The sequence below is a fragment of the Suncus etruscus genome, chromosome 8 (assembly GCF_024139225.1).
Source record: "Suncus etruscus isolate mSunEtr1 chromosome 8, mSunEtr1.pri.cur, whole genome shotgun sequence".
Taxonomy (NCBI): Eukaryota; Metazoa; Chordata; class Mammalia; order Eulipotyphla; family Soricidae; genus Suncus; species Suncus etruscus.
In genome coordinates, this window is record NC_064855.1 from 65,061,191 (window position 1) to 65,205,369 (window position 144,179).

At 38.5% G+C, this 144,179-nt stretch overlaps 1 protein-coding gene, 2 non-coding genes and 1 pseudogene across 3 annotated transcripts; 2 read left to right on the plus strand and 2 right to left on the minus strand.

The window, feature by feature from the left end:
• Positions 1-1,356: 1,356 nt before the first annotated feature.
• LRRC63 (leucine rich repeat containing 63) lies at positions 1,357-80,116 on the minus strand. Its single transcript, XM_049778484.1, has 12 exons — positions 80,035-80,116; positions 77,266-77,889; positions 76,844-76,936; positions 65,981-66,153; positions 46,770-46,868; positions 42,294-42,430; positions 38,760-38,843; positions 33,950-34,195; positions 27,076-27,293; positions 21,463-21,544; positions 2,815-2,988; positions 1,357-1,462 (listed from the first exon to the last, which is right to left on the minus strand). The coding sequence occupies exons 1-12, from the start codon at positions 80,114-80,116 to the stop codon at positions 1,357-1,359; spliced, it is 2,118 nt and encodes a 705-aa protein (XP_049634441.1).
• On the minus strand, positions 42,837-43,265 carry LOC126016301 (ATP synthase-coupling factor 6, mitochondrial-like; annotated as a pseudogene).
• Positions 55,669-55,775, plus strand: LOC126016993 (U6 spliceosomal RNA). The gene has a single exon (XR_007498672.1). It is a non-coding gene; the product is annotated as a U6 spliceosomal RNA (small nuclear RNA).
• A 10,448-nt stretch (positions 80,117-90,564) lies between the features above and the next one.
• LOC126016888 (U6 spliceosomal RNA) lies at positions 90,565-90,671 on the plus strand. Its single transcript, XR_007498573.1, has one exon. It is a non-coding gene; the product is annotated as a U6 spliceosomal RNA (small nuclear RNA).
• Positions 90,672-144,179: the final 53,508 nt, after the last annotated feature.

A 144,179-nucleotide genomic window follows, 5' to 3' on the forward strand; every position in this document is an offset into this window, starting at 1 on the left:
CTACATCTCAATTAAAATCTTTTAGCTATTTCGGTTAGTGCTAAATAGAAAATAATACATGGAGATCTGGCACTTGAGAATTTAAATCATTAAACTAACTTCTTGTCTGATGTGCATTTTAGTCTTGCTGTGGTCTTTCCAAAAAGCACTATCTTCTTGCAATGTGTCAGATACCAATTGCCAGAAAAGGCAACGAGGTTCAATGGTGCCTCACAGTAGTAATAAATGGTTTGTGGTCTCTTTCCTTTACAACACCCATCATCCCATTTGATGCAACCCTTTGGTGCAATGTGACAGACATTGCAAAAAAAAAAAAAAAAAAAAAACTGGGTCCTTCTGCCAGATCTATTTTCTGATACTTGAGTAGAGGTATTGAAATTTGCAGATCTCATAACCATAAATTCATTAGGGAGCATGACATTTCCAATATGATGGAGCATAACTGTTGATAATTTGAGTTTAGCAAGAAAAAATTGAGGAAAGGCAAGGTAGACTGAAACTTATTTTTATACACAGACATGCCTAAATACTTCCTGTCATGTGGGTCTGTCATTCTCGGCTTCTCAAATGATGCTGTAGAGAAGAGGAAGAGAATCCCTATGCTTTGTATCTTGGGATAAAAGAGCTGCTTTTACTTCTGGAACATACCATGGAAGTAGTGAAAGAACCTATATTTTTAGTTTTCCCTTTTCATGGCATTTTCTTTCCTTCATACATAATATATATACATATATATTTTTTCATTTAATCGGAGTACAGTGATGGCACATGACAAATCTGGACTCTTTAAGGCCATTCTTTTTTTTCAATGGGTATGGGATGGAAACTGTTGATGTCAGAAGGTTCCCTTGTATTTGATGAGTACAGAGGACTCCCCAACAGCTGTGAACTTCACTTTATTTCCTACTTCTCTAATTGGAGCTGCTGATCCCCAGGAGGCCTACGAGGCCACCAGGACCATTAGTCTCACTGTATTATAGTTATTAAAGACAAACTTGACATTTCAGGAAATAAACTTGATAAAGCAGCTGTAGAGAACAATGCCAGTCCCAGCAACAAAAGTGGAGGAGAGGGTGTTACTACTAAAGTCTCAAGAGACAACCTGGTTTTCAGGTAGCCCTGAGAGGAAGGCCAGGAGCCCTAAGAAACCTGTTTCACCTCCTCTTGATGCAGTTGTTTTTGACAACTTTTTTCCAAGTGACAGGTCAGATCAATGACTGAACATGATAGGATTGGGGATATGGAAGGCCAGGACAATCAGCTTTCTATTCAGCTATGAGACAAACTTGACAACAGCAATGGCAGTGCCAAAGAAAGCAGAGATTATGTCCTGGGATTCTCCCTTGGTAGCCCCCTTTACAGCTTCCCAGAGTATACTGCTATAGTCTTCTGGGCAGCAGTGATAGTGAGGACTGTGATGATGAGATCCTCCACAACGTCAAAGAGGTATGGATTACCTTGGCTGGAGTGGAAGAAGGTAAATAATTTGGGGTGCAGGAGACCTTACTGACAATCTTGAGGGAGTGGTCATTCTCTCATAGTTCACATCCATCACAAACATGAGGGGATAAGAAGGAGAAGTAAAATGATGACTCTTTTGAGGGAGGTCACACCTGGTGATAGTTAGGGGTTACTTGAGGTTTGCTTTCAGGAATCTCTCCTGGCAATCTCCAGGGTCCATATGGGATGCTGGAGATTTAAGCTGAGTTAGCCTCATGCAAAGCAAGCACCTACCAGCTGCATTATTGCTCTCTGGCCCCAATTATATGTTATTCCTTTTCCCCAGGGAAGTGAAGGCATTAGTGAACTCAAAGCTAAGTACTAGTATCACCCCATTTGATGTTGGTAGTTTCTTTCTCTCAAAAAATAGAAATGACCTTTCCATTCATGATAGACAAGCTTCCCATTTTCAGCCTTCACTGTACCATTGAAATTGTAATGGTAAAAGTATACTAGAACAATTTCCTTTTTTTGCAGAGTTCAAGGTAGTCCTGGTCACCAGGTACTTAATACTGCCAAATCCATCTACTCAGAATGTCAACATTCTGTCTTAAGGATGTGGCTGATGTTGTGTAAAAAGCAGAAACTTCTGTCAAACGGGGAGAACATTTTTTCTTTCTAAAATAAAAAAAAAAATTGGCGAATTTCACACAAGTAGCAAAACACTTAATCCATTCATTTATCATTTATTTTATATCTACTCCCCATAAAGTTCACAAGAATTAAAAAATTTAGACCATTAAAATCAGAAAACTTAAAGATAATGAAAATAAAATATGATTCCATTTTCACAAATATGGATGGGGTAGGACAAGAGGAAAACTGCATAGATTAGTGTCAGGAAAAGTGCACTGATCAAGGGATAGGGGGTTGGACCATTTTGTGATTAAAACTCAATTATGAACAACTTTGTAACTGTGTATCTCTTGGTGATTCAGTTAAAAATATAAATTAAAAATTGCAAAAACTTGTCATTTTTATCCTAAGAAACGATTAAATTGCTAAAATCATTAATATTTTGGTGAGGATGCATCAGGTGGTGATATTCCCTTTAAGTTTTTACCATGAGTAGGAAGACAAGTTGTCCAGAAAGCTTCACTATGATAACATTGACATTCAATACATTAAAAATATTTCCTTCTTTCCCTCCTCTGTGGAAGCTGTTTGAAGACCAGCATCTGCACAACCCTGAGCTGATGCCTTTCTCACATTCAGCACAGTGCTGGCTGCAGTTGCAGTTGCACTCATTAGCTGCGGTGTTGGCATCTGTGCTTTATGTGGGGAGCCTTACTCTTCTCTTCGATGTTCACTCACTTTCTTACTGTGGCGCTCTCCAGAAGATGCATCCCGTTGGTTGCTCTCTTCATCCGCATGGTTGTGATGTGACTGAGAAATTGTTTGTAGAGCTGGAAATCACAGATAGCAGGGCTGCCAGGTTCATGCCTGGTTAATATGAGCAGCTCAGGGATGGAACCCATAGCATCACATCTGCAAGGCAGAAGCCATTGACAATGAACTGTCTCCTAAACCCGGGTTCCCTAAACTATAGCCCAGGGGTGGTGAACAAGTTCTACACGAAGAGCCAACATTTTAAACTGTGAGAGTCAGAGAGCCACACCACGTAGTGACCTGCCAAAACAGACAAACAAACACACAAAAGCATCTAATTTTAATAATAATATATGAAACACATATTGCATTTTGCCATTTTGAGTGAGGGTCAAAATCCTGCAGTGATGGTGAGGGTGTGCTGCATCCTCCACACTAAGAACTAACGGCCAGATGTGACCCAACATGTGACACACGGGTCCCCCCCCCAAACACACACCCCCTACTTGCTGGCCCGTGCAGTTGTTTCCAAGGGATGGGAGACGGGAGGACTCAGCCTGGGGCGGGACTACCTGTTCGGAGATCTCTCCTCAGAGGTCCCTCCTCAGAAGCAGCAGAACAAAATCCAAACTTGGCAAAGAGCCACAGTATACAAAATAATGAGAAGAGGCAAAGAGCCGCATTCATTTTGGCTGGGAGCTGCATGCGGCGTGTTCGCCACCCCTGCTATAGCCCATGGACCACATGCAACCTGACATTTATCTGGCATGCTGGGTGTTTTTGCTGCTGCTGCTTGTCCTGCTTAGCAGCTGATTCATCCCAGGTCCACAGTGTGCATGTGTGGGTTGTGCACTACACACTCTCGACTTCCCTCTTTCTTTCTGTTGCTCGAGTTCTCCTCTCAGTCTCAAGCAGGGTCCTCAAATTATGGCCCATCAAAATCAGGTCCATAGTTTCCATTAAAATACTGGTAAGTTTGTTGATTTTATTTTACTTCATCTTCATTTTAAATGTTGTGTTTGTTTCCTTTTTGCTTTTTTTAATTCAAAATAAGATATGTGCGGTGTGCATAGAGATTTGTGCCTAGAGCGTTTCTCTGGCCTCCAGAGGCTAGGGAGGCTCCGCCCGCCCACGCAGCCGCGCGAACGGTCTGCCCCGCCCCCGCAGCGTTTCTCTGGCCTCCAGAGGCTAGGGAGGCTCCGCCCACCCACGCGGCCCGCGAATGGTCCGCCCCGCCCCCGCAGCGTTTCTCTGGCCTCCAGAGGCTAGGGAGGCTCCGCCCGCCCACGCGGCCCGCGAACGGTCCGCCCCGCCCCCGCAGCGTTTCCCCTGGCTTCCAAAAGGTAGGGAGGCTCCGCCCACCCACGCGGCCCGCGAACGGTCCGCCCCGCCCCCGCAGCGTTTCTCTGGCCTCCAGAGGCTAGGGAGGCTTCGCCCACCCACGCGGACCGCACGAACGGTCCGCCCTGCCCCTGCAGCGCCCCGCCCACCCACGCCGGTTCCGGCCCGCCCCCCGCTAGGCTTTTGCTGCCTCTCAGCACTAGCTGACAACAATAGGGCAAAGCAAGGAATCAGGCCACAGAAAGAGCAAGGAGGAGCCAAACCTCAGCAAGCTCTCCCAACAGTACCTCTAGATCCACCCTCAGGGAGGAGACCCATTCCCACACAACAGGGGATCAAAACAGGCTGAAATCGGAAGGAACAGCACTCCAAAGCACACCAATAAATACAAAAAAAATATGGGTAAATCAAAGAGAACCCTAAGTTCTGAAGATACGGAGATAAACCCTAACAAGTTTCCAAGTCCGCCAAAACGCACAGATTCCTGGGAAGAGGAACTAAAAGCAGCAATGAGGAAGGAAATGCAAGAATTAATAAAAGAAATGAGAGAAACCTTAGCTACAGAATATAAGATAGCTATGGATGAACGAATAAGCCATATTAAAAAAGAAATGTTAAAGAGCATGAGAGAGTACATACAAAAAGAAGTGAAGGAATTAACAGACAAAGTAACGAGCCTTACTAGCAGAAACACAGAGTTGGAGAAACACATTGAAGAACTCGAAGGAAAACTGCAAACAAAAAATGAACAAGAAACCAACAAAGAAATAAAAGGCAAAGCACTGGAAGGAAAAGTCCAGTACCTAATGAACAAGGACAAAAGAAACAATATAAGAATCGTGGGTATACCAGAAGGGGAGGAAATAGGGAAAGGGGAAGAACAAGTAGTCAGAGAGATAATAGCAGAGAACTTCCCCACCCTCTGGAATGAAACTTCAGGGCAAATACAGGAGATCAAGAGGGTCCCTAATAAAATAGACCCCAATAAACCAACACCAAGACATATAGTAATCCAAATGGCAAAAAAACAAAGAGAAAGAGGAACTTCTTAAAGCAATAAGAGAGAAAAAAAACCTCAAATACAAAGGTAGGGACATAAGAATCAAACCAGATTTCCCAGTCGAAATAATTCAAGCAAGAAGACAGTGGAATAACATATTTAAACGACTGAATGAAAGAAACTTCCAACCTAGAGTCCAATACCCAGCAAAACTAACATTCATATGGGAGGACAGACTAAAAACATTCTCAAACAAGACCGAACTAGAGCTATTTGTGCAAACAAAACCGATCCTAAACGACCTACTCAGAGATGATTTACACAATCCAAACCCCCGATTGTAACAAAAACCACCCTACACAACACAACTGCACAACAGTCCTCTCTCTCAATAATCTCCCTAAATGTTAATGGCCTAAACTCCCCAATTAAAAGACGCATAGTAGAGAACTGGATTAGGAAAAATAAACCGGACTTCTGCTGTCTACAAGAAACACACCTACAGCTACAGGACAAGCATAGGCTTAGAATAAAAGGATGGAAAGTAATTATTCAAGCCAATGGAAAACAAAAAAGAGCAGGGACAGCCATTCTTATATCAGACCAAATCACTTTCAATCTCAAGAAAGTGATCAGAGATAAAGAGGGTCACTACTTACTGATCAGGGGAACACTAGATCAAGAAACACTAACCCTGGTCAATATCTATGCACCTAATGTAGAGTCAGCAAAATATGTGAGGCAACTGCTCGTAAACCTGGAGAAACACATGAAGGGAAATGTGATAATAGTAGGGGACCTCAATACTCCACTATCACCACTGGACAGATCCACCAAACAGAAAAATAGCAAAGAAATAAGAGCTCTGAATGAAAAATTAGAAGATTTAGGACAAATAGACTTATATAGAGCCCTCCACCCTCAGAAAACAGAATACACATTCTTCTCAAGTCCACATGGAACCTTCTCCAGAATAGACCATGTCTTAGGAAACAAAGCCAACCTATATAAGACCATGAAGGTAAGGATCATTAGAAGTACCCTTTCAGATCACTATGCAACAGAGCTCAAAATTGGGGTCAAGAAGAAGCAATGGAGAAAAACTAATACCTGGAGATTAAACAACATGCTGCTCAACAACAGCTGGATCAAAGAGCAACTCAAGGAAGAAATAAAAAGATTCCTTGAGACAAACGATAATGAAGAGACAACATGTCAAAATTTATGGGACACAGCAAAAGCAGTAATTAGGGGGAAACTCATAGCAATACAGGCCTATGTCAAGAAACAGGAAAATAACAAAACCAACAGTTTAAAAGATCACCTCAAAGAATTGGAACAACAGCAACAGAGAAACCCAACCACAACCAGAAGGCAAGAAATAATAAAAACCAGAGCAGAAATAAACAGCATAGAAACTAAGAAAACAATACAAAAAATCAATGAGACCAGGAGTTGGTTTTTCGAAAAAATAAACAAGATAGACAAACCACTGGCAAAACTCACCAAAAAAAAGAGGGAAAACACCCAAATCAGTAGGATCACAAATGAAAGGGGAGAGATTACAACAGAACCCCAAGAAATACAACATATCATGAGATCATATTATGAGCAACTCTACTCAGCTAGGCTAGAGAACCCAGGAGAAATCGACAGATTCCTGGAGAAAAACCCTCTTCCAAGACTGGACAAAGAAGAACTAGAAAGCCTAAACAGACCAATCACCTCAGAGGAAATTGAAGATGTAATTAAAAAACTCCCTAAGAACAAAAGCCCAGGCCCAGACGGATTTACAGGTGAATTCTACCAAACATTCCGAGAAGATTTACTACCACTTTTTCATAGGCTCTTCCAAACCATAGAAAAATCAGGAATCCTTCCTAACTCCTTCTATGAGGCAAATAACACACTCATCCCCAAAGATGGCAAAGACACCACTAAGAAAGAAAACTACAGACCAATCTCACTAATGAACATAGATGCAAAGATACTCAACAAAATCTTAGCAAACCGAATCCAGCTCTTCATCAAAAAGATCATACATCATGACCAAGTGGGATTCATACCAGGAATGCAAGGTTAGTTCAACATACACAAATCAATTAACATTATACATCACATCAACAACAAGAAAAACAAAAACCACATGATCATATCAATCGATGCAGAGAAGGCGTTTGACAAAATCCAACACCCTTTCATGTTAAAGACACTCAGCAAAATTGGGTTAGAAGGAACCTTCCTCAAGATAGTTACAGCTATTTATGAAAAGCCTACAGCCAACATTATACTTAATGGCGAGAAACTAGAAGCATTCCCACTAAGGTCAGGAACTAGGCAAGGCTGTCCACTCTCTCCACTCTTATTCAATATAACCTTAGAAGTCCTAGCAATAGCAATTCGACAAGAGAAGGGAATCAAAGGAATCCAAATTGGGAAAGAGGAACACAAACTATCTCTATTTGCAGATGATATGATGATATACATCGAAAACCCCAAAGAGTCCACAGTAAAACTCCTAGAAACAATTAACCAATACAGCAAAGTGGCTGGATACAAAGTCAATACACAAAAGACAGTAGTGTTTCTATATACAAACAACGAAGTCGAGGAGAGAGAGATTAAAAATACAATACCATTTAAAATAGTATCAAAAAATATCAGGTACCTAGGAATCAACCTTACAAGGGAAGTGAAAGATCTATACCAGGAAAACTTCAAAACACTTCAGAAAGAAATTGAAGACGATCTAAAGAAATGGAAGAACATCCCATGCTCATGGATAGGAAGAATTAACATAATCAAAATGACTATCCTACCCAAACTACTATATAGATTTAATGCAATCCCTATCCAAATCCAGACACCATTCTTTAAAGAAATAGAACAATCAGTCACAAAATTTATCTGGAACCACAAAAGACCCAGGATAGCCAAACACATACTGAAAAACAAAAAGCTGGGAGGCATCTCCTTACCTAACTTGAAACTATACTATAAAGCTATAGTAATCAAAACAGCATGGTACTGGAACAGAAACAGGACCTCAGACCAATGGGTCAGAACAGAATTCCCAGACATAAACCCCAAAATATACAGCCAAATAATATTTGACAAAAGAGGCAAGGATCTGAAGTGGAACAAAGGAAGTCTATTCAACAAATGGTGTTGGTACAACTGGAAAGCCACATGTACGAAAGTGAAGATTGACCCATACCTCACCCCTTATACAAAAGTTAACTCAAAATGGATCAAAGACCTTGAAATCAGACCCGAATCTATAAAGTTTATCGAGAATAAAATAGGCAGAACACTCGAAGACCTATATATCAAAAAGGTCTTTGAGAATGGAGCACCAATGGCAAGAACGTTAGCATCAAATATAAACAAATGGGACTACATCAAACTAAAAAGCTTTTGCATGGCAAAAGAAACCCTACTTAACGCAAAAAGACAGTTAACAGAATGGGAAAAAATCTTTTCACTCGATATATCAGATAAAGGGCTGATATCTAGAACATACAAAGCACTCAGAAAGCTGAGCCCCGGCATAAAAACCGGCTAACCTTTGCAAAAGCTGGCTCCCTGTGTGTGACACCAGGCGGGGAAAATCCGCGAAAGTACACCGGCCCAGTGGGGCTCAGCTGTGAAAGACTGTGAGTGTGACCTGTCTATGTCTGTCTACTGTCCTCTTGCGTGAAACTCTTGCGAGTGGGGCAAAAAGAGCCTCCAGAAACCTCCCTCGCCCAGACGCCATTTTCAGGGAGGGACTTCAGAGCATAAAAACCGGCTAACCTTTGCAAAAGCTGGCTCCCTGTGTGTGACACCAGGCGGGGAAAATCCGCGAAAGTACACCGGCCCAGTGGGGCTCAGCTGTGAAAGACTGTGAGTGTGACCTGTCTATGTCTGTCTACTGTCCTCTTGCGTGAAACTCTTGCGAGTGGGGCAAAAAGAGCCTCCAGAAACCTCGCTCGCCCAGACGCCATTTTCAGGTAGGGAATTCAGAGCATAAAAACCGGCTAACCTTTGCAAAAGCTGGCTCCCTGTGTGTGACACCAGGCGGGGAAAATCCGCGAAAGTACACCGGCCCAGTGGGGCTCAGCTGTGAAAGACTGTGAGTGTGACCTGTCTATGTCTGTCTACTGTCCTCTTGCGTGAAATTCTTGCGAGTGGGGCAAAAAGAGGCTCAGAGGAGCACGGCCGCTCCGCTTCGCTACGCGCCCATGCACTCTTTCTAAGGAAAGAACTCCATTGCAACAAGAAGGAAAAAGCACACTAAGAACGGCGCTATATCACAGAAGCAAACATTTCTCTCTGGACTGTCTTCTCTGTTGCATGCTCGGGCCTAAGATTTGACCCAGTGTGAGGCTTCATCCACGGAGGACTCCCCTCCCTTAGAGGCAAGTCAGCCCATCCAGAAAGGGAGGAGCCAGAGGAGTGTGCTGCCTACATCATATAGACAATGAATACCACTACAACACGTAGAAAAACCCACAATACAAGTGTGACAATGGGGAAACAACGCAGGCCAGCATCAGACATAGAGAATGAAGATGACAATTCTGAGGACCAGATAATGACTGAACAACTAATCAACCTCTCAGATAAGGACTTTAGACTAGCAATATGGAAGGTGCTCAACAGACTCCAAGAAACCATGGATCGAGTTGAACAGAACACTAATAAGAACCAAGAAAATATGAAGGCAGAAATGACAAAACTCCAAACTGAAATAACATGTCAACTAACAGGACTGAAAAACTCAGTAAACGAAGTGAATGACAAAATGGATAAGCTCTGGGACAGGGTATCAGAAGCTGAGAATAGACTTGGTGCTGTGGAAGATGAGATACATAACAATTCCATACAGCAGGAGAGATTGGACAAAAAACTTAAAGCAAATGAGCAGACAATGGAAAAATTAGTCAAAAAATGGGAACAGACGAAAATAGAAGTCTATGATAAGATCAACAGAAACAACTTAAGAATCATTGGAGTCCCAGAGACCCAGGAAGAAAATTTCCAGGAAGAATCAATGGTCAAGAACATCATTAAAGAGAAACTTCCAGAGCTAAAGAATATATGTGATCAAATCCTGCATGCCCGAAGAGTACCAACCAAAAGAGACCCCAGAAAAACCACCCCAAGACACATCCTAGTCACAATGACAAATCCCACAGATAGAGACAGAATTCTGAAAACAGCAAGATCAAAAGGGGAAATCATGTTCAAGCAAGCTTCCCTGAGATTTACAGCAGACCTGTCACCAGAAACGCTCAATGCCAGAAAGCAGTGGTGGGATATTGTGACAAGACTGAATGAAATGAATGCTTCACCCAGAATACTATACCCAGCAAAACTCACTTTCCGGTTTGATGGAAGAATACATGGTTTCACAGACAAAAAACAGCTCAGAAACTTCACAGACACAAAACCAGTCTTAAGAGAAAAACTGAAAGACCTAATCTAAGACAAGACTACCCAAAAGACACACCAAATTTTGAAATAAAGATGGCGTTAAATCCCAGGACAATTCTTTCTCTCAACGTCAATGGACTAAATGCACCAGTTAAGAGACACAGAGTGGCTAAATGGATCAAAAAACTCAATCCAACCTTCTGCTGCCTACAAGAAACGCACCTGAATAGTCAGAACAAACATAGACTCAAAATAAAAGGCTGGAGAAAAGTTATCCAAGCAAACAACACCCATAAAAAAGCTGGAGTGGCCATACTAATATCAGATAATGCAAACTTTATACTCAGGAAGGTTGTAAGGGACAAAGACGGACATTTTATATTAATCAAGGGGTACGTAGAGCAGGAAGAATTCACTCTCCTAAACATATATGCACCGAATGAGGGGCCAGCAAAATATTTAATACAACTGTTGACAAATCTGAAAAATAATATCAACAACAACACAATAATTGTGGGGGACCTTAACACGGCTTTGTCAACACTGGACAGGTCAACCAGACTGAAACCCAACAAGAATATACTAGACCTGAGGAGAGAAATGGAAGAAAGAGGCCTAGTGGATATATATAGGACACTCCATCCCCAGAAACCTGGATACACATTCTTCTCCAATGTACATGGGACATTCTCCAGGATAGACTACATGCTGGCACATAAAACATACCTCCATAAGATCAAGAGGATAGAAATTTTGCAGACTACCTTCGCTGACCACAAGGCTCTGAAATTATTTGTGAACTCCAAAGGGACTCAGAAAAAACACTTTAACACCTGGAAGTTAAACAGCCTCATGCTCAATAACCAGTGGGTCCGAGATGAAATCAAGGAGGAAATCAAAAGGTTCCTGGAAACAAATGACAATAAAGACACAAACTCTCAGAACTTATGGGACACAGCAAAAGCAGTACTGAGAGGAAAATTTATAGCTTTGCAAGCACACATCAGGAAGGAAGAAGGAGCTTACCTGAGTAGCTTAATGACACAGCTAATAGAACTAGAAAATGCTCAACAAAAGGACCCAAGAATAGGAAGACAGAAGGAAATAACAAAGCTGAGAGCAGAAATCAACGAAGTGGAAACTCAAAAAACAATCCGAAAGATCAACGAAAGCAGAAGTTGGTTCTTTGAAAAAATAAACAAGATTGATAGACCACTGGCAAACCTAACAAAGAAAGAGAGAGAGAGAAACTTGATAACTCGTATCAGGAATGAAAAAGGAGAGATCACTACTGATATGACAGAGATTCAAAGGGTAATCAGAAACTACTTTGAAAAACTCTACGCCACTAAAAATGAGAACCTGGAAGAAATGGATAAATTCTTGGACTCTTATAATCTTCCACGGTTGAAGGAAGAGGATGTAGCATATCTAAACACCCCCATCACCATTGATGAAATTAAAACAGTAATCAAATGTCTGCCGAAAAACAAAAGCCCAGGTCCAGATGGATTCACTAATGAATTCTATCAAACTTTCCAAGAGGAACTACTGCCAATCTTGGCAAGACTCTTTCATGAAATTGAACAAACAGAAACACTTCCAAATAGCTTTTATGAAGCCAACATCACCTTGATACCTAAACCAGACAGAGACGCTACCAAAAAGAAAATTACAGACCAATATCACTGATGAATGCAGATGCAAAGATCCTCAACAAAATCCTGGCAAATAGGATTCAATGCCTCATTAAGAAGATCATCCACTACGATCAAGTAGGTTTCATCCCAGGAATGCAAGGCTGGTTTAACATCCGTAAATGTATCAACATAATACACAACATCAATAACAAGAAAAATAAAAACCACATGATCATATCAATAGATGCAGAGAAAGCATTTGATAAGGTCCAACACCCATTCTTGATCAAAACTCTCAGCAAGATGGGAATGGAGGGAACCTTTCTCAATATAGTGAAGGCCATCTACCACAAGCCAGTGGCAAATATTATCCTCAATGGAGAAAAACTGAAAGCCTTCCCTCTAAATTCTGGCACAAGACAAGGCTGTCCTCTCTCACCACTCCTATTCAACATAGCACTGGAAGTACTTGCTATAGCGATTAGGCAAGAAAAGGATATCAAGGGAATCCAGATAGGAAAGGAAGAAGTCAAGCTCTCACTGTTTGCAGATGACATGATACTCTACTTAGAAAACCCTAAAGACTCTATCAAAAAGCTTCTAGAAACAATAGACTCATATAGCAAGGTGGCAGGCTACAAAATTAACACACAAAAATCAATGGCCTTTCTATATACCAATAGTAATAAGGATGAAATGGACATTAAGAAAACAACCCCATTCACAATAGTACCACACAGACTCAAATATCTTGGAATCAACTTGACTAAATATGTGAAGGACCTATACAAAGAAAACTATAAAACTCTGCTCCAAGAAATAAGAGAGGACACACGGAAATGGAAACATATACCCTGCTCATGGATTGGCAGGATTAACATAATCAAAATGTCAATACTCCCCAAGGCATTATACAGATTTAATGCCATCCCTCTAAAGATACCCATGACATTCTTCAAAGAAGTGGATCAGACACTTTTGAAATTCATTTGGAACAATAAACACCCTCGAATAGCTAAAGCAATCATTGGGAAAAAGAATATGGGAGGAATTACTTTTCCCAACTTTAAACTGTACTACAAAGCAACAGTTATCAAAACAGCATGGTATTGGAATAAGGATAGGTCCTCAGATCAGTGGAATAGGCTTGAATACTCAGAAAATGTTCCCCAGACGTACAACCATCTAATTTTTGATAAAGGAGCAGGAAATCCTAAATGGAGCAGGGAAAGCCTCTTCAACAAGTGGTGTTGGCACAATTGGATAGCCACTTGCAAAAAATTAAACTTAGACCCCCAGCTAACATCATGTACAAAGGTAAAATCCAAATGGATTAAAGACCTCGATATCAGCCCCAAAACCATAAGATATATAGAACAGCACATAGACAAAACACTACAGGACATTACAGGCATCTTCAAGGAGGAAACTGCACTCTCCAAGCAAGTGAAAGCAGAGATTAACAGATGGGAATATATTAAGCTGAGAAGCTTCTGCACCTCAAAGGAAATAGTGCCCAGGATACAAGAGCCACCCACTGAGTGGGAGAAACTATTCACCCAATACCCATCAGATAAGGGGCTAATCTCCAAAATATACAAGGCACTGACAGAACTTTACAAGAAAAAAACATCTAACCCCATCAAAAAATGGGGAGAAGAAATGAACAGACACTTTGACAAAGAAGAAATACGCATGGCCAAAAGACACATGAAAAAATGTTCCACATCACTAATCATCAGGGAGATGCAAATCAAAACAACGATGAGATACCACCTCACACCCCAGAGAATGGCACACATCACAAAGAATGAGAATAAACAGTGTTGGCGGGGATGTGGAGAGAAAGGAACTCTTATTCACTGCTGGTGGGAATGCTGTCTAGTTCAACCTTTATGGAAAGCAATATGCAGATTCCTCCAAAAACTGGAAATCGAGCTCCCATACGATCCAGCTATACCACTCCTAGGAATATACCCTAGGAACACAAAAATACAATACAAAAACCCCTTCCTTACACCTATATTCATTGCAGCTCTATTTACCATAGCAAGACTCTGGAAACAACCAAGATGCCCTTCAACAGACGAATGGCTAAAGAAACTGTGGTACATATACACAATGGAATATTATGCAGCTGTCAGGAGAGATGAAGTCATGAAATTTTCCTATACATGGATGTACATGGAATCTATTATGCTGAGTGAAATAAGTCAGAGAGAGAGAGAAAAACGCAGAATGGTCTCACTCATCTATGGGTTTTAAGAAAAATGAAAGACACCCTTGTAATAATAATTTTCAGACACAAAAGAGAAAAGAGCTGGAAGTTCCAGCTCACCTCAGGAAGCTCACCACAAAGAGTGATGAGTTTAGTTAGAGAAATAACTACATTTTGAACTGTCCTAATATTGAGAATGTATGAGGGAAATGTAGAGCCTGTTTAGGGTACAGGCGGGGGTTGGGTGGGGAGGAGGGAAATTTGGGACTTGGGTGGTGGGAATGTTGCACTGGTGATGGGTGGTGTTCCTTTTATGACTGAAACCCAAACACAATCATGTATGTAATCAAGGTGTTTAAATAAAAAAAAAATTATGCAAAAAAAAAAAAAAGTTCTCATCAATGGAGACAATTTTACCACTTTATTGAATATCTTTACTTAAGCACCATGATTGCAAACATGTTTGTGGTTGGGTTTTAGTTATAAAGCAAACAAAAACAACCACTTCCCTTCACCAGTACAACATTCCTACCACCAGGGCCTCTATAGTCACAAAAAGATAAAGAGTCAATTTGGTTATTTAAAACTATCATTGTTTATTTTATAAAAAATATCATTGTTTTGGAAATCCCCCCTGATTTTATGTAAATATGTACCTAAAATGTTATTGTCAACAATATGTAAGACACTATGATCAAAATAAAAATTATATTTAAAAAAAAAAAAAAAAAGAAAGCTGAGCCCCCCAAAACCAAATAAAGCCATAAAAAATGGGGAGATGAAATGAATAGACACTTCTCTGAGGAAGACAGAATGATGGCCAACAAACGCATGAAAACATGCTCACCTTCACTCATTATCAGGGAGATCCAAATCAAGACAACAATGAGATACCACCTTACACCAGTGAGGATGGCTCACATCAAAAATAATGGAAACAACCTTTGTTGGCGGGGATGCGGTATGAAAGGAACTCTCATCCACTGCTGGTGGGAATGCCCCCTAGTCCAACACCTATGGAGAAAAGTCTGGAGAGTGCTCAAAGAACTCAGAATTGAGCTGCCATTTGACCCAGCAATTGCGCTCCTAGGCATATACCCCCAAGTTGAAAGGACATTTATTCCAAAATATGTATGCACCCCACTATTTATCGCAGCACTCAGTATAATAGCCAAATCTTGGAACCAACCTCGATGTCCAACAACAGATGAATGGATCATTAAGATGTGGTACATATACACAATGGAATACTACATGGCAGTCAGAAATGATACAATCACAGACTTTGCAGCAACGTGGATGGACCTAGATCATGTTATGTTAAACGAAGTAAGTCAGAAGACAAAAGATAAACACAGAATGGTAGCACTATTCTGAAGCACCTAGAACATATATTTTATACACAACTAATACCTAACAACCAAATAAAAGGGTTTAACAGGGTAGAATCTCCAAACACTGTAATAGTCAACATATACTTGGGAGCAGTGTCCAAAATACATGAAAAAGGAACAACACGAACTCTTAACTACACATTATACCACAAAGAGATTTGTGCCTAGTTTTTTTTTTTAAAAAACTATAGTCTGGCCCTACAATAATCTAAGGGACAGTGAACTGGCCCCCTGTTTAAAAAGTTTGAAGACCCCTATCTAAATCATTTAAAATTAAATTATGCATGTTCAGTTTCCTTATAAAAGCAATAATACGGTATTTTAGTAATAATAATGAAAACTATTTTACATAATCATGTAAGAATTAAATACCAGACCATTGCCATATGTGTTTAACTTTTAAGTATAATTAATTATAAAAAACAAGAATATTTTCAGATTAAACATATTACAACATTGTGGCAGTTAAGCACTGATAAAGCCACGTGCTTGAAGATTTAGTTGTTGTTTCTTTAGTTTTGTGAGGGGAGAAACTGGGGGGGGGGCCTGTTGCCTGTGTGTGTTTCTCTACTCTTCTGTCTCCTGAGCCTCTCCTGAGAGGGCTGAGAAGGGCCAAGCAAAATTGCTTTCCTAGAGGTGCCCAAGCTGAAAAGCCAAAAAAGACTGAGTGAGTGAAAATCAATTATCAGTGGTGCCCCAGCAGAAAGGCAGATCCTTTGTCTGTGAAGGCAGGCAGGAGGAATCTGTCCCTGCTGTGAGATTACCAATTGGGAGAGCCTGGGGGGGCCCTATCGCCTGTGTGTGTTTCTCTACTTTTCTGTCTCCTGAACCTCTCCTGAGAGGAGTGAGAAGGGTCAAGCAAAATCGCTCTCCTAGAGGCTTCAGAACAGCTTGGCCGCTAAGCTTCACTTCGTGGCTGCACTCTTTCTAACTAATGATTCCCTCCATAACATGCAGGGAAAAAAATCACAATACAAGTATGACAATGGGGAAACCTCGCAAGCAAACACCACGAACAGAGAATGAAGATGATAATTCTGATTACCCAAAAAATACCAACCATCTGATTAATCTTCTCAGTAAGGAGTTTAGAATAAAAACATGGAGGATCCTCATGGAAATCAAAGAAAACATATAGCTCGCTGAACAGAACACAAAGATAGAAATCAGAAAACTCCAAACTGAAATAACAGATCTGAAAAATAAGGTAGCTGAACTGAAAACCTCAATGGAAAGCCTCTCTAACAGGGTAACAGCAGCCGAGGACAGAATCAGTGAACTGGAAGATCAAATGCAGAACAACTCCATACAGCAGAAGAGATTGAAAAAGAAACTTAAGGCAAATGATCATACAATGGAAAAACATACATACTCAAAGAATGTGAACAGATGAAAATAGAAGTCTTTGATAAACTCAACAGAAACAACATCAAAATCATTGGAGTCCCAGAGACTCAGGAAGGAGATCCCCAGGAAGAATCAACAGTCAAAGACACCATCACAGAGAAACTCCCAAAGCTAAAGACTGCATGCAATCAAATCCTGCATGCCCTAAGAGCAGCAGCTAAAAGAGACCCAAAGAAAAACACCCCAAGGAACATCCTAGTCACAATGATGAATCCTACAGATGGAGATAGAATACTGAAAGAAGCAAGATCAAAAAGGGAAATTACATTTAAAGGAGCATCCATAAGATTTACAACACACATGTCGCAAGAAACTCTCAAGGTCAGAAGATGGTGATGGGATATTGTGACAAGACTGAATGAAATGGAGGCTTCACATCCAACTCACATTCAGGTTTGAAAGAAGGATACATACCCAGAAACTTTACAGATGCAAAACCAGCCTTAAAGGAAAAACTGAAACGTCTACTTTAAGACAAGACAGACCAACAAACACACCAAACTTATACACAAAGATGACATTAAATCCCAACAATCATCTCCCTCAATGTCAATGGACTAATTGCACCAGTTTAGAGACACAGAGTGGCTAAATGGATCAAAAAGATGATTTCAACCTTCTTCTGCCTACAAGAAACACACCTGAATAGTCAGAACAAACATTGACTCAAAATTAAAGGCTGGAGGAAAATCATCCAAGCAAACAACACCCTTAAAAAAAAGTGGGGGTGGCTATATTAATATCAGGGGACACAAACTTTAGACTCTGAAAAGTTATAAGGGACAAAGATGGACATTTTGTACTAATCAAGGGATAGGTGCAATAGGAAGAAATCAGACTATTAAACATATACACACCCAATGAGAGACCAGCAAACTATCTAATACAATTATTGACAAATCTGAAAGAAGACATCAATAATAGCACAATAATTCTGGGAGACCTCAACACGGCCCCATCAATACTTGATAGGTCAACCAGACTGAAACCCAACAAAAATATACTAGCCTTGAAAAGAAAAATGGAAGAAAGAGGCCTAGTAGTTATATATAGGATACTTCATTCCCAGAAACCTGGATACACATTCTTCTCCAATGTACATGGGTTATTCTCCAGGATAGACCACATGCTGGCACATAAAACATACCTCCATAAAATCAAGAGAATAGAAATTTTGCAGGCTACCTTCACTGACCACAAGACTCTGAAATTAGATGTGAACTACAAAAGGACACAGAAGAAAAACTTTAACACCTGGAAATTAAATAGCCTGATACTGAAGAACCAGTGGGTCGAAGATGAAATCAAAGAGGGAATCAAAACTTTCCTGGAAACAAATGACAATGAAGACACAAACTATCAGAACTTATAGGACACAGCAAAAGTGGTACTGAAAGGAAAATTTATAGCTTTGCAAGCACACATCATGAAGGAAGAAGGGGCATACTTCGATAGCCTAATGATGTAGCTTATAAAATTAGAAAATGATCAAGAAAAGGAACCAAAAATTGGGAGACAGAAGAAAATAACAAAGCTTAGAGCAGAATTCAATGACGTGGAAAAAGCAAAACAAACAAACAAAAAAACCATCCGAAAGGTCAATGAAAGCAGAAAATAAATAAAAATTGAAAATAAGTAAAACTATCAGTATTTGCAAATGACACAATATATACAAAAGTCTCAAAGATTGCAATAAAAAACTTAGAAATACTAAAAAAAATTTTCATGAAAGGTTCACATATTTTCTACTCAGTTCTTAAAACAGAGCTCTTAAGATCTCTAAATTATATGAAATGAAGGTCACTATAATTCAGGCATATTGTCATAAAAATGTTAAGGGCTTCTCTGGCCAAAAATAAAAGCATATGTTATTTTTTTTTTTTTTTTTTGGTTTTTGGGCCACACCCATTTGACGCTCAGGGGTTACTCCTGGCTATGCGCTCAGAAGTCGCTCCTGGCTTGGGGGACCATATGGGACACCGGGGGATCGAACCGCGGTCCGTCCTAGGCTAGTGCTGGCAAGGCAGACACCTTACCTTTAGCGCCACCGCCCGGCCCCAAGCATATGTTATTTTTATGGGTCACTTTTAGAGGCAAATGGTGTTTTTCTAAGGATACATCCCGCTGAGCACTCAGTTTTTGCAATTGCCAGTTTTGTGTGAACAATCAACCTTTGAATGGACATCGTTTTATGTCTAGGATCTAGGTCTATTGAAAAGCTTTTAAAGGACTTTAAAGATGGTACCTTTCCAGTCTTTGAAAGTAGATCTGGATTGGTTTGGGTTGATAATAATTTTATTGAAGTTTCAATGGCAAATGAAAGGACAAATTTGTTGTGGATGAATTCAGCCATGCAGAAATTCAGGGAAGAGGGAAAACAATTGGAAATCCAAGGAAGGAAAGAGCAGCAAATAATGGCTATGGATCCTATTTCATGGGACTTGAGCCAGAGACAATGATGATGGTGGGGGAAGATCCCAAGGGCATGAGACAGGAAGGGAGGGGGATTCAGGGAGACTGACTGGGTTCTCTTCTGCACCAGGAACTGTCTTGAACTGTGTCTACCCTCAAGTACAGGTAAGATAAAGCTGGGCTCCACCTGCCCTCTCCCATGTTGGATGACAAACTAGCACAGAGATTCCCTAGAAATGCCACAAGATGAACTTCTATCCATAGGATAGTGCTATAAATTATTGCCATTTTGTTTGTAAAATTACTTTTCCTCTTGGCTTGAACACAGTTGTCTTTTAAACAGACCCAACTTCACTCTAACCACTGAACAATACCAATTGCTGTGATTCCAGCTGCTTAGCACACAGGAAAAAAACTCAATCCTGCAGACATGATAAAACACACCCTTTTTATCATAATGAAATATATTCCATTGGACATTGGAGGGTTCTCTGAACATTGCCAAAAATAAATACCATAAATCGTTTTGTAACTTTTTCTGGTGTATCGCCAAATGGAAGGAGAAAATGAAGCTGAAAAGCTCCAGTTAGGCAATTTTTTTCCTGACACAGGATGCTACAAAGAATTGCCCTTGGATGTAATTTCAAGCACTGTCATTTATTGCCTTTTCTAAGTGAAAAGAATATGCAGTTAAGGTCAGTTGGAATGCTGGTGTCTGTGCAGCTACTTCCCAATTAGATAATGACTCTTTACTGTCTCTGAGTTTGCCTTAAGTATTATAAAGACTATTGATCTGCTATGGAGCCAAGATCTGCATTACTATAAATTGCTTGAGTCAATCTTAAGTTTTACTATTTTACTTCCCAAATTAAAAGTGTTAGACTAAAGGAAAAGTGACTCATGAATTAAGAAGTAAAACTGGGGCAGAGCAGATAGGGGTGTTTGCCTTGCATGCAGCTGACCCAGGTTCAATACTTAGCATCCCAGAATGACTCTGGAGTGCAGACCCAAGAGTAATCCCTGAGTACTGCCAGGTGTGACACCCCCCCCCCCCAAGAAAGAAATACAACCAATGTACAACTCTCTCTCTCTTGCTCGCTCTCTCAGAGATAAATTTATACAATGCATGAACTGGAGAAAAGTAAAGAAAAGGCATTAATTCGACTCCTCTTTGTACAGTTTTGAGAAAGTCCATATTCTAACTAAATTTTACAAGACTTGGTCAGGCACTTGGTTGTGTTTCAGGGGATTTTGCCAAGAAGCCCATAAAATTTCACCTAAAGAGGCATCACTTAAAATTCCACCAAGTACATGATAGTGCCTGGGCTCTGCAGGATTCCCTACATCAGCGCTCTGTATTTTAAAATGGTGGATATACAAATGGTTTAGATTTTCCACCATAATCATGCAGATTTAGCAAGAAACCTCTGTGAGGAGAATCAGACAGTACTTCCATACTGTGACACTTTAGGGAAACTGATCCTTATGCTCCCAAGGGTTAGGAAACATCCCCTTCAATACCCAGCTGCACCTGGGATGGAAATTCTCTCTCAAAACAACAACAACAACAACAAAAACAAAAAAAAACGGAAGGTATAGGGTTGAGTCAGAATGGAGAGCCTTAGATTGTGAAGCTGTATGGCTGCTTTTCTGGGCACCGGAAGTGGTTGGAGACTTGGGCATGTGGTTACAGCACAGAGTGACTTTATCCTTTCTCTCTGTGACCCTTTCTCAGCTGCTGGAGGACTGCTTTGTTATTCCCACCCATGCACCAGCTCTCTGATATATTCCATGCCTACTCACCTTTGGTGGCATAAGAGCAGCTGAGGCAGAGCCATGTCCAGTCTGCGTACCACACTTCCTGCTCTTATGCATGAGATCAGGCCTGATTTGCACAAGCACCATCATGAATATGTGTGGTGTTGTGTGGGTTTGGTAGGGTCTCAAAGTGGACTCAGCCGTTTTCAATAGATGGGTTTCCTCCATCTATTGAATTTTCCACAGTTGATTTCACTATTTGAATGGTGTACCTTCAGTTGTCACTTTCCATTGCCCACTCCCACCCACCTATGGCCAAACCCTGTTCTTGAGCACCCGGAGCAGCTCATGTACCAGTCCCCTGACCTCAAGAAGCCTTTCAAAATGACTGGAAGAAAAACTTAGAAGCCCTTCTTGCTGCCTATCATCCTGCTGTTTGTGCTCAACTAGCTCCTTGGTCTTTAATTGGCCATCTTGAACCAGTAGTTACAGTCTATGCTTTTGCTTTCTAGATGTTCTGTGTTGGTGAAGCTCATTGAACACACATAAAACTCCCCTAAGCATACCTTCAAAGCTGGTTGTACTTGACTACAGTCAAGAAGAAGCAATCACCATGCTTTTTCCCACTCCCTTGCAGTCATATATGGGGTGGGAGTGGGGGAGTCACACACATGGTTGCGAAGATAGCAGGTAACAAGGACATCAGCAGTGGCAATGCTGTCTGGATTGTGCTGGGCATGTAGGGTGGTGATGAGGATCAAACTCAAGGGCTCTGGCTCAAAACAGGAGGTCTACCACTGAGCCAGCTATACTGAACAGGGTTCCCACTCAGTATTTCTGAAGCTGTTGTTCTTCATGGTATCCTTGAAGGGGATTTCTCTGTTCTTTTCCTCAACTTCTAGTCAGCCTCCCAGCCACCTTTATATCTCTTACATACCTGCCAGGTGGTCATGTATTTATTTACATATAACTATCACAACACACAAAAACTATTTTTGTTTACTTCCATCTTCTATATAAGACTTATTTACTAATTTTCAATAAAACTTCAATTTTGATTGGCCAGAGTGGTCCCAGACCTGCTCCAAGAGGCAGCTTTGCAAATGTTAAGTGACCGATTCAAGGCTTTCTCATCTCCCATTTTTTGGGGGCTCAGTTCTACAAGCCTCTGCCTGGCTAGTGCTAGGTGATGATCCTCTGCTAATATTCTTCACCCTGGCATTGAGATCCTCCACAGCCAGGGCTCACCTAGTGCCCATCTTTTCTCTGTCTTAAATACTGTAAACTGTCACTTTAATCTTAAGTCAGCAGTAAACCTTTCTTCTTCCCTGTCCCCCAAACAAAACAAACAAAACAAAACAAACCCTCAATTTGGAAACCTATTATTTTGTTTTCTTTTTGTATTTGTGACTATCTATCTTGGAAACAGCAAAATTTCTCTCATACCATCTGATAACAATAGATAACCAGCATCAAACCACATCTGTGAAGACCAGAGAGATAGTACAGCAGGTAAGGCTCTTGCCTTCCATGCAGTCAACTCAGGTTTGATCCTTGATATCGTACATGGTTCCTTGCACCCCTCTATAGTGACCCCTGAGCAGAGAGATAGTAGTGAGCCCTGAACATACTAGATATGCCTCAAAATAAAAAAAAAAACAATAAATAAAACCTTCAATATAATATAAGGTTGGGTCAAACTCATTTTGCCTTTGTATTTAAGAAGAAAGAATTTAGTCCAGACTGGAGCTTGTTAGGAAGATAAGGTTGATTAAGTCTTCAGTGAAGAGGCATGTTAGAATTCACATCTCAGTAGCTGTTGTATAGACTCACAAGTCACACTTATAAACTTCTCCCAGGCTTTCTTAATTGCTGATTTAAATTTTTTTAAATTTTCTTTTATGAAGCTTTTAAAAATAGCTAATTTTTTATGTGATTAATTTCTTCCTATAGGTAATTAGACAGACTAATGTCTGGTGATGTGAGAGAACCCAAACCTTTCACCTCAGCCTACAAATAGAGACACGGATTCTTATTCTCAGTCTAATATATAGACTAACATATAAGTACCACTCTCCATAAAAGGGGGAAAATGAAGAAAACATATGTAATCTATGAACAGCTTCAATAGGACTAATACCTGCATCATAGAAATTCTAGAAGAAGAAAGAGGGCACCTGGAGTGCTTTGGGGATCATGAGGGGTCAGGGTTAAAATTAGGTTCTCATGCAAATCATATTTGTGCTCGAGCCTGTAAGCTATTTCCCCAGCACCCTAATATGGTTTACAGTTCTGGAAATTTCATGGAAGAACCTGGAATCATCAGAGACCCTTGCTGCCTGGAGATGAAGCTAACTAAGTAAAGTGCGACTGAGATGATAGGTGGCAGGCAGATAAATAGAAATACAGATAACGTCTTGATGGCATTTGACTATCAGAACTGTGTCCAAAGCATGAATGAAAACTAAAACCAATATATTTCTTGTATATTTTTAACTCATCTGGGTTTCTATCATTTACAATTAAGTTTTTTGTTGTTGTTGTTGATAGCCTAGTTCTGCTGGCATATATATTAAAGGTATTTACCATGGTGTGTTGCTTACACTTATTTTAATGTTATCTATAGTGGTTTTTACTATACAAAAATTACTATAAATCTACATAGTGTCTTGTTAATTATTACTTTTGAGTTTGAATTTCTGCTTTAAAATATTCTTCTTGCACTCAAGAGATTGCTCAATGGGTTGGAGCTCTTGCAAAAGCTCCAGACTCAATATCCAGCACTGCATTTGGTGTCCTAACACTAGCTGAGTGACTCCTGAGCACTGAGTTTAGAATATCCATGAGCACTTATAAATGTGCCCCCCCTCAAATAAAGCACATATGTACATTTATATTTTTTAGGAGAGTTGAGAGATGGGACTCAGAAGTAGATGAGTGTCTCACATTATGAAGTACTAAATTCTATTCACAGCGCTAAAGATATCATTCAAACACCATCAGCGGAGCCCTCCTGTGTACTGAGCCAGGGAAAGCCCCTGAGCTCTGCTAGGTCTGACCCAAAAGACAGATCAAAAATATTTTCATTTTTATTAAAATATTTTCTTTATATTTCAACCTAGAGTTTTAGGAATCTGGAAACTAAGTGTGTTGTGAGGCTCCCAGCTTTGTGTCCCCTGCCCCCCATCCAGTATGGAGAACTGTGTGGTTCTTTATCCAGAAATTTATCCAGAAATTGTATTTGGGGCTCCTAGGTGAAAAGCATGCATTTGGACATTGAAGTGTCTCTGTCTCTCTGGCCCATGTTTATAGAGGGTATTCTCAACTATGCCAGAGGGCTGGAATCACATCCAGAGTGCTAGCAAGGAGTGAGTCTATGAGCCAGGGATAAAAGTCAAGGCTTTGCGAAGGTCAGACCTGTGCTCTCTGAACTATCTACCTAGATTTGGTTTGCTTTGTTTTGACCTTCTGAAATTTCTTTTTCTACTGCAGGGATCAAATTTAGGATGCAAGAATATTTTTTGTTTAATAATATTTTTATTTAAGCACCATGATTACAAATGTGTTTGTAGTTGGGTTTCAGTTATAAGAAAAAGAACACCCCCCCTTCACCAGTGCAACCTCCCACCACCAATGCCCCCATCTCACAGAATAGGAGAAACTATTCACCCAATACCCATCAGATAAGGGTCTAAGATATACAAGGTATTCAAAGGGCTGAGTGCTTCTTTGTAGATAAGAGGATCAGGTTAAATCCCCAGCACCTCATGATCCCCTGAACTTGACAGAGACCAACTCCAAAGTACAGAGCTGGAAGTAGTCTCTGAACATTGTCATATATGACCACAAAACTGAAATAAAATGAAGAGAAAAAAAAACTTCAATAGAACAGGGTTATAAGCCCAAAGGGTTTGAGTGTACAGTCTGCATGTGGAAATCCTCGGCTAAATCCTTGGTACCACCTGATCCCTTGAGCAACTCTGGGAGTGTTCTCCAACTACCAGACTATAATGATGGAGAGTGGTCTCTTCAAGAAAACTAAATATCCAGGGACAAGGGTGAAAGCTATTTGCCACTGAAATTTGGTTTTATTTGTTCATATTTTTATACTTATTGGTTTAGTTAACATCCATGGAATTATCTGTTATAATTATAAATTTGACATTATAATTATCTCCTTCCAGATTATATGTATGATTTGAAAGTTACTTGTCCCTATAATAATTATGTTATTTTACTAGAGAATATATGCTTCTCAGGAAATGGTTACTTTTTGGCTTAAAATCCAACTGAATCTCAAGGAGCATAAAACACATGTCGATATTAAAATCAGTGATCAGAAAAATTATTCTTCCTAGTTTGTTTCATCTTTGATTTTAGGTAATATCGCAAAATGATACCACAATCTCATAGTAAGGTCAATTTTCTGACATAACTTAATTTTATCAAGTGTAGTTAGCAGCAGCAACTTAAATTAATGGCATCTAAAATATTTCATATGAAATATAAAAATAGGCCAAGGATATAGCTTAGTGATTATATAGTGTGTGGTAATCTCTGCCAACATACACACATTTTTATATGAAGCAAACCTCTCATTCAAAAATTGTGTTATATCAAAATGCTTTTATCTTAAAATTAGAAAAAATATTATTTAAGGTTCAAGTTCTGTGTGTATGTATGTTATTTTATATTACACTTTCCTAGGTTTGGTTTCATTTTCCTAACAGAAAACCCGTTGAGGTGCTGGCAGTAGCATATGAAACCAGGTATTAGGATACAGAAGTCAAGATAACTGCGTATATCTGTCCAATTAGTTTTTTTGTTTTTTTGTTTTTGGGCCACACCCAGTGATGCTCAGGGGTTACTCCTGGCTATCTGCTCAAAAATAGCTCCTGGCAGGCAGCGGGGACCATATGGGATGCTAGGATTTGAACCAACCACCTTAGGTCCTGGATCTGCTGCTTGCAAGGCAAGCGCTGCTGTGCTATCTCTCCGGCCCCACTGTCCAATATTTTTAAGAATCTAGAAAATTAATTTGAACAACTAAATCAAGAATGACGTTTTTATTTCCATGAGCAATCTCCAGCTGAAATTGTTGGCACCAGACATATTTACACAAAAATACCTGAACACAGAGAACTTAGGTACAGGACTTTGAACCCAGATGAGGCATACCCAGCCAATGTGAATCTGAAATGCAACCTAATCACTTAGCATGGATGCACAAAAAGGCAAGTTGTCAGATAAATCTATCTTGCAAACAAGTTTATCATTTTCCTTTATATAGTTAAGATGCTCTAAAAGAATTAAGACTAATCCTTCAGTGTTCTGCAGCATCTCTCTAACCACCACAAATGTTCATAAAGACTTAGATTACAAACAACATTCACATGCAAAACATTTCAATCCTCCACAGGACTTATGCCAGTAGGGGTCTTAAATAGTGGGTTCCTAAATTATCACCTGGCAAATCAAATCAAAACTGTAGACCAAACTTTTCTTTTGGGGGGTTGGAGGTGGGGGAATTACATATCCGGTGGTGCTCAGAGTATCCCTTGCTCTAAGCTCAAGGATCATTCCTGGAGGTACTCAGGGGACTTTATGTGGTGCCAGAGACAGAACTTGGGTCAGATGTGTGTGAGATAAATGACTTACCTGCCATACTATCACTATGGCCCCAAACTTTGGACCAATCTTTAAGCAAGACTGAATGATATAAATCTAAATTGCCTTTCTTTAGGTCTTTAAAGCAGGTAGGAGAACAGACACAAAATAAAATTGGAAGATATTTTCCTCCAAAAATATCGCAGGTTTTGATCGTTGTGAAACCTTCCCCAACCTTGGGACCAAAACACCAATCACACGTGGATGTCCTGTAAGGAGGAAGCATCAAATTAATGTTCTAGAAAGTTCTTCTAACAGAAAGACATTTTGCTTGATACTAAGATGTACGATAAAATATGTCCTTTTTACTTACTGGTCTTATTTAACGGACCACCGAATATATAAAGTGAAAACTTTTTGTTTGTTTGGTTTTTGGAGGTTTTTTTGGGGGAGGCACACCCATCGACGCTCAGGGGTTGCTCCTGGCTATGCACTCAGAAATCGCTCCTGGTAGGCCGGAGAGACAGCATGGAGGTAAGGCGTTTGCCTTTCATGCAGGAGGTCATCGGTTGGAATCCCGGCGTCCCATATGCTCCCCTGTGCCTGCCAATAGCAATTTCTGAGCCTGGAGCCAGGAATAACCCCTGAGCACTGCTGGGTGTGACCCCCCCCCCCAAAAAAAAAACACACGCACACACACACACACACACACAAGAAATCGCTCCTGGCTTGGGGGTACCATATGGGAGGCCGGGGGATAGAATCTAGTTCGTCCTAGGCTAGCACTTGCAAGGCAGATGCCTTACGTCTAGCGCTAGCCACCGCTCCAGCCCCATAAAGTGAAAACTTTTATGAGATTAAATTAGTAAATGAATATTTTACAAAAGAAAAATTTCTCTGTATTAAAATACAATGTAATACAGGCAGACTCTGAGTCAAATCGAGAGTCAAATCAAGGTATCTGAAACCAAGTAGGATGGTGCCTGAAGAAATCTATACTTCTTTCCCTTAAAGTTGATCAACTACCTGTCTAAGCATTAACTGTTTTGTTTACTGTCTTACAACTGTACTCAACATTTAGAGTAAATTGTAAATTGTTTCAGCAAACTAAAATTTTGGTACGTCAACTTCACTTTTTTTTAAAAATAATATCTTTATTTAAACACCGTGATTACAAACATGACTATAGTTGGATTTCAGTCACAAAAAGAATACCCCCCTTCACCAGTGCAACAGTCCCACCATCATTGGCCCCCAACTCTCTCCTCCCAAAACCTCTGCCTGTATTTGAGATAGGCATTCTACTTCTCTCCCTCATTAAGACTGTCATGATAGTTGTTGGTGTAATTTCCCTCACTACACCACTAGCCTTTCTGGTGAGCTTCATATTGTGAGCTGGTCCTTCTCGCTCTCATCTCTATTTTCTCTGGGGATTATTACCATAATGTCCTTAATTTTTCTTAAAACCCATAGATCAGTGCAACTTCAATTTCACTTTATATTTAAATCTTTAGTTAGCTAAAAGAAAAATCTAGCTCTGGGGCTGGAGCAGTGGTGCAAGTGGTAGGGCATCTGCCTTGCATGTGCTAACCTAGGACGGACCACAGTTTGATCCCCCCACATCCCATATGGTCCCCCAAGCCAGGAGAAATTTCTGAGTGTACAGTCAGGAGTAACCTCTGAACATCACCCAGAACTAAAAAAAAAAAAAAAATCAAAAAGAAAAATCTAGCTCAATCTTGCATGAAGCTTCACCTTGTCAAATGCTGTATGTTCCCCAAACACTTTAATTTTAACTCTAAGTTATACATTGTGTGCTTTGAACTTTTAAAATTATATGACAAAATTTTTTATAAGTAATTATAGGGTTATACTTTTAATATAAAATTATATTAATGATGATAATTAGTTTTAAGACATGTATATGGTTTATATATACATTTTATATATGTAATAACAATTACATGCCACTTGGTTATATATACTCAAAAATCTTGTGAAAGAAATAAAGTATTTTGGTTAAGAGAAAGAAATATGTGACATCTTAGAAAAAAGTCCTAAGTATTCCATGCTGAATGTTTCCTCTCTTTGAGAAGAAAACAAAATACAAGTTAGGCTTATTTGGTACATAAAAACTTCACAGGAAGTGTTGTCACCTAAAGAGAAAATGTTTTTCTTAACAAGTATATGAATGTATGTATGTTTTTCTAAATTTGTGTAAAACTCAAAGTCTCATATATTCTTCTTAATTAGATTATTATTTTAAAATATTGTGTGTGAGGGGGTCAGAGAGATAGCATGGAGGTAAGGTGTTTGCCTTGCATGTAGAAGGATGGTGGTTCGAATCCCGACATCCCATATAATCCCCCGAGCCTGCCAGGAGCAATTTCTGAGCATAAAGTCAGGAGTACCCCCTGAGCACTGCCAGTGTGACCCCCCCCCCCAAAAAAAAGAAAACAAAAAAAAAAGAAAAAAAATATTGTGTGTGAAAAAAGCTGAGCAGTCTTCCTTATCAAAAGAAGATATTTAATTATATCATAAAATGTTTGTAGTTTTGCCTTTTGTAGACTTGCCATCTGCAATAAGAATTTATTCTGTTACTTTATACTCAAAGGGATTATTCACAGGAAAGGTGGATCGGAATTGAGCAAGGCTGCCTATACCTCTGATCAAAAAGTAGGGTTGTGGTTAGGCCCTAAGCAATTTTCAGCTCCACTTGCTCAAAATTATTAATGAGCTGAAGACTCTCTTTTGTTGATGACCACACAGATTGGGGTCCTGATAAAATGATTCTGTGACTATACTTCTGAGCCCTGTCTGCCCATCGTTACCCAACAAGCTTGCAAATTTTTCCTACAGTGCAAACCTGGAAGCCCTTACTGCTATCTTGGGGTTATTTCTCACTGCCACACAGACCTTGTGGTATCTGGCAGCCCAACTTTATTTAACTCCTACCTTCTCAGGAATATGAACATATTCTACTTCGTATGTTTTCTCATCGGGCAGAGCCTTTCCAGGGAAACAAACTATAGCCTTGTCAATGACTAAAATTTTTAGAGAAAATTATCCCTTTTATCCTTCACTATAAGAGAATTCCACTACATAAGACAAATCTCACACTTTACAGTCAAGACATACTTAATACTTTATTTTCATTGTGCCTACAGCTATTAATCTTTAGGGTTGGCAGAATAAACTAACATAACAAACAAATATGAACTCAGAGAGATAACCAGTCTCTTCCTTTTCTGATGGTAATTTTGAGGCCCAACAGAACTTTTTTTTTTTTTTTTTTTTTTTTGGTTTTTGGTTTTTGGGTCACACCCAGCAGTGCTCAGGGGTTACTCTTGGCTCTATGCTCAGAAATCGCTCCTGGAAGGCTCGGGGGACCATATGGGATGCCGAAATTCGAATCACTGACCTTCTGCATGCAAGGCAAATGCCTTACCTCCATGCTCTCTCTCCGGCCCCCCAACAGAACTTTAACTCTAGTCACTCAAGATCAATGTGTTTGATGGGCTCTGACCAAAAATATGGGATAAAATAAAATAATTATTACTCTTGCAAACTTTATGTACTCTTCTCATCAAAACTTATATAGACTCTCTAGATTAAAGAAAACAAAAAGGTGGACCAGAACCTTGCACATGTCAACACCGGAAGGACCCCACTTTAATTCCCGTCATCCCATATGGTCCCCTGAGCCTGCCATGAGTGATTTCTTAGCACAGAGTTAAGAGTAACCACTGAGCACCACTGGATGTGACCCCAAAACCAAAAAGAAAAAAAATATATGAAAGTTTGTTATTTGGATGCTGTGACCAGTCCTACCGAGGAGATATTCTTTTGCCTTTGTTTGGACCCAGATGGAAACTTTCAAATAATTTTGTGCTTATTATGATGTCAGATTGATAGAGATTGTTCCATAGTGACTTTCATGACTGACAGTTATTTATCCTTATTATCAAAAACAAAAACAAACACCAGTGATGTTTTATTGCCATTTTTTAAACCTGCAGTATTTGGCTATATATATTCATTGTATATTCCTCAATTGATTGCATCATAATTACATGTGACTTTTCCTAGAAAATTCCTAAATATATATGCATATATGTGTGTATATATCTATATATCTTACTATCTGTTGAGAAACTATTATGTCACTCTAACTCTACAAGACATAAAACAAGACCTACACTTCTCTTTTGAATCTGTGTTATATAGCCTGTGTTGATCATATTAACTTTCTAACTTATAAGCTGTTTTCTAGCTAGTAATACCCTTCTTTCCATTTCAGCAGTTCCTATGGCTTTTGATAATTTTTTCATTTAATATTTAAAATATTACAGTTTATTTCCTTAAACATTTCATACTCTTTAAATATTTTATATCCTTAGAAATTGGTGCCTGATAATATATATTTTTATTTTTGTTGATTTCCTCATTTATATAGTCAATATATATTATACATTAATATTGTTTGTTTGGTTTTTGGGGGTCACACCCAGCAGCACTCAGGGGTTTCTTCTGGCTCTAAACTTAGAAATCATTCCTGGCAGGCTCATGGAACCACATAAGATGCCGGAAATCAATCCCAGGTCCATGCTGAATCAGCTGCGTGCAAGGCAAATGCCCTACTGCTAATGCTATCACTCTCGCCCCTATACATTAATTTTGGGGGGTGGTTTGGGCCACACCCGGTGATACTCAGGGGTTACTCCTGCCTACGCACTCAGAAGTGGCTCCTGGCAGAGATGAAATCATAAAATTTTCCTATACATGGATGTACATGGAATCTATTATGCTGAGTGAAATAAATCAGAGGGAGAGAGACACAGAATAGTCTCCCTCATCTATGGGTTTTAAGAAAAATGAAAGATATTCTTGCAATAATTTTCAGAGACAAAAGAGAGGAGGGCTGGAAGTTCCAGCTCACTTCATGAAGTTCACCACAAAGAGTGATGAGTGTAGTTAGAGAAATAACTACATTGAGAACTATCCTAACAATGTGAATGAATGAGGGAAGTAGAAAGCCTGTCTAGAGTACAGCTGAAGGTGGGGTGGGGAGGAGGGAGATTTGGGACATTGGTGGTGGGAATGTTGCACTGGTGAAGGGGGGTGTTCTTTACATGACTGAAACCCAACCACAATCATGTTTGTAATCAAGGTGTTTAAATAAAGATATTAATTAAGAAGTTGCTCCTGGCTCGAGGGACCATATAGGATGCTGGGGATCAAATCAAGGTCTGTCCTGGATTGGCCACGTGCAAAGCAAACGCCCTACCACTGTGCTATTGCTTTGACTCCTAATATTAATTCTTATACAATTTAATCTTTTGTTGCATTCCAGGCTCATTGCTTCCATGAGTATTAGAATAGTCTAAGTTTTGAGAATTATAAGGCACTCTGTTGGGGATTTAGTTACTAGGGAAACCTATAACCTAATTAGTGTCCCACCCCCAGACTTCTAAGGAATGAGGAAGGGTTTGAGGCTGAGCTCAATTGTCAGTGGCCAGTGAGTTCATTCATACTTAGGCAGGAAGCCTTTACATGCTTCTGACTTGGTGAATATTGTGGAGACTAGGGAGAAAAATTGTATCCTTTTTATCATGAAAATCTCATGATATCTCAAAGCAGTAAAATAAAATTTTTAAGATTCTGGTTTCTTTTTTATTGGAGATTATTTTTCTTTTGGGTCATGCCTGATTGCATTTGAAGGTAACTCCTATTACTTCTTAAGGGGGTAATGAAGTACCTGAGATCAAACCCAGGGTTCCTGGACTCGAGATACAGCTCAATGGGTTGAGCTCATGCTGTGAATGGGGAAGCTGGACTGATTACTGGCATTGCATGGTCCCCTGAAGACCAACTGAAACAACCCCTTAGTACAGAGCCCAATGTAGCCTCCAAGCCTCATCAGACATAACACCCCCCCACCAAAACAAGCAAATAAAAAACTAAACGTAGGGCAAAGTTTGTACCTCCCAGTGGTAGATTAAACACCTATTCCAATCTCTCTCTTGGTTACTAGTAGGTTTAATTTTCTGCCTTTATTGAGTCAATATTTTTAATTTACATGGTATGGGAACACCATTTTGTTAGGCATACAACTAATATTTAAATCACTAATATAAACACAAATGACAAATCCTGAAGTAAAATAGTTTTATAGCATTTGAATGAAAATAATAAAGCTGAACAGAATGCAAGTGTATCTGGTTTAAGAATCCTAGTTTTGAGGTTCAGCAATAATTTTAACATTTCTCTCTAACAGGAAGAAAAGTTGCTCTATGTATGTCTCTTATCCTGGTCCCAAGTCAGAGTAAATATTTTCCTGAAAAGTATATAGGGGGCTAAAGTATTTTTTGAAGAATCAATTTCTATATCTTTAAAAAATCATAGGTAAGATTTTGCTTTATTGAATAGATCTTGCAAATTTTATTGCAACTTTTAGTTTATACTCCACACAGCTATTTGTTTTTGTTTTGTTGTTGTTGTTTTTTGATTTTTGTTTTTTTGGGGCCACACCTGTTTCATGCTCAGTGGTTACTCCTGGCTCTGTGCTCAGAAATTGCTCCTGGTGTGGGGGACCATATGGGACACTGGTGGATTAAACCATGGTCCATCCTAGGCTAGTGCTTGCAAGGCAGATGCCTTACCTCTAGTGCCACCGCTCTGGCCTTTAATACAGCTTTAAATAACTTGAAAATATTAGAAAATGGGTTGAATTCAGAAGAAATTACTTTCAACTGACAGAGGAGAAATTGTGTGTGTTTGAGGTATGTGTTTGAGACAAATGACAGAGAAAGAAATGGGAGAGGGGGAAGAGTGAAAAGTAAAATAGTCATTTGGACCTATTACAAGGAGCATTTTAAATATTTAAAGACATATCTTGGTTAAATGGGTTTTAGGATTCACTCACCATCTTAAATGCTTTGCAATTTCAGCTGGAATATCTTCATAACATCGCTGTAGCTTATTTTTCAAAAAAACCAAAGCAGCAAGTTGGGTAAGAGGCGGTGGCTTAAAAATAGTAGGAATAGTGTGTTTCCAAAAGTGGAAATAAGTGAAATTATTTTCAAAAGAGAGTTTTTTCAGATTAAGTCTTAAAATTGCAGCTGGAAACGTTACTAGTTCATTCCCATCAATAGAGAATTTTTCAAGTGATCTGAAAATAAGTAAATTATAGTTTAAAAAGTACTCATGTAATTTATATTACTAAGTAAAATTCTATCCAAATATTCCTGAATTTGATTCCTACTATAACCAAAACCAAAAAAAAAAAAATGGAAAGAAAGAAGGAAGAAGAGGGAAGAAAACATGTCAACTTCTTTAAGATGAAGATAATCAATTTAAAAAGCACCTGAACCAAGGATTATGCGAATACAACCAGCAGTCTGAACAACAGAATTAAAGTACTTATTTTGAACCTTTGTAACATACCATCACTATAGAAAGAGAAAAAGAAATAATATTCACAAATATAGAACCAATATTAAGGATTTTCCAGTTTATATGCTTTTTTTTTTTTTAAACTCATCACCAATGTCCCAAGCGTCCCTCCTCCCCACCCTATATGCTTTTTCTTAAAGTCTTTTTTTTTCTTTATTTCCTTTGGGGCCACTACCAGCAATTCCTGGCTCTGTGTTTAATTACTGGTAAACTATCACTCTGGGACTGTGCAGTACCTGGAACAGGGTGTGGAGGAGACCAGCCCCTTTGTTTGTGCTGAACTATCTCTCTACCCCAATCACATTATCTCCTTTCTAGTGGTGAAAATGTCTTTATAGGAGGGCAAAATAAAAATGAAAGGCTAGTTCAACCTGTCAAATAAAGCAGAGGAGAAAGGTTGGTTGATTCAGGACTTTTTAAGTAATAAACTACTTTGAGTTTGAGACTTTCATTTTCAGTCTGGTTTCACCTGTCTTATCCACATAATTAATTTCTCTCACAAGTTTCTGTCAAAAATATTAAAATAGTCAAAATAGTTAAAACACTGAGGCTGGGAATTCAGTCCCTCAGCTATCTGCACTCAAGTGCTTTTTGACTGGTGGGCTTTTCATTGCCTGGGAAAGGAGAGCCAGGCGTCCGGGTCAGGCTCAGCATCAGACCTGCAAGAGTCAGCTGGCATAGTCATGCTTCCATCTCATCGGAAGCACAAGTACAAGCGGTCAGCAGCAGCAGCAGAGAGCGCTGCCTTCTAGGGCAGCAGTTTTCAACCACTGTGCTGTGGCACACTAGTGTGCCAGGAGATATTGTCTGGTGTGCCGTGGGAAAAATTCCAATTTCATTCATAACATGCGGTTGTGGCTCACAAGTAGACCAATTAGATTATAAAATAATCATACAATATTATAAAATTATAAAATAATGTATTTGTATTTATTTGATTTCTAGTCAAAAGAATTACTTTATGTATAGTCAATATAGGCACAGAATTAATTTTTTTTAACATTTTCTAATGGTGGTGTGCCTTGTGATTTTTTTTTTTTTCATGAAAAAAAGTGTGCCTTTGCATACAAAAGGTTGAAAAACACTGGTCTAGGGAAATGCCAGTGCAGAGCTCAGAGCACCTGGATGACGCAGGGGCTCTTAGGAATTGGTTTCTTTGTAGGGGGACAAGAAACTTCACCTCATCTGTTTGCCTCTGCTAGGAAGATCGAGGGAGGTACAATTCTAAAGCTAGAAAAGTTTCCTCTTCCAAGATGCAGTGGAACATTGGGATAGCATTCTTGAATTGTGTTCCTCTAGACCCAAGTGTGAGCATGAGACAGAGCAAGCAGAAGAGCAAAGGAACTGGGACAGGTTAGTCATTGCCAAAGAGATAGGTAAGGCGTGACTGGGGGCAAGGGGTCGAGCAGTGACGCTAAGTGGTAAGGCATCTGCCTTGCATGCGCTAGCGTAGGATCAACCTCGGTTCGATCCTCTGGAGTCCCATATGGTCCCCCAAGCCAGGAGCAATTTCTGAGCACATAGCCAGGCAGTAACAACTGAGCGTCACTGGTTGTGGCCAGAAAAAATATAGTGACGGGAGGGGGGGCAGGGAGCAGTAAGATTCCTAACTAAGGAGCATACCCCGACTGCCACACTTCTTAAACCAAAATAAATGATTTTTAAGGTTGAAGAGTTACCTAAGCAATGAAGAACATAATCTCCATGGAGATCTAAATTAAAGGGTGACAAAGGTAGCCAAAGCAAATGTTCTGCATGCAGGAGAGGCTACATTGCAATGGGGAACCTCACCATTCCCCAAGCACAAAGCCTATAATAGCCTCAGAACTTTCCTGGGAGACACCCAATTTATTTTTTTTTGGAGGGGGCCAGTCAGCAGTGCCCAGAGAATATTCCTGACTGTGCTCAGAAATCACTTCTCAAGTGAACCCAGGGAATCATATGGAGTGCCAGGGATTGAATCCAGTTCTGCTATATGCAAGACAAGTACATACTATCTCTGGTCCCAGGTCCAAATTATTTTAAAGCTATTTTATTTTTTATATAAAACATATTCAGATAAAGAATTGGGTTTGTGTATGGGGAGGCAGATTTAATACATATAGAAAAATATGTGCCGGGGCCGGGTAGGTGGCGCTGGAGGTAAGGTGTCTGCCTTGCAAGCGCTAGCCAAGGAAGGACCTCGGTTCGATCCCCCGGCGTCCCATATGGTCCACCCAAGCCAGGGGCGATTTCTGAGCACATAGCCAGGAGTAACCCCTGAGCGTCAAACGGGTGTGGCCCAAAAACCAAAAAAAAAAAAAAAGAAAAATATGTGCCATGGAAGACAGATCCAAGAGATCTCATATTATTTGTCAGTGTTCAGGGAGAGAGAATGAAAATAGATGGAGGAGAAGAATTATTATTCTACATTTTCTTTAGCTAAAAAAAGAAAGGTCTGATATGTTTTCTTTTGTTGTTGTTGTTTTTTGGTTTTTGGGTCACACCAGGCAGCGCTCTGGGGTTACTCCTGGCTCTATGCTCAGAAATCACAACTGGCAGGCTCAGAGGACCATATGGGATGCTGGGATTCGAATCACCTACCTTCTGCATGCAAGGCAAACACTTTACTTCCATGCTATCTCTCTGGCCCCCTGATATGGTTTTAAGGATAATCTATTTAAAGTTTTGGAGATAAAATATTATAAGGAAATTTTTGTCTTTCTAAAACTTTTTTTGAAAGAAAAAAGGCAGAGAGAGAAAGAGAAAGACAGCAGTTAAGACACTTGCATGCCAATCCCTAGCATCTCATTTTGTCAACCCCAATATTAGCAACTCCAGAGGTCAACCCTGAGCCCCTGCACATATCAGGATGTGGCCCCCCAAAACCAAACAAACAAAGAAAATATTAAAGAAATTAAACTGCCATCAAGAACCTCTTTAGCCACACTTGAAGTCAGTAGTGACATGCAGAGATTGTAAAAAGGGCAGCAATACACATGCCCACCCATTCCAGAAAATATTTATGTTAAAGATGAAGAGAGAAAAATACCATATTTGGCCTGGGTAGAGAGTTCAGGCTGGAGCATATTTGGAATCTCAGGCATCACATGGCCCTCTATTACGCATAAGAGTGACTGATCACTTCTTGGTGTGGCCCCCAAATCAAACCAAAGCAAAAATGACCCACATACCATATAACTTAGATCATCTAAGAATGATCTTATATACATTTATTTTGTATTAAAGAGAAAAGATAATAAACTAGAGGAGATATCTTTGGGTTCAAGATGAGAGTAAAAGGGAGTTGTAAGCCATGAATCTTGAAATACATGATGACGTATTACACATGGGAAATGACTGGAAATGTAAGATCTAAGTACTAAATAAATATCCCTTACGTTAAAAAAATGAATTGAAGAGAAATACAAATGAGAATATGAAAAAAAAATTCCTAAAGCATCTGAGTGAAACCTAGAACTTTTAAATTCAGATTCTATGATTTACAATATTGCTAAGTATGGTTTCCCATAAACTCCAATAGCATATCATCACCAGGATGCCAACCTCTGTCCCTCAAGGACCCCAATGCCTAGAATAAGATAAGGTCTGAAGAAAATAACTAAGAGAGTGTTACTGGGGCTGGAGAGATAGCATGGAGGTAAGGCATTTGCCTTTCATACAGAAGGTCAGTGGTTCGAATCCTGGCATCTCATAAGGTCCCTCGAGCCTGCCAGGAGCGTTTTCTGAGTATAGACCCAGGAGTAACCCCTGAGCACTGCTGGGTCTGACCCAAAAATAAAAAAAGAGAGAGAGAGTGTGTGTTACTGGAAAATTATTAGTTATTATTAATAAATATTCTAAGGACATAATCAAAATAGCACATTGACCTAAAAAGGTACATATGAACTTAAGGGACTTCTAAAAGTTAGCATAAGTGATTCAACCTAGATTTGATCCTCAGAGCCTCATATGGTCCCTCAGGAATGATTCCTGAGCACAGAGAACCTGTTATTCCTGAGCACCTGACATTCTATTAAGTAATTTATACTTCCCTTTAGATAATTAAAATTTTGTTTTAAAATTATTGCACACAAAACATGAAATTTGCTTTTTGGTAGACTTTATGCCTCACAGATGTTAATTTTTCCAGTACTAAGGATCAAACATATGAACTTACACATGCCACATATTATGCTTTATAGATATTAAATAGATTGAAGGATACAACTTCCTTCATCACAACCACCATCAAATATATTCTTAATATCCATTTGCTATATTTACTACTTCCAAAATACCTGAGTTTCTGAATATCATTTGGAATAATAGTAACATTATTGTAGGCAATATCAAGTTTTTTGAGATGAGACAAGTTAAACAACCTTAAATAGAAAAAGAAAAAATATAAATATAAATAAATGCTTATTATTTGAGTAAATAATGAGAAATATAGTACCTAAAATCATATACTTATCCATTAACATGGCTTGTAACATTTGGAGTGGATAAGAACCTGCAAAGAAAATCACCTTTCTATTGACTTAGAATCACTGAAAGTAGCCTCAGACTTCCTGAGCACAGTTTGGGAGGCCCTTTGCCTGTAGAAGTCCTTGATGGGCCAGAGAAATGGCTCAAAAGGCTGAAGCATGTACTTTATATGAAAGAAACCTGGGTCTCATCCTCAGCTTTGCATGGTCCCCAAAGTATTTCCAGGAGCAACAGAGGAAGAAAGGAAGGAAGGAAGGAAGGGATAGAGGGAGGAAGGAAGGAAAGAAGGGATGGAGGAAGGAAGGAAGGAAGGGAGGGAGGGAGGGAGGAAGGGAGGGAGGGAAGAAGAGAGAAGGAAGGTAGGAAGGAAGGAACGGTGGGAGGAAGGAAGGGTAGAAGGAAGGGAGGATGGGAGGAAGGGAGGAAGGAAGGGTGGGAGGAAAAAAGAAAGGGAGGGAGGGGGAAGGAAGAAAAAAAGGGAGGGAGGGGGAAGGAAGGAAGGAAAGAAAGGAGGAAAGGAGGGAGAAGGGGAGGGAGGAAGGGAGGGAGGAAGGAAGAGAGGGAGGAAGGGAGGGAGGAAGGAAGAGAGGGAGGTAGGAAGGGAGGGAGGAAGGGAGAGAGGGAGAAAGGAAAAAAGGAAGGGAGGAAGGGGTGAAGGGAGGTAAGAAGGAATGGGAAAGAAAGGGAGGGAGCGAGGAAGGGAGGGAGGGAGGAAGGGAGGGAGAAAGGGAGGAAGGAAATAAAGGAGGGAGGGAGGAAGGAAAGAAGGGAGGGAGGTAAAGAGGGAGGGAGGGAGAGAGGGAAAGAGGGAGGGAAAAAGAAGGTATCTCATAAGTGAAATCTGTAACATTTATACTTTTTATTCTGTTTGGGCCACAACCGGTGATGTTCAGGGGTTACTCCTGACTATGTGCTCAGAAATAGCTCCTAGCTTGGGGGATAGAACTGCAGTCCATCTCAGCTTAGCATGTGCAAAGCAAATGCGCTACCGCTTATGCCACTGCTCCAGCCTCACATTTATACTTTTCTAGGTACTAGTATACTTAATATGTGTTTAACATAGATATGTGGCAATCTTTATAAATATTTTAATATCTTTCTTGTAACATGGTACCAGTGATCAAATCTAGGGTCTCCTACCTACAAATCATGATATTTTTTAATCTTTTAAATTAGTGCTATATAAGCATATGAACATCATTCATTGAATGGTTAATTATTTTAAAATTCTGGCAGAGCAATAAAAACAGTAATGAGGTTAAGGCATTGCCTTTCATGTGGCCAATCTGGGTTTGAGCCTCAGAACTACATTATTGTCCTTTGAGCATGGCCAGGAGTGATTCCTGAGCACAGAACTAAGCACAAGCCCCAGCACCATAATATTTCTCCCAGTACCTCTCCAAATGCTAAATGAATAACTTTATAATTTTAGTTCCCTTTCTTTATTATTATAAAAAAATCTTCCTCACAAAATATTTAGATATTTGATTCTTACTCCCTTTATATTCTATATATGCTATAGAAAACTCTATATTGAACCTGCTGAACTAATTGGAAGAGGTATCTTGTTTTGGGCTAACATTTTGGTTAAAAATAGGGTTTAGATAATCACCAGTCTCTATATGCATGAAAAATCTGCAAGACTGATTTACAAAACATATCTATTTTGGTTCTTTTAAAGGTTATTTTATATTTTGTCATTATCCATAGCTCCTTAATTACAGCTTTCAAAAGCGTTAGGATTTCTTAGATATTGAGTGTTAAAAGTTCTCTTGTCACCTTAATGAAGTGATTTGGAAAACATGTGAAGACCTGATTACCAGGTCTTGGGAAAGCTAATCATCTGATTAGATCATTGAAACTTAAATTTTCACCCCTTTCTCTCTGGAGGAAAGGCAAAGGGTCTGAGGTTGAGTTAAATTGTCAATGATCAGTGAATGCATCAGTCATCTTAAGTAAGGAAGCCTCCTTACAAGATTTATGGAGATTTGGGGAGAATGGAAAGTCTAGAGAGGGTACGGAAGCTCCATATCTTTCCCCAAATCTTGCTCCTTGTATCTCTTCCAGCTTATTTTTCCTGGATGTAAATTTTGTAATATTTACTTCTAGAAAAATATTTTAATCTGATCCAGGTACTTGAAAGGTCTAGTTACAGCCTGAACTTGTCTGAGTGCAGGATGACTTGGAGAGAATGTACCCATAGGAACTATGCTCTCTTTCTGGCTATGCTTCCAGAGTGGCAATCATAGTACCATATTTTCCGGCATATAATACAACTTTTGAAATGAAAAAAAGTCAACCGAAAATCGGGGGTCGTCTTATATGCCGAGTATATTCCAAAAAACATTTCAATATGCCGCTAAACAAAAACTGTCTGGATATTGCCACGAAACGAATTTACCAATTCGATCCTGCACCAATCACTGCAAGGCTGCTCAGACTGCCTCTTTAACTCAGCCAAACCAAGCAGGCTTTTTATGCATGCAAATTAGACAATGTTCTGGACCCGAATCTACACTGTTAAAAAGCCTGCTCGGATTGGCCAGAGTCAGAGAGGAAGTCTATTACAGTATAACCTTTGAACATTTGCTTGTTGTGATTGGCTCACTGTGGTACATACAGTTGCAGCACAGGCACGTTCTGTCTGATACAGCGAATATAGGCCTAAACCTATGTTTTAAATGTAAAATTAGGGATCGTCTTATACGCCAGAAAAATACGGTATATACCTGCTAGTGTCAAGACTAAGTTATTGAACATTCTACTGGTGTCTGAGAATTGTCTGTTGGTGTGCGGAGATCAGTCCGTGTACTCATTGAAGTTGAGTTTGAAAGTAATAAAAACAACCATTTATTTTATATTCAAATATCGCCATTAATATTAGAGTTGAAAGAATTTTTCCACAGGCTAATCTCTCAATTTATAGATTACGAAAGTGAGAGCAAGAGTGAGCTAAGTGATTTGCTCTAGGTCAAGTAGATATTAATCAAGTTAATGTAAAAATGTCTAGATTTTCTAATTCCAAATTCAACATTCTTTCTTTTTATAGCCAAAGAGCTGTAAAGGGATAGTGCAAGATTCTCACCCAAACTTCTTTACATGACTTGTGTTCAATTAACCTAAACTCGGAAAATTATATTTGTAACTATGTGTTAACTAGTTCCTATTAACTGAAATCTAGTTGGCAAGATTATATTCAACACAATTGTACAAAACATTAGAGCAGAATAAGAATTGGTAAATGACTAAAATTGCCTGTTATTTTCCAAAAAACCCAAACTGAATCTTTTCTACAGTAGAAATAATACTTTTGTTTGCTTCTGATCTCAGAATATCAACTTTACCCAGCTGGGAGAGATGTAAGCAAATTAAAGGCCATGTTTAAATTTCTAAGGAACTTAAGTTGTTGGATTGCAGAGGGTATTTCTTTGATAGGATTATTCCTCAGGATCAGCACTTGTAAATTTTTAACACAAAGTACCTAAGAAATAAAAAAGAGAAACAACCATGAGTAGAATAAAGTATGAGATTTTTTTGGTTATGTGTTAGAAGCCCTTTGAATGTAGTGATCAGTGTAGTAAAATCAGTAGATTAACATTAATTGGCTGTATCATGTATATATTCAAATACCTTTAATATCTGTGCAAAATAATTGAGTAGCATTAATTGGTATAATAATGATAGGTATTACAAAGGATTATTTTCAATTCATAAATCATTTTATAAATAGGAAAATCATCCTGTTTAATCAAGCTTGTGACTTCATTGGAGTCACTTTTTTATTTTTTTATTTTTTTTAAATGCCCAAATTATTTATTAGGAATCAGAATTGAAAGAACATTTGACAGTAGTTAGATGTGTTTACTCTGCTGCTACTGATATTATCAGTTATAAAACTCATCTAGGACAAAAGACCAGGTTACTGTACATCATTTCTTCAGGACTGGGGTTTATCGATGACTTTAAATTTGGGTTCTTCAAATGTGTAGTTAGGGAACGTATTCATGTCTGCTTTGCCATACATCTGCTTAAGCTTGAAAAGCTCCCTATCCAACTCTTGCTGATATTCTGGGCCAGTATCAACAGATACTCCAGATGACTGTCACTTAGGTTTGTATTCTCTAATCTTGTCTACAAAGATTTTTTTGGACAGATCCAGTTCCTTAAAGGCCACCACAGTCGCACCAATATTCCTCCTCAAATGGACAGAGACAGCAGAATGGACAAGGGGGAGAAACTGAAGAGCCGCTGGAGGATCATGATGACTGTCTTACTTGCACTCAGTCCCGGGTTGCAAAAGCCACCGCCGCCACCAGTGCTCGGAGGCACTTTTTTAAATATGAGAGAATTGACTTAACATTAATTGATAGATACTTCTTTTTCATATGAATTAAAAAATTGAGTGTCTATTAAATTTATGGTTTTTAATTAATACATTTCTTATTTTTGGTGAATCTTAATATGGTTAATATTAGTATGGTTAATATGCTCTCTAATAATAAATTACACCTTTAACTTTACACAAAGATCTAAAACTGGTATAGTAAGTAGAGCATATTTCCATTTACAATCAGATAATATAAGCTTTTCCTTTCTTTACAACATTGTTTTGACTACTTGGAGTCCCTTGCATTTACATAGAAAATTTAGCATTGATCTGTCCAAAAAAAAAGGCATGCTGTAATTTTCACAGAGACTGCGTAAATAGATAAATTGGTGAGTATAGTCTTTTTTAACAATATTAAGTTATAAAATCATACTATTTTAGGTCACCTGGCTTCTGGTTCTTTCACCAAATGCTGTAAGTGACTTGGGAGAAGTGAGGAACAAGGGGAGGGAAGGATGTGGGAGGTGAGCAGTGGGGAGTAACAGGAGCTGAAATGGCAAATTCAGCCATAAGCACCTACCTGGGATGCTAGTGGCCCTCCAGCCCACTGGCAACCATCAAGTTGCTCTTTGCAGGAAAAAACCTCTACCTAAGTTCCCAGATCCATCAATTACCCTCACAAAGATAAATTTCAGGAAGGAAATGGATAGGGAAGTATCTATTGTAGGATTTATGAGGGGAAAGAGAGAGAAAGAGAGTTGACATGAGAATATGGGCTTCTCCAGAGGGGAGAGAGTTGAGGATACACATTTCAAATTGAGAAGTTGAGATGTGGATGAACTCCAGAGTAGGAATCGAGAGCCCTATGCAAAGTTGATTCTCTATGCAGATAGGAATCTGTTGCTAGGGTGTCGTCAAGGGAAAAACCTTTTAACTTTTAGTGGTCTTTCATATTCTTACCAAAGTTTTTTTTACTGGAATCTCTCTCCTCAGAGGGTCCAACCTTTATTTCTACAACTCAACGGGTTTCCAGTCTTGATAGTTTTGGCCTGATACCAGGTGTAGTTCCTTTAATCCACACTGCCAGCACCCTGACCCCCACCCATTAACCGGCCTTCTTCATTACCATCTAAGCATTTTTCCTTTAGTTTCTTTTAATAATACTTTATACTTTTCAAGTATAAGTTTTACACTTTTGTTAAATCTGGATTAAATGTGGTTTTAGTTTGCTTGATATCTTTGTCCATAGAAAGCTCTTTGTATCTTTCAGTATTAAATATATCTCCTGTAGATAATATATCATTGGAACTTGGTAGTTTCTTTGTTTTATTTGGGAGGGACCGCATCTAGTGGTACTCAGAACTTACTCCTGGCTCTGTGCTCAGGGGTAATTCCTCGCTGTTTTGGGGATCATATTGGGATACCAGGGATCAAATTCCAAGTTGGTCACATGCAAGGGAAACAAGTCCACTTTCTGGACTTGATTGTTTCTTTTTTTAATCCATTTTGATAGTTAACATCTTTTGATGTGATTGCTTGATATGTTAAATTATAGTGTTATAACAGTTGGATTTATATCTACCATTCTTTTTTTTTTTTTTTTTTTTTTTGGTTTTTGGGCCACACTCGGTGGTGCTCAGGAGTTACTCCTGGCTGTCTGCTCAGAAATAGCTCCTGGCAGGCACAGGGGACCATATGGGACACCGGGATTTGAACCAACCACCTTTGGTCCTGGATCGGCTGCTTGCAAGGCAAACGCCGCTATGCTATCTCTCCAGGCCCTATATCTACCATTCTATATTAAATTTTAAATTTACTTTAAATCTCTGCAGAAATCCTTTTATTTCTTCCTCTTTAGCTTTCTATTGCATCTAGTGGACATTTCCTACAATGACATTCTACTTACTTAAAAAAAAAATATATATATATATATATATATATATATATATATATATATATATATTGGTTTTTGGGTCACACCCAGCAGTGCTCATGGGTTACTACTCCTGGGTCAAAGATGCTGGGATTCAAACCACCATCCTTCTGCATCTAAGGCAAACGCCCCACCGCTGTGCTATCTCTCCAGCCCCAAATATTTTCCTAACAATAGTCTTTTAATTAAAAACCTTTGGAGAGATACTTCCCAAAACTATTCAGGGATACAAGGAACCACTCTCAGTAATGCCCAGTCAACTGGATAACAGAGTTTGGCAATGTAGTGCTACTCAAATCCAGAAATTAAGTCAATATAAGAATAAACAATTCACTGAGTGTTTTAACTATTATTTTAGTAGTGATGGATATTGAATTCTGGAAAAAGACCACTACTATGATTTTTTAAAAAATGTGATGTATGTATGTATGTATGTATGTATTCAACAGAACACTACTTTCAAATTAAAAGCATGAAGTTGTGGGATCCATGGATATGATTTAAATGGTAAAGTACATGTCTAGCTCTGTGTATGTTGAATTTGATCTCTGGTACTGTATGGTCCTTTAAATTCTATAAGGAGTATCCCTGGGTTGGCCTCTAGGCACTGCCTAAGCATAATAAGCACTGCTAAGAGAGGCCACTACTAAAATAAAGATTAAATTCTGCCATATGAGAAAAGATGAATGAGACTTGTCATTATATTAAGTAAAATAAGTGATAGACAATTAATAAACAGTTTTACTCCTATGGGGATTATCAACAGTGAAAACTAACAAGCAGGGTAAAAGGGAAAAGACATTTTGTAAAATGTAAAAGGACTAGACATTTTGTAATGGAGACGTTAAATCCAATATATACATATGACTATATGTACATGCATACATATACATAAACTTTAATTTATAGAACTAATATAAACTAATGATTAACCAACTAAAAGGGAAAAGTAATAAAGTGAAATAAAAATCAGTTCATTAGTATTCATATTCTGGAAGCCACAAAATCTAATAGCTCATAGTGCAATGACTATAAATATTAGAAACATAAACTTTCTTAATCACTCATTTATTTTAAATACATTTAATTATTTCCTCCCATATGAATTATCATAGCAAATTATTTTATATATACTGTATAATTAATAGGACATATTTGAAAGTATATAGAATATTTGTTGAGAATTTAATTAGCACTAAAAAGATGAACTACGTGTTTGGTACGTCACAATATAGGTATTTTGGGATGTTTCAAAATATGTTAAATTTATAGAAATGCGGGGCCAGAGAAATAGCACAGCAGTGTTTGCCTTGCAAGCAGCCGATCCAGGACCTAACATGGTTGGTTCGAATCCCGGTGTCCCATATGGTCCCCTGTGCCTGCCAGGAGCTATTTCTGAGCAGATAGCCAGGAGTAACCCCTGAGCACTGGCGGGTGTGGCCCAAAAACCAAAAAAAAAAAAATTATAGAAATGCTAGGGTACCATAAATGCCTATTTTTTAAATTATTATTCATAACCAGAACTTATCACAATATACACAATTATAAAAATGAACTCACTTCTGTGGGAAAGTTGGAGAGATCATTATATGATAAGTTAATATATATCAATTGGTGAGCCAAAGGTGTTAAGTCTGGACAATTTATAATAAAAAAACCCTAAAAGAAAACAAGAAATATAAGATTAATTGTTATTAATGCACAAACTATTTTATACAGGAGGGGGGGAAAAGCAGATAATCTATCTCAAAATTTGAACAAATAAGGTCTATGTATTTTACCTTTCAATAAATGAAAGGTAATTAATTTCATTTTTTGGCCAAGATAATAATTCCCTAAATACATACAAGATGAAAACAAAATAGAAACATGACTATATATGTAGAATAATATTATATGTGTATTATTTCAATTACCAATAGTAATAACAAATCTTTCACAGTAATATTTAAGGTACATAGTGACAATGGATCAGGGCCATTCCCACCACGAGGAATCCCCTTTTCCCAGAATGTGTCCCATATCTCCCTCCTTTGCCCCTCAAAGTGTTAGTGTAACTGTTCCCCTCTGTGTATAGCTTGTTGTAGATAGGGTATCAATTTTGTTGTTGTTGACTTTAGGTTTGGTATTTAAGTCTGATCATTTTTTATTTCCATTCAGTGTTTATATGGCTGTTTGGTCCTGGTACCATTCATTTTTATTTCCCCCCTCAATTCATGAGGCAGAACAAGATGATTCAAGTTGTGTGGTTTCTACTGGAAGAAGACAAAAAAACCATAACAAAAACAAACAAACAAACAAACAACATAAAAAACAATAACAACAAGTAACTACCAAAAAAAGAAAAAAGCACCCACCAACAAAAAAACAATCACCAAATAATAACCTCAAGAGTGAAAAAGAAAGAAAAAAAAAGAAAAAAGATAAAAAAAAAAAGAAAAAAGAACAAAGGAAGGAATGCTGGTGTGACAAGGTTTTGTGCTTCCTTTTCTTTTCTTTTCTTTTCTTTTTTTTTTTTTTTTTTTTTGCATTGGCATGGTAAATATTGGGAAAACGAAAAAGGGAATTCCCTTGGCCTAAGAGATCAGGGTTTCTCTGCCCTTGAAGCACACTACCATGGTAACAACTACTGGCTCCTGACGTGCTCATTACCACACCCCAACGTCTTTTTATGGTGCCAGGAAACTTTCTACTCAGTTGTGGATGATAAAATCAGACCTCTGTAATTAGAGATCTTGGCATTTGCAAGAAGTTAATCAAAAATGATATTAGTTTTCTTAAATGTTTGCTAGAACTACCTGTGAAGTTCTGTGTATCTGGAACTTTCTTTGAACACTTAAACTTTTTCTATGATTTTCAATAGCATTTCAATACCATTATAAAGCTCTATTTCTTGTCTGTTTCTGCAGATTTTATCTTAAAGATATCTTAGTGTTTCTTTTATTTAAAAAGTTGTCCTTAGTATATTATTTTATATTTTAATGTATGTTGAAATAAATTTTTCTTTTCATTTTACTCTTTCTAGTTTCTGAATGATCCCTGGAAATTCTCGAGAAATAATCTTGGATCAGAGCTTGGGGATTTTCCTGACAGTACTAAAAGAACATATGATGTCTGGGATTGAACCTAGGTCTCCCACATTCAAAGCATATATTCTGCTCATTGTCTAGCTCTCATCCTTCCTTTAGCTCATTGATCATCATTGTGCTGTGGGTGTGTGATACCATGGCTTGTAGTACTGAGTCTCATATCTGTAGGATAAGTACCTTACCACTAAAGTCCAGCCAAACATGATTTAACTTTGATTCATCTTTTCCTACATACTTGGGACTTAGTTTTCCCCCCCACGTGTTTTTATATGATGAAAGCTTAGAACAGTTATTTTAATGTCTTTTTTTCCCTACATGCATTTAAATCTTTAAATTTTCCTTTAAAGTCTTCTTTTTTTTTATTTAACCAACTTTATTACATACATAATTGTATTTGGGTTTCAGTCATGTAGAGAACACCACCCATCACCAGTGCAACATTCCCATCACCAATGTCCCAAATCTCCCTCTTCCCCACCCAACCCCCGCCTGTACTCTAGACATGCTTTCTATTTCCCTCGTAGATTCTCATTATTAGGATAGTTCAAAACGTAGTTATTTCTCTAATTAAACTCACCCCTGTTTGCGGTGAGCTTCATGAGGTGAACTGTAACTTCCAGCTCTTTTCTCTTTTGTGTCTGAAAATTATTATTGCAAGAATGTCTTTCATTTTTCTTAAAACCCATAGATGAGTGAGACCATTCTGCTTCTCTCTCTCTCTCTCTCTCTCTCTCTCTCTCTCTGACTTATTTCATTCAGCATAATAGATTCCATGTACATCCATATATAGGAAAATTTCATGACTTCATCTCTCCTGACAGCTGCATAATATTCCATTGTGTATATGTACCACCGTTTCTTTGGCCATTCATCTGTTGAAGGGTATCTTGGCTGTTTCCAGAGTCTTGCTATGGTAAATAGTGCTGCAATGAATATAGGTGTAAGGAAGGGATTTTTGTATTGTATTTTTGTGTTCCTAGGATATATTCCTATGAGTGGTATAGCTGGGTCGTATGGGAGCTCGATTTCCAGTTTTTGGAGGAATCTGCATATTGCTTTCCATAAAGGTTGAACTAGACGGCATTGCCACCAGCAGTGGATAAGAGTTCCTTTCTCTCCACATCCCTGCCAACACCACTCGTTCACATTCTTTGTGATGTGTGCCAATCTCTGGGGTGAGAGGTGGTACCTCATAGTTGTTTTGATTTACATCTCCCTGATGATTAGTGATGTGGAACATTTTTTCATGTGTCTTCCGGCCATATGTATTTCTTCTTTATCAAAGTGTCTGTTCATTTCTTCTCCCCATTTTTTGATGGGATTAGATGTTTTTTTCCTTATAAATTTCTGTCAGTGCCTTGTATATTTTGGAGATTAGCCCCTTGCCTGATGGGTATTGGGTGAATACTTTCTCCCACTCAGTGGGGGGCTCTTGTATCCTGGGCACTATTTCTTTTGAGGTGCAGAAGCTTCTCAGTTTAATATATTCCTATCTGTTAATTTCTGCTTTCACTTGCTTGGAGAGTGCAGTTTCCTCCTTGAAGATGCCTTTAATCTCAATATCCTGGAGTGTTTTACCTACATGTTGTTCTATATATCTTATGGTTTTGGGTCTGATATCGAGGTCTTTCATCCATTTGGATTTAACCTTCATACATGATGTTAGCTGGGGGTCTAAGTTCAATTTTTGCAAGTGGCTAGCCAGTTGTGCCAACACCACTTGTTGAAGAGGCTTTCTTTGCTCCATTTAGGATTTCTTGCTCCTTTATCAAAAATTAGGTGATTGTAAGACTGGGAAACATTCTCTGAGTATTCAAGCCTATTCCACTGATCTGAGGGCCTGTCTTTATTCCAATACCATGCTGTTTTGATAACTATTGCTTTGTAGTACAGTTTAAAGTTGAGGAAAGTAATTCCTCCCATATTCTTTTTCCCAATAATTGCTTTAGCTATTCTAGGGTGTTTATTGTGCCAAACGAATTTCAAAAGTGCCTGATCCACTTCTTTGAGGAATGTCATGGGTATCTTTATAGCGATCGCATTAAATCTGTACAATGCTTTGGGGAGTATTGCCATTTTAATGAGGTTAATCCTGCCAAGCCATGAGCAGGGTATGCGTTTCCATTTCCGTGTGTCCTCTCTTATTTCTTGGAGCAGAGTTTTATAGTTTTCTTTGTATAGGTCCTTCACATTTTTAGGCAAGTTGATATGATCATGTGATTTTTATTTTTCTTGTTGATGTTGTGTATTATGTTGATAGATTTATGGATGTTAAACCAGCCTTGCATTCCTGGGATGAAACCTACTTGATCATAGTGGATGACCTTCTTAATGAGGCATTGAATCCTATTTGCCAGGATTTTGTTGAGGATCTTTGCATCTGTATTCATCAGCGATAGTGGTCTGTAATTTTCTTTTTTCGTAGCATCTCTGTCTGGTTTAGGTATCAAGGTGATGTTGGCTCATAAAAGCTATTTGGAAGTGTTCCTGTTTTTTCAATTTCATGGAAGAGTCTTGTCAGGATTGGTAGTAGTTCCTCTTGAAAGGTTTGAAAGAATTCATTAGTAAATCCATCTGGGCCTGGGCTTTTGTTTTTGGGCAGACATTTGATTACTGTCTTAATTTCCTCAATAGTGATGGGTGTGTTTAGATATGCTACATCCTCTTTATTCAACCGTGGAAGATTATAAGAGTCCAAGAATTTATCCATTTCTTCCAGGCTTTCATTTTTAGTGGCATAGAGTTTCTCAAAGTAGTTTCTGATTACCTTTGAATCTCTAGCATATCAGTAGTGATCTTTACTTTTTCATTCCTAATACGATTTATCAAGTTTCTCTCTCTTTCTTTCTTTGTTAGTTTTGCCAGTGGCCTATCAATCTTGTTTATTTTTTCAAAGAACCAACTTCTGCTTTTGTTGATCTTTTGGATTGTTTGTCAGGTTTCCATTTTATTGATTTCTGCTCTCAGCTTTATTTCCTTCTGCCTCCCTATTTTTGGGTCCTTTTGTTGAGCACTTTCTAAATCTATGAGCTGCGTCATTAAGCATTAAGCATTATGGTATGCCCCTTCTTCTTTTCTGATGTGTACTTGCAAAGCTATAAATATTCCTCTCAGTACTGCTTTTGATGTGTTCCATAGGTTCTGATAGTTTGTGTCTCCATTGTCATTTATTTTCAGGAAGATTTTGATTTCCTCTTTGATTTCATCTCGGACCCACTGGTTATTCAGGATTAGGCTGTTTAATTTCCAGGTATTAAAGTTTTTCTTCTGTCTCCCTTTGTAGTTCACATATAATTTCAGAGCCTTGAGGTCAGCAAAGGTAGCCTGCAAAATTTCTATCCTCTTGATATCATGGAGGTATGTTTTATGTGCTAGCATGTAGTCTATCCTGGAGAATGTCCCATGTACATTAGAGTAGAATGTGTATCCGGGCTTCTGGAGGTGGAGTGTCTTGTATATATCTACTAGGCCTCTTTCCCATTTCTCTCCTCAGGTCTAGTATATTCTTGTTGGGTTTCAGTCTGGTTGACCTGTCAAGTGTTGACAATGCCGTGTTGAGGTCCCCCACAATTATTGTGTTGTTATTGATATTATTTTTCAGATTTGTCAACAATTTTATTAAATATTTTGCTGGCCCCTCATTCGGTGCATATATGTTTAGGAGAGTGATTTCTACCTGCTGTACGTATCCCTTGATTAATATAAAATGTCCATCTTTGTTTCTTACAACTTTCCTAAGTGTAAAGTTTGCATCATCTGATATTAGTATGGCCACTCTAGCTTTTTATGGGTGTTGTTTGCTTGGATGATTTTTCTCCAGCCTTTTATTTTGAGTCTATGTTTATTCTGACTATTCAGGTGCGTTTTTTGTAGGCAGCAGAAGGTTGGATTGAGTTTTTTGATCCATTTCGCCACTCTGTGTCTCTTAACTGGTGCATTTAGTCCATTGACATTGTGAGAAAGAATTGTCCTGGGAGTTAGTGCCATCTTTATATCGAAGTTTGGTGTGTTTGTTGGTCAGTCTTGTCTTAAAGTAGGTCGTTCAGTTTTTCTTTTAAGTATGGCTTAGAGTCTGTAAAGTTTCTGAGCTGTTGTTTGTCTGTGAAACCATGTACTGTTCCTTCAAACCTGAAAGTGAGTTTTACTGGGTGCAGTATTCTAGGCGAGGCTTTTATTTCATTGAGTTTTGTCACTATGTCCCACCACTGCCTTCTGGCCTTGAGTGTTTCTGGTGATAGGTTTGCAGTAAATCTCAAGCATGTTCCCTTGAATGTAATTTCTCTTTTTGATATTGCTGCTTTCAGAATTCTGTCTCTATCTGTGGGATTCATCATTGTGACTAGGATATGTCTCGGGGTATTTTTTCTGGGGTCTCTTTTAGTTGGTATTCTTTGGGCTTGCAGGATTTGATCACATGTAGTCTTTAGCTCTGGTAGTTTCTCTTTAATAATGTTCTTGACTGTTGATTCTTCCTGGAGATTTTCTTCCTGAGTCTCTGGGACTCCAATGATTCTTAAATTGTTTCTGTTGAGCTTATCATAGACTTCTATTTTCATCTGTTCCCATTCTTTGACTAATTTTTCCATTGTTTGATCATTTGCTTTGAGGCTTTTTTCCACTTTCTTCTGCTGTATGGAATTGTTATTCATCTCATCTTCCAGTGTACTAATTCTATCCTCAGCTGCTGTTAACCTGTGGGAAAGCTCAACCATGTTTTTCTTCAATTCATCTACTGAGTTTTTCAGACCTGTTATTTGACCTGAAATTTTAGTTTGGAGTTTTTTTGATTTCTATCTTCATATTCTCTTGATTCTTTTTTTTTTTTTTTTTTTTTTTTTTTGGTTTTTGGGTCACACCCGGCGGTGCTCAGGGGTTACTCCTGGGTGTCTGCTCAGAAATAGCTCCTGGCAGGCATGGGGGACCATATGGGACACCGGGATTCGAACCAACCACCTTTAGTCCTGGATGGCCTGCTTGCAAGGCAAATGCCGCTGTGCTATCTCTCCGCACCCTTCTCTTGATTCTTATTAGTGTTCTCTTCTATACTTTCTTTGAGTTCTTTAAACATCTTCCATATTGCAATCCTAAACTCCTTATCTGAGAGACTGACTAGTTGGTTGGTCATGTTCAAGTTGCCATCGTCATTCTCTATGCCTGGTGCTGGCCTGCGTTGTTTCTCCATTGTCACACTTGTATTGTGGGTTTTTCTATGTGTTGTGGTTGTATTCATTGGCTAAATGATGTGCACGGCTGGAAGGGAAGCAGAGCAGCCGTGCTCCTCTGGCTCCTCCCTTTCTGTGTGAGTCAACTCACCTCCACGGAAGGCTCCAGGGAAGGTGGGCTGTCCGCAGATGAGCCACACACAGGATGAAATCAGGCCGAAAATGCAGCACAGCACAGAAGAGAGGCAGATAGGGTGCTGGTATCTGAGATCCCCTTTAAAGTCTTCTTTAGTTGTCTTTACACATTCTCAGTTGTTGTATCTTTATTCATTTTTGAATTATTTTTAATTTCTTTTGTATCCCCCCTTTTTTTTACTTTCATTATAAGTAGTGTATTGCTTAATTCCAAATAATTGACTTCTTTTCTATGTATTTTGTTTTTAATTTTTATTTTAATTATGCTATGGTCAGAGTGCAAAGTCTACAATATTTAAATGTTTTGAAATTTACTGAGACATGTTCTCTATTTTGGAAATGTTTCATATTCAACATAGATTCCTTCTTGAGACTGTCCCACATAAAACTAAAAATAATACAAGGTATGCAGTTTTTAGGTAATATTTCATAAATGTTATGTGAGCCAGGTTGACATTTTTAATTTCTAATTTTAATTGTGGGTTACTGTTTCATTTTAGTTCTGTCAATTTTTGCTTTATGAATTTTAACATGCTAATCATATCTATTCACATCAAGATTGTCATATCTTCTTGATGAACTAACTCCTTGGTCATTAACTATACCTCACTATATTATGGTACTACTTTGTCTTTAGTGTTATATTCTACTTAGTGTGATAACATAACATTATAATAAATAATAAGCTTTAGATTGCATAGTTTTCATTTTTATAATAATTTTATTTCTAATAATAGTGTCTTTATAAATAGTGTATGTTTTTTGAACCAAAACTATGGCTCAAAGGACTTGAAACTATGGAAACTATATTTGAAACCAAAACTATGGCTCAAAGGACTCCTATGCACCTAGCCAGGTATAGATCAAAAATACCAATGAGGATAGTCCAGAAGTTGAATAAATACATTGATAAATTGTGGGGGTTTTTTTTGTTTGTTTTGTTTTGTTTTTGTTTTTCAGGCCATACCCATTTGATGCTCAGGGGTTACTCCTAGCTAAGCGCTTAGAAATTGCCCCTGGCTTGGGGGGACCATATGGGACGCTGGGGGATCGAACAGAGGTCCTTCATTGGTTATTGCTTGCAAGGCAGACACCTTACCTCTAGCGCCACCTCGCCAGCCCAATAAACTGTGTTTCTTATAAATAGTACTTAAGTAGACTATGTTTTACTTTGCAGCCTGGCCATCTGCATTTTACTAGCTTGTTTTGTTAATTGTACTTAGTATTATTATTCTATTTAGATTTATGTATGTCACTTTTGTACTTATTTTTGTTGTATCAGTTCTTTGATCCCCTAATTTTCCTGCTTTCTTTATTGTCAAGAGTATATATTAAGTTTCCATTTATTTATTTATTTTTCTTTTTGTGTTTTGGGGGCCATATCTGGCAGTACACAATGCTGATTTTTATCTAAACACTCAGAGATCATTTCTGGTAGGGCTTCTGAGACCATATGGGGTGCCAAATAAGCATTTTTCCCTTTGAACTATCACTCTGGTCACATTTAATTTTTTTAATGATTTTTTAAAGCACCTTATTGGTTCTCAAGTGTTTGATTTTTTTTTTTTAGGTTTTGTTTGTTTCTTTGTGCCACACCCAGCAGCACATAAGACATCACTTCTGGCAGGCTCAGGGGACCATATGCGGTGCTGGGAATTGGACCCGGTCAGATGTATGCAAAGCATAAATATCACAATGTGCACCTTGAATTATTATAGCCAAATTTCAAAAAATATTCTATAGTTAATGACTACAGTAATTATCTTATAATAGAAATATCCATTAAAATATTCTTAAACTGGGGCCGGAGAGATAGCATGAAGGTGAAGGTAAGGCGTTTGCCTTGCAAACAGAAGGTCAGTGGTTCGAATCCCAGCACCCCATATGGTCCCCCAAGCCTGCCAGGAGCGATTTCTGAGCATCGAGTCAGGAGTGACCCCTGAGTACTGCCGAGTGTGACCCAAAAACCAAAAATAAAACAAAACAATAAAAACTTAAACTGAAAAAAAAAAAGTGCTCGCTTCGGCAGCACATATACTAACATTGAAATGATACAGAGAAGATTAGCATGACCCCTGCACAAGGATGACATGCAAATTCGTGAAGCGTTCTATATTAAAAAAAATATTAAACTGGGCCAGAGAGATAGCATGGAGGTAAGGCGTTCGCCTTGCATGCAGGTCGGTGATTCGAATCCCAGCATCCCATATGGTCCCCTGAACCTGCCAGGATTGATTTCTTAGTGTAGAGACATGAGTAACCCCTGAGTGCTGCCAGATGTGACCCCAAAACCAATATATATATATATATATATATATATATATATATATATATATATATATATATTCTTTTTTTTTTTTTTTTATTAATTATTTTTTTTATTATTTTAATTATGACAACAAAGATGCAAAGAAAGAGGACAGGGTAAAGTTACAGTGGAAGCCCAATCACCCATAAACAGGATTCTCAGTAGTTCCATCGATGATATCCCAGCCTTGAACTTTCAGTCAAAGAACATTAAGAAAAACAAAACTGAACCCATGTACAATACAATTACTTTGTCCCTCAAATCCCCAGTTGTAGTACATATTGTTTCTTAGCAGCACACCATATAATCTAAAGATATTAGACTTATGTAACTCTTTAAACATTGAGGGCAAAGTACATTTATCTAGTTCCATGCACATGCTTACTAGTTTAAGTTAACCTCAAAAGTTTTAATGGGTTGTTTTTCTTAAGGATTGGAGTCAAGAGAACATAGTAAAAAACGATATTAAAGTGGCATTTGTTTGCATAGGCCCACCAAAACATAAGGGACATGGAAAGACAAATTATGGTCTAAATACATGGAGACCCTACCCCTGAAGTTTCCTGGCACAGGACTGGCTCTAGGCTCCAGGCAAACTAGTTTGTCCAATTCAAGTCATAGTCTGTAGTGGCAATACACCTCCATTCCTCACATAGTCTCTGTTGTTGGTATCATTCTTCTGTATTAAAGATCCTGGAGTCTGCATATCCCATATTGCAGTCAGGATGGTGCAGAGCATCCTCTCGTTTCACCTCACACTTAAGGGGCAATAGAGAGAACCATGTCCTGTAGAGCAGGTCATCGTTGTTGTCATGTCTTCTCGCAGGTCATTGTTGTTGTCACGTCTTCTCAGTGTAAACGGAAGTGTCTTATTAGGAGGTCGATGTCACACCCTTGGTAGTGTCTTTCCTGGTAGAGGACTGCTTCCAACTGTTGCTATAAAAGACCTTGGATGTTTCGTAGATAGCTTGCCTGGTTCCAGCGTGAATGGAGAATGCCCATTCAACTGAGGCCTATGCCAGGTCATTATATCAATATTCAGGGTGTAAGGTACATTGTAATGAGATTTATTAGATAATAACTAATCTGTATGTATAGTGTTTTCCCATTTTAATGTGTCTATGCAAACAAGGATCAATGCCACGAAGCGTTATTGGTGCATCTGGACGCAATAGGAACAAGACCAGCAATTTCCATGACATAGTTCAATCATAGGCATCAAACTGAGGGATAGTTCCACCACAATCCTTACTGAACAGCTTACAAAGAAAAGACAGGATGAAAAGTGGATAGAAACATCATGGTAGAAGAATATATAGAGAGTTACAGCAGTTAAAGAAAATAACCATAAAATATTCAAAAAATATATGTGTTCAATATGTGTTCGATTTGTGTCCTTCTAAATAGTTCTGGGATTTGTAAGATCTACTGTATGTCTTTAGTCAGAGATTGAAGCTGTGTGTTACTGAAGTTAAGAAGGGTAAATCTGGGGTACTGATGGTTGGGAGGAGCGCCCCCGCGCGGTTTCAAAATGTGGACTGGTATGAAAATGGCAGTGATAGACTGAGTATAGCTGAGAAATTATTTGCCTCACCCCAGATCAAACTACACCCCCTGATCCACCCTCTAGACCCGGCCTGGGAGTGGGGAAAACCCAGGGTGCCCCATGAGCTCCTCCCAGAAACCCACCTGGAGATCCGGAGGAAAGGGGGAGAGGGGGTTCGGGTGACCCAGGTCCGGGCCCCCCACCCTAGGCCAGGCCAAAAGGCCGCTGGCACATACGGAGGTCTGCCAGCTGCCCGCCCGTGCTGCTAAAAATCCAGCTCCAGGAAGGGAGAGAGACCCTCCCAAGCCCGAAGGACAGGGATTTAAGCCCAACCTAGGCCGGTCCCCAGACCCGGCCTGGGAGTGGGGAAAACCCAGGGTGCCCCATCAGCTCCTCCTAGAAACCCACCTGGAGATCCGGAGGAAAGGGGGAGAGGGGGTTCGGGTGACCCAGGTCCGGGCCCCCCACCCTAGGCCAGGCCAAAAAGCCGCTGGCACATACGGAGGTCTGCCAGCTGCCCGCCCGTGCTGCTAAAAATCCAGCTCCAGGAAGGGAGAGAGACCCTCCCAAGCCCGAAGGACAGGGATTTAAGCCCAACCTAGGCCGGTCCCCAGACCCGGCCTGGGAGTGGGGAAAACCCAGGGTGCCCCATCAGCTCCTCCCAGAAACCCACCTGGAGATCCGGAGGAAAGGGGGAGAGGGGGTTCGGGTGACCCAGGTCCGGGCCCCCCACCCTAGGCCAGGCCAAAAGGCCGCTGGCACATATATATTCTTAATCCTTATATATTATAACATATGTAATATGATTATATATTATATACAATGATATATTATATTTACATATATAATATATAATATATAATATATCATATATAAGAATTCTTTATTATAAATATTCTTAACCATGTGTAGTCCTATTGTCAAATATTTTATATTTACTATCATAACCTTATTTTATATTGACCATCATAGCCACAATATATTAATAATATATTTAGCTAGTAGAATTAGTAGTGTTTTGGATAGAGCCACACTCTGTGGCTACTCTAAAACTATTCCTGGAACTCCCATGTGCAAAGTTTGAGCCAACTCAAACTTTTGAGTCATCTCTCTGGCCCAATATTATAAAATCTCTTCAAATATTTGTTCTACATCAATCTTTTTCTTCTTCCAGTGTTCATTTGTTATTGAATGTTCTGATTTTATTGTATTCTGTACCCAATCTTTGTTTAACAGATAAAATAAAATTTTGATAGTTTAGATAAATTTTGATTTTTCATTAACTTGTTACATTTTGTTTTGGTTTTGGTCCATATCTAGCAGTGCTGAGGAGTTATTCTTGGCTTTTTGTTCAGGAATCACACCTGTAAATCCTTGAATTATGTGGGGTAAAGGATTGAATCTGGGTCCACCACGTGCAAGGCAAGTGCCTTACCTCCGATACTGTCCCTTTGAACCTTCACTGATTCTTTATTGCTGTGTTGGCAATGCATCCCTACAGTTATTAATATTATTGATTAATATTATCAAAGCAACAATAGTAGTCTTATAATTGATAGTTGATAGTACTAATATTTACATTTTTTCTTTTAGTATTTTACCAGAAAAGCACATTGTAATGTTATATTTAATAGTATATAATGAGATCACTCAAGTAGTAAAGCAAATGTTTAGCATATGTGAGGTCATGGATTTGATCTTCTGTATCACATGTTGTTCCTGTAATAATAAGTGCATCCAAGGCAATCCCTGTGTACCACTTGGTTTGGTTCTTATATATATATATAAAATAGTAATAATAATTATTTTCATTTACAACCCTGGTGGTGGGAATGGCCCTGATTCATTGTCACTCACTATGTACCTTAAATATTACTGTGAAAGATTTGTTATTCACTTTTGGTCACAATAAAAATTATATTAAAATTGATTATTATCATCTATGTAGTTATTTTTCTACATATATTATTGGGAGTTTTATTATTATATTTTAATATAAATATCTAATTTTTATAAATGGATTTTTCTTTTTGATTTAACTTAAAAATATTTTTTACTACTTATTTCTTTTCTCTATCTTCCTTTGTTGTTTCTAAAGCAAGAACTAGAGATTGAATAAACTTGGTTGTGGACCTTGTTGTGGGTCACACAACTTGTGGTGCTCTCTAGATCACACATTTGTCACAGCTCTGAATATTACAAACATCAGACTGCCCAGAATGCATTAAAGGCTTGCAAGTCTCTCAAGGAGTCATATCATGGTTTCATTTGTATTACATTTTCAATGTTCTACCATTTAGCCAGCCCAGGGTCTTAAGTTTTAATTGTTTAAATTTTATACTCTAAGCAAGAAATATAGCTTGAACGGGTGGAACACATGTCTAACATGCACTAGTTCTATCCCTCATGCCATGTGACCTTCCAGCACTGCTGAATGTGGCTCTATGTACCACTGGGCCTGAGCAATACTGTATCTCAGGGCTGAGCAGTGAACTATTGGGTCACACAGCTATGTTGAATAGCACCAGGAATGGCCACCTGGCCATAGCTTGGGAGGCCCCAAATTATCTTTTTTTAGTTTTTAATTTTTAATTAGTAGTAATTTTTTAAATTTACTTAAAGAAAATGCATCACATAGTTGACATAACTGATCATAATACATTTGTTTAGAAAGACCAAAAGCAACATGATTAAAAAAATAGAAAATTGAAAGAATAACTAAAGAACTGGAAGAGAAAGAAGGAAAAGTTCAGTAGCAAGTATATTTTTGAAAATTATTGAATCACCAATGAACTCATTAAAGCACTAGCAGATATCTTTGTAACTATAGAGTTCTAAAGTCAGAACTGTAAGATGAAGATCATTCAAGAAGAATGGAGATCAAGAAGAATGAAGAATGAAGATCATTTCAATTTTGTGTCTGTCTGTTCTGTCTACATTATTTCTCCCCCCATCTCCATACACCTATTTTTAGAAAATTGTCATTTACCATTTATTTTCTTGTTTTAAACATTCCCTGCTTCTTATTTTATACCACATATTGCTATTATGTGTTGTGCTTTGCCTTTTTAATATACCACTATATCATAACATTTATTTCACAGCATTAGCTAAAGCTTTCTTTTCTCACTCCTTTTATATTTTTTCTCTCTGAGAGTTTGCTTCTTTGTGTATTAGTAGAACAATCTATTTAGCCTGTTCTCTATGTATGAGCATTTGGGTCCTTTAAGTCTTTTAATTTCTGCTGAAGCATAGTCTTTATATACCATTTGACTTTTTTGCCAGAAAAAGAAGAAAGGTTAGGTAATTGAGAAGGGCATAAATAAATGTGATTTTAAGTTATCTTCATAGGAGTATATGCCACCTCCCAATAGTATGCTATAATCTCACCAAGAAGTTATTCTGTCAAACTTTACCCAATCTATGAAGGAAAAAAGTGCATCTTAGTGATTTTTAATTGCATTGTTATATCTTGAGTTTTAGCATTTTTCCATATTTACATTTTTGTTTTTATTTTTTGTTTCTTTTGGGAGGGTCACACCCAGCAGTGTTCAGGGGCTACTCCTGGCTCTATGCTCAGAAATCACTCCTGGCAGGCTCCGGGGACCACATGGGATGCCGGGAACTACCGTCCTTCTGCATACAAAGCAAATACCCTACCTCCATGCTATCTCTTCGGCCCCCATTTTTCCATATTTATAATGATCACATGTATCTGTTTTAGTGAGACACCTATTAGTATATTTTGTACATGTTTTCCCTGAGATACTATCAGAAATGCAGTTGCTTTTCTTAATTTTCTTTCCAGCTGCTTTTCTTGTATACAGAAACAAATTGATTTATGCATGCTGTCTCATTCTCTGAATCTTGGCTGAATTTTTTTTGCTTATCTTTAGTAGTTTTCTTGTGGATTCTTAAAAAAATTCTATGTATTAAGCCAATTGCATAAAGAGCTTTATTATTCCTTTCCATTTTGGACACTAAACACTAAATTTTCCTACTTATCTTCTTATATAAAAGCGCCGGGCGGTGGCGCTGGAGGTAAGGTGCCTGCCTTGCCTGCGCTAGCCTAGGACGGACTGTGGTTCGATCCCCCGGCGTCCATATGGTCCCCCAAGAAGCCAGGAGCAACTTCTGAGCGCATAGCCAGGAGTAACCCCTGAGCGGCACAGGGTGTGGCCCAAAAACCAAAAAAAAAAAAATTAATTACTCTAGCAAGAAGTTCTATTAAGTATGTAAACAAGTAACTATTTTCTGACTTAACTAAACTTTGCTAAGTTTAGTTTGCTAAGTCTATTTCCTTTTCTGGTATTGTCTTTGGAATCTTCTGTTTAGTGCTTAGTGTTTCGTGCTTCTGTTTAGTGCTTTAAAAGAGAGAAGAAAGAGGAATAAAAGAGGTAGGGAGATAGCAGTACCACTTCTAGTCATCTTAGATTGAACTCTCTACAAAAGCACTTCTTCATTGCTTATCTAGTCCACATAAAGCCATTTTAGCCTACAATTACTGCTTATGCTTCATCAAAAAACTGGCCAGAGGGAAAATTTTTAGGGTCTTTTCTGATATTTTCCAAGAACACATCCTGTCCTGGTCATACATGTGACCTCCTAAATTCCTCAGTAAAGGTGATATTTTTAATGACCTAATTTAGCAAAGAAACTTTTCATGATTTATTTTCTTTTTTGAACTATATCTATGAATTTTATGCTTCATGAATAGGGTCTCCCTGTTTTCAAGCCAAAGGTTTTTCCTTTCTATTTACCCCATCTTTTGGTGTGCCTAGGCAAAAATCAAAAACAAAACAAACAAACAACAACAACAAAAACACCTGCCACACACACACCCTTTTTTCCCTTTTCTTTTTCTATTTCTTATCATTTAAACAGGGGCTCCTGCCTTTTTTCATAGAATCTTGGGACATGGATTACTTTGTTTTACTACATATTCCCACATTTTTCTATAAAACTAAGAAGAAAGAAATAAATAGAAAAAATAATTTAAAAAGTTAAGTTTTTTAGACCACTGTGTCTTGTGCCTAAACTTTGACACTTGCTTCCTTGAATAGTCATAGGCAAGCTTCTTTTATTGGGATTCAGTGATCTCATTTGAAGATTAATATTACATCTTCTTTGCAGTTTTTTAAATTTTAAGAGAAACATCTTGAACATAATGGACACTAAAGAAATGATTATTATTATTCATACTGCAATTGAGGTCAATATAAAAGTAATCTAGTGCTATATTTGGCACAAAAGCTAAAAATATTGTCAATAATTTAAAGATATGGTAACTGGGTTTTTCCTTCAATTCCTTGTTCCCCCTTGAACAAACTTGCTTCTCTCTTTTGTCTGTGTTCTACCTTGGCCACATTTCTTCTCTTTTAATCCTTTACATCTTTCTAAGTAAATTTTAGTAAAAAATACTCTGCTTCTCTAAAAATATTATAATAAATATTATTTTCCATATTGTGATGTATAATTCAAAAATCACTCTAGAATAGCCATAACCATGCCCACAAATGTAGTCGTCATGTCTGAACCAGGTCCATCAACTCACTCTGTTCTCAAAGAGATATAAACGAAGCTATGATAAAGCTGTAGTATCAGTAGTAAATAGTGTTTTGAATTTCTGGACCGCACAACCATATTTGTGGCCATGTGACAACTTAATTTAATACTGTCATCCCCATAGGAACACACCAATTTAGATACCAATGAGTAGCAGAAGTCACTTAATATTCAGAAACAAGTGAAATAAAGAATGGTCAGTCATCAACACGACTTTATGACTTAATAATCTTGTTGAAGATAGAGTAATTTCCACAAATTTGTAGCTATACTATTTTTCCCTTTTATTTTCTTTCTATTCTCCTAAAAATAAATTTTCTCTCACTTATCTGGAAAAAATATTTTACAGTCAACTATTTTATATATGTTCTTTAAAGTAATAAAAACTTGATGGCATATAAAATAAAAACATGGCACTTTCTAACAAAATATCACTCTAAATGCTTTGAATTTGAGTATTTGTACATGCTTAGTTGAGGGTGAGAGATAGCACAGTGGGTAGGACATTTGCTTTGTATATAACCAACTTAAAGACAATCCCCTGCATCCTGTATGGTCCCCTTAAGGCTGCCAGGAATAATTTCTGAGCATAGAGCTCAGAACCCCTGAGCACCACCGAATGTGATTCAAAAACAAAAGAAAACAAAAATGCTTAGTTGATGGAAAGAAGATAAATAAGAACAGAGAAGCTTGGGCTTACTTTTTAAGCCTGTGTTCTCCCCTGAACTTGTATCTTATCAGCTTGTCTGTGTTTCTTTCCTTGCCTATTTTCACTTTGTCGAAACCTGCCTTATTTCTTAAACATGTATTTCTCTTTTTATCCCTTAACATCTTTCTTTTTTTTTATTATTAACCTGTTTTGTCTCAAAGAATCAAATTAATTTTTTACTTAAAGAAAGTGTATCACATTATTTTTTAATTTTTAAAAACTATCTTTATTTAAGCACCATGATTACAAACATGTTTGTAGTTGGGTTTTAGTTATATAAAAGAATACCTCCCTTCACCAGTGCAACATTCCCACCATCATTGCTCTCCAACTCTCTCTTCCCCCATCCCTTGCCTGTATTTGAGACAGGCATTCTATTTCTCTCATATCTTTGTCATAATAGTTGTCAGCATAGTTATTTTTAAACCTTAAATGGCTGAATAGTATTCTATTGCATATATAGAGCATCTTTCTAAATAAAATTTTAATAAAAACTATCTTGCTTTATCTAAATTAATTAATTAATAAGAACAGGGAGGCTTAAAGATGCTTAGTATTCCTGGGAAATCTCTGTGTCAACAGAATAAATCCATTTAGACTAGACTAAATTAAATTAAGAATACTTTTTATTTTTAAGGGAATGATAACAAAAATACAAAGCCCATATAGTGGAAGAAATTATTTGTTCAAACTTCTTGTGATAAAGGTTTAATATGCAAGATACATAAAGCACTAGTAGAATGTTGGGGGGTGGGACACACAACCCCCTTCTAGAGAGAGGAACAGAAACTTTCTCAGAGAAGAAATACAAATGGCATATGAAATACAAAAGGCATATGAAGAAATGTTTTACATCACTGGCCATATAGGAAAATGCAAATCAAAACAACAATAAGGTATTGCCTCACATCATAGAAACTGGCATTTATGGGGCCGGGAAGGTGGCGCTGGAGATAAGGTGTCTGCCTTGCAAGCGCTACCAAGGAACGGACCGCGGTTCGATCCCCCGGCGTCCCATATGGTCCCCCCAAGCCAGGGGCGATTTCTGAGCACATAGCCAGGAGTAACCCCTGAGCGTCAAACGGGTGTGGCCCAAAAACCAAAAAAAAAAAAAAAAAAAAAAGAAACTGGCATTTATTATAAAGAACAACAATAACCAGTATTGGCATGAATGAATGACCTTCATTCACTACTGGTGAGAATAACAACTGGCCCTGCCTTCATATGAACAGTCTTCAAAAATTAAGCAATTGTGGGGCTGGAGAGATAGCACACTGCTAGGGCATTTGCCTTGCACATGGCCAATCCCAGATGGACCTGGGTTCAAATACTAGCATCCCATATGGACCCTCAGGCCTGCTAGGAGCGATTTCTGAGTGCAGAGCCAGGAGTAATCCCTGAGCATTGCCAGGTGTGACTAAAAAAACAAAACAAAACAAACAAGCAATTGAGCTTCCATGTGACCCATCAATACAGCTCATGGGAATATACCTCAAAGACCAAAAAAAACAATGCAAAATAAACACAAGAGTTAAAATCTAAAAACTGGAAATTCCAATCTGAAAATTGGAAACCCAAATGCCCAAGAATAAGTTATAGCACAAGGATGTAACTGAATACTTGACTGTAAGTTAAGATAGGGTCATACAGTTTGCTCATATGTAAATGAATCAGGAAAGATTCATGCTGAGTGAAATGAGTCAGAGATAGAGGGACAGATACAGGATGATATCACTCATAAGTGAGATATAAAAAGCATTGTAGAGGAATAACTAATGCCTGCAGGGAATGGAAGCAAAGAGCAGGAAGTTTGTAACTGAGTAGGGAATAAGACAGGGAACTAGAACTAGGTGTTGAAAAGAGGTAAAGTAACATATATAATACCCCACCAGTAATGGTAGGGTAAATCACAGTACTTAAAAAGGTGGGGGGAAGCTGGCCACATGGCTGTGATATGGAAGGAAAACTGGAGGCATTTGGTGGAATTAAGTGGACAACTGATAAGGGGATTGGTGTTAAAACATTGAAGTCCTGTAATTTAATCAGATTAACTTTGTAGCTCAATAAGTCAGTGATTCAACTTTTAATTAATTTTTAAAATTCCTTTAAATACAATGGAAATTACCTGTTAGGAAATAGAAAGTCAACAATAATTAATAATATAACCAGAAATGGTCATCAAAATGATTTAGCATACCTTAAGATTAAGTGCATTTCTTGCAAATAATTGACAATTAAGTATGGCTAGGTTGACCATAGCTATTACTGTTTCATATTGTGTTGCTGCAATAGTCTTATATATCTTAAAACCTTCACCATATACAGCATGTGGCATTGAATCATCCACATTTCTTGTCTCTTTAAGGAAATCTAAATAAGAATGACAAAATGAAACATAAATGTGTTGTTGCCTAGAGTAAAAGTAACCATCATTACCATTGACATAATAGTTATACACATACTCTGAAAGAGATTTTCCCATAGTATTGCCCCTCATTCATTATCACTATGTGCCTTAAATATTGTTGTGAAATATTTGTAATTTGACAATAAAAAAATGAACAGTTCAGAAGTTAGTCAAACATCAACTAAGTTTACTTCATCATGACAAAAAACCTTTTATCATCTATCAAAAATGGTCTTTCCAGAAGACCAGAAATTTAGTATAGAGGGTAAGGTGTTTGATTTACATATGGTCAACCAGATTCAATACCTGGCACCATGTATAGTTCCCCATCACCAGCAGGAGTAATCCCTGAGCATAGAGCCATGCATGAGTAAGGCCTGAATATCACCAGATGTGACTTAAAACAACAACAAAGTCTAGCCAAGTATATTTTGAACTTTTATAAAATGCATTTTATATTCCTGGTTATATTTTAAGATTAGTAATATTTTATAGGAACCACACCCAACAGTGTTCAGGAAGGGAGGAGGGCCCTGGAACCATGCCTGGAGTAATTCACAATTGTGCTTAGGTAATGCTGGACCACATCTACATAGATTAAGACATATACAATTCACTGGAAGGCCTCGCACCAGCAGGTTAATACTTCTGAGGATTGAATTAGTGAGCTCAAAGATGAAGTGCAGTAAAACTCCAGACAACAACAGAAGAACTTAAGGGGCTACTTTAAGACAAGATAAATTCCACAAACACACCAAACTTCTATAGAAAAATGGCACCAAACTCTATAATAATAATTTCTCTCAATGTCAATGGACTAATGCCCCAATTAAAAGACACAGAAAAAAAAACAACAATTAAAAGACACAGACTGGCAGAATGAATTAGAAAACTGAACCCAATGTTCTGCTACCTACAATAAATACATTTTAACACTAAGAATAAACAGAATAAACACTGATTCAAAACTCAAAGATTGGAAGATAATTAGTTAAGAAAAACCATCAAAAAAAGCCAAGTGGCCATGCTAGTATCAGATGACACAAATAGATTATGAGAGACAGTGAAGGTCATTTAGTAATTATCAAGGTATTTGTACACCATGAAGAACTAACACCCCTAAACATGTATGCACCTAATGAGGTACAGCAAAATACTTAACACAACAACTAATAGATTTGAAGGAAGGCATCAACAGTAACACAATAGTTGTATAAGACTTCAACACTTCTCTACCATCTCTCAATAGATCAACTAGAATAAAGTTCAGTGAGAAAGTAAATACTTTGAAGGAAGATATGGAAGAGAGGGGCTCAGTGTGTTATACATACATATGTATATATACACATACTTCCATGAAATCAAGAGCATAAAAACCATTATCAACTATCTTCTCAGACTATGATGCACAAAATAGATGTTAAAGACATAAAGAAACAGAGAAACAGGACTGTGAAAAATTGTGAGTGCTGCCTGTGTGTGTCTGTCTACTGTCCTACCACGTGAACCTCTTGGAAGTGGGCCAAAAAGAGGCTCCAGCAGAGCATGGCCACATAGCGAAGGAAAGAACACCATCGCAACAAGAAGAAAAAATCACACTAAGAACTGTGCTGGATCACTGAGCCCAGCATTTCTCTCCAGACTGTCTTCTCTGCCGGGTGCTTAGGCCTAAGATTTGATCCTGTGTGATGCATCATCCAGGGATGACTCCCATCCCTTGGAGGCAAGTCGACACATCCAGAAAGGGTAGAGCAAAAGGAGTGTGGCTGCCTACATCATTTATCCAATGAATGCCACCACAACACGTACAAAAACCCACAATAAAAGTGTCACAATGGGGAAATGACGCAGGCCAGCATCAGACATAGAGAATGAAGATGACAATTCTGATGACCAGATAATGACCAACCAAGTAATCAACCTCTCAGATAAGGACTTTAGACAAGAAATATGGAAGATGCTCAAAGAACTCAAAGAAACCATGGATCCAGTTGAACAGAACACTAATAAGAACCAAGAAAATATGAAGACAGAAATCACAAAACTCTAAACTGAAATAACATGTCAACTAACAGGCCTGAAAAACTCAGTAAACGAAGTGAATGACAAAATGGATAAGCTCTGGGACAGGGTATCAGAAGCTGAGAATATACTTGGTGCTAAGGAAGATGAGATAAATAACAATTCCATACAGCAGGAGAGATTGGAAAAAAAAACATAAAGCAAATGAACAGACAGTGGAAAAATTAGTCAAAGAATGGGAACAGATGAAAATAGAAGTCTATGATAAGCTCAACAGAAACAACTTAAGAATCATTGGAGTCCCAGAAACCCAGGAAGAAAATTTCCAGGAAGAATCAACAGTCAAGAACATCATTAAAGAGAAACTTCCAGAGCTAAAGAATATATGTGATCAAATCCTGCATGCTCGAAGAGTACCAACCAAAAGAGACCCCAGAAAAAAATACCCAAGACACATCATAGTCACAATGACGAATCCCACAGATAGAGACAGAATTCTGAAAACAGCAAGATCAAAAAGGGAAATTACATTCAAGGGAACATCCTTGAGATTTACAGCAGACCTGTCACCAGAAACACTCAAAGCCAGAAAGCAGTGGTAGGATATTGTGACAAGACTGAATGAAATGAATGCTTCACCTAGAATACTGTACCCAGCAAAACTCACTTTCCAGTTTGACGGAAGAATACATGGTTTCACAGAAAAAACAGCTCAGAAACTTTACAGACTCAAAACCAGTATTAAGAGAAAAACTGAAAGACCTAATTTAAGACAAGACTAACCAAAAGACACACCAAATTTCGATATAAAGATGGTATTAAATCCCAGGACAATTCTTTCTCTCAACATCAATGGACTAAATGCACCAGTTAAGAGACACGGAGTGGCTAAATGGATCAAAAAACTCAATCCAACCTTCGGCTGCCTATAAGAAATGCATCTGAATAGTCAGAACAAACATAGACTCAAAATAAAAGGCTGGAGAAAAATTATCCAAGCAAACAACACCCATAAAAAAGCTGGAGTGAAAAAAAAAAAAAGCTGGAGTGGCCATACTAATATCAGATAATGCAAACTTTATACTCAGGAAGGTAGTAAGGGACAAAGATGGACATTTTATATTAATCAAGGGGTATGTAGAGCAGGAAGAAATCACTCTCTTAAACATATATGCATTGAATAAGGGTCCAGCAAAATATTTAATACAACTGTTGACAAATCTAAAAAATAATATCAATAACAACACAACTTTGTCAACACGGCTTTGTCAACACTGGATAGGTCAACCAGACTGAAACCCAACAAGAATATACTAGACCTGAGGAGAGAAATGGAAGAGAGAGGCCTAGTGGATATATATAGGACACTCCATCCCCAGAAACCTGGATACATATTCTTCTCCAATGTACAAGGGACATTCTCCAGGATAGACTACATGCTGGCACATAAAATATACCTACATAATATCAAGAGGATAGAAATTTTGCAGGCTACCTTCGCTGACCACAAGGCTCTGAAATTATTTGTGATTTATCAGATATTTCCAAAAAGACACAGAAGAAAAACTTTAACACCTGGAAGTTAAACAACCTCATACTAAATAACCAGTGGGCCTGAGATGAAATCAAGGAGGAAATCAAAAGGTTCCTGGAAACAAATGACAATAAAGACACAAACTATCAGAACTTATGGGACACAGCAAAAGCAGTACTGAAAGGAAAATTTATAGCTTTGCAAGCACACATCAGGAAGGAAGAAGGAGCTTACCTGAGTAGCTTAATGACACAGCTAATAGAACTAGAAAGTTCTCAACAGAAGGACCCAGAAATAGGGAGACAGAAGGAAATAACAAAGCTGAGAGCAGAAATCAACGAAGTGGAAACCCAAAAAGCAATCTGAAAGATCAATGAAAGCAGAAGTTGGTTCTTTGGAAAAATAAACAAGATTGATAGACCACTGGCAATTCTTAAAAAAGAAAGTGAGAGAGAAACTTGATAACTCGTATTAGGAATGAAAAAGGAGAGATCACTACTGATATGGTAGAGATTCAAAGGGAAATCAGAAACTACTTTGAGGAACTCTACGCCACTAAAAATGAGAACCTGGAAGAAATGGATAAATTCTTGGACTCTTATAATCTTCCATGATTGAAGGAAGAGGATGTAGCATATCTAAACACAGGCATCACTATTGATGAAATTAAAACGGTAATCAAATATCTGCTCAAAAATAAAAGCCCAGGCCCAGATGGATTCACTAATGAATTCTTTCAAACTTTCCAAGAGGAACTACTACCAATCCTGGCAAGACTCTTTCATGAAATTGAACAAACAGAAACACTTCCAAATAGCTTTTATGAAGCCAACATCACCTTGATACCTAAACCAGACAGAGATGCTACCAAAAAAAGAAAATTACAGACCACTATCATTGATGAATACAGATGCAAAGATCCTCAACAAAATCCTGGCAAATAGGATTAAATGCCTCATTAAGAAGATTATCCACTATGATCAAGTAGATTTCGTCCCAGGAATGCAAAGCTGGTTTAACATCTGTAAATCTATCAACATAATACACAACATCAACAAGAAAAATAAAAATCACATGATCATATCAATAGACGCAGAGAAAGCATTTGATAAGGTCCAATACCCATTATTGATCAGCAAGATGGGAATGGAAGGAACCTTTCTCAATATAGTTAAGGCCATCTACCACAAGCCAGAGGCAAATATTATCCTCAATGGAGAAAAACTGAACGCTTTCCCTCTAAATTCTCGCACAAGGCTGTCCTTTCTCACCACTCCTATTCAACATAGCACTGGAAGTACTCGTTATAGTGATTAGGCAAGAAAAAAATATCAAGGGAATCCAGATAGGAAAGGAAGAAGTCAAGCTCTCACTGTTTACAGATGACATAATACTCTACTTAGAAAACCCTAAACTGCAAAAGCTTCTAGAAACAATAGACTCATATAGCAAGGTGGCAGGCTACAAAATTAACACACAAAAATGTATGGTCTTTCTATACACCAATAGTAATAAGGAAGAAATGGACATTAAGAAAACAACCCCATTCACAATAGTGCTAAACAAACTCAAATATCTTGGAATCAACTTGACTAAAAATGTGAAGGACCTATACAAAGAAAACTATAAAACTCTGCTCCAAAAAATAAGAGAGGACACACGGAAATGGAAACACATACTCTGCTCATGGATTGGCAGGATTAACATCATCAAAATGGCAATACTCCCCAAGGCACTATACAGATTTAATGCAATCCCTCTAAAGATACCCATGATATTCTTCAAAGAAGTGAATCAGGCAATTTTGAAATTCGTTTGGAACATTAAACACTCTGGAATAGCTAAAGCAATCACTGGGAAAAAGAATATGGGAGGAATTACTTCCCCCAACTTTAAACTTTACTACAAACAACAGTTATCAAAACAGCATGGTATTGGAATAAGGACAGGCCCTCAGATCAGTGGAATAGGCTTGAATACTCAGATTTTTGATAAAGGAGAAAGAAATCCTAAATGAAGCAAAGAAAGCCTCTTCAATAAGTGGTGTTGGCACAATTGGATAGCCACTTACAAAAAATTGAACTTAGACCCCTAGCTAGCATCATGTACGAAGGTAAAATCCAAATGGATTAAAGACCTCAATATCAGACCCGAAACCATAAGATATATAGAACAACATGTAGGTAAAGCACTCCAGGACATTGAGACTACAGGCATCTTCAAGGAGGAAACTGCACTCTCCAAGCAAGTGAAAGCAGAGATTAATAGATGGGAATATATTAAGCTGAGAAGCTTCTGCACCTCAAAGGAAATAGCACCCAGGATACAAGAACCACCCACTGAGTGGGAGAAACTATTCACCCAATACCCATCAGATAAGGGGCTAATCTCCAAAATATACAAGGCACTGACAGAACTTTACAAGAAAAAAATCTAATTCCGTCAAAAAATGGGGAGAAGAAATGGACAGACACTTTGACAAAGAAGAAATACAAATGGCCAAAAGACACATGAAAAAAATGCTCCACATCAATAATCATCAAGGAGACGCTAATCAAAACAACGATGAGGTACCACCTCACACCACAGAGAATGGCACACATCACAAAGAATGAGAATAAACAGTGTTGGCAGGGATGTGGAGAGAAAGGAACTCTTATCCACTGCTGGTGGGAATGCCATCTAGTCAACCTTTATGGAAAGCAATATGGAGATTCCTCCAAAAACTGGAAATCGAGCTCCCATATGATCCAGCTATACCACTCCTAGGAATATACCCTAGGAACACAAAAATACAATACAAAAATCCCTTCATTACACCTATATTCATTGCAGCACTATTTACTATAGCAATACTCTGGAAACAACCAAGATGCCCTTCAACCGACGAATGGCTAAAGAAACTGTGGTACATATACACAATGGAATATTATGCATCTGTCAGGAGAGAAGAAGTCATGAAATTTTCCTATACATGGATATACATTGAATCTATTATGCTGAGTGAAATAAGTCAGAGAGAGAGAAAAACTCATAATGGTCTCACTCATTTATGGGTTTTAAGAAAAATGAAAGACATTCTTGCAATAATAATTTTCAGACATAAAAGAGAAAAGAGCTGGAAGTTCCAGCTCACCTCAGGAAGCTCACCACAAAGAGTGATGAGTTTAGTTAGAGAAATAACTACATTTTGAACTGTCCTAAAAATGAGAATGTATGAGGGAAATGGAAAGCCTGTCTAGAGTACAGGCGGGGGTTGGGTTGGGAGAAGGGAGATTTGGGACATTGGTGATGGGAATGTTGCACTGGTGATGGGTGGTGTTCTTTACATGACTGAAACCCAAACACAATCATGTATGTAATCAAGGTGTTTAAATAAAATATTAAAAAAAACAGAGAAACAATGTAATACCTTCAAACTAAGTAGTTCACTACTGAACAACCAGTGGATAAGAAAGGAAATAAAAAGATTCCTGGAAACAAATGAGAAAGAGGATATGAGCTGTTGCGGGGACACAAAAGCAGTGTTAAGAGAAGTGTTCATAGCTATGCAAGCATTCATTTTGAAGGAAAAATGGGCCCACAAATATAATTTGACTACACAACTTAAGAAACTGGAAGGTGACCAAAAAAGGAGCATAAAGTAGGTAGGACAGAAGAAATAATAAAACTTAGAGCTTAAATTAATAAACTAGAAATGATAAAAACCAATCCAAAAGATCAATGAAACCAAGAGCTAGTTCTTTGAAAAAGATCAATAAACCACTCGCAATAGTCAGAGAGATACAGAGAGAGACAGAGAGACAGTAAGACAGAGATACAGAGAGAAAGTTCTAATAAACTAAATAAGAAACAAAAAGAACATCACAACATACACCACAGAAATTCAAAGTATCAGCAGAAGTTAATATAAACCCCCTTCAAAAATGTGGAGAAGAGATGAACAAAATCTTCCTTAAAGAATTACAGATGTCCAAAATACACATTTAATTTAATTAATATTGTTAATCATCTGGGAGATGCAAATCAAAGCAACAATAATTTATCATTTTACACCATGGAAACTAGCATACATCAAAAAAACCAGAACAACCAGTACTGTTGTGGATGTGAGGAAAAAAAAGGACTCTCATAGTAGTGTGGATGTCAACTGGCTCAGCCTTTTTGGAAAACAATATGGACATTCCTCAAAAATTAGAAACTGAGCTTCATTTAACCCAGCAATACCATGCCTGTGAATTTACACTATGTGCCCAAAAACACAATTCAGAAGACATCAGCACTCCCATGTTCTTTATTGTAACACTATTCACATATTATTCACAATAGCAAAAATCTGGAAACAAACCAAGTACCTAAGATCAAATGAGTGGGAAAAGAAATTGTGATTATATCTACACATGAAATGCTATGAAGCTGTTAGAGAAAATAAAGTTGGGGCCAAAGTGGTGGCGTAAGCGGTAAGGCGTCTGCCTTGTTGGCGTTAGCCTAGGAGGACAAGGTTCAACTCCTCAGTGTCCCATAGGGTCCCCCAAGCCAGGAGCAATTTCTGAGCCCATAGTGTCACTCGGTGGGTGTGGCCCAAAAACACAAAAAGAAAAAAGATAAAAATGAATTCATGAAATTTTCTTACACATGGAGAGTATTATGGTCAGTAAAATGAGTCAGAGTAGAATAATTGTACTCATCTGTATGATATTAAAAACATAGTAGGATATATGAACCTAGCCACAGCAGTCTGTCAGTTGTGGGTGGAGTTTGGGGGAAAAATTCTCAGTTTAAATTGAGCTGAGGTCTGTGAGGCTGTTGGTGGTGGTCAGAGTTGGGACTTAAAATGTGCCAGAGAGATAGCATGGAAGTAGGGCATTTGCCTTGCATGCAGAAGGATGGTGATTTGAATCCTGGCATCCCATAGGGTCCCCCGAGCCTGCCAGGAGTGATTTCTGAGCTTAGAGCCAGGAGTAATCCCTGAGGGCTGCCAGGTGTGACCCAAACCACCCCAAAAAAATTTTAAAAAAAGGATATGAAAGTAGAAAGGAGAAAACTTCAAACAGAAATATCAGGGCTTAGAAACAGGGTAGGTAAAATCATTTTTATTTCACATAAGAAAGCCACACCAACAGAATAATAGCCATTGCAGACAGAATTAGTGAGCTAGAAGATGAAATGCATAACACCTCCATAGAAAATAAAAACTGACAAAAATCCTCAAAGAAAGTGAACAGATAACAATAGAACTCTGAGAAAAACTCAATAGAAACAACTTCAAAATTATTGGGGTACCGAGACCCAGAAAGAAAACCCTGCTGAACAATCAAAGTTAAGGACATCACTACTGAGAAATTCCCAGAACAAAAGAGTGCACGCAACCACATCCTGGATGCTAAAGAGTACTAGTTATAAAGAAATTCAAAGAAAAGCATCCCAAGTCACATACTAATCACATGATGAAAACCACAGACAGTGATAGAATACTGAAAACACCATGATCGAAAAAGAAAATTACAAAGTGGCGTCCTTAAGATTTATAGCAGATTTATCACAAGCAACTCTCAAGTTCTGAAGGCAGTGGTGGGATATAGAGACAAAATTCAACAAAGTGCTTCGCTAAGGATTTTTCACCCAGCCAGACTTTCATTCAGTTTGAAAGAAGGACACACAGCTTCATGTATAAACAGAATAAAGAGATGCATGTCACAATACAAAAATCTTTTGTCTTGAGAGAGGAAATTGAGTCAGAAGGAAAGGAGAGTGAGGGAAAATAGAAATCTGTCCTGTTTTCAGTGATGATATCAACCTAGACATCATACTGTCTTTTTATAAACACATTCACAAGTAGAAATTGTAGTTAAAAATTTTATCATTACACACAAAGAGAAAGACAAAATTATGAAAATTTAAAATTTTTTTAAATTTTATCATTACACACAAAGAGAAAGACAAAATTATGAAAATCATCAGCAACATAAAGTTGGTGAGATATAGGCACAGGTGTCCCAGATATTAGAATGTTCAAAATATTTCAGATAATCTGATGTTATCATTCTGTTAAAAATTGAGCAGTTTATATTGGGCAAAGCATCTCACTTAAAATCAACTATTAAAGAAGGCTAGAATATATAACAACTATTAGAGATTAATCATTGTAGGTACAACTTAAGTGACCACAATTGTTGGAATAAGCTAAATTTAGTAGGAAGCTCTACATTTACATTGACTTTTGCCAGAAGGCATTTGTATTATTGCAGACAAGAGCTCAAATAGAAAAGAGTACAATTGATAGAGTGATATTTCAGAATTACCAATATAACTGGAACTTGAGGGACAAAAATATCAGAGAAAAATTAAATGTGGGCCAGAGAGATAGCATGGAGGTAAGGCATTTGCCTTGCATGCAGGATGGTGGTTTGAATTCCGGCATCCCATATGGTTCCCTGAGCCTGCCAGGAGCAATTTCTGAGCGTAGAGTCAGGAGTAACCCCTGAGCACTGCTGGGTGTGACCCAAAAACCAAAAAGAAAATGTTTTGAGTGCCAAGGGTCAAATCCAGGGCCCTACATGTGCAAGGCAGGCATGCAATCTCTGAGTCACATCCTTGGTCTGACATTTTTTTAAAGCATATTTCCTTCAAAGGTTGCCCTTTTTATTTACTTTTTGTTTGTTTGTTTGTTTTGGTCACACCCGGTGACACTCAGGGTTTACTTCTGGCTATGTGCTCAGAAGTTGCTCCTGGCTTGGGGGACCATATGGAATGCCAGGGGATCCAATTGCAGTCTGTCCTAGGCTACAGCACACAAGGCAGACTCTTTACTGCTTTGAGTCACCGCTCCTGTCCCAAGAGTTGTCCTTTTTAAAAAATATATTAAATAAAATAAATTAGGAGCCAGAGAGATAGAACAGCAGTAGGGCGTTTGCCTTGATTACTGCTGAGTATGACTTCAAAACAAAAATACAATTACTGAGTATATGGCTTAAAGAATTATCTGTGAAGTATGTATGAATCACACAAATATACACAAAACACACAACTAAATTAAAATCCTTCTAGAGAAAGAGAATAGTATAAACTTAGAAAATTAATGTAAACCTTGCCTTTACCTCTACTTCGGATGATCTTGGATGATTTTGAGACAATAACCCCGGGTGGTTTGGGAACATGTTCTATTGTTTTTTCTTGATCTAAAAAAGATTCTAGAAAAAAATATAAAAAAATGGGAAAACAGAAATTTGTGAAAATTCATTTTGAGTGTATTATAATTTCATTAAGGCTATTTTTGTCTGTTTAATATTAATGAAAATGTGTCCAGATCTTATTGTAAAGTGTCCTATTTGAACTTGGAAGACTTAAAACATCTAAACTTTTTATCTGCCTTCTAGCCTATGAGATGAATGTATAGTTAAAGTTGATCACATCCCCTTACTCTACAAATATAAATAGGAGTCCCATTTGCTTCATGTACACTCTCCCCTTTTATCAACATGGCCACATTTATTACTAAACACATTCAAACTTAACTTACCTAAGTAAGCCTGTCTTAAAGGTCTTCTTGGTAATCGTAGTTTTGGTAGGAAAACTTGTTCCGAAAAATTATTAATCTTTAAGGAGATCGCTTGACTTCGTTGAAAATGCGAAGGCCATGATCTTTCATTTTCATCTGTTTCCTGCTGGTATCTAAGTTTAAAGGCCTTAATTTTTGTCAAGTAATTTGTAGGGATATCAATAGAGCTATGGGAAACATTAAAATGGGGAATAAAATTTGTAGGTTTGAGGACAAATGAAGGGATCTTCTGCCTGATTCTTAGAGTTTTAACTACCAAATTACGTTTAAGTTCTGATGGTACTTCTATTTCTGTTATTTTCTTGTGGTTTTTTCTTTTCCTTATGTTTTTAGTTAAAGTTGCAGGATAAGCTGGAAAAAATATCGGAGCCTGTCTCTGGGCTATTTCTCTCTCTGGAATATACCAACGGACTCTTTTAAAGCTCTTTTGGGGTAATGAAATATAAGTTATTTCTTCTGACACACGATGACCATATAAGATATTTTGGATACTGGTATGGTATAGTGGTTTGTCTATACCAGTTTCAACAAATATAGGCTGTTTTTCAAAGTTCACAATTTCATCTTGAGCATGCTTAGTCTTGGCTAAATGAGAAAAGCAAAAGCATAATTAGATTATATTTATCAAGGTATCAGGGACAAAACTATGAGTATCTTAGCATTAATAACTTGTCTTGACCCATTCTCTGCTCTTTCACCTTTAAAAAAAAATGGTGCCTGCTAAGAGCAGTCACCAGGAAAGAATGTTCATTGTACCTCTCCTTATTCAACTTTGTGATACTGTTCTTTAAATTAAAAAAAAAGTTAATAAAAACTAATAAAATGAGGATATTAGTGGAAGAGAACTTGAGTAAAGACAGAGAAAGAATAGCAATAAATCAAAAATATAGACTCACCAACACTAAAAACATAAAATCTTAGCTACAACCACCAAACTTTGCAATGTGCTTGTCAAGATACTAGGCAGGAAGTGGGTGTAGAGGTGGAAGGTGGGAAGTGGTGGAGGATGAGAACATTGGTGATAAGGGTTGACAGTAGTGGTGGGGTTGGTGTTAACATATTATATGCCTAAAATTCAACTATAGATAACAGCAAATCGCGGTTATTTAAATTTTTAAAAATGTATTAAGAATAGAATGAGGATATAAATGGAAGAACATTTGAATAAACACAAAAGAAAGATTAAGTGAAGTCTAGACAGAAATGATAAGCTAGTAGATGAACTAAGAGAAGTATAAAAAGGAACTCAAGAGCAGAACATTAAATTAGTTAGTACATGGGGCTGGAGCAGTGGTGCAAGCAGTAGGGCATTTGCCTTGCATGTGCTAACCTAGGACGGACTGCAACTTGATCCCCCGGCGTCCCATGTAGTCCCCCAAACCAGGAGCAATTTCTGAGCACATAGCCAGGAGTAACCCCTGATCATCACTGGGTATGTCGCCCCCCCAAAAAAAAAACAAAAAAAGGGGTGGGGTAGGGGGAATATAAATCAGTTAGTACAAAAAAATGTATTGAAGACTATAAAAAACAGTGAAAGAGAAAATATTTTAAAATTGCATTATCATCAGACCTATATGGAAAGAAGCAAGAGAAATACAATTCTTATTGTAAGAGTTGAAGAAAAGAGAGAAAAGGGAAGAATTCTTATTTAAAAACTTCCCCAAGCTATAGGAGTTAAATAATCAGTCAGTAAGTGTGAAGTTCCAAACAAATTAAATACAAACATATGCATATCAATACACATTTCCGTTTTTAGGGAAATTACAGGACTATGTTCCCACAAGAAAAAGCCGTAATATGTTCTCAATATTGCATTCAATTAATCACTCAATTGAAAACAAAAATATTTCATCTGTGTTTGTATTTCAGAACACCTTCTTGAATGTGTACTGTAAATTCATTAACATTAGCAATAGCACTGTAGCTCACGCCTGGGGAAAATTGATCCAGATTAAGTCATTTTCTCTGTAAGGCACAACACAATGTGTGTTTAGCAATCTAGACATCACTTGACCACTATCCTAGGTATCATTTTAGAAAGGTAACATCACCAGTTAAAAGAACCACAAAAGTTCAAAAAATCAGGGTACTGAATATAGACAAGCAAAAAAAAAAAAAGGTTTATAGTGTGAAAGCCGAAACAAGGCAGCAGGATCCTTAACTTAGTAAGGAACATTTTTGCATGCTCAAAGCAATAGTTTACTTCAACTGCATACACCTGATAATAGGAGTGGGGAATAGCTCTATATTCCCAGAGGTCTTCTTCATGATGCATTGTTTTGCTGAAAGGACAATATAAATTAAAGGACAATAGAAATGCACTGATTTGTATAATACAAAAATAATTTAGTGGTTAGGTAAATTCCCACCCCCAGAATCTACAAATAACGAGAATTGACTGTACCTGTAAAGTCACTTGTATATCATTATCTTACACAAACCTCTTATAGGTTATTTTTTATTGTGTAATATTGTGGTTCTGCACTGTACTGGTCGAGGAATTTCTGTAAAAAATATTTTAACAGGGGCCGGAGAGATAGCATGGAGGTAGCGCATTTGCCTTGCATGCATAAGGACTGTGGTTTGAATCCCGGCATCCTATATGGTCCCCTGAGTCTGCCAGGGGCGATTTCTGAGCATAGGGCCAGGAGTAACCCCTGAGCGCTGCCGGGTGTGACCCAAAAACCAAAAAAAAAAAAAAATTAACACAAAACTGACTCACATACATACCTTTATAAGATGTCTTAAATGAAGGCAACTTAGGGAATTTTGGAGGTAAAGGTCTTCGAAGAAGTTTTACCTTGCATTCCATTTTAATAAATAATAAGCAAGCACTGTTTTCACAAGTATTGGTTATATGAGTTAAATTTCTTTGAATGTTTGATATGTTGCTGAAAATATATGTCACTAGAATTGTGATCACTATATTTACACTGTACTGAATCCAAGCAAAATTCCTATTATAAAAAAGAGAGTAAGCAAATATTTCTTTAAGACTTCTAGATAAAATTTAACTACAAAACAGAATTTTAAAGTACATGATAATTACTAATCGGAGTTATTCTAAAGAAGTTTACTGTCAGTGCTATTTCATCTAGTAAATACTCATTTTTCTAGAACAGTTTAAATAAAAAAATCTGGTTCCAGACCTCTAAAATGTTACTAGTATAATTTGGAAAAAAAGCTGTTAGTCAAAATTATTTGAAGATCCTCTTTATCTAACGGTTCAAAAGTAATCTTTCTGTAATTTAAAATCCCATCACTCTACTTGACCCATTACTATTTAACCCAGAATAAGATAGGCGTCGACATAATATTCTGAGCTAATACTATTAAGAAATGTCACAAGATAGAACCAAAAAAGAAAAAAAAGTGCGTTCATATCACAGGGCAGCATTAAACCGGCACCCTCCAATTCTGTGTTGACAGACTGGAAGGGAACGCCCTGAATGGAGCATAAAAAGGCCTTCCCTAAGCCCAAAAGACACGATTGCACGTTAAGAGCTCCAGGGATGCGACTGGAGCAGTACGTTCCACCGGGCACCAGTAACTTTCTTTCCTTACTGTGGGATCTGCCCACAGATAAGCCCGGAAACGTACGTGCTTTTTTAAGCTTTCTAATCAGCCCCTTTCTTTCGGGCAGTCCGCTGCTTCTCCAAACAACCAGATTTTCATCTGCAATAGCTAGCCTCTTCTCGGAATACAAGCCCCGAAGTAAGTAGGGTCACGCGAAAGAGGCGCCTGTACTGACTCCTAGGAAGCCTTAGTGACATAAAGCAGCCAGGCCTTCTCACCCCAAAAAAGTACATCCAGAGATCTGCCTCGAGTCTTAGCCAAAGACGCCGCCGCCCTGCCCTCCAATCCTCAGGTGCAAGGAGGTTAGTTAGGTGGGGAAAGCGCGGGTGATGGATGTGGCAGAGAGAGGAGAGGGTCCAGCCTGGAGGAAGGGGGCGGGATCGGCGGGCGGAGCTAGTTATGGGCGGGGCTAATAATGGGCGGGGTCCCTGGGGCAGGGCGCCGCGCCGGGGTGTTGTAGGCGGGGCTACTTGTGTGGGCGGGGTCCTCGGGCGGGGCTCGGGTGGGCGGAGCGCCGCTCCGGGTGGGCGTTGTGGGCGGGGCTAATTGTGTGTGGGGTCCTTAGGGCGGGTGCGAGGAGGGTAGGACTTTCGGGTGGGCGGGGCGTTCTGTGTGTCCGGTGTGTTTTGTGGGCGGGGCTAATTGTGTGAGCAGGTCATTGGGCAGGGCGCGAGGAGGGCAGGGCTAAGGGTGCGAGAGCTCGAGCGATGTGCGTTGTTGTGGGCGGGGCTAATTATGGACGGGGTCCTTAGGGGAGGGGCGCGAGGAGGACGGGGCTCGTAGGCGTGTGGGCGTGGCTATTTGTGTGGGCGGGTCTTTAGGGGCGGGGCGCTAGGAGGGCGGGGCGGGGTGTGCGCTTGCCTAGCCAGCTGCACGTTACCGTCCCACCCATCCCACCAGCTAGCCTGACTCTCACTGCGGGGGAGGCTGCGCGCTATTGGGGCTGGAGGAGAAGCCGCTCCACGTGCAGCTGCTGTACGGAACCCCGTGGTGACAATCCTTCTTACTCTTTTTATTCCTACTGCCAATGGCCACTATAATTTGGTTACTTTTTTTTTTTTTTTATAGGATGCTTAACTCTGATATCTAGGCTCTGGGCATATCTGGCATTCTTTCCTAAACATGCACTTCTGCGCAGCGGCTGGGTCCTGTTGCTCTTTGGCGCTATCCCCTAAATGCAAACACCGTGTTTTCTTTATGCTTCCTTTAATGCGACCTGCTTTGTCTTTCTGATCTTCAAAAGTTCCTGGTGAAAATGAGCCGTGCAGGAGCAGGACTATTAAAAGAGTCAGGCTAACTTTAAAAAAAATCTGTATTTCGGGGCTGGGGAAAGAAAAAAAAATCTGTATTTCATTGTCATCGTTGTTTGCTCTCTTCTAGGTTGTGACTTACCTTTTAAGATGCTGATGAACCTAAGGGGTGACACGTGGTGTGTGTTGTTCGTGGTGTGTGTTTGCACAGTAGTCTGTGTTTCTTTATAAATTGGAAGTAGAAGAGCTTGTGAAAAAACTCAGGTGAAATGTAGAAAGTCCAAATGAGAAAAAATAGATGGTGCTTTTTGTCCAGTTCTGCATTTTGTTTGCTTGTTTGTTTGTTTGTTTGTTTAAAAGTTATGGATATAGGAACTGAGGTAACAGGTGCCATAAGATGGAAGACGTCTAACTTTAGGAATTTATTTTTTTAAAGATGTACTCCCTAACCAAGTAATTTTTAACAGCCCATTGAAAGGTGAAAAAAAATCCATTAGGCTCTAGGCTAGGGAGTGTTATGTATCTTATCTTTCATTACAGTACTAGCATGTGGTTATTTACTGGTCCCAATTAGGCTGCCTCTTCAGACATGAATTTATTTTACTATTGTTTGTGTCTACTTCATACACTGATTAGCAGCTCAGAAATGTCAGAATAGTGGTAACAGGATAGCAAATTTAATGGCTAAGTTTTGTCTTAACAAATATTTGTTGCACACATTTGTAATGTGAAAAATGCTCTATTTTCAACAAACAATGAATTTGTTTTGACATATAAGCTGAATCAAGTTTACTCAGCTCTTAAAATCTCTTTGAATTATGAGAACTATTCAGATTCATTTTAGTGGCCAATACTTGCCCTTTCAAATTTATGCTTAGTATCACACAATCAAAATCAAGAAAATGCACTTTTCAGTGTTTTTAAAAAGTGCTTTATCATGAAATGAATTAGGCATCAAGCTGAATTCCCAGTAGATTTCATCTAGCAAATATTAAGTAGAACCTGAGGCTGTTTAATCTGTAAAATACTAACGTGTGTATTGTAGTTTGTCTTCTACTACTTACTGTTTCAATATTTAGCATCAAGTATTTATGCAAAAAAGGTAGTTATGAAAATTAAATCTGTGTTTTTGTGTCACTGCTTCATTTATGGAAATAATATAAAAACATAGACTGGCTACAAATCACATTTACTCTAGATCATTTTTATTTCTTTAAAGTATTTTGAAAATATTACTACTGGGCCTGGAGAGATAGCACAGCGGCGTTTGCCTTGCAAGCAGCCGATCCGGGACCAAAGGTGGTTGGTTCGAATCCCGGTGTTCCATATGGTCCCCCGAGCCTGCCGGGAGCTATTTCTGAATTTCTGAGCAGACAGCCAGGAGTAACCCCTGAGCATCGCCGGGTGTGGCTCAAAAACCAAAAAAAAAAAAAAAAAAAAAAAAAAAAACGGAAAAAAAAAGAAGAAAATATTACTACTACCATTTCCTTCCATCTTAAAAACGTAATTTGTCTCTTTAGGTAAGGAAGCTTTCAGAGTTCATGTCATCTAACTTTGCTGCCATTTTGGTCACCACCTAGTTGTCTTGATCCCATTGGCTGAGCTGTTCAAAGAGAACCATAAAGCTTCGTGTGTGTGTGTGTGTGTGTGTGTGTGTGTGTGTGTGTGTGTGTGTGTGTGTGTGTGTGTGTGTGATGCTAAAGGTACTGCTATTTCTCTGCCTAATGACTGGGTAATACTTAGAAAATTTCATAATTAATGAGATTAGTGAGAGGTCCTGCTCTGTTGGAATAGTACAGTAATTTTTGCCACAAATCTACCACTATCTTTCATATTTCTTTCTCTTGTTTATTTACTTTGAACCCACAGTTTAACTGAACAGCTGGGCCAGTATAGGTTTTATTTAATGTTTTCCCATGTAAAAACAATAAGTAATATGTGTTTTTATGCTTATACTAATTTATGGAAATTCTTATAAAAGAGAAATAATTGGAATAATGGTGAATTCTGCTTAGAAGATACCCTCTTCCCCAAAATACACATTATGGGGAAGATTTCTGCCCTTTCATTCTTTTTTTTACCTACTCAAATAAAATCTGCAACTATGGGCCAGAGCAATAGCATACAGTAGGGTATTTGCCTTGCACACGGCTGACCCAGGACAAACCTGGGTTTGATTCCTGGCAACCTATATGGTCCCCTGAGCCTGCCAGGAGTGATTTCTGAGTGAAGAGTCAGAAATAACCCCTGAGTACTGCCAAGTGTGGCCCAAACAACAACAACAACAGCAGCAGCAATAAAAAGTCTGCAACTAAATCTTGCAAAAAAGAAATAAACAGAGCTGTAGAGACAGAGTAGGGGTTTAAGGTGCATGCCTTACATGTGACTCAATTCTAATTCAATCCCTGGAACCAGGTATTGTCACTTTGGCTCCACCAACTGTGATTTGTGAGCACTGCCAGAAGAGGCTTTCCAAAAAAATAAAAAATAATAAAATAGAAATACCTGGGCCAAGGAAAACAGTAAGAGGGAGGGTATACATCTTGAATATATTCAGGTCTTGCCTGTATTCTGTCCCTGCCACCACATAGCTTCTTGAGTACCACTTGATATAGCCCTGGTACACAATTGCCTCCCTCCCCGACCCCAACCCCACTAGCATCACTGGGTGTGTCCCCAGCTGAGGAGGGTAGCAGATACAGTGACTTCTTTAATACTGCAGGCCCTACTGTAGGGCTCACAAGAGAGTGGCCACCATTTAAAACATAAAACTAACAGAAAAGCCTTCCTTTTGAGCACATGTTGGGTACATTTTTGAGTCCCCAGAGTGACCCAGTACACTAAAATGCTTATGAGAAAAAGGTCCTTTTTTGGCATGAATTTACCTGTCTATTTAAGCATATATACAAAAAGTGGGTGGGGTTGTGGTACAGTACTTCACATGGCTTTGATCCTCAGGACCACACACATACAAACACTACAACTAAATATACAACAATATGTATACTGGTAATTACTCTTCACCATAGTGTATATTTATATATATGTATGATTTTTATTAATGGCTTTGTTAATTTTATGTTTTTATTATGGAGGGTATCCTAAGTAGTTCTCAGGAAACCCAAGTATTCCTTCCAGTAATTCTGGGCCTGTGGTAAGACTGCAATATTCAGTGCTGTGATGCTCAGGTCCTGCAGTGTAATAGGACTTTGTGGTTCCAGGGTTTGAACCTGAGTTGTCACATTCAGTGCAAGGCTTTCACTCCTATATTAGCTCTCTGGTCTCTATTCTATGATTTTTTTATACAACTGCATAGAAAAGTTTTATATTTTCTTAGATGTTTATAGAAATAAAAGATAGTACAAGGGAACGCTCTTGCTTTGCATGTAGCCAACCAAAGTCTGACCCCTTGCACAAATATTGTCTCCTGAGCACCACCAGGAGTGATCCTTGAGTACAGAGCCAATAATAAACCTAAGCACAGCTGGGTATGGCCAAAAAAGTGTTTTGAAGAAATTATCATTCTTTTTCACCCCCTCTTAAGTTTTGCAAAGACAAAAACTCCATTTCTATGCCTATTTTTTTTGCCAATTCCTTTTTTTTTAACTTTTTGTTTTGTTTTGTTTTGTGGCCACACCCAGTGATACTCAGGGGTCACTTCTGGCTTGGGGGACCACATGGGATGCTGGGGGATCGAACTGCGGTCAGTGCTAGGCTAGAGCTTGCAAGTCAGACTCCCTACCACTTGCACCACTACTCCGGTCTCCAATTATTTATTTATTTATTTATTTTTGTCCTTCTAGTTGCTGGTTATCAGTTATTTTGCTTGAGCTATAGATTGAGCCTACTCATTCTTTTTTTGAAAAGATCATTACTAATGAGAAAATTCTACACAATCTGCAGCATAAAAAGCTTTTTTTTAGAAGAGAGGAAGTCTTGGGCACTATAGTGTGTGGCCCCAAATAAAATTTTGTAAAAAAAAAAAAGGAAAATAATTCCCCAACATAATGAAAAGACAATGCTATGTTTAATGATATTCATAAACTTATTTATTCATTCCAGAATGAATTATTGATTGAAAGGCTAACATGCCTATGGCATTTGCTAGGTACTAAAGTTAGCTTCTATTAAAATAACTCATGACTTGTTTAAAGCTTTATGATTTTAGACATTAAAATAAAATTTTACTTTATAATTTTCTTTATAATTATAACTACTTGAGGTTTTTAATTTTTTAACATTTGTTAGTCTTGTTGCTTGGGTAGTATTTTTTTGCATCATCCCAAATATTCAGAAACAATTTTGCATTTCTTTATCTTAACTTCTTTGGGTGTTTGGGCCATACCCACCATTGCTGGGTTTTTTTCCTAGCTCTCTGCTTGGACATTACTCCTGACAGTGCTCCATGTGGTGCTGAGGATTAAACCAAGGCCTCCCACATGCAAAACAACCCACTGAACCATTTCTTCAATGCTCCAGTGATCATTTGAACTGTTCAGCTGTACACAGCTGTAATTAGATATCTGATTAGCTTGCATGAGTGTGCCCCCACTCCACAGAAAAAGGTAAATAACATGTTTTCTTAGGTTAACTAAGCAGTATCACCTTTAGTCTGCAAGTAGTGAATGTACTTAGAATATAGAAGGCAGAAGACATTGTAGAGAAGGGTTGATTATGTTTTATCCTAAGTTTTAGCTTATGTTTTGTCTTACCACACACTTCATCAATAAACATTATACTACCTGCATCAGATTTCAGTAAAAGGCATCATCATATAATTTTCTCAGTTGGGTTCAATTCATTACATTTTTATTTGCTTGCTTGTTTATATTTTTTATTTTGGGCCATACCCATGGTACTCAGGAGTTATTCCTGGCTCTGCTCTCAGAAATCACTCCTGCCAGGCTTGGGGGACCATATGGGATGCCAGGGATTGAACCCTGGTTGGCTGTGTGCAAGGCAAATGCCCTGCCTGCTGAGCTATCCATTATGCTATTGCTCTGTCCCAACTCATTATTTTTTCAACACTGGACAACTGTTTAACCTCCCTAAGTTCAGGTGGCCTTTTTAACTGTAAAATAGTGATAAAAAACATTTGTGACTTAGGATATTATAAGGCATTGAACAGGTGACCCATGTCAAGGTTTTAGCTCCAATTAGGCCGCAGAAAGAGTTCCTGTTACATAGTAGCTGTTAGAAAAGAAATGGCCCATGTTTCTTATTTGTAATGTCCCTGTTTATGTTCACCTAAATATTTAGAGGTTTAGAGAGTAAACCCTAGGCATTTATTCGTAAGATAACATATTGAGTTTGTAATGTCTCCAGAATGTTAGAAAACCCAGCCTGCAGCTCTCAGATGATCCAACAAATGCTGATCTTTATTGTTGTTGTTGTTGTTATTATTATTATTATTATTTGTTTTTTGGGTCACACCCGGTGACACTCAGGGTTTACTCCTGGCTATGCGCTCAGAAATCGCTCCTGACTTGGGGGACTATATGGAACTTTGAGGATTGAACCCAGGTCCTTCCTGTCTGCAAGGCAAACACCCTACTGCTGCGCTATTGTGCCGGCCCCACATGCTGATCTTTATATGGTATCCTCTGCTCTATCACTGTTGCTCCAGGCCTCCAGCAGCTGGGAGACTGTGGGGCAGCTTAGCTTGCTCTTAAGAAAGTCAAGTATGGGGCCGGGTAGGTGGCGCTGGAGGTAAGGTGTCTGCCTTGCAAGCGCTAACCAAGGAAGGACCACGGTTCGATCCCCCGGCGTCCCATATGGTCCCCCCAAGCCAGGGGCGATTTCTGACCACAGAGCCAGGAGTAACCCCTGAGCGTCAAACGGGTGTGGCCCAAAAACCAAAAAAAAAAAAGAAAGTCAAGTATAATGATAAGTTAGGAGAATCTGACTTTTTATTTACATGAATTGTGCCCTTGAGCTAATGTCAATATTGACTGAGCTAGACTGAATCTATTTCTTTCAACCACTTCCCAAGAGATTAAACCCACCTTGATCTCTTGTCCTCCAGTTGAGGCTAATAAAGGTGTTGAAGATGACAGAACTTCCAGGTAAACTCCTTTGAGTGCCTGGGGAAAATTTGCTCCTAAAACAAATCTTTCTCATGTTTTGTCTAATGTGAACAGACTTTGAGAGATTGGCTAATCGAATCCTTAGGATATTCTGGGATTTGGTCCTAAACAAAGACTCTGCCATTCCCATAGGTTTTATCATCATTATGCCCTCTGTCAAAAGGAACCTTTCTGATTTTGCTTAAAAGATAATATTCTTATGCAAAAGTAACAATAAGTACCTCACAGGCAATGCCATTGATTCGTCAGGAATACTTGAAGATCTCTGATTTGTTGATTCGCTGGTTCAGACAGAGCTCTGTTGGAATGCTGTGAAAGTATGTGAGCTGTAATGCTTTCAAATAATTTACTCTTCATTCTAAGGTAAATAGCAATTATGACCTAATATGGTAAATATAATGAATTTGATCCTCAAACCTATCATTTGTTTTTATGTTCACAATTTTGTTTAAATATATGTTTTACTCTTAAGGGCCAAATAAGGCTATAATTGTGCAGAAAGTGTGAAAAAGCAGAGATGACAGATGACTATCAGATAATAGTGTATTCTTTGTGTTGATGAATAACATGTATTTCTTATACCACAACTGGATATATGGAAGTTATATTTCAGTATCATTGGTTAGTACAGTTTGAGAATCTTGCAAGATTAATTGCATTAATCCATTTATGATTATTTGTATTTGATGTATGTTTTGATGCCCTAAATTTTATCAGGGTTAAAATTAATCATTGGACATTGATCAGTTCTACCTATAATCCACTCTGGTCCAGGTAGTGGACTTAATTGGAGATATGGAGAATGTGCATTTTATTCCTTTGCAATTACTATTCTATCTCATCATATGGAAGAGGATATTAGTTGACCTATTCTATTCAAGAGTCATGGGGAAGACAGATTTTTAGTCCTAATTTTTCTCTCTAATGTAATTCCAAGCAGAACAACTACACTTTTTCCATTTAACATATTAATAAAAACTGTTAAGATTTATGTTTATAAATATCTTCTGATTTCAAAAGAATTGCATGCAAACCACCAATCTAGATGTTTGGAGGATATTTTCAACCTTGTGATTTAGTCTTGTGATTTTGCCTTGAGTAATGGAATCCTTGATGTCACTGCTGGTAGATTGCCCACCTTGTACTCATGAACCCTACAGAGCTCATAGCTTCCAAACTCATTCAGATTTAGACCCCAAAGGAAATATTTGTAGTCAATACTGATTTCTTTGGGAGCTCAGAAAACCAAACTATTTCCTTTTCTTCCCTTATTTTTCACATATTGACTCGTGCTATTAAAAATTATTGCTTCTAGGGACCAGAGAGATAGCATGGAGGTAAGGCATTTGCCTTTCATGCAGAAGGTCATTGGTTTGAATCCCGGCATCCCATATGGTCCCCCAAGCCTGCCAGGAGCGATTTCTGAGCATAGACCCAGGAATGGCCCCTGAGCACTGCCAGGTGTGACCCAATGGCCCCTGAGCACTGCCAGGTGTGACCCAAAAACCAATATATATATATATATATATATATATATCATATATATCATCCTACACATTCACTCTGTGGTTATACACACTGAATACTTGTGAAATGATATCCCAGAGATGGCACCAATGCAGTCAGTGAGGAGCTAAAGCAATGGAACACAGTAATTGAAAGTTATTGTCATTTTGACTTGCATTTTCCTAATAATTACTGGTGATGACCACTGTTTCCTGTGCCTTTTGTCTATTTTTTTGTCTTCTTTGAGAAAATGTCGATTCAGTTTCTCTACCCATTTTTTATAGACTGTTTTCATTCTGTTTTGCTGTTGGATTTTATTGATTCTTTATGTATCTTGGTCATTAGTCTTTTGCCCAATGTGTGAATTGTAAATATTTTCTCTCATTTTTGTAGAATGTCCTTTTATTTTAGGTTGCATTAAATAATTTATTTAGGACTCTTTATAGTTTAACATAGTCCCTTTTGCTTGTTTCTGCTTTTGTTTTCCTTGCCAGTGGCCAGAAGTGGGACTGTGTATATAACAAATCTAGTTTGCCACCATTTGCTTGGTAAAAATTATTTAGTTAGGAACTGGAAGGGCCGGTTTTGTTAATCTTATACAGTGACCTATAAAAAAAAAGAGCTGGGATGAATTAGAACTGTTGTGATTTTTAGACTCACACCTGAGGACTCAAAATGGCCTGGCTTGACTTTTAATATGTGTATTTCACTCATTCATGATGATTTTTAAGAAGAAAAAGTCATTTTCAAAAAAAAAGTGTTCTCTGTAAGGGATAGAATTACTATTATAACCTGAAATGCTTCAAGAACTTTCTTGGCAGTGGATTTTAAAATCATTTCTGGTGCTCGCTTCGGCAGCACATATACTAAAATTGGAACGATACAGAGAAGATTAGCATGGCCCCTGCGCAAGGATGACACGCAAATTCGTGAAGCGTTCCATATTTAAAAAAAAAGAAAAGAAAAGAAAATCATTTCTGACGGGTTTTGGCTGGAGAATAAATAGAAGGACGCTCACAAGTGGAAGTGGGACCTTTACTATTAAATCTCCTTCAAATGCCTATAAATCAACCCTTTACACACAATTACCCCCCAAACTCACAAGTACTTTTCTTTCATGTACCTTATAGTACCTGTTCAAAGTAGAGAGTATTTCAAAGAGTGGATGGGGCAAGGGTAAAGCACAGGTAGTTGAGATCTCTGGGAGATTTTATTGTCATTATTAAAGAAAAGAAACAGTTAGACTCTGTAACAGAAAAACTCTCCAACAAAGATTTTATATTCTATATTTTTGAACATGGGGTATTTTTCTTCAGGGTTTGACCATGAAATTCACAAAGGGATTTATCTTTGCTGGGTGCTCCAGGAGAACTCTGTCCTAAATTTCCAAAGGATGAGGCCAGAAAATTTGTTGGGATTGTTACCTGTGCTACCTATTACAAAAATTTCTAAAGCTGAATTGTAATGTAAGGAAAGGAATAGCTACATTTGTCTAATGCTGTGAACCTCAGTTTCTTCACTTTTAAACCCATTTCTGTATCCATGGTTTATGAACTTATTACTAATTTCCACTTGTGAACTATCATTACTCATTGCTCATAAATATAGCTAAGGATTGGACTATATCTACCATATTTTCCACCTATAATAATCACACTAGGACTCCATACATTTACACATAACATATAATTTTATTTATAACAAAATTTGTAATTTATAAAATATATTATTTAAATTTTCATACACACATGAGTTACTAAAATGCATTATATAGATATTTTAGCATTTTAGCAGACCTAAATAAAATCTAAAGCTGTTAGACTCAATTTTTATGAGTAATTATATATAATTTTGAAATGTTAATTTTTTATTTAACCAACTTTATTACATACATGCTTGTGTTTGGGTTTCAGTCATATAAAGAACACCACCCATAACCATTGCAACATTCCCATCACCAATGTCCAAAATCTCACTCCTCCCCACCCGACCCCCGCCTGTACTCTAGACAGGCTTTCTATTTCCCTCGTACATTCTCATTATTAGGATAGTTCAAAACATAGTTATTTCTTTAAGTAAACTCATCCTTGTTTGCAGTGAACTTCATGAGGTGAGCTATAACTTCCAGCTCTTTTCTCTTTTGTGTCTAAAAATTATTATTGCAAGAATGTCTTTCATTTTTCTTAAAACCCTTAGATGAGCAAGACCATTATGCCTCTTTCTCTCTCTCTGACTTATTTCATTCAGCATAATAGATTCAATGTATATCCATGTATAGGAAAATTTCATGACTTCACCTCTCCTGACAGCTGCATAATATTCCATTGTGTATATGTACCACAGTTTCTTTGGCCATTCATCTGTTGAAGGGTATCTTGGCTGTTTCCAGAGTCTTGCTATGGTAAATAGTGCCGCAAAGAATATAGGTATAAGGAAGGGGTTTTTGTATTGTATTTTTGTGTTCCTAGGGTATATTCCTAGGAGTGGTATAGCTGGATCGTGTGGGAGCTCGATTTCCAGTTTTTGGAGGAATCTCCATATTGCTTTCCATAAAGGTTGAATTATACGGCATTCCCACCAGCAGTGGATAAGAGTTCCTTTCTCTCCACATCCCCACCAACACTGCTTGTTCTCATTCTTTGTGATGTGTGCCAATTTTTGGGTGTGAGGTGGTACCTCATAGTTGTTTTGATTTGCATCTCCCTGATGATTAGTGATGTGGAACATTTTTTCATGTGTCTTTTGGCCATATGTATTTCTTCTTTATCAAAGTGTCTGTCCATTTCTTCTCCCCAATTTTTTATGGGATTAGATGTTTTTTTCTTGTAAAGTTCTGTCAGTGACTTGTATCTTTTGGAGATTAGCCCCTTGCCTGATGGGTATTGGGTGAATAGTTTCTCCCACTCAGTGGGTGGCTCTTGTATCCTGGACGCTATTTCTTTTGAAGTGCAGAAGCTTCTCGGTTTAATATATTCCCATCTGTTAATTTCTGCTTTCACTTGCTTGGAGAGTTCAGTTTCCTCCTTGAAGATGCCTTTAGTCTCAATGTCCTATGTGTTGCTCTATATATCTTATTGTTTTGGGTCTGATATCGAGGTCTTTCATCCATTTGGATTTAACCTTCGTACATGATGTTAGCTGGGGGTCTAAGTTCAATTTTTTGCAAGTGGCTAGCCAGTTGTGCCAACACCACTTGTTGAAGAGGCTTTCTTTGCTTCATTTAGGATTTCTTGCTCCTTTATCAAAAATTAGGTGATTGTATATCTGGGGAGCAGTCTCTGAGTATTCAAGCCTATTCCACTGATCTGAGGGCCTGTCTTTATTCCAATACCATGCTGTTTTGATAACTATTGCTTTGTAGTAAAGTTTAAAGTTGGGGAAAGTAATTCCTCCCATATTCTTTTTCCCAGTGATTGCTTTAGCTATTCTAGGGTGTTTATTGTTCCAAATGAATTTCAAAAGTGCCTGATCCACTTCTTTGAAGAATGTCATGGGTATCTTTAGAGGGATTGCATTAAATCTGTACAATGCTTTGGGGAGTATTGCCATTTTCATTATGTTAATCCTGCCAATACAAGAGCAGGGTGTGTGCTTCCATTTCTGCATGTCCTCTCTTATTTCTTCGAGCACAGTTTTATAGTTTTCTTTGTATAGGTCCTTCACATTTTTAGTCAAGTTGATTCCAAGATATTTGAGTTTGTGTGGCACTATTGTGAATAGGGTTGTTTTCTTAATGTCCATTTCTTCCTTATTACTATTGGTGTATAGAAAGACCATAGATTTTTGTGTGTTAATTTTGTAGCCTGCCACCTTGCTATATGAGTCTATTGTTTCTAGAAACTTTTTCGTAGAGTCTTTAGGGTTTTCTAAGTAGAGTATCATGTCATCTGCACACAATGAGAGCTTGACTTCTTCCTTTCTTATCTGGATTCCCTTGATATCTTTTTCTTGCCTAATCACTATAGCGAGTACTTCCAGTGCTATGTTAAATAGGAGTGGTGAGAGAGGACAGTCTTGTCTTGTGCCAGAATTTAGAGGAAAGGCATTCAGTTTTTCTCCATTGAGGACAATATTTGCCACTGGCTTGTGATAGATGGCCTTAACTATATTGAGAAAGGTTCCTTCCATTCCCATCTTGCTGAGAGTTTTGATCAAGAATGGGTGTTGGACCTTATCAAATGCTTTCTCTGCGTCTATTGATATGATCATTTTATTTTTATTTTTCTTGTTGATGTTGTGTATTATGTTGATAGATTTACGGATGTTAAACCAGCCTTGCATTTCTGGGATGAAACCTACTTGATCATAGTGGATGATCTTCTTAATGAGGCATTGAATCCTATTTGCCAGGATTTTGTTGAGGATCTTTGCATCTGTATTCATCAGTGATAGTGGTCTGTAATTTTCTTTTTTCGTAGCATCTCTGTCTGGTTTAGGTATCAAGGTGATGTTGGCTCATAAAAGCTATTTGGAAGTGTTCCTGTTTTTTCGATATCATAGAAGAGTCTTGCCAGGATTGGTAGTAGTTCCTCTTAAAAGGCTTGAAAGAATTCATTAGTAAATCCATCTGGTCCTGGGCTTTTGTTTTTGGGCAGACATTTGATAACTGTCTTAATTTCCTCAATAGTGATGGGTGTGTTTAGATATGCTACATCCTCTTCATTCAACCGTGGAAGATTATAAGAGTCCAAGAATTTATCCATTTCTTCCAGGTTTTCATTTTTAGTGGCATAGAGTTTCTCAAAGTAGTTTCTGATTACCCTTTGAATCTCTGTCATATCAGTAGTGATCTTTCCTTTTTCATTCCTAATACGATTTATCAAGTTTCTCTCTCTTTCTTTCTTTGTTAGTTTTGCCAGTGGCCTAGCAATCTTGTTTATTTTTTCAAAGAACCAACTTCTGCTTTTGTAGATCTTTTGGATTGTTTTTCATGTTTCCACTTCATTGATTTATGCTCTCAGCTTTATTATTTCCTTCTGTCTCCCTATTTTTGAGTCCTTTGTTGAGCACTTTCTAATTCTATGAGCTGCGTCATTAAGCTATTTAGGTATGCCCCTTCCCCTTTCCTGATTTGTGTTTGCAAAGCTATAAATTTTCCTCTCAGTACTGCTTTTGCTGTGTCCCATAGGTTCTGATAGTTTGTGTCTCCATTGTCATTTGTTTTCAGGAAGGTTTTCATTTCCTCTTTGATTTCATCTCATACCCACTGGTTATTCAATATTAGGCTGTTTAACTTCCAGGTATTAAAGTTTTTCTTCTGTGTCCCTTTGTAGTTCACATATAATTTCAGGTCTTTGTGGTAAGCAAAGGTAGCCTGCAAAATTTCTATCCTCTTGATGTTATGGAAGGTATGTTTTATGTGCTAGCATGTAGTCTATCCTGGAGAATGTCCCATGTACATTAGAGAAAAATGTGTATCCAGGCTTCTGGGGGTGGAGTGTCCTTTATATATCTACTAGGTTTCTTTCTTCCATTTCTCTGTTCAGGTCTAGTATATTCTTGTTGGGTTTCAGTCTGGTTGACCTGTCAAGTGTTGACAATGCCATGTTGAAGTCCTCCACAATTATTGTGTTGTTATTGATATTATTTTTCAGATTTGTCAACAGTTGTATTAAATATTTTGCTGGCCCCTCATTCAGTGCATAAATGTTTAGGAGAGTGATTTCTTCCTGCTGTACGTATCCCTGATTAATACAAAATGTCCATCTTTGTCCCTTACAACTTTCTTAAGTATAAAGTTTGAATCATCTGATATTAGTATGGCCACTCCAGCTTTTTTATGGGTGTTGTTTGCTTGGATGATTTTCCTCCAGCCTTTTATTTTGAGTCTATGTTTATTCTGACTATTCAGGTGCATTTCTTGTAGGCAGCAGTAGGTTAGATTGAGTTTTTTGATGCATTTAGCCACTCTGTGTCTCTTAACTGGTGCATTTGGTCCATTGACATCGAGAGAAAGAATTGTCCTGGGAGTTAGTGCCATCTTTATATCAAAGTTTGGTGTGTTTGTTGGTCAGTCTCGTCTTAAAGTAGGCCGTTCAGTTTTTCTTTTAAGAATGGTTTTTGAGTCTGTAAAGTTTCTGAGCTGTTGTTTGTCTGTGAAACCATGTATTGTTCCTTCAAACCTGAAAGTGAGTTTTGCTGGGTGCAGTATTCTAGGTGAAGCTTTTATTTCATTGAGTTTTGTCACTATGTCCCACCACTGCTTTCTGGCCTTGAGTGTTTCTGGTGACAGGTCTGCAGTAAATCTCAAGGATGTTCCCTTGAATGTAATTTCTCATTTCGATCTTGGTGCTTTCAGAATTCTGTCACTCTCTGTGGGATTTGTCATTGTGACTAGGATGTGTCTTAGGGTGTTTTTTCTGGGGTCTCTTTTAGTTGGTACTCTTCGGGCATGCAGGATTTGATCGCATGTATTCATTAGCTCTGGTAGTTTCTATTTAATGATGTCCTTGAACGTTGATTCTTCCTGGAGATTTTCTTCCTGGGTCTCCGGGACTCCAATGATTCTTAAGTTGTTTCTGTTGAGCTTATCATAGACTTCTATTTTCATCTGTTCCCATTCTTTGACTAATTTTTCCATTGTTTGATCATTTGCTTTGAGGCTTTTTTCCACTTTCTTCTGCTGTATGGAATTGTTATTCATCTCATCTTCCAGTGTACTAATTCTATCCTCAGCTGCTGTTAACCCATGGGATAGCTCAACCATGTTTTTCTTCAATTCATCTACTGAGTTTTTCAGACCTGTTATTTGACCTGAAATTTCAGTTTGGAGTTTTCTGATTTCTATCTTCATATTCTCTTGATTCTTATTATTGTTCTCTTTTATACTTTATTTGAGTTCTTTGAACATCTTCCGTATTGCGACCCTAAACTCTTTATCTGAGAGACTGACTAGTTGGTTGGTCATGTTCAAGTCATCAGAGTTGCCACCGTCATTCTCTATGTCTGGCGCTGGACTGCGTTGTGTCCACATTGTCACACTTGTATTGTGGGTTTTTCTACGTGTTGTGGTTGTATTCATTGGCTAAATGATGTGCAAGGTCGCGAAGCGAATCAGAGCGGCCGTGCTCCTCTGGCTCCTCCCTTTCTGTGCTTGTCAACTCACCTCCATGGAAGGCTCATGGGAAAGCGTGCCATCCGCAGATGAGCCACACACAGGATGAAATCAGGCTGAAAATGCAGCACAGCACAGAAGAGAGGCAGACAGGGGTGCTGGCATCTGAGATCCAGCAGAGTTCAGTGGCTCCTCCATTTTTGGACATGTCGACTCATGTCCATGGAAGGCTCACGGGAAGGCGGGCCTTCTACATATGAGCCACACACAGGATGAAATCAGGCCGAAAATGCAGCACAGCACAGAAGAGAGGCAGATCGGCATACTGGCATCTGAGATCTAGTAGAGTTCAATCGATTTTTTTTAAGTTTTATAAAAAGGCAATTACACTTTTATAGATAGTGAAAATTATATAACAATTTTATTTATTTTTATTTAATATATTTATTTAAGCACTGTGATTACAAACATGTTTGTATTTGGGTTTCAGTTATATAAAAGAATACCCTTTACCAGTACAAACTTCTCACCACCAATAACCCCATGACCCTCATTCCCCAGCCCCTGCCTGTATTCGAGAGAGGCATTCAGTTTCTCTCACTCAGTACCATTGCCTTGATAGTTGTTAATGTAGTATTTCTCTCACTGCACCACTCTTTGTGGTAAGCTTCATATCATGGGCCCATCCTTCTAGCCTTCATCTCTATATTCTCTAGGTATTATTATAATGCTGTCTTTTATATTTCCTAAATCTCACAGATGAGTGAGAATATTTTGTCTATCTCTATCCCTCTGACTTATTTCACTCAGCATAGTAGTTTACATGTTCATCCATGTGTAGGAAAATTTCATGACTCCATTTTTCCTGAGAGCTGCATAGTATTCCATTTTATATATGTACCACAGTTTCTTTATCTATTCATCTGTTGAGGGGCATTTTGGTTGTTTCCAGTTTCTGGGTATTGTAAATAGCACTGCAATGAATATAGGAGTGAGGAAGATATTTTTGTCTTGTGTTTTGTGTTCCTAGGGTATACCCCTAAGAGTAGTATAACTGGATCATGTGGGTGCAATTTCCAGTTTTTTGAGAAATCTCTATATTGTTTTCCATAAAGGCTAGATTGGACAGCATTCCCACCAGCAGTGAATGAGAGTTCCTTTCTCCCCACATCCCCACCAGCACTGATTGTGGTTGTTTATTTTGCGATGTGTGCCAGTCTCTGTGGCATGATATGGTACCTTATTGTTATTTTGGTTTGCATCTCCCTGATGATTATTGATGTGGAGCATTTTTTCCTGTGCCTTTTGACCATTTGTATTTCTTTTTTTTTTTTTTTTTTTTTTTTTTTGGTTTTTGGGCCACACCCTGTGACGCTCAGGGGTTACTCCTGGCTATGCGCTCAGAAGTTGCTCCTGGCTTCTTGGGGGACCATATGGGACGCCGGGGGATCGAACCGCGGTCCGTCCTAGGTTAGCGCAGGCAAGGCAGGCACCTTACCTCCAGCGCCACCGCCCGGCCCCGACCATTTGTATTTCTTCTTTGAGGACATGTCTATTTATTTCTTCTCCCCATTTTTTGGTGGGGTTAGATGATTTTTTTTTCTTGTTAAGTTCTGTCAGTACCTTATATATCTTAGATATTAGCCCTTTATCTGATGGGTATTGGGTGAATAGTTTCTACTATTCTGTGGGTGGCCTTTGTATCCTAGTCACTATTTCCTTTGAGGTACAAAAGCTTTTTAGCTTAATATACTCCCATTTGTTTATCTCTGCTTCCACTTGTTTGGACAGTGATGTGTCCTCCGTTACTCTCAATGTCATGGAGTGTTTTACATACATATTCTCTTATCTACTTATGGTTCTGGGTTTGATATCAAGTTCTTTAATTCATTTGGATTTGACCTTTGGGTACGGTGTTAGATGGAGTTCCGAGGTTCACTTTTTTGCATGTGGCTGACCAGTTTCCTAGCACCACTTGTTGAAGAGTTTTCCTTGCTCCATTTTGTATTTCTTGCCCCTTTATCAAAGATTAGTTGATTGTATATCTGGGGGACATTTAGAGATTATTTTTAAAAATACAGGCCTTACAGTAGTGAGATCATTGAGTTGCCAGTACAGCAGGTAAGGCACTTGCCTTATATGTAGCTGACTTTGGTTTGATTTTGGCATCTCTTATGGCCTCCCAAGACTGCCAGGAGTATTTCAGAATGCAAAGCTAGGAGTAAACCCATTAGCACTTCCAGGTATGGCCTCAAAATAACAACAACAACATAAAGAAATGAGATTAAGCAAATAAAAGATGAATGTGGAGAACTTGAATAGACCAATGAAAATTGATTTGATAAGTATATATAAATAACTGTCTCCAATAAATTAAGAAGATAATTCTATCTCAGTGGCACAACACATATTACATGCAAGACTTGGCCCAAACTCCAGCCCTACCAAAACCAAAACCAAACAAAACAGCTTTATCAATATATACAAGAATTATTAACCAAAACTGATGTGTACTTTAGCATAAAGAAACCCTTAATAGGTTACAAAAGATGATTTAGCAAGTGCCTTATCTGTTTGGCTAATATAACAGAACTTCATAGAATGGGTAATTAAAACAAACATTTTGTATGGTCCTGCAGGTATCCTAGTTTTATTAGGGAAGAAATTGGGAAGGAAAATAACAGTTGCTATCAGAGGAGGAACTGGAATACCAGGATTTTGACAAGCAGTAGAAAATTTTGTAACTGTCATACTTCAAAGCTACATTAGAAGATAAATTTGGAATGTAGACCAAATCATTCTTTTTTTTTCAAGTCTACTGAGACAAGAACCAGCTCTAAATATTTTATCACTTCATACCAAAGAAAATCCAAATGGTGTTGCCCAAGGCTGCAGTGTCACAGATAAAAAAAAAAAAATAGGGAAATTTCAACCACAGCAAATATAGTAGAGACTAAAAGTGAACACTGATGGGCCAAGGAGATGACTCCAAGTTTAGCACTAACAGGAATAGCCCTGGAGCACCATAGTGTGTGCCTATACCTCCCTCCAAAAAAGAAGGTGAACTCAGAGTGTGTACTCAGCTGCCAGTCTTTCCAGAAGGAAGATACAGTGGTATCTTTACCTACTCCAAAAAGCCCTGGTAATAGTTGTCATAGAACTTGTGTACCTGAATTTTAGTCAGATTGGTGTCCCTAGGGGCCGGAGAGATAGCATGGAGGTAAGGCATTTGCCTTGCATGCAGGTCGGTGGTTCAAATCCCGGCATCCCATATGGTCCCCTGAGCCTTCCAGGAGTGATTTCTGAGCATAGAGCTAGGAGTAACCCCTGAGCACTGCTGGGTGTGACCCCCCCCCCCAAAAAAAACCAGATTGGTGTGTCCAAAGGGAATCATATAGAGAGGCTCTGTGATGTGGCAGGGCCATCAGGAAATGGTGTTTCTGGATAATGGTGGTTTCAGCAGGTTGGGGCTTGGCCCATCCTCTTCTATGGGAGATGCCAGCTTTCTGCTGCATGGGCCAGTCTACCCATGTTCTTTCATAGCTCAGTTTACATTTCTTTCAAGAAAACAGTGAGCCTATACCATTTATTTTTCTTGTATCCCACAAATGAGTGAGTTTTTTGTATGTTAATCCTTTTCCCTCTGACTCATTTCACTAAACATAAAATGCTCATGTCATACCATGTATATGTAAATTTTATGATTTCATTTTTTCTAATGGCTGCATAGTATTTCATTGTATAGATATAACCACAGTTTCTTTAGCCAGTCATCTTTTCTTGGGCACTTGGGTTGTTTCCTAATTCTGACTATTGTAAATAGTGCTGCAATGAACATTGGAATGATGATGATTTTTCTGCATGGTGCTTTTGGGTTCCTAGAGTATATCCCTATTGTTGAATCATTTGGAAGCTTAACTTCTAATTTTCTGAGAAATGAATATCCATAGATATTTATCCATGTTAAAGAAGTTCTAGTCTAGCAGATTTCATTCATTTACTGTTATGTAAGTAGAACATAGAAATGTGATTAATAGTAATAACTATGAGAAAATTCTGATTATCATTTTCTGAGCACCATTATGTGTTTTGCTAAGTATTCTCCATGCATCTCTTCACATGTCCATGTTCTCTGACCATGTTAGGATATATGTGTGACTTACATTTTTCATCTTGTTAATCAAAGAAACAGAATTCGAAGGATTAAGATATTTACCTACAGTCACAATGACAATAAATAAACTCAGGATCCAGGTTTGGAGTTCAAGACTTTGTAGCTCTGTGCACATACTCTTTGACAGGTGAGGAGGTGGAGAGAAAGTTTGAATCACATGCAGAAGTACTCAGGGCTTATCCTAGGCTCTGTGTTCAGGTGTCACATTGGAGGTGTTCAGGGGACCAAATTCAGGCCTGAAACTAGATTTAGCCACCTAACCCTCTCCCTTCCTACAGAATATGTATTCTTTTTTTTTTTTTTTTTGGTTTTTGGGCCACACCCAGCGGTGCTCAGGGGTTACTCCTGGCTGTCTGCTAAGAAATAGCTCCTGGCAGGCACAGGGGACCATATGGGACACCAGGATTCGAACCAACCACCTTAGGTCCTGGATCAGCTGCTTGCAAGGCAAATGCCGCTGTGCTATTTCTCCGGGCCCAGAATATGTATTCTTAAGAATGATAGGATAAGGGGTCACAGCGATAGTACAACGGTAGGGCATTTGCCTTGCTTGCCTCCAACCCCAACAAACCTCAGTTGGATTCCTAGCAACCCATATGATTCAAGCCTGCCAGAGGTGATTTCTGAATGCAGATCCAGTAGTAACCCCTGAGTGCTGCCGGGTGTGACCCGAAAACCAAAAAAAAAAAAAAAAAAAAGATAGGATAAAACCAAGCAGAATACAATATTTATATTTTAAACTCCCACCCCCCATTATCTGTAATCTGAAAAAAATAGTAGCTTTAGGGTGAAGGATCCTGGGAGCCATTTCATACTCTGTGATATATTGATCCCTAAAGGGTAGATCAATTAGGTAGTATCCTGCCAAAAATATACCTGATTTCAGTTGTCAGGAGGCAGATAAACCCAAAGTGAGGAACATTCCATGACAAGACCTTTCAAAGTGTCAAAATGATGAAAGGCAAATTGAAAACCTGACCCAGAGTAAAGGAGACATCACAAGTAAATGGAACATAGGGTCAAGGGATCATTAATTGGTTTCTTATCTAGAAAAAGAACAGTACATCAGTTTACTAAATTTGAAAAAGGTCGATTGTTTTGTCAATAGAGGAGGATCAATGATAGTTTCTTGGTGTAAACAACTGTACTATACTGAAATAATATGTTAACATTGAGAAGCCTGGGTGAAGGACAGAATGGAATTCCTTGAATAATTGTTATTCTCTTTTTGTGCCCTGAAATTATTTTAAAATGTAAAACTAAAGAGAACAATTTTTTTTTCACAGTTAAAGAGACTTCTTCAAAAACAAAAACCCAGAGTGTACCCTAGACCCTTTTCCAGGGTAGAAAACACTCATACCATACTTGGCATTGTACACAAACCAGCATACTGGCACTGCCTCTAGAAACATGTATGTGCCCATCCCACTCAGATTGAGTTACTTCCTCCCTCATTAAGAGAACTATTTTTAATTAATTATTATCCTCAGTCATTATGCTTTAGCCAGAGTTGGAGTGATAGTGGAGGGTAGGGCACTTGTACGTGGCTTATCTAGGTTCGATGTGGAGCACCTGAGCTCTGTCTGATGTGATTCCTGAGCACAAAGTCAGGAGTCAGCCCTGAACACCATTGGGTATGACCCTCAAACCAAAATATTTATATTTTAGCTCTTCTAAGAAATAGTTGTCAACATTTTTCTGACAATGAGTCCCTTCCAACCTTGTTTTCTTCTTTTCCTATCTTATCCATTAGCAGTAGCCTAGTCTTGTGCCATGTTCTCCATCTACATGTTTCCCCTCCTTCATGGTTTTTTATATATATATATATATATACCTTGGAGACTCACAGAGGGCCATATCCTTTAACCCCCATTGAGAAATGCTCTAAAGATTTTACTTGGCAAAACTCCTAGACAACAATTTTGTATAATCTTTCTGTCTAGTCCTTCCAATGATCTTTTCCAGCATTCATTGTGATATAGAGGCAATCAGTAACATTGCCAGATGTTCACCTCCCAGTCCTATGACCTTTTACTTTGCTTTTCCTCCTGTCATTGTAGATGAACTGCCTGCCCCCTGCTAGTTCTATCACACCTCTCTCCCTGTGTGCCTACCAGGGTTTATTCAGCCTTATCTAATGTATTCAAGAAAATTGATCCAGAAGATATTCTTTGTCTTTTTTGGGGGGGGGGTCTTTTTATTTTTCTTTATCGCTGGTGGATAGTTGCTGAAATCATAGAAACACATTGCTGTTTCTCCTATCTTTGAAAAAACATAAACAAAATACCCTTTAGTTCACTTCCCCCTTGAGCTAACTTCTGTAACACCACTCCTTCTTCCCTTTATGGTTTAAATTGCGAAATTTGTTTCTGGTTGCTAGCTCCAGTTTCTTCCCTTAGGTTCTTTTTGGGAAATCTCTCCAACAGAACTTTTGCCAAACTGCTCTCACAGGATGACTAAAGGGCTGCATATTTATTTATCTAGTGGTCAGTTCTTATCTGAATTTTGAATGACCCATCAGTGACTTCAGAGGTTGATATAGTCTCTTCCTTGGCATCTATCTTCATTAGTCCTTCACAATTGCTTAATTTATGCCCCACCTCTCTGATAGTTAGTTACTCAGTATTTTCTGCCACACTCTCTTCATATTCTTAGCCTTTCGTGTGTTTCAAAGTTCAGAGGTTGGCTCTCATCTTTTCTTGATCTTGGCCTTCTAAGAGCTCTCTTTTATCTTTAATGTAAATTATATGAGGTCTGTTTCTTTTGTCTAGGTCAGTGGTCCTCAAACTATGGCCCACGGGCCACATATTGTATTTGTATCTGTTTTGTTTCTTCATTGCAAAATAAGATATATGCAGTGTGCATAAGAATTCATTCATAAGTTTTGTTTTTACTATAGTCAGACCCTCCAATGGTCTGAGGGACAGTGAGCTGGCTCCCTGTTTAAAAAGTTTGAGGACCCCTGGTCTAGATCATGCACTGTTACATCTCAGATGTATCTGATGGTACCTGGGACATAGTAAGTGTTCAATAAATATTTGTAGAATAGATGCATGAGTCCATGAACCTGCACTGGAACCTCAACATAGACTTGGTGAAACCAATGAAATAATATTTAACAATAACTGTTTGCAGGAGTTCATCATGATATGCTTATTATTCAAATTTCTAACATTATTTTGAATTAGCATTTGATATATTATATTTATCATGTAGAGATTTTACCCTAATTCTTGGCTGTTGCTACTTTAAACTGTGACAACAGCAAAAATTAGGCGTATTTTAAGTTTTTGTGTTTTTTTTTTCCTATAAAACTGTCAGTTTCATTGTCACTATTGAAGCTTTCAGTTATTATATAAGTAATATTCATTATTTGGTCACCACCCTTAAGTTTTTAAAGTATTTTTTATTATTATAACTGCTTGTCTCTGCTTAGTCCTTTCAACATTCTCAAGTCTTTCGCACCTAATGCTATGTGAAAGTTAATTATATTTGTTACCCTGAAACAGCTATGTTTTTGTACAAACCCAGAAAACTTTCCATAAGGAGGAGGTTATAAGTTAGTGGCCTCTAGATAAAGCAGTTACATATCAGTCAACATGTCCTTTACATTTTAAAATTGTGGTCAGACTGATAGTACAGGTGTTAAAGCACTTGCTATCCATGCATACAGCGGACTTCAGTTTGATCCTTAGCCCTACATTTGATCCACTAAGTACCTCAAGGAGTCAGCTCTGAACTCAGAGCCCAAAGTAAGCCTTGAACACTTCCAGGTATGCCCCTCCTCTCAAAACGATAGCCATATTTTAAAATTCAGATAACTTGCATTCCTTCTGCTATTGCTTTTAGACAAGGCATATTTTGAAGCGTGTGACATTCTTGTCTTTTACACCTGCACCATTATGCTTGATTTAGTTACATGCCTCTAAGTATTTGAGATTGGTTTAGATCAAAGCTTGGAAATGGTCTGGAAATGAAGGCAGTCCTGTGCCCTCTAAAGCAAACCAGCTGGGTAAGCAGAGTTGGCACCATTACTTTGTAGGACTGCTTTCTGTCTCTAAACATTTGAAAATGAAAGTTCACAAATGCAGAAACATTAGTAAATCTACTACTAAAAGCAGTTTTGGAGAAGTCATGCTTTGTTGATTCCAGTGTTTTTTTTTTCTTTGTTAATTCTTTTTTTTGTTTGTTTGTTTGTTTTTTGTTTTTGCTATTGGGCCACACCCAGCGGTGCTCGGGGTTACTCCTGGCTGTCTGCTCAGAAATAGCTCCTGGCAGGCACGGGGGACCATATGGGACACCGGGATTTGAACCAACCACCTTTGGCCCTGGATTGGCTGCTTTCAAGGCAAACGCCGCTGTGCTATCTCTCCAGGCCCCTTTGTTAATTCTTAATTGAAAACATATTTTTTTCCTTTACTCTTTGTTTTCTTGGTTTAAACTGGAAAGAACAGGAGAAAGAAAAGAGCTTTTCCCTCCATTGTTCTCTCTAGGAGACCTCAGTCAGGCTGAATCCCTCACTCTGAGCAGACTGGACACAATCCTTCGTGTAATAGGAACGATAAACTACTTGGGATAAAAATATGTGACCATCTGATTATGTATTTGCCACATTTTCTTGCTTCTGTAAAATCTATCTAAAAGAACTTTAATCTTTCAGTAATCTCTTAACCCTGGCTCTAAATAGGTCACCAAAGGACAATAGAATGATGTGAACAATTAAATGTCACTCATTGAGATTCAAAGAGGCAGGATGTAAATTGCTAAGAATTGTACTTAGAACTCCATGAAAACAGAAAATGTGTTCCCTCATCAATCTGAGTGTCTTGTAGAAAGTGAATGAGTGAAAGGAATAGTGAAAGAATTTGACTGTTACTACTCTCAGGTAAGAACTAGTGTTCAGATTTGCTGATCCTTTCTATTTTCTTGCTCATGGAAGTGAGATCTTACAGAGTACAGTATATGTAGAAGTAGATTTGTTTGGGGGTCAAACTTGGCCATGCTCAAGGGTTTACTCCTGGCTCTGTTCTCAAAAGAATATGCAATCCCAGGGATTGACTCAGGTCTAGCCTGCAAAACGTGTGCTCTAGCATTGATCTCTCTTTTTGCTTCCAGAACTGTTATTATTAATATTCTTCTTTGGCTTAGGCAGGGCTAAGGTTTTAAGCATTGTATCCTTTTCATTAGCATGATTCTCCTCAAAATAGAGTTTAAAGTTCACATGTTTTCATTTTTTGATACTTAATCTTTACTGAGCAGAGAAAAACATGAATAAAACATAGTCCTTAATTATAACTTAAAATCAGACATACAGTTTCTAACTATATTCAATTTTATTTAATTTGGGAACACTAGCACAGTGCTCACAGTCTTGTCCAGAGCTTCTTAGGCAATAACTTAATGCCAGGGATAGATCCTGGGGCTTCTGTAGGTAGACTGTGCACTCCACTCCTTTGAGCCATCTTCCCTATCAATATTATTCAATTCTTTAATTGTGTGTGTATGTGGGTGAGTTTGTATTGCTAGGTATAGACACCAGAACTTTATACTTATAAAGTAAATAATATACTTATACTTATGAATTTTACTTTTAACCTAAATAGGTCCCATTTTTTGTTCCAACTATTGGTGTAGTCATGGGGTACATGCCTAGGTAAGTCAGGTCTGAAAAGTCCTATGACCTCTTCCTCTTCCTGGACATTCAGGTCTCACTAGCCTGGCTGAGGCCACTACCACATTGCATTTGATCCATTTGATCTACGCAGCATAGGTGCTGGTTTCAGGGAGCGATACTGCTTGGATTCTGTGGAAAAAATCAGCCCTCGCCTCTGCTGGGTTTAATGTTTCCAGTCATTCATCACAGAAAGGATTTCATGTGAAGGCAGACATGGAAGCAGAAAGTTTTTATTAAGAGAAACATGGGATATTTCATGTAAGAACAGGGGCTCCTCTAGAGAAAGAAGAGAATTCATAGAATAAGAGATGGTATGCTCACAAGGAAGATTGATCTCTCAATCTCAATCTCAAGAGCAACTCCAGAATGGAACAATATAAAGTCAAATTAATGTTTGTAGCATGTGCTGGTGCATCTCTTCAAATGGAAAATCTCTGGTACTTTTGGTAATTTGATTATCAGGGCTTTTCCAAGCTTTCATAGCTCAAAACTTACTGTGCAGATAAGCATCTAAGTTGTTCTCATCAAGGAAAAAACTCTTTCTGGCATTCTCTTCATTTTCTGAGTTTTATCTGAGTCTTTGTTCCTGCTCATAAGTTGTCTCCTGAGGGGCTCTATTGGCTTTGAGCTGCCTGCTAGATAATTCATTTTCAGATAATGTCTTAACACTCCAAAGGTTTCTTGATTTTTATGACTTCCTGAAATTCATTGCCAAGGGCCCCTGACCTCACCTTCTAACTAAAAAGTTATCCACTGGGTTTTTCTCCCCCCACCCCTTAAGAGATCAGTCTCATTTACTTTTTGTGTCTGGAGTTTGAAGTAGTTGAGACATACCCAGTGTTGCCCAGGGCATAGTCCTGGTTCTGTGCTCAGGAATCACTCCTGTTGGTGCTCAGGGAACCTTATGTGATGTTTGGGATTGAATTGGAGTTGATCACATGCAAGGCAAATATCTTAACCTTTATACTTTGGCCTCTCACTTGATTTTGAGTGTTTCATGCTCTGCTATATACCAGTCTTAGTTATCTCCATCTCTTCTGCCCTGACTTAGCTCCATAGCTCCAATTACTTAGTACACAGAACAGTTCCTCAGAGGATTTTCACTGTTGCTTCAATCTCATGATGGCCCAGTATATTCTATCTTTGTCTTCTCTAAATGTCACCTTTCTATCCAGATCTTGACCTTGGTCTTAGTCATGCTTGATTCACTCTTCTCATTTATCCTGTGTAGACAGTCAACCTTTGGCACATCTCTAGTTCCTATCTTGCATCTATTGCCCACTGCCCCCATTTGCCAAGATCCAGGAGTTATTACCGCATAGCTTGTTGAATACCATGTTTCCTAACTGTTCTTATTTTTAAGCACTTCTCATTTTATTTTATTTCTCTGCTACCACACGAATCTCAGATTGTCTAGTTTATTGTAATTCTCTCTACTGCCTAAATTTCCTATGACTCCCTAACTTGTGTTAGTTTTGTGTCTTCCTTGGTATTATATATGATTGATACTTACTTAGTAGATGAGTGATTAAAATAAGGAAATGGTATATTAATTCACTGAAGTTTTGTGCTGACTCCCCTTGTCCTGGTATGCAAAGAATTAGCTGATTCACACTGCTATTTAAAGAATAAAGAACTTATGTGAAAATATGTTCATATTACAATTGCAAATAAATACTAAAACCAAACTTTTTTTCTCTGAACTTAAGTTTACTTACTTTAAAATAGAGAAAATATGATTTACATAAAAGTTTTTTTAGAAATAGTAATGTGGGTTGACAAATATTTAGTTATCTTATATAAATAACAATTTAAGACTAGAATCAACTATAATTTTATATTATTAATAGGACTTTCACATGTTAACATAATTTCTATCATTCTTTAATGTAGTCCTATGAGGGCTGGGCAGATAGTCCAAATGGCAGAGAAAAATACTTCATATAATCCTGGCACCACACAGATCTCAACACATAGCCCGGAACTACCTCTGAGCACTGCTAGGTGTGGCCCCAAAATTAAAAAACAAAATCCAAAGTCATCCTGTGATACAATGGTCTTTTCCCCAGTTTATTTAAGTATAGCTGGGGTCAGAAAAAGTGCCTCATGAAAAAACCTAATAGCATATACTGGAATTATGTCTAAGATTTCTCATTCCAGATATGGGTTTTGTGTTGTTGTTTTGTTTTGGTTATTTTGGCCACACCCGATGGTGCTCAGGGGTTACTCCTGGCTCTGCGCTCAGAAATCGCTCCTGGCAGGCACGGGGGACTATATGGGATGCTGGGATTCGAACCAGAGAAACAGCATTGGTCCTGAATGGCGTTCTTCTTTGCTATTTATTGTATTTGATGTTTAAAAACTAATTAGCATTCATTGATATGAAATTAGCATTTGAACAGATGTAAAGTCAGTATCTAAATGAGTGTTCTATAGGTGAATTCTCTGGAAGACCTAACATGCTTTCAGGGAGAATTTTAGGTGTATATTTAAACTCTCAATGTTATTTTGGTTTTGTTTTTACTTTGGGGGGTTGGTTTACATGGTGGTGCTTAAGACCTATTTCTGGTTTGGTGCTCAGAGAGTTTTGGTGGTGCTCAAGGAGCTCAGCAGTGCCAGTCATTAAAACCAGGGCTCTCATATGCAAGGCATGAGCTCCAGCCCTTTGAATCATCTTTCTAATTCAAGTTTAATATGCCTTATTGCTTATAAAATCAATTTACCTTTTTGACAAATAAAGTATTTAATGAATTTGTGTTGTGAGCAATGAATTGAGCTAAGTGTTAAGACAAGTAAATTCTTGTAATCCAGAAGCTGACCTTTCAGCTGAGGTATATGTACTATCCCCACACTGATCCTGTATATGGTCCATCTGTTTGAGATGCTCTTCTGTAACCTCTTTCCCCTCCTTTTCCTTACCACTTCCTCCAAATGTTTTGAGACTCACCTGCATATCTGTTAAGCAATTTTCCAGTACACTACCCCACTTCTTATCTTTGATGGTCAATGGGTCACTATCAGTATTTGTCACAGAAGAATGATGAGTATGCCCAATAACCTCCCAGATTATTAAACCCTTGAATGTTTGTAAGGATTTCCATTTTCTTTTCTGAGGACTGTCACATAGCATTATATACTTCAAATAAGAACTCCATGAATAAATAACTGATAAATAACTGTGTTACAAATAAAAATGACAGCCAAGGAGATTGACAAATGTTATAGGCAGTAACTGCTAAGTGATTTATGAACAAGCACTGTACATTTGAAAAGGAGAGAAGGAATAGGCAGGTAGTTAAAGAAATGGTTGTTTTGGTCAGGACAAGCAAGCTTCAGGGAATTTCAGCCTATGCTCAACAGATACCATATTAGGCTTAGTATTCTGAGGTCATTGTCTAGAAATTTTTAATTGCCTTTGAATCAAAGGCCCATTTGTACATTCCCAGTTTGTACTAGAACTCACAGATGATAACCAGTCTTGTTCTTGGTTCTGGGAGAACGATTCAGATTTATTGAGTGGGGAGACCTGGCAGGAAGAGAAGAATCTGATAGTCATCATGCTGTGGGTACATCTGAAGGTCCACAGAGCAGCTGGAGAGCAAAGGCTGATGTCATTGGGATGAGGCTTGAAAGATGGATACAAACAGAGTAAACATTAGGCAGGAAGTGATAAGTAACCTTAGACAGGTAATGAATAGAAGAGTTGTATATGGAATGTGTAGTTTTATGAAGAGTGATATGATGGTGATGCGCAAGATAGATTAAAGAGTAGTGAGGCAGGAAATCAGGAGTCAAGAATCAGGGTTTAGGCTTTAGTACAAGGGTTGAAGTTGTTGGCCTTGCATGTAGCCAACTCTGGTTCAGTCCCCTGCACCAGATATGATCCCCGGAGCAACACCAAGAGTGATCCCTGAGCAAGGAGTGAGATCTGGGCATGATATGGGTATAGTCTATCATTTATCCCAAAAGCAGGTTCAAAGGTCAAGGGTGTGGTGATAAGGCCTATATAAGGTAGAAAAGGTAAAGCAAGCACAAAGTTGGGAAAGACTATGAAGAAAGAATTGAATGTATCTTTGACCTTTTTTGGAAATGAAGAAAAAAATAGGAGTCAAAACATAGATTTTTGGGCAATGAAGAAAAAAATAGGAGTCAAAACATAGCTCATCCTAAGACAAAGAAGTTAGGAAGGTTGTAAAATAGTTGAGATGATTGCAGGATGGCAAAATAGACCTGCTACTTTACAATTTAAATATAAGGATTTTGTTTTGGAGAACAGAGTTTGAAGACAATATAGATGAGGATAAAGGCAAGGATATTGGAAACTCAGTAAAGTTCTGTAAGTTTATTTCAGAGAGTAGCCAAGGGTGAATTAATGAATAAGATACATTTCCTAAATGCACAATCCTCCTCTCCAAAAGCCTGGCTAGGGTTCCTTTCTCTCATATGCCACTTTCCAAGTTATATCTAAGTTTGGTCACAAATGGGAAATCATTTTTATCATCCTTCCCTTACTTGGTCCATTTTGCCAACCACTTGTTCCCTTTATTTATTTTTCTGGTCCCTCTACTATGGTAAAGAAAAAAGCCTTGGGAATGATCTGATCTTTTTTTCTTCCTCTCTTCAGACCAATCTTAATTTATTTCATTCTAAATATGCTGATTGTGTGACTTTATATTTAAGATCCTGATATGAATTATTACTATGCCCCAAGAGAAAATACTGAAGTCCAAAGAATCAATGCCTGTTAAATTGATTATTTTGAAATATAGGCTATTAGTGGACTGGAGAGGTAGGCCAATGGGTTGAAGTATTGCAGGCAGGAGACACAAGTTTGAGCCCTGATAGCACTAACCCAGGAGTAGCTCCTGAGCACCACTGAGTATAGTATGAAGACCACCACAGGGCATAGCAAGGAGGAAGAGGAGGAAGAAGGGGAGGAGAGAGAGAGAAAAGAAGAAAGAAAGAAAGAAAGAAAGAAAGAAAGAAAGAAAGAAAGAAAGAAAGAAAGAAAGAGAGAGAGAGAAAGAGAGAGAGAGAAAGAAAGAGAGAGAGAAAGAAAGAAAGAAAGAAAGAAAGAAAGAAAGAAAGAAAGAAAGAAAGAAAGAAAGAAAGAAAGAGAAAGGAAGGAAGGAAGGAAAAAAGAAAGAAGAAAGAAAAAGAAAGAAAGAAAGAAGAAAGAGGAAGGAAGGAAGGAAAAAAGAAAGAAGAAAAAGAAAGAAAGAAAGTAAAAGGAAAGAAAGAAAGTGAAAGGAAAGAAAGAGAAAGAAAGAAAGAAAGAAAGAGAAAAAGAGAAAAAGAGAAAAAGAGAAAAGAAAGGACAAAAGAGGAACAAATGATTGTTAAGATGATGTCATACTGTCTCCTACAAGAAGGGGAAATTTGGGCATGGTAGAGTATGGGTGATGCATCTTTACCAGCCACAGACACCAGATTGCCAACACACCACCAGAAGCTGAGGTCACAGTAAAGAGAGTCTCTTGCACTGCCCTCAGACAGAAACAACCTTGCTGACACCTTGATTTCTGAGTTGTAGGCGTCAGAACCATAAAATGATTCATTTGTTGTTCCACTTCCCTAGTCAGTGGTACTCGGTCTCAGTAGCCTTGCTGATCAAGCACGTGCCCTAAAATTGTTCCTCATGGCTATGGCTTACAGAGTGAAGCCCAAACTCCTGAACACTATGACCTACTACTACTACTACTACACTCTCTAGCTTTTCTTCTTTTTTTCTTTCTCCCTCTTTTTCTTCTTTTCTTTTTCTATCCTTATTCTCCTTTCTCTTCCTCTTCTTCCTCTCCTTATTCCTTTTCTAATGAAGTAAAGAAATCTCATTAAAAAGGAAGAGAGTGATGGCAACATATTCAGAGAAGAATGCAGACTTCTCCATGGACTAAAAGTAAAAGAAAGGAATTATATATCCCAGTAACATGTAGTGATCTTAGCATAGTATGTGCCCCCACTTTTTTCTTCAGTGGCAGCGCTCAAACCTGGGACCTTATAGTCAGTCTTTCTTTTTTCTGTAACTCTTCTCTCTCATCTGCTCACAGCATAAACTTTTGAACTTTGTCACAGTTCTAGAAATGACTTGCTTTCTCTCTCCTGTGAGTTCTTGTCTTATGGCTAAAGTATGTTCTTTCCTTTTATCCTCTCCTTTAGATCTTCATCCTTTTTTTAGTCATTCAGTAAATATTTTAAAAATACAGGTACAATGTTCAAAAGCTAACAAAATAGGGGCTAGAAGAAGTACTGTGGGTAAGATACTTGACTTGCAAGCAAGTCAAACTTGACTTAACCCAAATTTGATGCCCAGCATCACATAAATTGTGAAATTATGAATTATAGAAGTTGATCAACTCTGTCAATATATTGAAAATAGGTTTGGAAAGAATACAAGGGTTAAGATACTTGCCTTGCAAATAGATAACCCTGGTTCTCATAACCTTCCTTCCCACAATTACTTCCCCCAGTTACTGTCAGAAACACTCCTGAGCAACCCAAACACTACCCCTTCCAAATACATAACTAACACACACACACACACACACACACACACACACACACACACACACACACACACGAGTTTTCCATAGGGATTAGACCAGGCAGCATTCCTACTAGCAGTGGATGAGAGTTCCTTTCTCACTACATACCCACCAATAGAAATTGTTCCCAGTAATTTTTTTTGTTCCCAGTATTTATTATATGTGCCATCCTCACTGATGTAAGGTAATATCTCATTGTTGTCTTGATTTGGATTTTCCTAATGATGAGTAATATGAACATTTTTGTCATGTGCTTGTTGGTCATCTGTTGGTCTTCTTCAGAGAAGTGTCTGTTCATTTCCTCTCCCCATTTTGATGGGTTTTTAGTTTTGTGGAGGTAACCTTTGTGAGTACTTTGTATATCCTAAATATCAAACCATTATCTGATGTGTTGAGTGCAAAAATTTTCTCTGGAGTGTTCTCAGTAAACTCAAAATTAATCTGCTATATAACCCAGCAATCCCTCTTTTGGGTATCTATGCCCAGAACAGAAAAACATTCATCTAAAAGTGTATCTGCTATTTATTGCAGCACTCAGTACATTAGTTAAGACTTGGAATCAGTCTAGGTGTCCAACAACAGACAAGTGGATCATAAAGATGTGATAGCTGTATACAATGGAACACTACATAGCTGTAAGAAATGATGAAATCATGCAATGTGCCACAACATAGATGGACTTGGAAGATATTATATTATATGAAGTAAGCCAATAGAAGAAGGATAAATACAGAATATCACTTATATTTATTTTTAAATAATATTTTTAATTAAGCACCATGATTACAAACATGATTGTAGTTGGGTTTCAGTCATAAAGGTAAACCCCTTTCACCAGTGTAACATTCCCACCACAATTGCCACCCATTTTCTCCACCTCCTGCCTGTATTTGAGACAGCATTCTACTTCTCTCACTCATTAACATTGTCATGGTAGTTGTTAGTGTAGTTATTTCTCTAACTACACTCAACATTCTTTGTGGTGAGCTTCATATTGTGAGCCAGTCCTTCTGGCCTTCATCTCTATTGTGTCTGGGCATTATTACAATAATGTCTTTTATTTTTCTTAAAACTCATGGATGACTGAAACTATTCTGTCTCTCTCTCCCTCTGACTTATTTTACTCAGCATAATAGTTTCCTTGTGCGTCCATGTTTAGGAAAATGTATGACTTCATCTCTCCTGATGGCTGCATAATATTCCATTGTGTATATGTACCACAGTTTCTTTAGCCAGTCATCTATTGAAGGGCATCTTGGTTGTTTCCAGGGTCTAGCTATTGTAAATAGCACTTCAGTGAATATAGGTGTGAGGTAGGCATTTTTGTATTGTGTTTTTGTGTTCCTAGGAGTGGTATAGCTAGATCGTATGAGAGCTCAATGTCCAGTTTTTGAAGAGTCTCTATATTGTTTTCCATAAAGGCTGAATTAGAGGGCATTCCCAAGATGACATCACTTATACATGGTACTTAGAATAACTCCATGAAGAAATGCAATAGTCAAAATGGGAATTATCACAAACACCCTTGGCCCCAGAGTATAGCAAGGAGAAGGAAAGAAAGCAAGTGGAGAAGGAGAAACACAAATATGAAAGGCTGGGGCCAGGGGCCAAGCAGTCTCAGGTCCATTGGTGGAGATTTAAAAAAGGAACAGACTAAATATCCAAGTTAAAGTCAACAATAATGAAATCAAAAGACCCAAACTATAACAATCTAAACTGTAAATGAGCCTGTTATACTGGCAGGCTCGAGACAAAGTGTGGTGGCTGGGATATACTCTGGGAATGTGGTGGAGGGAGGTCGACACTGGTGATGGAATTGGCTCTGACTCATTATATGTCTAAAACACAACTATGAAGTACCTTGTAAATCGCAATGGCATTAATAAAATTAAAAACAAACAAATAAACAAACACCGATTTTACTTAAGAAATGAAATTTATTATATGTCAGTCAGTTCTCAATTGTATTTTTTTTAAAGATTGAAGAGGGTTGTAAAGGTAATATAGTGGTAAGGTGCTTGCCCTGAATGGAGCCATCTGGGTTCAAATCCTAACACCTCCCTGAAAACAGAACAGGGAGTAAGCTCTGAGGATAGGCAAGTGTGATCCTCCTTCCCCATAAAAATAAATAAATAAAACCAATATTTAAGAACTTGAAGGAAAAAATAATGACACCTGATTCATAGGTTATTGTGACCAATAAAGGAATATGTTTTAGTTCAGAGTTTAATTAGTTTTCTACAAACAAAGACTATTTAAGACTCCATAACACTCAGACTGTGTCAGGAACTTGACTACATTTTCTTAATATTTGTTCACTTAAATCTTCATGTCAAAAGTTGACACTGTTCTTACTTGTATGCTGCAGTTGAGAAACCAAGGAAGAAAAATGAAACTGTCTTGTCTAATCATATAGCTAGTACAGCAGATGAGTTGGAGTTTGATTGCAGACAACTGGCTGACACCTTTACCCCTAATCATTGCCCTGATCTCTCTGCATATTTCCTCCACCTCCTGTCTAGATGGGTGATGTGTGTTCCACAGGTTCTCTGCTTTCATCTGCCATGGTTCTGAGTAGTCTCTGCCTTTTTGGTCTGTGACCTTAACAATAGAATATTCTTCATAGTCAGGGTTTAGCCCAAGTTCATTACTCCCATTCTTATACATTAAGGGCCATATGTAGATTAGCAATAGAGTACAGCAAAGGGTTTTTTTACCCCTATATACAAATCACACAAATGCCCAAAGGAGATGTTAGAGTATAAGAAATTAAAGATACTAGGGCTGGAGCGATAATGCAGTGCTTGCCTTGCACGCCATTGATCCAGGACGGACCTTGGTTCAATCCCGGGCATCCCATATAGTCTCCCAAGCTAGGAACGATTTCTGAGTGCATAGCTAGGAGTAACCTCTGAGTGTCATAGGGTGTGCCCCCCCCAAAAAAAGATTAAAGATGCTAGAAAGACTTGAAGTCTCAGAGAGAAAGAGATATTTAAGGGAGTGTATGATTTTTAAAAAAATGCTGGCATAGTGTAACATATAGTACTGAGGGACACGTATTTTGCCTATCCTGGGACCTGAATTTAAACTATTCTATCACATATCCTTCTAAACACCACTGGTCATTGCCCTGGATACCCCCAAGCACCATTGGGCTTACCTTAATGACACTGGTTATCCTTAAGTGTCTTCTAATGTAGCCGTGGTGGTTTCTGGCACCTGAAGGCTGAGCAGCTCTACATCTTTGGATCTAAGCATTGACCCTCATTGCCTGATTAGCTAGGTATCCTTGGTAGTCATCTTCAGATACCTGAGCACTGCTTGGAAGACCAAGCTTAAAGAAATATTGATTAAAATGAGGATTTTTTTTAATGGGCTATACCTGGCAATACTCAAAGATTACTCCTGATGGTGCTGGGGAAACCTTATAGGATGCTGGGAATAGAGCCCACATTAGCTGTGTGACAAATACTTTATGCACTCTACTACCTCCAGCCCTTAAAATGATCTTGAAAAGATTACAGAAAACCTCTCCCATTAAGAGTAACAAGTGAGACTAGCAGGGTCTCAAACTCAATTTACCTGGGGGCCGCAGAAGGCAAAGTCGGGGTGATCCTTGAGTGCAAAGTCAACATTGGGATAGTGTGACCCAAACAACTAACACAAAACGAAACAAAAAAAGATTCCTCTAGGGCAGGGCCACAAAATATTGTATGGAGGGCCACGAGTTTGAGACCCCTGGACTAATGTAAGACACTAGCCTTGCATGCGGCTGACCCAGCTTCCATCCCTTGTATCCAAGTTCCTCCAAGAGTGATCTCTGGGCACAGCTGAGTGTGGCCCCCAGCATTCCCCCACCCTACTCAGATAAAAATTATTGAAAAGAGAAGATGAAGGTAATTCAATGGAAGAGGGTAAATAAGGAAATAGGTGCTTCACAGATTGAATTATCTCAATCAAAATGCGCAGGCTTATTGGATGCAGGAGGATGTAAAGAACCTCAATGAGAAGAGAGAATTTGGAATAAATGTATGATTCTTGGATATCTTGATAGTGTAATGAATAATCTGGTGGACTCCAAAAAGAGCACATACATTGAAAATGATGTCTTTCAGGGGTCACAAGTTGAATGCCTACTTTCAGTATTTCATAAAATTGAATTAAAGCATTTTGAAGCAATTTGAAGGCCAACTGCTTATGCTTATAGTATTCCACGTTTGTGTTTCTGAAGCCAGCTTTCAAAATCTAGCCTACTGCCCCATGTGCTAGAAAGTCAAATGTAGTTACACCAGCTTTTGTTAGGAGGGAAAGAATTTTTCTTGCCATCTAGAGTGCAGTGAAGGTGGGATCAATGTCCAGGTTAATCCACCTTTCCTTTCCATTGTTTCAGAAAATATTTATATTATGGGAGGAAGAACTGGAAATGCCTTACCTGTTTCTTGAAAAACTGGATATAAGTTCTGGAATAAACAGAATGGAGCCCTGAGGTCATCATCTGATTATCTGACCAGAAGGATGATGTTTTTTTTTTTTTTGTGCATTTCTTTATTGTAAATGGTTTTAAACTGTGCTGTTTGCCTTGAAGGCAAATGGCTAGCAAGAATAAAAGGGCTATATATGAGAGTTTCTGCTTGTAATTCTTTTGCTAATTCATGTCTCCTCTTCCCTTTGTTATTATGATGGAAGTGGAATCTTAGGGAAGGGGGGAAGGGATCCATGAGTTTGGTAGCCTTGAGGCATCAGGTACACATCAGGTACTGAAGGATGTGAGAGAGTGCCAGTGCTGGCTTTCCCATGCACAAAGCCTTGACCACAGGCACTACTCATTCCATTTTTATATATCCATTGCCTCTGCAAAACAATTCCTGCCAATAGAATGGGAAAGGGCTATTAACCGTTTTGCCTAATCCAATTTATCAAGGTCCCCTTGTTCTACTTGACCAAGTCTGGTAGTTTTGTCCCCTGGGGTCCAAGTTTTTAATTTTGTGAGAGTCACAGCTGATGTACTCAGAGATTGGTTAAAGCAGCCCTGGGGAAACTGAATAGGGAAGAGTTGTGGGGTAGAGAGAAGGCAAAACCTGGGCCTATGTGACATGGATGATTCAGGTGGCAGAGGAGGTGTGTGGGCGTCAGAAGAGGGAATAGGAGAGGCCACAGGGGTGCCAGCCAGCAGGGGTGCTTGTTCTGAAGATAACATAAAAATAATAATAGAACCCAAAGGTAGTGTTCTGCCTATTATCACTAGGTACATCCCATTCTAAGCAGGGAAAGACAAAGCCTTGGTTTAAGACCCAAACTGCCCACCTTTGGCTATACTTTTATTTATCTGCCAAGAGAGGCAGATAAAGAGATAAAGGGGAGCAAAGGGGTGCTGGTGGTGGTAGGTGGCTGCTGTGGGGCTAATGTGGTACCTGGGAAGAAGATATCTTTTAGTGGGCGGGGGCTGCATGGTTCAGTGGTTTTTATCTTCTGTGACATAGATTTTGACTGGAATCCTAAATTCTATAGACTGTGATAACTAAGTGGGTATTTTCCATCCAAACATGTCACCCTTTCTAACATCATTGCCCTGCTTTTTCCTCTCCTTCATAACATCTAGTGTGTGACTACACACATGATCTTTCTTCCATTTGAAACTGCTGCTTGATAACAATGATTGTAGATGGTGGTGCTGGGAATTGAACATAAGGTCTCACATTTGGAAAGCCCTGCTCATCTGCTGACCCGGTGTACATGTTTAAAAATTGTTTATTTGTTATTTATTTGGGGAAGGCTGCCAAGAAGTCCTCTGAATATGGGGATCCTCTGAATATGGGGATCCTCTGAGCGACACTCAACCAGCCAGAGAGGTAAGACAGTACTAGGGCCGAAGGACACAGTAACTGAGACCACCAAAGCCACTATAATAGTGCTAGGAGTGTCCACAGTATCACTGAGCAAAGCTCAGGAGTCCAGATGATGCTGAGATTTGAACCCAGGTCTCAGTGTATGCCAGAAAGATATCCCCAATACTGAGCTATTTCTGTAACTCCTGTTATATATGTTTGCATACCCGGTGCCCACAAACAGACTTTCAAATAGTTATTAAATGCAAGTATTCCTGTTTCTTTCTTGGTGGCTCAGGTCTCTTTCTCCAATGACCAGGCATCAGTAGTAGCAGCAGAGTTCTGCTACTCCCTCTTCAGGTAAATGAAATGGGACAGCCATTTCTTCAATCAGTAACCAAGCCCCAAATACACACGTTAGATCAGGGGGCTCCAGAATCATCTGATGTTCTTTCATCTTTAAACCCTGAAGATCTTCCATGGGAAGAAATCCCACTGGGCCATAGGTGATGACTATCCCCAGCAGTGTGGAACACCCTCCCACCCCACTCCACCCCCAGCACTACTGCTTGCTGTGTGACACTGTCATGATGGACCATGACTGCTGTTTCTATATCCTGAAGAATCTAAGGAATTGAGGAACCCCTTTACAATCTGCAGTGGTCCTCAAACTTTTTAAACAGTTGGCCAGTTTACTATCCCTCAGACTGTTGGAGGGTCGGACCAAAATAAAAACAAAAACTATGAACAAATTCCTATACACATTGCATATATCTTACTTTGAAGTGAAGAAACAAAACGGGAACAAATACAATATGTGGCCCTCGGGCCGTAGTTTGAGGACCACTGATAGGGCTTGGGAAGCCACCATGGAGTGAAAGGTTTCATTCAGACTGTCAGGATTCTCCTGGGGGAGTCTGAGGAGGAGTCATAGTTCCTTGTGAAGCGAACCATTTCTGCTGGTCCCCACATCCTCTTCCCATTTCTCTGACCATTTCTTCCCCCCAAAAAGCCCCTGTGTGGTCTGGACCAAGAAGTTCCCAGGCAACAGACTGAACGAGTAAATAGGCCATAACAGTTTGATTTAACATTGCACCTTCAAAACAGGTACATTCTAGAGGAGAAACCAATGGAGCAAAAGAAGTATCACAGCAACTCCCTAAGGCTGGAAAAATAGCTAAAAGACTTGGAGCATTTGCCTCTGTGAGGCCTTGAATTCAATCCCCAGTACCACCTGATTTCCCTAAGCAACTAAGTGTAATTCTGGGACCCTCAGTGTCAATGAGGTGAACTTGGTGAGCTACAACCCTACTGATCAAATCACGGGCTCCACACTGTCAAGTCCAGACACTGAACTGTCTGGACCCAGTGGCCAAGTGACTTTGGAAAACATCTCTCGGGCCTCTGAATACAGTTTATGAAATAAATATTAAATAGTTTTAAAAGAAAGGGAAGAGACAGAGGTAGAGGAGGAGGGAAGGAGAGCATCTCTCCTACTAGACTGAGCACTGCCACCCATTGATAGAGCTCTAGAACCCTAGCAAATTCAGAAGTGAAGGAAAGTAGCAAGCATTTTCATATCACAATCAGTAAGACCTGGAGTCCAGACTTTCATCTCTTTTTCTCAGTTGTAGGTCAACTGTTGAAATCCCTCAATCCTGAGTGATATGGGGGACACTGTTCAATGTTCAACCAACATGTCCTAGAATGCTAAGCTGCCTCTCAAATGACCACAAGCACGTGAGCACTTATACGGATGAGAATTTGCGCTCATGCTCAACACCTGGGGTTTAGATATAGAATAAAGGTGTTGGGTTTTGTTTTATTTTTCCTGTTGCCAAGTTTGCAAACTTCTCATTCCAAAAATAAATCTGGTATGTAGGAAGAAAATGAGCTACCTCTTTAACTATTGCAACAGCCTGTGTCATCTACAGGTGCTCTTTATAGAAAACGTTTAAATAATTGAAATCTTTAATTGGGTTAAAGAGATCCTGAGCACATAGCATTCTATAAATAAAAGAATAAGTAAATAATATAGTGATCTTCCACTTTGGGCCCTTCCCCCTCTTAGAGGAGATCATTTTGTTTGGTTTGCTCCAAGAAGAGCTTTGTTAGGGGACTCAGGAGAGGTTTAGTTTCGGCTAGGGCGTGGCTTTCCCAAGGAAATCCTTGCTTGTTCGCTTCAGGCTTTCCTCCACCTTTTCCTGGGCTCTCACTAAGAATGGAATAATTTATCTTTACTGTAAGTATCAAGGCTCCTGGCTTTGCTGTTTGCCACCGGAAACAGAGAAAGGCACCCAGGCAGCTGGCCCACCCAGCCTTGCTCTCTGCAATCAGACAGGTCAAGTAGCCTTGTGCTTAAGACAGCTAGAGCAGAAAGAAGAGGGAGAGAGACCAGAGAAAAATGCTTGTGAAGAGGAAGTGGTAAGGGACGTGACCTGTGACCTGTTCTGTCAGGTGGTTTTTGCTAGGGGAGGGGACATGAAGGAAAAAAAATAGTTAAGTAAAATGACCTTATAAAGACAAAATCTATTTCTTTCCTGGCTGATGATTTGTCATTCTAGTCACTTCCTGCCCTGTGACCACACTGCGAGGTTGACACAGTTGTTCTGCAGATCAGGACGAAGGGGGTTTCTAGTGCCACACCAGTGCCACTGAGGACAGCTTTTCTACAAGGTAAAAATGTATTTTTTAAAATATCATTTCTGCATGTTCTTGACCCTCTCTGGTATGAATCTGGTTCTGTGGACCATGGCTGTGGATACATGGAGAGTACTTGGATCACTTGTTGTCACCCTGGAGTAGTAGGCCACATGGCTGAGAGAGCTGCACCCAGTTTGGGTGACCATCCAGAGTGGGTCCCTCAGCCCACTGAAGTTGGTTCTTCTCTAGGGGTCCACAGTGCTTCTGACACCTCCCACCACCAGAACCAGGGCTCTCCCCAACCTTGAACCAGATCTTGTCTGATTTATTTCTATTGCTTTATTTCAGGAGGCTATTTACTTGATTTTATCTACTTTTCAATGTTTTCAGGAAAGTGCCTATTGATCATTTAAGTTGGTCTTACTGTTCTAATGGGAGCGGTTTAATTTTAGCTCCTGTGGTTCTGTTTTTTCTAAAAAACTTCTCTTTGGAGCTCTACTTGCTATCTTAGCCTTGTGAGTCATTTGTCACTGAGGTGGTTGGTTATCAGAGCGATTTTGGCGCCAAGGGTTTTTAATGGGTGTGCTGAGAACCACATGAATTTAGATGCTGCTGCTTTTTTGCCATTTATTCTCTAAAAATAAAAGCTATTTGTGTTGCTTAGTGGTACTGGTCTTGTACAATTGTCTGAACAATTTGTTAGGTATGAGCCCATATGAATAACTGTTAAACTGAGGTAGGCAACTGACTGGGGAGGGTTGGAGGAAACTGGGGACATTGTTGGTTAGAAAAGTGTGCCAGTGAGAGAATGGGTGTTGGACATTTTATGACTGAAACTCAATCATGAGCAACTTTGTAACTGTGTATCACATAGTGACCCAATTAACAGTTATTTTTTTTTAATTTTTTTTAAAAAATCAGTATTTTGGGAAATACCAGTAGTTTCAGTGTCAAAGTCTTGCTCTGAAAATGGGAGGCCAAGTCAGGTCTCATTCAACTGTTGCTCTTTAAGCTGGAGTGTACAGAAAAGATAATCATAGCACTTAATGTAAATCAGTACTGATTAGAGGCAGTCACTCTTCATACATCATGGTAGTGAGCCATTGAATATTCTCTAATTCCTTTTAGAGAAAGGAGTGGTTTTGAATAACTGAGGGAGCTGGCCCATGGTCATTGAGTAGTTGATGATAGGATGGGTCAACTCAGCTCTATCCTGCCTCTGTAGGCATTTGTCTGCTCTAGATTTGCTCTTCCATGCCACCATATTCTTCTCAGATTAAAGCTTTTTTCTTGCTTTCTCTCTCCCTCTCTTTCTTTCTTTCTTTCTTTCTTTCTTTCTTTCTTTCTTTCTTTCTTTCTTTCTTTCTTTCTTTCTTTCTTTCTTTCTTTCTTTCTTTCTTTCTTCTTTCTTTCTTTTCTTTCTTTCTTTCTTTCTTTCTCTTCTTCTTCTTTCTTTTCTTTCTTTCTTTCTTTCTTTCTTTTTTCTTTCTTTCTTTTTCTTTCTTTCTTTTTCTTCTTTCTTTCTTCTTTCTTTCTTTCTCTTTCTTCTTTCTTCTCTCTTTCTTTTCTTTCTTTTCTTTCTCTTTCTTTTCTTCTTTCTTTCTTTCTTTCTTCTTTCTTTCTTTCTCTTTTCTTTCTTTCTTTCTTTCTTTCTTTCTTCTTTTCTTTCTTTCTTTCTTTCTTCTCTTCTCTTCTCTTCTCTTCTCTTCTCTTCTCTTCTCTTCTCTTCTCTTCTCTTCTTTCCCTTCTCTTCTTTTCTCACACATGTTGGTGCTCAGGAGTTACTCATGGTTCTGCACTACAAAAATCACTCCTGGCAGGCTCAGGGAACCATAGGAGGTGCCTAGGGTCGAACCCAGGTCAATATTAGGTCAGCTGCATGTAGGAAAATGTCCTACTGCTGTGCTATTGATCTGACCCCAAAACTTTTATTTCTAAAGCTGCTAAAGAGATACTGTCATTCATAATTTTAAGAGGGGTAGAGAGAGAAGAAAGAAATTTTCAATAAACTCAGAAGCTGTGTATGTGTTGTTCAAGATGGAATTCAGTATCCTATACATGCAAGATCCACTGAATCACATCCCTTGCTCAATATTTTTATATTTTATCAAGGACAGACATAGTTGTGCCTTGCATGAAGCCAAGTGAGGTTAAATCCCTGAAATTCAATATGGTCCCCCCAGCACTGCCAGGAGTAATTGCTGAGCAGAGTCAGAAGTAACCCCTGAGCACTACTGTGTGGCCAAAAAATGTTTTAAAAGTGTTTTTTTTTTTTAATCATTTTTGTTGAGACCAATGTGAATTACAATTTTTTCACATTTAGATTTAAGGTACATAGTGACAGTGAATTAGGACAATTTCCCCCACCAGGGTTGATCTCCTTCCGCCCCTGTTCCAGCATGCTTCCCCTGTCTCCACCCTTAATCCCCTGGATTGCTAATGTAACAAGTCCCGTTTGTGTATAGATTGTTGTAGTGTGGGTCCCTTGATTCTATTGTCCTTGACTTTGGGTTGGGTAATTATTTGATCTTTGTTTGTATTTTTGATCTTTGTTTTTAATAATATGTAGGCTTCAGGTATACAACATTATAAATCATCAGACATATAGCAATTACATTATGTTCACCATCAGAAGTCAATTCCATTCTTAACTAGAAGCATTTTCTTTTAGTGAAAGCATTATTCCACTAAAGAAGCTTGTGCCTTCACACCTTGCCTCAGCCATTTCTCCAACCCTATTTCTCGTCTTTTCCTTCTTTTCTAGTTGTCTCCAAGTTCCTCCTCTCACATCGCTTAGCTACATATATATGGGGTGCAAACAGCTACAAACCACTAGAGAGTGTCATGGTATTTTACTTCTTTTCACTCCAATTGCTTATCTAACTGCTTTCTTCTTTCTTTGTGAAATGTCTGACCATTTTTCAAGGCCCATTACAGGAAATACATTTTTTTTGGACCCTGCCTCCAATGGCCTTATATCTGCAAGGTAGGTGCTCACCTTCTGAGCCACATCCGGGGCCCTAAAATATCACTTGAGAGTTTATTTATGAAAAGTACGTAAAGAAATTAGACATTATGACTAGTAGTATATTTATAGCAGAGTGCCAATTCTTTCATTAGACTGTTTCTTGAACATTTTTGTCTGATCATGATCTGTTATCAACCTTGTTTCCTTCCTATGATATCCACCCTATCCCTTGCCACTGTCCTCCCAGTTGGCCCTAGTCCTCTTCCTTTTTTTGGTATTTTCTTCTAGGCCCCCTTTAAATATCTCAGAAGTACACAGGGGGATTATTTGACCTCAGTTGAGAAACATTTTGCTCTGTTTCCCAACTCAACAAAACTATGAAATGAAGTAATTGATTCCATCAGCAGATTAAACTCAGCAGGAGTAGACATAAAAAAAAACCTATGCCCACCAAAATTGAAATAGTGTCCGCCAACTCCATGAGTTTCAACTGTTTTTCTAAATAAAATGCCCTTCTTAAATGCAAGGCTTTGTGTTTCATTATGAAATTAATTCTAAACTCTACTGGTTAGATGCTGGTCTTCTCTGGGCATCTCCCTACAGCTGCTATAACCAGCAGGTTTCCCTGGGTGGCATTTCCCTATTGCTCCCCTCAGTTCCCTCCTGATTCAGCTTCCTTCTAAGCTAAATTGTTCTTGTTGTTTGAGTTTGTCAATGTCAGTTATTACATCAGTCTTCCTAGTTATTTCCCAATCCTCTATCTGGTAAGATACTGCAAGCAGTGTGGGAGAGGTGGGGAGAGTGCAGTGTGTGGAACAGGAGTTTCAATGTATCACCCTAATATAGCTGTATTAATGTACTACTCACTTTTAATAGAGCATCTTTCTAGATCTTTAAATTTGCTTATTTTTCCCAATAAACATATGAGGTCATTACTGGTGTGAACTTTGTATTTGGAGGCATGCCAATCTGTTAACTTGTTTTATTTAATTTTCTACAACTAAATAATTTTCTTATTAACTTCCCAAATCCAGGAGGCCTTCTGGAATAAATAAACATCAGGCTGTTGTGCTTATTTGTATCTAAGCCCAATAATTTAGCCCCCAATATTAATGTATCCTAAATAAATGCACCTGTAATATGATTACTTACATTAAATAGCTTCTTATCTATTATCATCATCCATATTAACTCAGCCCTTCTATGCATTGGACTAAGTATTTGGTTTTTAGCCATTGCAATATGTGGGCTTTATTCCCACAACATGATCTCTAGCCTTAAAACCCTTGACACATTCCTGGTCTTAGAAAGTTAGAAAACTTTCAATCAATGTCATTCACATTTTCTAATTATTGTAAGTAATAGACTCATAAATTTAATCACTTAGATTCATACCTAAGCACACATATCTATAACTTTATAAGATTAGCAACGTATCTGGTTCTCAGCATTGTGAAAGAACAGAAAAAAGTTTCTGTTAAAACAACTTAAAGTGTTTCATTTTTAAAAGGTAAAAGATGACCCACTTAGTTAAAATACATTTTGCTTAACTCCAGAGCTACAGCTGCATCAGAAGTTTCTCAAATATGGTCAGTTGTTGTTTCTGGCGGAAGGAAAAGCTAAGATGTTAAATTGAGGAACTAGCAAAGCCACAGCACTGTGGTTGCAGCATTGATTCTTGTTTTAATTCAGCATCAGTTATATTGACTTTGAACCATCAGGCATCTCTCTCTGCCCAGCTCTCTGTATCTCTCTCTCTCTCTTTCTCTCTCTCTCTCTCTCTCTCTCTCTCTCTCTCTCTCTATCTCTCTCTCACACACACACACACACACACATCCTGCCAAGCAAGCAAAATTGTAAAAGAGAATTATGTTCCCAATAAGCATAAAGGCCAAAGCCAAGACACCAAATTCTGGAAAAGAAAATTATATTTCCAATAAGCAGAAAGGCCAAATCCAAAGGACCAAATTAAGAACACAAATTAATTTTTTCTTCTATTTCTTGTCCTAAAGTGCTAGGTATTCAATATGCAAGGTCACTGGATAACATCCCCAGCCTGTGCTCAGTCGTTTTTCATTTTCTTCACTGGTTGCATTTTCAAGAGGGAAATTAACACATGAAATAATTATTTTATATTTAAACATTACCCTACATTTTTATTCCTCAGTCTAATAATTATCTAAACTGTGGCTTCAAATGTCTGAAGGAAAAAAGACTTACGTAGGACTGGGAGATGGCTCAAAGGCTGGAGGACATTCCTTGTATTTGATTCCCAGAACTACATGACACCCCCAGCACTATCCAGGAGTGATAACAGTGAACTTCCAACCATGACACCCATCAAAAACCCATATATAAACATATTTGGATAAAATTTGCATCTTTGCTACTCACAGACAACATTTAGAATTAGGATTGCATCTCTGTTAACTTCAAGTGGAACATTTGAAAACATTTTAAAACGTTGATACCCTAGTATATTTTGTTCACTTTACATATAACTAAGGATTAAATTAAGAACCAAGAGAGGCTTGGGCCAGAGTGACAGCACAGCGGTAGGGCATTTCCCTTGCATGTGACTGACCCAGGACAGATCTGGGTTTGATCCCCAGTGTCCCATATGATCCCCCAAGCAAGAAATGATTTCTGAGCGCAAAGTCAGGAGTAAACCCTGAGTGTCCCCGGGGTATGACCCCCCCCCAAAAAAAAGAAAAAGAAAAGGAAAGGAAAAGAAGAAAAACCAAGAGCCTAATGTAAAAGAGGCAAAATGAAAGTAAGAAAAGAAAAAGAATGAGCGTGCAGCTTTGTATAGGTAAGCTTCCTTCCTTCTGATAACATAAACTCATTTTTCTGTGTCACTTCCATTGCCTTATAAACATAAAAGTTCTCTTTTAGTCCAGATGTGGCTAAACAAGAAAGCACATGCCCTGCTTTCACGAGAACTGGATTCTATTACTGGTAGCACATAAAAAGTTTCCTATGGAAAGAGGGAATATTGTGGGCATCTTCAAGGACATGATCAGATTTTTCCTTTCCCTTAGTGTCCTCTAAGTTGTGAGTTTTTTCTTTCCCTTAGTGTCCTCTAAGTTGTGAGTTTTTTCTTTCCCTTAGTGTCCTCTAAGTTGTGAGTGTTTTCTTTCCCCTACACCCACACCTATCCTGCTGCTTATTGCATTTCTTGCATCTCAGTCTCAACTTTTCCTTCAATGTAATAGCAATTTCATAAAGCTTGTGAGAACTCAGTCTATAGTTCCTGTGCAGGAAACAGTCTAATATAAAGGCAACAGAGCAAATCTGTAGGTAAATTTAGATTCACAGTCTAGTCTACTAAATGCAGAACCTGGGCCTCTGAAACCCTGTGGCCTGTCTCCAAAATTGGAGAAAGTGCTCTGTATGTCCTTGGTCTATTATCAGGTTCCCTATCTCTTCCTTTCCCCCATTTTTATAGTCTGTAGGTATGTTTCATGTCCCCACATTCTTCATTACTGCTGATTTAATGACCACTTATTACTTGTTAGATGTCATGCCAAGAACTTGACATGTATTTGAACTTTTATTTTCATACAAAAGTACATGAGGTTAATATTATCAAATTGAGGTCCAGAAAGAATTCAATCCAAGGCCACAGATAGATTTAAACTTTGACTTTTTTCATTTTATATTCAGTTTTTTAAATACAAATGATGCCAACTTAAACTGCACTTTATCTTCTAACATGATCTACCAGTTGCTTTATAACAAGTCCATTTTCCTTTCTGTGTTGAATATTGATGAATATTTGATGCCATATTTTTCATCCCAACACAATCTTTGATGAATCTGCTGTTGTACCAAATATATTTTAAAAATAAATTAATGCTTTAACATTTTTACAAAAATATTAAAAAATCACTTATTAAAGTACTAAATTAGTCTACTTATCTAAAGTTTTAGTAAAAGAAATACTATGGTGCATCCCTTTATAAATTGGTCTTAGTCAATATTGTCCATTCAAACTGGACTTCCAACAAAGTGAAGATAAATATAGCATATCAAATTAATGCAAATTATGACCTCAATTTAAAAGTTATCTTTTGTGTTGGGGGAGGAGACCTAGATCTGGCCATGCTCAGGGCTAACTTCTGGCTGTGCTCAGAAGTAATTGCTCCTGGCAATACTCAGAAATCTATACTTTAAAACTTGTTCCAGAAATCAAACAGGGTTCAAATATATGCAAGACAAATACTTTATCTGCTGTACTATCTTTCCACCCCCCTCAATTTATCGAACTTAATGGTTTTTGTATAAGTGAATTGGTCATTAACAATTCTAAAACAATACCCCAAGGTGCCGTTAAAACTGAAGTTGTATTATTAATAAAAAGAAGTTTATATTTCATTGCTAATATGTACAGATCTGCTGAACATTGTCTCAGTGTTTTTCCAGCTCAAACTATAATAGTTAAAGTGCCTTACAGATCAAGGAATGAAAGAGCAACCAGAGGCTAACAGAATTAGTCCACAAATGTTGGTGCATCATAGTTGGACAGCATTGCCAACTGCCTATATCATAGATACCAAAGGTCTTTTCTTTTCTTCCTTTTCTTTTTTTTTTCTCTTCTTTTCTTTGTATGCCTTATATTGAGTATGGCTAGGCATTTAAGATTGCTTTACATTTTCTCATATGTTCCACACTTTCCTTAACTGTAGAAGGCACTTTCCAAGCAAGGCTAAACCTAGAGCCCCTTGACCACTTAGCCTGAGATCAATAAATATTCAGGACATTGTTGACTTTTCACTGGTGATAGTAATTCTAATTCAGTCATACTTCTGAAACCATGACTTCAAGAACTCAAGATGATAAATGTGGTACAAGAGTCATAGCAAGTCATGCTAGGAACATCTAAAGATAAAGCACAAAATCTTTTAACCTTTTCCTCATAAGATACATATAATCAAATATATGAGTTTTTTTGGGAACTGTACAAAATATTTTATACAGTTCTAGTGGAAATTGAGCTTGTACCCAAAGTGCAAATCTTTTTTTTTTTTTTTTTGGTTTTTGGGCCACACCCGGTGACGCTCAGGGTTACTCCTGGCTATGCGCTCAGAAGTCGCTCCTGGCTTGGGGGACCATATGGGACGCCGGGGGATCGAACCGCGGTCCGTCTCCTAGGCTAGCGCAGGTAAGGCAGGCACCTTACCTCCAGCGCCACCGCCCGGCCCCCAAAGTGCAAATCTCAATTCTTTCTTACTTATTTGTAAATCTTCTTCCCTCCTTCCCTCCCTCCCTCCCTCTCCCTCCCTTCCTTCTTTCCTCCCTCCCTCCCTCTGTCCCTCCCTTCTTCCTTCTTTCCTCCCTCCTTCCCTCCCTCCCTCCCTCCTTCCCTCCCTCCCTCCCTCCTTTCTTCCCTCCCTCCTTCCCTCCCTCCCTCCCTCCTTTTCTTCCCTCCCTCCTTCCCTCCCTCCCTCCCTCCCTCTCTTTCTCCCTCCCTCCCTCCCTCCCTCCTTCCTTCCTTCCTTCCTTCCTTCCTTCCTTCCTTCCTTCCTTCCTTCCTTCCTTCCTTCCTTCCTGCCTGCCTTCCTTACTTCCTTCTCCCCTCCCTCCCTCCCTCCCTCCCTTCCTTCTTTCCTCCCTCCCTCCCTCTGTCCCTCCCTTCCTTCCTTCTTTCCTCCCTCCTTCCCTCCCTCCCTCCCTCCTTCCTCCCTCCCTCCCTCCTTTCTTCCCTCCCTCCTTCCCTCCCTCCCTCCCTCCTTTCTTCCTCCCTCCTTCCCTCCCTCCCTCCCTCCTTTCTCTCCCTCCTCCTTCCTTCCCTCCCTCCCTCCTTTCTTCCCTCCCTCCCTCCCTCCCTCCCTCTCTTTCTCCCTCCCTCCCTCCCTCCCTCCCTTCCTTCCTTCCTTCCTTCCTTCCTTCCTTCCTTCCTTCCTTCCTTCCTTCCTTCCTTTCTTCCTTCTCCTCCCTCCCTCCTCCCTCCCTTCCTCCTCCCTCCCTCCCTCCTCCCTCCCTCCCTCCTTCCTTCCTTCCTTCCTTCCTTCCTTCCTTCCTTCCTTCCTTCCTTCCTTCCTTCTTGACACTTGTTATTTTTACTTTAAATGCTTTGTCTCACTCCTAATACATTCCTATGTAGTGCGCTTGTTTTATTAATAAATCCCTTTCACATGTGAAGATCCCAAAACTCAGAAACTTTTGTACAGGGCTGGAGTGATAGCACAAGTGATAGGGCATTTTCCTTGCACGTGCTAACCAAGGACTGACCCTGGTTCCATCTCCAGAGTCCCATATGGTCCCCCAAGCCAGGAGCAATTTTTGAGCGCATAGCCAGGAGTAACCCCTGAGCATCACCGGGTGTGACCAAAAAAAAAAAAAAAGAACTTTAATACAAACAAAAGTTAAAACAATAATCGAATAACAAAACAGCATCTTTGACAATAATACATTGCATCCTAATTCTTGGTGTATATATGTGTTTGTGTAAAAACGCTACTTTTTTATGAGAAGGGGAAACACCTGGAAATTTTGGGGGATTATTCTAGTTGGTACTTGGAAGACCATGCAGTTCTGTGAATCAAACATGGGGTTCCCATATGCTTTACTAGCACGCTAGGCACCTATACCATCTCCATAACCACAAAAATCAAATGAGAAGGAGGGAGTTGGGGTTTTGAGAGGAGAGAGATAAAAACACTGGTGATGGATATAGTGTGTAATTATGTCTATGAGAAACCATTATTAATAGTATTGTAAACCAGATAAAATAAAAAAACAAATTTTATATGCAAAGAGGGCTCATTATTATTTGGACAAGGCTTGTGGGACAACTTCAATGTCTTCATACTTGCTTAGACTGGAAGTATAAAAGTGTAGGTGCAACCTAAGAGAAGGTAAGCTGAGGAATTGGTCGCCATCCTTGAAACATAGAGAATGAACTCCTCTTCTCTCTTCATCCACACTACACACTAAGCACTAAAATCTTTAAAATCATTAAAATTTATAGGTTGTGACTCAAAGTTTCTTTAAAAGTCTTCATGTTGTTTAAATCAGTGTTCTTTGGCCACTTGTCTGCAGACTAGTGCCAGCCTACATGTGTAGGAAAATAAAATTCATTGGTTGTGACTGCCAATGTTTTGTTTCTGTACTGTAGATGTGAAAAGGGTTGAAGACGAATGGCTTAAATGCCATTTGACTTGTTCTTCTCCACTAGATTATTAGTTAGACCTAGATAAGACTTTGGAAGTTACTTCTCTTTTTTGGACCAGTCATCTACTCACTTTGAAACTTCGTGAGGGCAGCTCCATTTAGGAAGGGCCCTTATAACCAGCTCAAACTTGTTCAGTTCCCTCTTCATTAGGCAGGGTTGTCAGCTAAATGGGAAGCGGTCGGTGATTCAAGGAGGAAGCTGCCTTCACACCAATTACCTGAGGTGACTTCTGGGTTGAATCAGGTTGTTTGGAGGAAAGAGAAGTGGGAGCTGTGTTGCTTGAAGTCATTGTGTTGCCTTGTGACAAATGATGGCCAGGAGGAGAGCCATTTCATTCACTGAATTTTTGCTTGTAGAAACTAGAGCTCAGAGGAGGAAAACCTCATCAGCACCTCACTTAGTTTCTCTCCTAGAGCTCCTTCTACTACATTCCTCCCTTAAGTTTCTGTATACTAGCTTCTTGGCATGCTCCTGCTTACCGCACTTTGAAGGACATTTTCTCTTCTTTAAATAGATAGGATGTTCTCCTATTCTGTCTCTTAGGAAGTATTCTACCAATCCTTTAGGATTTGGCTCAATGACCAATATGCTTTCTCCAGAAAGCTTGCTCTTTTTCCGGGCAGTGAAATGCCCTCCTTCTCTGTGTGTCCATAGTGTCCTGATAACAAGACCTTTAAAATATTTAGAGAAGTATTATTAAATTGCAGAAACAGTTTCCTTCACAGGATCATGTGTCCCACTTGAGCAAGCACAGGTCATTATTCATCCTTGCATCCCACACAAGAGCTGAAGACCATTGTTCCCTTGAATGGCAGTGGATGGCAGGTATAGAGGCTACCCCTGTGTCTCCAGGAGCAGTGAACACTAGGCAAGAGGGGCCAACCTGGTGGTGTGCCTGCTCCTAATACTTCATGATATTAAAGAATTCAGAGCTAGAGAGAGATACTACAGTGGGTAGCATGCTTGCCTTGCTTTGCATGAAGTCAACCCAAGTTTGATCCCTCCTATTACATAGGGTCTGCTAGAACTGCAAGGAGTGAACCCTAAACACAGAGCCAGGAATAAGCCCTGAGAGCCATCAGGTATAGTCCAAAAACAAAAACAAACAAAAAAGATGTTAAGGAACTAAAAATATTTTTAAATTTCTTAGTGTGGTCTAGGAAGAGGCCCAGTCCTGCGTGAAAATTCCTGGAAGAAAATGTGTTTCCAAGAAACATGAGGTCAGAGCTAAAGGGCTCTAATGAATGCACAGAACCTTGACATGCAGACATGCAGGAGCCAGTGATCAAAGAAAGTTTTTTTCCTGTGCATTCCTGAAGGTCTACAATAAGGAGTCTGTGTAATGCTGCATCCCTAGTTCATGGAGTAGAATCCTGGTCTGGTTATTTAAACCTCAGCTTCTTCTTCTGTCAAAGTCCACATCATCTCCATGGTGTTGTGGCAAGCATGAAACATGGTCATGCATTTAGGGTATTTAGCTTTGAAAGACTACTTAGTAAACATTAGCTGCTCTTCTTTTGTCCTTTAGTTCTTCTTTATACCAGAAGATAAGGGATTAATCATCCTACAACAGTGGTGGGGGGGGGGGGAGTTTCTCTTTAAGCAATTACTGCGGAAGTCTGTGCTAAATTTCACCTCCTCTAAGAGGTCCTGTTTGGCTTTCCAGAGAAGAGCAATTTTTCTCTTTCTCCAGATCTAATGGGTCTACCTGTGTCTCAGGGACCAAGTGCCTCTCTTTGACCACAAAAGCCATCTTCTCCTTTTATCACAGCAACTGATTCTGCACCAGGCACAAAGTAGCTTAATTTGTCAGATATATTTTGAAAGTTCACTGCATAAGTTTATTCAGTGACACACATTAAACTACTAGTGTGTAAATGTTATTATCTATTCAGAGAACTGAAAATTACAGAGAAGTGAACTTCAGCACCCATTCCAAAAAGCTTTTGTGTGCTTCTTGATACTTGTTTTTTCCCATTTGCAATGCTATATTTTATTATTTACCTTTTATAGTGAAGCAAGAGAATTTTTACTGAACAAAACTTGCTTAGAAAGATGTGAGAGGAGAGAAAGTACATGTTTAAGAGAGAATACAGGCTTCTCAAGAGGGGGAAAAAGACAAGCAAAGAGACATAGAAACAAAGGTATGTATTCAAGGTAGAACATGGACTTGAAGAATAAGCCTTTCTTTTATTTTTGGTACTGTGATTTACAATCCAATAGTAGTCTTTTATGCATAGAATGTTCCAGTAGTCCACGTCACCAGTGTCCACTTCCCTGCTCTGAGATCCTTTACTGTTTCCCCCAACCCCCATATATCCGCCTTGCTATTCCCCCTGTGGTACACTTCCTACTAAATACCATTCTCAGTTTCTGTTGCCTTTGGGTTTTTGTTTTCCATTACTGTTTATTAATATCTCACTTATGAGAGATATTGTTCTGTCTATATATCTCCTGATTTACTTCACTCAGCAGTATACTCTCCAGGTCCATCCATATAGAAGCATGGATGAAAATTGCATGATTTTGTCTTTCCTTATAGCTGAGCAGTATTCCATTGTATACAAATTTGAGCAATTCAGGTAGTTTTAATCTTGGCTTCTTTTTTTTTTTTGGTGTTCCCCTCCCATATCCACAGCCCTGGATTATGTGTCAGGTACCAAGAAAACCACTTTTTTGCCCAGGCACAGTGGAAGAAACCCAGATCCTTCCCAGAGCGGCTCAGTGTGGTCCATTTGAAACATGCCAGAATACTTGCTTTCTAACTTAAATGGTGGGTCCTGACCCCATAAGGGGCCTGTATTCTTAAAAGTTTGTCAAATGTAAAACATTTTAAAACATGCAAGATCTGAACAGTCATTCAAAATCAACTGCAGCTGAATCCAAAAGAGAGCTAGTAGTACTCACCTATGGTATGTTTCTCATGTGAAAGAGAGGTTTCGAGAGAAAAAATTGAAGCCTCGGTTTTAGGGAACACTAGTAGCTCTTAACTCCCAGATCAATTCATCAAAATCTTTCCCAGCAAAGTGGTTTCTGCAAATGTAAAGTATTGCTTGTCTTGTTTTAAGCATTTGTAGTTCAATAGAAAGAATATTTAAGTCCATACATGAGAATCTTTTTATTTTTATTTTTGGAGGGGCACACCCAGTTGTACTCAAAGATTATTCTTGATTCTATAACAGGAATTACTCCTGGCAACATTCAGGGGAACCATAAGTGCTCTGGATGGTGAATCTGCTGGTTATATGTAAGGCAAGTGCCTTATACCAGTACCACCTCTGACCCTATACTTGAGTGTCTTATGGTTAAACTTCTTAGGGAAGATAATAGAATTCTCGTGATCTGTATATATTTTGTTTCTGAGTCTATTTTTTCATGTCCTTTCCTCACTTTCACCATGCCCACTGTGCCTGATCCTGAAGTCACAGTGGGAGTTGTGAGCTCTGGATCTTTTGGGAGCTGAGGATGTCATCTCAGGAGATATGTCTTGGAGCTGGAAACCAGCCCAAAGTATAGGAAACACTTGTTGCCTACCTGTTGCCAGAAGCTTAAAATCTCTGCAACTAGGCTGAGTGTTGGAGCAATCTAAGAATGTCATTTCAATATTCACCTAAGAATCTGGCATTTTATCTTTTTAAATGTTGTGTTTCAGGCTGAGTTGAATCTTTTTTCTTTCTGGTCACTAACCCAATGGGGTTCAAGTATAGCACAGAATCAATAGACAGGTACATGTAGGGGGATCCCAGATTGCTTGGGTCTTTGTAACCTAGAAAGCACCAAGAGCATTTACATGTGTATTGGACACATCTTTTTTTTTTTTTTTTTTTTTTTGTAGTTTTTGGGTCACCCCCGGCAGTGCTCAGGGGTTATTCCTGGCTCCAGGCTCAGAAATTGCTCCTGGCAGGCACGGGGGACCATATGGGGTGCCGGGATTTGAACCGATGACCTCCTGCATGAAAGGCAAACGTCTTACCTCCATGCTATCTCTCCGGCCCCTGGACACATCTTTATTGTAACCCAAAACCCAGACAAGGCCTCCTCAAGGCCAAGATTCAGTTCTTTAAGTGCAGGAAACAGGAAAAAACTTTTATTTATAGGTTAGTTGAAATCATAGGAAATTATTTGCTGAGCAGATCTTACTTAGAGTATGTATCATTTTGTCTCAATTTTGCAAATGTATTATATAGGAAAGAGGAGAAATTGGAGAAATGTTGGCTATTTCCTTAAACTGGGGTGCCATTTTACTCTATGATAGGAGGAAGGACCAGAATAGGTCCCTTCACCAGTAAATCCTGTGACTTTTGTCATATTTTTCCTCTGGTAGTTGGACCATGCCTGTGGTGTTCAGAGGCTATTCCAACTTGGTGCTTGGGGCTCACTCCTCAAGATGCTGAGGGGATCATATGATGCCAGAGATTTTTAACCTGAACCTCCCTATGCTAAGCTTGTGCTCAGCCTATTGAACTATATACCTGACCCTTGTGGATATTCTGTATTTTAATTCAGAAAATTATTTAAGAAAGCATAAAGAAGGTCAGGAAGTCAGTCATCATATAGGGAAAGGATTTGTCTTCTAACTAGGACTTCCATGGCTGTATTTCATAGTAATCATTTAAAGAACTTAGCTTATGCTCAGATAGCAACCAACAAAACTTTAAATATTTAGAAAATAAGCTGTAGGAATCAAATTGAAAGAATACCTTTTGAAAGGGATTGGTAGTCTTCATCAAGAAATGTGATAGAATTATTGTGTTTCTCTAATTCCCTCTGAGACTAGCCCAAGTGAGAGAGAACTTTAATCCTATCAGAAAATACTTGGGTTACAGGGTAGGGATATGAGACACCAGAGAGGTTGCAAGGTTTCCTTATTTGGATATTTTTGAAGAAAAGAGTAGATGGCTCTATTTTCTGGGACACTTTGCCTACAGTCTGAAAACTAGGAGTGAACTGGATCAGTGTGTCTTATTAAGCTGCACGTGAGACTCCAACTGAGCTCACGTGCCAAGATGGCCACTTGCCCGCATTCAACAACCATGTCATGGGCACGAAGCTGGGTCAGCAAGAGGCACGCCTGAGGACAGAAACTTCCTGCTCTGAGTAAGAGCAGAAGCCAGGCAGGGCTGTGAGTTGCCCACTCGTCTCCAAGGGCAAGTCAGAGTTGCTTCTTGGAGAAAGAAACATAGGGTCAAGATCCGATTTTCTGCTGGCATTGCCCCTGTTTCTGGGTTTATCTGAAATATACCTGCTATAACCGGTACCCACATTTGTCAGTCAGTGCACAAAGTTCTGAAACTTTTCACTAGGATCGGAAGGACTACAGTTTTTAACTTAGAGATGAGAACGCTGAGCCCAGAGAAACTAACTGGCTTATGGTTACACAACCAATGAGAGCTGAGGTGGCCCTGCTGCCCCGCTGGCACCTTCATCCTCTTCCTGCTGCTGAGTCCAATTACAGTTTTCTTGGCCAGACCAGAGCCTGAATGGTCTGAATATCTGCATGGCAGAGGCTGATTTAATTGTATGCACTTTTTATACTTTGATAAGCTTGGATGCTCATTGCTTGTTGTTTATCAGGTCTTTTTTTGTGACTTGCAGTCCTGCATTTAGTCTTTGTTTTTTAATTATATGATTCTTTTTTATGCATATGTGGTGCTGGGGATCAAACCTAGAGTATCACATATGCAAGTCAAGTGCTCTGTATCCTGGACCTCAAGTTTGTTTTTAGTCATCAAAACTTCTTTTCCATTCATTAACCACCTTGGTGAAGGGCACTTTAATCACTGTGTTGTACTTGAAATATGATATCTAAAGGGCATTATGAAATCTCAGTCTTTGTGATCACTCTATTCCATCATGTGTGTGACACACTGCCAGATCAATGCTTTGGATAAAGCATAAAGGAGCATGAGAATGAGTGAATGATGTCTAATATGACATCATTTAGCCTATAAATTGATCTGCTTTGTGGAAAGCTTTATTTTGGATCTCCAGAGCTTTTAGCAGGGGAAAGACTGGATCTGAAAGTCTCTGTGATCAAATGTGAAGTGGATTTTCAAAATCTCATTCCCCTGAGGTGCTAAGACAATGAGGGACTCCCCAACCTGGACTACACTCTGTGCCTGCAAGAAGTTTGTTCTGTGTTATACCCTGAATGGCACTGGGCAAGTGCCATGGGTGGACAGCAGAGGTATTGTGAGCATGTGCTGAACAAGGAGGTAGGTACACAGATCCCTTGGTCACAGAACTAAGACCTGTGGGCAGCTTCTAAAGCCCTTTTCCCAGAGATGAACAGACTACAAAGCTCCAGAAGCAAGAGCTGTACTTGGGTGTGAGTCACCCTGCCTGAGGGCTTCCTGGAGATAGTAAGAGAAGAAAGATTCCAGGGTCTATAACTTCCTACTTTCCCCTCAGGTCTTTAGACAACAAAAGTTGGAGAGAAGCCTCATTTCTGCAAAGACACAATAAATAACCCAAGGATTTTTATAAATAGGGGCCCCATCTAGCAATATGAGGTGGTGCATTTCCCAGCCCTGCAACCTAATGATTCAGTGTTGGAGCGAGTGATCCTGAAGGTTACCAGGTCCTTTGTGACAGGGGTGGAGATGCATATTGTGCTGGGGATTAAACTGGAGCCTCTCACCTGCCAGGCCTATATTCCACCCCTTCAGCCATATTCCCAAACTGATTGTGAATGAAAGAATTGTGAGTAGGCAGGAAGTGGCCGTTCATAGTTTAAGTCATTTATAACTAATTATTTGGTTTCTTTAAAACCAAGAAGAGATTTTTTAAAATTTATTTAAGCATCCTGATTACAAAAATGATCATAGTTGGGTTTCAGTGATCCAATGTACTTCCCACCCCTTCACCAGTGTTACTTTCCCACCACTAATGTTCCCCATTTCCCTCCTTCACCACTATTTGCCTGTCTTCAGGGCAGGTTACTTCTCTCTCTCACTATCATTGTCATGACAATTGTTAGTGTATTTAGTGCAGTTATTTCTCTAACTGCACTCATCTCTTTTTTGTGGGCTGGTCCTTCTGTCCTGCATCTCTATTGTTTTTTGATATATTTGTCATACTATCTTTTATCTATCTTAAATCCCACAGATGAGTGAGATTATTCTGTGTTTATCTCTCTTATTTTATTCAGCATAATCATCTCCATGTTCATCCATGAATAGGAAAATTTCGTGACTTTATGTTTCCTAACAGCTACATAGTATTCCATTGTGTAGATGTACCACAGTTTCTTTAGCCACTAATTTATTGTCATGCATATGGATTGTTTCCATTTCTGGCTATTGTAAATAGTGCTGCAGTGAACATAGGAGTGTAGAGGGCCTTTTTGTACTGTGTTTTTGTGTTCTGAGGGTATATCCCTAGGAGTGGTATTGCTAGATTGTATGGGAGCTCAATTTTTAGCTTTTTGAGGAATCTCCATACTGTTTTCCAGAAATCTGGACTAGATGGCATTTCCACCAACAGTAAATAAGAGTCTCCCTGCATCCACACCAGCATTGGTTGTTCTAGTTCTTTGTGATATGTGCCGATCTCTGTGGCATGAGATGGTACCTCATTGTTGTTTTGATTTGCATCTCCCTAATGATTAATGATGTGGACTATTTTTTCATGTGCTTTTTGGGCATCTGTATTTCAAAGAAGAGATATTTTTCTTTTTTTTTTTTTCTCACCCACCCACCCCATAAGAGATTTTTTTTCATGCACCATTTTTTTTATAATAGCTTATTTTTATTGAAGATCAGAAGTTAATATACGGTTAACATTATTTCTGCACACAACTTTCCAACAGTACCCCCCATGGCCTGAGTGCTTCTAACCTTCACAGTAGCCCAAGGGCCCCTTTCATAATAGCTCAATCCAGGGCCTATTTTAGTAACATAGGATTGAAACATAAACCAATCAGATTTGTACAAGTATACAACAATTTTAACCAGTGGGAGCATAAACACATTTTGATGGCGGGAAGGATAAAGAGGAACCTGGCATGATGGGGGGAGGGGAAGCAAATTCTTAAACAAATAGCTAAATGAAATTTACGCAAATACAATTATTTGTTTAGCCTATTTTCCATTTAGATCTATCTTTTGTCATGCACCATTTTTAATAATATCTTTATTTAAGCACAATGATTACAAACATGTTTATAGTTGGATTCCAGTCATAAAAGTAAACCCCTTCACCAGTGCAGCCTTCCTGCCATCAAAGCCCCTCATCTCCCTCCTCCCCCATCTCCTGTCTGTCTCTAAGACAAGCATTCTAATTCTCTCACTACCATTGTTAATATAGTTGTTAGTGTCGTTATTTCTCTAACTACACTCACCATTCTTTGTAGTAAGCTTCATATTGTGGGGCGGTCCTTTCAGCCCTCATCTCTGTTATTATTGTTTCTGGGTATTATGTCTCTGGATGTTATTACAATACTGTCTTTTTCTTTTTCTTAAATCCCACACCTGAGTGAGACTATTCTGTGTCTATCTCTCTCCTCTGACTTATTATCGAGGAGAGGGAGGAAATAAAGAGCTTCCCAAGTGGTTCTCGGGGTGCCCAAGGACTACTCTTATGACACTAAGGTAACCAGTTTAGGGGCTAAGTTATCCTGCAGTGCCATCTTGGCAGGGCTCAGAGGTCCTCTAGAACTATTTCTGGTGATGCTTGGGGACATCCAGGGCTATGCATGGTAATAATGCTCATGAGGCCCTGGAGTTCCAGGACTCAAACTTGGGTCAGATACATGTTTCACTGTACTAATTGATATACTGTTTTCCCAGTCAGTCATTTAAAAAGAAAGCTAAATTATCTTTTATGTAAAACTTTGTAATATCTGAGAATTACTTCTCATTAAATCTTTTATAGTGATCTCCTTTGTAAAATGAAAAAGGTGGGGTTAAGAAAATGCAAAATTCCTTTTGAACTGTTCTAACATTATCATGATGTTTGGGGTTAATGGGGTGGAGACCTTACAGGTATTTCATGTAGTTAATTTTGTTACATAGTTCAATAGACTTTGTGTTTTACTTCTTTTTTTTTTTTTTTTGGTTTTTGGGCCACACCCATTTGACGCTCAGGGGTTACTCCTGGCTATGCGCTCAGAAATCGCCCCTGGCTTGGGGGGACCATATGGGCCGGGGGGATCGAACGCGGTCCTTCCTTGGCTAGCGCTTGCAAGGCAGACACCTTACCTCCAGCGCCATCTACCCGGACCCGTGTTTTACTTCTTTAATCCTCAGTCTCTTACTAACATTTGCAATATTAATGATGTTCTAGATTATGTATTGTTTGGGACTACTTACTGCCCATGGAGCCTTTTGAGAGTTATTTAATTTCTCCCTGGAATGATGGAGGTAAAACTAGGAATTTGGGTCCCTAATTTCCAGTAGTATTGTATCCACTGTGTCAAGGTGCAGATTCAAGAGAAACTTGGCAATGTGATGCCAGTTTACGGCTGCCAGCCTTATCCTGGCAGTTATATAAGTGGCCATCATTATATTAAATGGAAATATATTGACCCATAAGCCACTACCACCTTCCAGACATAGTTCCAGTACATGAGTGTTCCCAGTTCTTTCTGCTGTTTATAATCAGTAATAAAACTCCATAGAAAATTCATCTGATGGTTTTTTATTTACTTTAAAAAACTTCTTTTTTTTTTTTTTCTGCAGCACTGTGGCAATAGTTCCTACATTCAGACTTCAGGGAACTGGAGTCAGATGCTTTCATTATAAGAAGTCATTCTCAGAAGTCCTTTTTCACTACCTATCTGGGAAATAACAACCTTAAGCAGACTCAAAAATGCTCTTGATTTAAAGAAATGGCTTTTTCTATTTGGGGTAAAAGAAAGTTATTTGATTTTCTTGTATCTTCAACAATAATGTTATAAAATTGAACAATTGGTTTTTACTTTGGCCAAGTGCCTTGGGATTCACTAAGTATTGATTTAATAAATGTAAGTGCTCTCTGAATAACTGGAGGCCAGATGTAACTTAAATGATTGATTTAAGATTTGTCATCTTATATTTAAAATTCAGGCAGTGATTCAAAACAAGGTTCCAAAATTCATCACTTTGAAAAAGATTTTAAAATGGTTCAGGCAGGACATAGTTGAATGATGCAGAGAGGGCCCTGTTTCAAGAAGAGAGATTAAAACAGATCTGAAAAAGCTCTTCATTCACACACTGGAAGGGGCATTCCTTTCCCAACCACATCTCCTTTCTGTTGGGAATTCCCAGGAGTCCACACCCATTATGGTGCCCATAATTTGCCAAATGAAACCCTTGCCAATTATCCTTATGAATTGTAATAGCATATGATAATCCATACCTCAAAATGTGCTGGAATTAAGTTGGGTTTATTATTTTCCAAGCAAACTATAATAGACTATGTAAAGTACCTAATATTTCATCCTATCTCTAATAAGGATCTTCTGAGGAATATTCTGATCTGCATATTTTTACATTAATTATCTCTTCTTTCTGTTTCTCTACTTAGTGAAAAATTTTATATTCAGTTCAATAAGTTAAAAGGTCTCTTCTCAGTTATGAATCTTAATGGTCCTCTTAATGCCAATGCTATACTTTTCCTGCTCTGCTTAGTAGGAGCTACATTTATAAACTCTATCCTAGCAAGACATTGAGAGCTTATATGGAACTTTATTTCATTGGAACTTTAGTTTCCTTATTCTTAAAATGTAGGAGTTGTGAAAAATTATTGAATAGGTTCCTCTTTTTCTCAAAGTTAGATTGGTTTCAAGGCCTACCTGCTTATTCTAATGATGAAAGAGATTCTTTCTAGATATGTCTGAGAGCCTAAAACTGCAAAGTAAAGTATCACAGTAACTTAAGTTGTTGATAATACTGTCTTTAATACACATTTTTTGTGATGGTGTTTGTGAGGGGTCACTCCTATCTGAACTCAGGGGACTATGTATGTTGGGATCAAACCCAAACCTTCGACATGCAAGCTCACCCTGTTGAGCTTTTTCTTCAGTTTTCCCCAAATACCTTTTAAATGAAATCACTGTATATCTGGTTACTTTGACTATTAAAACATGGAAGAACTTTGAATTTGTAACACTTGAAGGCTCACTATTTGACTTCGCTGTGTTAAGAGGTTGATGAATCTTTTAGAGAGTTATAATTATTCAGATTTTCAAGATTTCTTAAATCTTTTCTGTCTGCTACATGTTTTAAGGGAAGTTGTAATGCATGGGAATTAAATTACCCACACTGGCTCTAAGTATCTGAGCAACACTGCATTTCTGAGAACTGAAAAACACCACTCACATTCCCATAGGTGGATTATTAGAGGGTCAGCTTCCCTTTATCCGCCCATACATACTTAAGGAACTTTGTTAACTCCCTTTAAAGTTATAAAATGTATCTGTTGGGGCTGGAATGATAGCATAGTGGGTGGGTGGGGCGTTTACCTTGAATGCAGCTGACCGAGGATGGACAGTGGTTTGAATCCTGGCGTCTTATATGGTCCCCAGAGCTTGCCAGAAACAATTTCTGAGTGCAGAGCCAGGAGTGACCCCTGAGTACTGCTGGGTGTGGTCCCCAAACCAAAAATAAACAAAAAAAAATAAGTAAATAAAATGTATCTGTTGCTTCAGCAAACATTACTCTTACATGTAAACATCAAGACATATCATTAAAAAACTAATATGTAATTTAAACATTTTTGTTATATGTTTATAACAACTATTTCAAAATGTATTTATTTGAGAAACTGTCATTTTCTGAATTCTATTGGTTAACTGCTTTCAGTAGGATCATTTCTTCTGTTCCACATCCCCTCAACTGGGACAATGGAAATGTTAATTTTCAAAAGAGCTGGAATGTTCCAAACCTCTATGAGAGGTGACTGGCACTTATGGTGACTGTCTTTAGGATCTTAGCAAGCATTCCTCTAACAAAAACACAACCCTGTGGTGGGGAATAGTCTCTGGGCATAAATAGCTTAAGTCTTTAACTATAAATGAGTAGCACACTGGAAAGAATAGAATAAAAGAGTTTAGAATCTTCTAGACAGAGAGGACAAGATAGGCAAAATAGAATAGAAAAGGATCATGACTTTACTGTGAACTTTAAGGGTGTCTGCTGATCTGTGATATAAAATATCTCATCTCTGCTCTTCATGTATCCATTGGATATTGATGTGTTTATTAAATGTTCTAAATATCTATACCAACTTAAATTCATGTCATGTTTAATAACTCATGTTTTGGGAGCCGGGATGGAGATTGATATATTGAATCAATGACCAATCTGTGGGCCACTGATGACTGCCCTAAATCTTTTATTCTTGTGTTTGTTTGTCTCATATATATGTCTCATTCTCTGTGACCAACCCCTGCTGAACAGACAGTGCTGATATGGTTGGT

Bases quoted from the DNA above. Each gene is read 5' to 3' on its own strand.
- LRRC63 (XM_049778484.1), bottom strand. From the start codon at position 80,116: ATGGAATGCAAGGTAAAACTTCTTCGAAGACCTTTACCTCCAAAATTC. The intron at 42,431-46,769 runs GTGAGTTCATTT...TTTATTTCTTAG, and splicing joins TCTCCAACTTTCCCACAGAA to GTACTTTGTGTTAAAAATTT. The intron at 27,294-33,949 runs GTGAGTGAATCC...TCCTCCTTACAG, and splicing joins ATTGCAAAGCATTTAAGATG to GACATCCACGTGTGATTGGT.